This window comes from Heteronotia binoei, chromosome 15 (assembly GCF_032191835.1).
Source record: "Heteronotia binoei isolate CCM8104 ecotype False Entrance Well chromosome 15, APGP_CSIRO_Hbin_v1, whole genome shotgun sequence".
Lineage (NCBI taxonomy): Eukaryota > Metazoa > Chordata > Lepidosauria > Squamata > Gekkonidae > Heteronotia > Heteronotia binoei.
In genome coordinates, this window is record NC_083237.1 from 8,999,713 (window position 1) to 9,143,891 (window position 144,179).

At 44.7% G+C, this 144,179-nt stretch overlaps 5 protein-coding genes across 5 annotated transcripts in view; 4 read left to right on the forward strand and 1 right to left on the reverse strand.

The window, feature by feature from the left end:
* The first annotated feature begins 7,967 nt into the window (after positions 1–7,967).
* LOC132584660 (vomeronasal type-2 receptor 26-like) lies at positions 7,968–18,239 on the forward strand. The gene is made up of 4 exons (XM_060256560.1): positions 7,968–8,122; positions 8,416–8,707; positions 15,367–15,469; positions 17,335–18,239. Exons 1-4 carry the CDS (start codon positions 7,968–7,970, stop codon positions 18,237–18,239), a joined length of 1,455 nt encoding a protein of 484 aa, XP_060112543.1.
* Positions 18,240–26,085: 7,846 nt separating this feature from the next.
* On the forward strand, positions 26,086–49,464 carry LOC132584661 (vomeronasal type-2 receptor 26-like). The gene is made up of 6 exons (XM_060256561.1): positions 26,086–26,135; positions 30,448–30,582; positions 39,248–39,358; positions 39,941–40,232; positions 45,723–45,825; positions 48,560–49,464. The coding sequence occupies exons 1-6, from the start codon at positions 26,086–26,088 to the stop codon at positions 49,462–49,464; spliced, it is 1,596 nt and encodes a 531-aa protein (XP_060112544.1).
* Positions 49,465–58,056: 8,592 nt separating this feature from the next.
* On the forward strand, positions 58,057–67,444 carry LOC132584662 (vomeronasal type-2 receptor 26-like). Its single transcript, XM_060256562.1, has 4 exons — positions 58,057–58,268; positions 59,600–59,891; positions 64,839–64,941; positions 66,540–67,444. Exons 1-4 carry the CDS (start codon positions 58,057–58,059, stop codon positions 67,442–67,444), a joined length of 1,512 nt encoding a protein of 503 aa, XP_060112545.1.
* A 7,503-nt stretch (positions 67,445–74,947) lies between these two features.
* On the forward strand, positions 74,948–84,806 carry LOC132584663 (vomeronasal type-2 receptor 26-like). The gene is made up of 5 exons (XM_060256563.1): positions 74,948–75,159; positions 76,472–76,763; positions 79,431–79,574; positions 82,316–82,442; positions 83,905–84,806. Exons 1-5 carry the CDS (start codon positions 74,948–74,950, stop codon positions 84,804–84,806), a joined length of 1,677 nt encoding a protein of 558 aa, XP_060112546.1.
* Positions 84,807–143,820: 59,014 nt separating this feature from the next.
* LOC132584664 (vomeronasal type-2 receptor 26-like) overlaps positions 143,821–144,179 on the reverse strand; it is a 10,024-nt gene continuing 9,665 nt past the window's right edge. The window contains exon 4 of the mRNA XM_060256564.1: positions 143,821–144,179. This exon is cut by the window's right edge and continues 543 nt beyond it. Coding sequence (XP_060112547.1) covers positions 143,821–144,179 — 359 coding nt within the window.

Genomic DNA, 144,179 nt, shown 5'->3' on the forward strand with positions numbered 1-144,179 from the left:
TGTCCCCTCCAACTCCCCCAAGTCCCCAAAAGATTGGGCCAGGGGATCCCATTCCAGGGTCACCCAAAGAGGGTGCCCCTATTCCATCATTATACCCTATGGGCCATTGAAATCAATGGCAACATAGGGCATAATTAGAGGCTACTGGGGGGCAGGGGGTTTGAGGGAGAGCCCCCAAAACTGCAGGACAGCTTCAGGGGACTCCCCAGCATGCAACCCCCCTGGCCCCAAAAGACGGCACCCATCTGTGGGCACCCCAAAAGGAACACTGCTCCCGATGGTGAGAAAAAACCAATTAGAGCCACTTCCTCACTGTAATTGTCGTGGGAAAAGTGGCTCTGGGGAGCAGGAGGTTTTGAGGAGAGCCCCCCAAGCTGCTGTGCAGCTTCAGGGCACTGTCCCACACAAAACCCATAAGGCCAAAAAAAAAAAAATTGGACCAGGGGGTCCAATTCCTGGGGCACCCAAAGCCAAACCTAACTTCACACCAGAGAATCTCTATAGGACCCAAATGCACTACATCCCTCTATCTACTCTATGAACCCCGCAGGCCTGGAACCAATGTAAACCCAGTTGCCAGCGTCACTGCCACACAAAACACAATCTGCTCAAGGTCTGCTCTGCAGACCTGGCTGCAGCAAACCCAGATACCAGCTCTCCAGCCCTGCCCCAAACAACACGGGGAGAGCTGGCCAACCACAACAAGCATGCTGGCTCTGGGTCTCTCACCCAGGTGCCAGCTTCCCTGCCACAGAACACACAATCTACAGATGCCAGCTCTCCAGCCCTGCACCAAACAACACGGGAAGAGCTGGCCAACCACAACAAGCATGCTGGCTCTGGGTCTCTCACCCAGGTGCCAGCTTCCCTGCCACAGAACACACAATCTACAGATGCCAGCTCTCCAGCCCTGCCCCAAACAACACAGGGAGAGCTGGCCAACCACAACAAGCATGCTGGTTCTGGGTCTCTCACCCAGGTGCCAGCTTCCCTGCCCCAAACAACACAACTCTAGTCTCAAACAAGAGAAGTGGTGGACCACCACACCTAGCTCCACATCATTCTGTAACACAAAGCAAGAAGCATTTTGACTTACCTTGAGTGATGGATGGTTGGCTGGTCCTGGCTCTTTCGCATTACCCAGGGTGCACCACGAGGAGGCGAGCCAGAATTACACCCCAAATGAGGAAGATCACTGGGAGGGCCTCAGATTATATGAGAGGAAGGCAACCATTCCTTCTCTCTCAGCTCAGCAGTAACACACCAGCATCACTGTCCCATTAGAGGGACCTCAGCATTGGTATGGCTGCTGGCTGCCTGTCATCATCACTGGCACCTCCCTCTTTCTTCCTCCTGCCCCTGAAAAAAAACTGGGTGGGTTATCCTGGGTGGGCCTGTGGGTGCTGTCGGTTACAGTTGGGGGCTGCAATGGCCCTTTCAGTATTATTAGGCATGTGTGGATGGAGGGCTGGAGAAATTTGGATCGCTTTGCAGTTTTTAAACCAGCATTCACTTTTGGTTTGGGGAGGGATGGGGGGGGATGCACTGCCAATCAATTTGTGAGTGAGTTTTTGGGCTGTCTTGGGACTCTAGTCAATTTTTATTGGAGGAGCGTTTTACAACCTTCTTCCAAGCGTGGGCCAAGAGAGGATGCAGGCACAAGTAGGTGCTCACTTCATTCAATCTCAAAGTCCATGTTCGGGGAGCTGAACATTGGCAAGTTGACCTTCAGGAAGACCAACTGCTGAACTGTCCAGGGTTGCAGGCAATTGTGATGTGGGCAGACAATGTCGCCCATATGTGAAAAGACGCACTCGCTCTGCATGCTCATCGGTGGGCAGGAGAGGAACGCCTTGGCCACGGAGGAGAGGGCCGGCCAGACCCCCTCCTTCATGACCCAGTAGTCCAAAGGAGACGCTTCCTGTGGCTCGAGGGGCTCAAAAATAGTCCCTCACCATCGCAGCACCCGTCTCCGCTCTCGGTGCCCTACCGCTCCTAGAGGGGCCAACGACCCGCCCGATGAATGTCACCTCAGCACTCCTCGTGGCGTGAGTCTGGTGGGAAACAATGCCTAGCTGGGGAGGCTGGGGATGAACAACAGCAGCGGAAGTCGCAGATGAGCTGCTTCCACACCCATCCTCCTCAACTATCGGCACTGGGCCCCCCCTGACTCTGGAATGCTCGACCTTCTGGGAGAGCTCGTCTCGCCAGCGATCGAGCTCTTTGGCCCGCTCGGTGACTGTGCCCTTAAGGCGCGGGTCTAACATGGTTGCCATCATGTAGACCTTATCCTGGGTGAAAGTCTGAAAGCGGGCCTCTAGCCCTACCTGCAGCCTAACAACCAGGGCGCGCACCACTGGAAGAACGTCTGCACGGCCTTGAGCTGGCACTAGAAATGAGGCCAGGTCCTCACGGGCCATCTGGACCATGGGGACGACCAGTGCGATGCTCGCCGTGTCAGATGAGAGCATTTCTGTGTAGGTCTTGAAGGGCCCAATAACCTCCACAGTCTGAGAAATGACCACCCAATCTTCTTGGGTGAGACGGTTCTCATCCCGAAAGACCCTCATCTCAGAGACAAAGGCATCCAGGGCTGCTCTCTGCTCCACCATGCGCTCCAGCATGGCGCAGGTGGAGTTCCAGCGTGTGCTGACGTCACCGAGCAGGCGGTGCCATGGTACGCCTGTCAGTGTCTGTTTCTCACGCAGCCGATACGAGTCCGTATTGCTGCATGAGAAGTGACCCGTGATGTACCGACACTTCTGGAGCAGAAGTCGGTACTCATGGGTCCCGGCTAGATACAGACGATCCTGGCTTTTCGTCTGTCCCAATGCGTCCTTAACCACGAGGTGGAGAAGTTGGGCCATGCAAGGAAGGCGTTTTAGGCGCAGACGTTGGACAGCCGCCTCGATGTTTGAGCCACCATCAGTCACCATGAAGCCCGTGGCGATGTCCCCGCTGCCTATCCAGCCCTCTAACTGCCGTGAGAGGAAGGCTCTGAGAGTGTCCGCCGTGTGCGGCGCGTCGACTGCTTCGGCGTGCAGCAAGGCGCAGTGATAGCAGGCCCGGCGGCCCTGACCCTGCCTGTCGCTACTGCCACCCCCAACCACCTCTCTGGGTTGCCACCAATGCAGTCAGGGAGAGATACCCCTCGAATGCATGTTTGGAGGTCCAGATATCTGAGGTGAAATGAACAGTCCCCCCGGCAGCCCGGGACAAATGCTCCTTCACCACAGATCTGGTCGCCCTGAAAAGAGCTGGCACAATGGTCCTGCTAAGGGTGGTTCTGGCAGGAATTTTGTACCAGGGTGCCAGGTACTCCAGCAACCCCCGCACCCCAGGATTCTCGACCACTGAAAATGGAAGCCCATGGGCGACCGACCTGGCAAGGTGCCAGGCGATCACCCTCCTGCCGTGCCTGATTCCCCCTCTTGGCACAGAGGTGCCCCTACCAAACATCTCAGGCAGAGATGCCTGGCATCCCTGTTCTCCCACGGAACGCTCCTGGAGAGCGGAGGTAGTCGCGATGGGACGGACCTCCTGGCTGGGTGGTGGTGTTGTCTGCTTGGACAACACAGCACCAGCCTGCTTCTCCCCCTTAAGAAGCACCCCCGGGTGGTGCTTCCGCAGGTGATTCCGCATCCCCCCCAGAGTCAGGTGGGCAGGGTCCCGCCCACGACTGATCCGGGCCCTGTACAGCTTGCACTGCGCATAATGTGGATCCTCCATAAGTTGGAAATGCTTCCATACTTCAGAGGTGAACGGATGCCCAAACTGACTGGCAGGTTGGGTGTCCGGAGCCACCTCTTTTGAGGTGCTCGGGGGAGACATATCGTGTCTCAGGGTGGCAGGAGGGGCTGGCCACCGGGGGGAAGTGGGCGGAGATGGAGGCACCTCGTGTGTCTCCATCTCTTCCCCCTCCACCCCATGCGGCCTCCCTTCCTGGCCATCCCCTGAAGGACTGCTGGTGCCTGAAGGAACCGAAGAAGGGGGCTGGTCCTCCTCAACCAGCTTCTCCTCCAGCTCCTGCACGACACCCTGCACCCTCCTTGGGGTGATCGTTTTGGATAGAAAACTGTCCCAAAGCTCATCTCCAAGGAGGGCTGCTCTTGCTGCCCCTCCTCCGGCTGCTGAGGCCAAGCGACATCAGCCCAAGCAGCAGACCCCTGCGCAGTGCCAGCACCTAATGACACCTTTGCTGGGGGCGCCCCAGCAGCAGCCTTGATGAAGGGCCCAAGGCGGGCCTTCTTCTTCATCACACTCCGGCCAGAGGTCGGAGTGCTGGAAAGCGGCTGTGGAGTGGCCCCATGCACAGGTGGGGGGGAGACCTGGGTCCTCCCCCTCCCCTCCACTCCTCTAGTCTTCTCCTTGGCCTTGCCCCCAGGGCCCCTCTTCTGCTGCCTGTCACTCATGTCACCCTTGGCCAGTCTCACAGAACCTGAACTGAGAGTGGGGTTTTTTACAAACCTAACTCACTACACTGTACCCTGAACCAACAGGTGCCCTGACTTCTTTTTAAAAACCCTCCCACCAAAGCTTGTTTATTTGTTTTTTTGGTCCCTAACCTGTCCTTCTTTGGGTTAGGGTAGTATTCTGGTAAAGTTTAGGAGACTAGGTGATTCTGCCTCTACTTGGCTGCAGTTTTTAAAAGGCTACCTTGAGATGAAGGCAATCCTTGTTATATCCTCCTAGTTAAACTTCTCCTAACTAGATCCTGGGACAAACCTGATTTCCTTGCAAACTAGAAATCAGGTGTCCTCTATAACGTGAGAGAAGCTGTGGTTTACCCTGTGGAAATCTAAGGATGCACCGGCTTTCAGTGGCTGAAAGCCAGATGCACCGCTGCTGCAACCCTAGTCTCTTTAAAAGGGAGCCTGATGTGGCCTAGTAGTCACGCTGCCTTTTATGAGAAACCTAAAAACTTTTTAAAGCACCCCTATCTGGCCTACTTGAATTGTGAAAGGAGATAAAGCCCTAAACTGGATTAATTTTGTTTTAAATTTCAAAAAAACACAATCCCTAAAAACACCCTTATTAGTGGGCAGCCTATTTAGTGGCCCTAGCCAAACCGAGAGCACACTCAGATTCCAAAAATCACTCTATAACAACAAGAAAGTGACCCAGCCCACACACACCCTCGCCAACCCCCACACCAACCAGAGGTAATTTAAAAAAAAAAAAAACAAAACCAGCAGAATCACAAAAGGCCAAGCAAAGCAACTCAAGTGTTTAAAAAGTGGCCTTTCACCAATAAGAAAACTTAGGCCAAATCAGTCAACAACACCCCCCCCCCACCCCCAATCCAAGAAAAGTGACAACAGGAAAAAAAGGCCAACCAAAGCAACTCAAGTGTTTAAAAAGTGGCCTTTCACCAATAAGAAAATTTAGGCCAAATCAGTCAACAACACCCCCCCCCCCCCAAAACCAGGAAAAGTGACAACAGGAAAAAAGGCCAAGCAAGTTTTTAAAAAGTGGCCTTTCACCAATAAGAAAACTCAGGCCAAATCAGTCAACAACAACACCCCCACCCCTAAAACCAGAACCAGGAAAAGGGGGACAAAAGTGGCCTTTTAAACAATAAAAATTAGGCCAAACAGCACCCCCCCCCAATAACCTGAAGAGAAAAGTAACACAGCAGCAACACAACACAGCAGCAACAAATCAAACACTGAAACAGTAAAAAACTCAACTTTTAACAATACAGGAACTTTCCCCACTCCCCCCCCACCCCAAAAAACCCTTCACCCTAACCCCAAGAAATCCAAGCCACTCAAATCAGGAGAAGTAAAAGGACACTGCACTTTTAAAAGTCCTCTCACTAAATTAAGATATGGGCAAATTAGCAACCCCCCACCCCAGGCCCCCACCCCCAGCAGAACCTAATCCCAACCCCAATAGGCTACCCACCCAGTACTCACCCACCCAAATCTGGACAAGTAAAGGGACTCTAGTTCTTTTACCAACAAAAACTAAAAAAAGAACCCCAAAACTGTCTTACCTTGTCTTCTCTACTCCAGGGAAGTCTGGTAAGGCTGAGTGAGAGAGCAGCAGGCAGCAGCTGAAGCCAAGGGCCAGCCAGCAGCAGCACAATCTCTCTCACACAAACCCACATACACCAACACAGCAATGGAGGAGTCCAGCCAGGAAGACTCCTTAAAAAGGTTCTCTGGCCCTACAGAGAGCAATTTCAAAAAATAGCACTGCTCTCTGATTGGCCAGACAACAGTGCTTACTTGGATACCCAAGTAAGCAAAAGATCAAAATAACAACAATGTAGCTGATGGCTGGGCCATCAGCTACACAACAGCCCTGCAAAGCATGCATTTGCAATGCATTTTTCAAATGCATGCTTTGGATTGGCTGCTGGGGCTCCTCTTCCCCCTCCCCCCCCCCGATCCCAGGGAGGCTATGGGAGAGGCGGGAAGAGGCCACTAAAGGCGGGAAAGTAGGCAAGCAGCTCCACTGAGGCTGCAGAAGCTACTTTCCCGCCTTTTCCATTGACAGCCGTATACTTTCGAATAGCTATTCGGAAGTATACGGCGAGCTTATTCGGCTGCCGCATAATAGGCGGCAATGGGAATCGGCTACGGCCAATTCCGTATACAGCTGAATCAGTGTTGATTCGGCTGTATATACGGTTCGGCCGAACCGAATGCACACCCCTACCACAGTATAGGATTTATATCAGGTTCTTTCATGAAGACATATAGTTTTTGTTTTTAAAGGATTTGACTTCTGAGATGTATTTAACAGACCAATCACGTGTCTGCAATAATAATAACAAAAAAAATGATGGTGAGTATTGTTTCTGCATGACCAGTTTGGTGTAGGAAGAGCCAGTTTGGTGTAGTGGTTAAGTGTGTGGACTCTTATCTGGGAGAACCGGGTTTCATTCCCCACTCCTCCACTTGCAGCTGCTGGAATGGCCTTGGGTCAGCCATAGCTCTGGCAGAGGTTGTCCTTGAAAGGGCAGCTGCTGGGAGAGCCCTCTCCAGCCCCACCCACCTCACAGGGTGTTTGTTGTGGGGGAGGAAGGGAAAGGAGATTGTGAGCCGCTCTGAGACTCTTCGGAGTGGAGGGCGGGATATAAATCCAATATCTTCTACTGGTGGTGGGTCCAAAAGCTTGGAGATGGGAGGTTATTTAACACTAGTCACGCAACAAAGTTACACTCCCAGCTGCCAAGTGGTTAATCAAATTTTACTATCAATTTTAAATAGATAGAGGATGGATGGATGGATGGATGGATGGATGGATAGATAGATAGATGATAGATGATAGATAGATAGATAGATAGATAGATAGATAGATAGATAGATAGATAGATAGATAGATAGATAGATAGATAGATGATAAGGTAGAAAGGTGACTATAACATATTTGTCTTTTTAAAACATTATCTTTATTGCTGAACAGCTGTGATAATGTGGAATGTTGATGAACACCTCCTACTTACTATTGTGCCAAGGACCAGACGAGACTATAGTTTGAAAGGGAAAGAAAATCTTGCTACCAAAGATGTCTCTCACAACATGAACTCTCCTCACATTATTATCTCCCCCCCCCCCATAATTTTCCAAATTACTGTAATTTGGATCAGGTATAGTGTCTTCCACAAAGTACAAAAACATCAATAAAAGTGGTTATAAAACTGCAGCTGTGGCATTGCAAGTTGGATGTAGGGTCAAAATATAGGCAGGGCCCCATCTCTTTGGTCTTTGTCAAGTTGAGACAATAAGCCAGACTGTAGGTCAAAGTTACCAGAAAACTCAGCTAGCATTCAAGGCACATGTCTGCCACTGTGTTGATGTTAGGTAAAAGGCCAATGCATTTCCCTTTAAGAAATACAACAGTGCATGGAACTAGCACCCAAGGTAATTTGTGTTGTAGATAGGCACAGGAGAGTCAGAATAGTGAGGCTGGTGTTGGTACTGCTGCTTCTGTTGCCTCCCATGGCATGCCAGAGAATGCAGTGTCCTGAATCTGACCCCATTTTGATACCACATGACAGGTACCAGGGAGGGGACCTTGTGATTGGTGGGATTACTTCACAGATCATTTACAGCCTTCATGAAACTTTCTTCAAGAAACATCCGTCGCACTATCTGGCTGAGGTGCCAATGTAAGATATTTTCCAGCTTCTGCATTGTATGAGCTTTGTCAGATTACAGACCCTAATTCATGTTTACAGATGTGTCAGACTCATCCAGAGAGTATGTGCTGGTTTTGTTCAGCCCAGCATTTCTTTACAATATCCTACTGAATCTTCTGCTCTGCTTGCAGTGTATCTGAATGGTCAACTTCCATACAAAGAACTGTTGTTATTATTATTATTATTATTTCTGAAAGTTGAGGGATTAGTATTGTGGTAAAGCACAACAAGAAATATCTCAAAATATTTCACTGTGTTGACAGGATTGTGACCAAGTTCTACCAACACCTCCTGGCTTTGGTGTTTGCCATCAAAGAGATCAATGAGAATCCAAAAATCTTGCCCAACGTCACCCTCGGTTTTCACATTTATGACAGCTACAATGAGTTTAAGATGACCTATCGCACCACTCTGGACCTGCTCTTTCATTTTCACAGATTTTTTCCCAACTATAAATGTGACATCCAGAAAAATACAATAGCCGTCATCGGTGGACTCGGCGCAGACGTCTCCTTTCGCATATCAGATATCTTAGGTCTTTACAGGATTCCACAGGTAGGATTGCACTCATCTCTAAACAGTTGTAGTTTACTTAAAACTGAGAATGACCAAAAAATAAAAAACAAACAAACCCTGAACTGCCTCTTCCAGCAACTGAATGAAAGTATATTCTGATGCACAGAAGACCAAAAGTGGAATTAGGATTAACTCAAGGGTAGAAAAATATGAAGCATGGGTAATATGTTATATTATAGTTATTTATTTTAAAGTTGATTTTAAACCACTCTGCCCTATAAAATAGGGCTTAGGGCAGTACGCATGGAAAATCTATTTACAAAATTCAGAGTTATTAAAAATCAAATATGGATTAAAAATTTAAGATATTAACCTCTGACAGATGAATGGCAATAAAACTGCCAGGAATGTGCCTTTCCCTTTTTGAGGAGGCACAGAGAGAGAAAATTATACTCCATTTTCTCAGTGAGACTCACGTTGGATTGCATAGTGCAAGTCAAACACAATCAGCAGGTGTGCTCTGTGGTTTGGACTACAGAAATTGGATAACAAGCAAAGATCTAAAACAGAGCTGAAACAAAGCATAAGCATTCAGACATGACAATTTATGGACTAAGTCAGAGCATACTCACAGTGAAAGGCATTAGTATAAGGCGGTAGTCCCTATGCAACTTTCTAAACCATTACATTGCTTGTTGTTGTTGTTCAGTCGCACAGTCGAGTCCAACTCTTTGCCACCCCTTTTCATTATAGTACAGTCCTATTACCTGTTTTGACAAGTGCGACCAATTTAATCAGCACTCCACCAATGCTCCCTCTAAGCTGAGTTACTATGAGGTAGCTCACAATTTTTTTCCCTCCGGCTCATGCGTTTGTGTCTTAACTCAGGAAGGATGGCTGCAGAGGAAACTAATTTATGCAGTAGCCAAGTTGCTCACTCACAACTCTAATGACAGTAGCTCACAAGGCAGAATTTTGGCTCACAAGACTCCACAGCTTAGAGGGAGTATTACACTACCCTAAAATCAATCATCCTGTCATAGCTTCTGTTGTCAAAATTTACCTTTCAGAAAATGGCACAGCAGGCATAGGGAAGGATTTAAACAAATGTTGGTTTATTTAAACAAACTGGCAGGGAAGGGAACTGATATATACTTAGGTTTTGACAGGGATTTTTTTGTAGATATATACATAGGTTTGGGGGATTTAGAATATGTAGGCAGACAGTTAAAATTGAACACAGAACTAATTCTGAGGTAACTATATTGTATGATACAGTGTTTCCCTTAAATGGGTTTAGCTTTTCCTGAAGGTATCATTGACATTGAAGGTTTATCTGTTGATAAACATTCTATATTTCTGGTTAACTTTTCCACAGTAAAATCACACAATCTTAAGTGTACCCTGCTTTGTCCCATTGGTTTTAAGACTAAGGTCACTCCACTAGAACTCTTTCTCTGGCCAGATCATTACTATCTTCCCTTTAAGATAAATAACCTGAGCTTTGGCACCTTTTGAGGGCCTTCCACTGCCACCTAAAACCCTTGGCCAAAGCCAGATCTTCCAGACTTCTAGTCTTTCCCCTCTTTCGATAGTAAGCTTAATATGGGAAACTATTTTCCTTCTCAAGATGTGATTCTTTGACAAATACAGAGAGACAGTTCTTCACTTCTGGGAACAACATCTCACCAGAATCTCCAGTATTCAAAACCACCCCATACAGGCTCTGAATCAGACTCTGCTTTGTGTCTCTTGACACACAATAGAGAGCATTTCCAAGACCACAACTCTCTTTTCCAATCAATCTTTAACACCTTCAGTTCTGTAACTGTTTTCTCCAACTGTCTAACTGCCACTCTCTTTTTACAGTTAGAAGCAGTTACCCAATCAGAGTAAGTTTTCATTAGCTGCTGCAGTTCCATTAGCTGTCACTCACATTCATTGTCTCTCTGCATGCATATGCCTGTTGTCTATCACACCTGTGCAAAAAAAAAATGCATTGTATGTTTTTGGTTGATTATTTTCCTGTTATTTTTTTGCAAAAATTGCATTATTTTTGCACAACTTGAAATTCAGTCATCAAAAAACTTTTTCTCGCTGTAAATATAACTTCCATTTACTAGTATTCACCTCATAAAAAGGCATATCTATAGAGGCACTCTTATAAATAGTTTCCAAAATAATTTTATGCATATCCTTCTAGCTCACATACGGCTCATTCAGCTCAAAGCTGGGAAGTACAACGGAAATATCTTCTTTTTATCACATATTCCCAAATGAAGACCAGCAGCATACAGGAATACTCCAGTTGCTTCTCCATTTTCGATGGACATGGGTTGGGCTCTTTGCTGTAGATGACAACAATGGAGATCATTTTCTACAGAAGCTGGAACCACTGCTTCTCCTTAAAGGAATATGTTTGGCCTTCACAGAAAGAATCCCAAGCTACGGCCACTTTGACTCATTGGATGACACTAATGAGTTCACTGCAAAGATACGTCTTCCTTTCTCAGACAGCAATGCCAGTGCATTTATTCTCTATGGAGAATCTATGACTTTTATAGCATTGCACTTCTTGATTCTCCTCGGAGATGCTGCATATAAAACTAACAAATCACTGAGGAAGGTGTGGATTATGACTGCCCAAGTTGATTTTGCATTAGTAGGTGGTCAAAGGGGCTGGGATTTCCAATTTTTCCATGGTGCTCTTTTCTTCACAATGCAGTCAAACAAACTCCCAGGATTCCAGAAATTTCTTCATAATACAAAACCTGACTTGAAACAGGGAGATGGTTTTCTCAAGGTCTTCTGGGAGCAAGCATTTGACTGTACCTTTCCGGTTTCCAAGGATCCATTGGAAGACAATGATGTGTGTGGAGGGGAGCAGAGCCTAGATAATCTTCCTGGGACTGTTTTTGAAATACACATGACTGGTCATAGCTATAGCATTTATAACGCTGTGTATGCTGTGGCACATGCTTTGAATAATATGTATACATTTAAGTCTTTTAACAGAACATTAAAGGGTAGCAAAGAATTTCAAGTTCAGGATCTTCAACCTTGGCAGGTAATATTTCTACAACAAATGACTTTCTTTCTTTCTTTCTTTCTTTCTTTCTTTCTTTCTTTCTTTCTTTCTTTCTTTCTTTCTTTCTATACATGCATCTTTTCAACTTCAATATGTAGTGTTCCCCACATAATTCACTGACATAGACTTTTTGTGTAATGTTTCCTTTTGTTTGCAGATCAGAAACAAGTTAGCAAAAAGATACAGGGATGGGAGTTCGTGCAGCATATAGTTCTCACTAACATACAGATATGAGAAGCAGAACTTTATCCCATGAGACTAAAACAACACACACACTTTTTTTTTTGGGGGGGGGAGACTATTTCCCTGAACTATACACCATAAATATACTACAGTTTGGATTTACTATGTGTGTGTGACTGTCTGTCTGTCTATCTATCTATCTTGAATCCACAACCATGGAGAAAGCATTAGTTACATTCTTCCACCCTTATAAAGTAGTTTTATTTTCCTCTGGGTTTAGATTAACTCAAGCAAAAGTTCACATCTCCCCTCCCCCTTCATCTCTGCTTGAAGAATCCAATATTTTAAATTATTGGCATAATGTTCAGAAGTACATTCCATGATTTATATCAGTTCCAAGATCCTAGAATCTGGATAAGTTTCAGTCCAGGTTTTAGTGGTGTGTCTTGATCAGCTGACTAAAGGAATGCCTAAGAAAGGCTCTGTGTTCCATCCTTCATTTCTCATGTTTATTAAGGAGACCATCAGGATCTACTTAAATGATTACAGCTCCTTAAAGTTACTATCCCATTTTTTCTTTTCTCTTTCAACTAGCTTCACCCATTTCTTCAGCAGGTTTCTTTTAACAACTCAGCTGGAGAAAGAGTGTGTTTTAATGTTAGGGAAATGGAAGTTGGATTTGATATAATGAACCTGGTCACATTTCCAAACAAGTCCTTTGCCAGAGTGAAAGTCGGAAGGGTGAACACCAATGCTCCCGAGGGACAACAATTTATCATTCATGAGGACAGTATTGTGTGGCAGCCCAATTTTAACCAGGTGTGGTTTCCAGCTTACAATTATGGACTGCAATCTCCATATGGGTGGTTTGGGGTTAGTAGTTTCCTTTGCAGCATCTACTTATTGCCATGGGTGATGTGGTTTGATTAAAAAACCCCCCCAAAACCGTGTCATGTTTCATTTAGGACTTTCTATGTAGCAGGAACTCCACACACCCCTGATGTGGTCAATCCTCTAAGAACTTACAGGGAGTACAGGGTCTACTTTAAGCTCCAGGAGGATTGGGGTGTGTGACCTAATATGCAAAAGAGTTCCTGTTACAAAAGAAGCCCTGCACATAGAAGTAAATAGTTATGTAACAGTAGAATATCCAAAATCTCTAATCTTTCTAGGTCCCAATAATATTCAAAAGGTAGGCATGGTATTCTATTGTAGCAAAATCAAGCAGACAACAAGCGATACTTTTAAGAATAACCAATGAATCTCATTCCAAAATAAGATTTCACGTGTTACAGCTCACTTCAGCAAATGCATATGGATGAGCAAATCTTTTTTAGAGATGCTTATAACCAACTTATCATAAGGGTGAGGTAACAACCGAAGGAGTGTCTAATTTACCTTTCTTAGGTAGATTTACCGTTCTTAGGTACCGGTGTCTAATTTACCATTCTTAGGTAAAATTATTGAGAGGGCAGTGGCATTGCAGCTGCAGAGGTTTCTGGATGACGCTTCCGTCCTAGACCCGTGCCAGTCTGGTTTCCGGCCAGGCCATGGGACAGAGACAGTGCTGGTCGCCTTGGTAGATGACCTCCAGCGGCAACTGGATCGAGGCGGCGTCGCGGTGCTGATGCTGTTAGACCTGTCGGTGGCATTTGATACAGTGGACCATCAGCTACTGACCCACCGCCTCGCCGACATAGGGGTTAGGGGGTTGGCCTTACAATGGCTTTCCTTCTTCCTCAAGGGTCGGGGACAAAGGGTGGCAATTGGGAGCGAACGGTCCCAGAGGCACACACTAGATTGTGGGGTGCCCCAGGGAGCAGTTCTCTCCCCAATGTTATTTAACATCTATATGCGCCCCCTTACCCAGATTGCCCGGAGGTTTGGGCTAGATTGCCATCAATATGCAGATGACACCAGCTCTATCTGCTAATGGACAGCCGACCTGACTCCACCCCAGGGAACCTGGATCAGGCATTGCAGGCTGTTGCAACGTGGCTTAGACTGAGTGGGCTGAAGTTGAACCCAATGAAGACAGAGGTCCTTTGCATGGGCCGCGGCGCTCTGGGGAAGGAAATACCTCTCCCGGTCTTCGACGGTGCGCCATTGAAAGCAGCGCACCAGGGTTTTACTGGAGCTTGGGTGTTTTACTGGAGCCTTCATTATCAATGGAGGCCCAGATAGCAGCCACTGCCAAGTCAGTGTTCTTCCATCTGAGGCGGGCAAGGCAGTTGGACCCTTTCCTAGAGCGTCGGGACCTAGCAACAGTGATTCATGCGACGGTCACCTCAAGATTGGACTACTGTAATGCCCTCTACATGGGACTGCCTTTGTGTCGAATCCGGAGGCTGCAGCTAGTGCAGAACGCGGCGGCTAGGCTGTTGCTAGGACTCCCGAAGTGGGAGCATATACAGCCGGGGCTACGCGGACTGCACTGGCTGCCGGTTATGTACCGGGTTCGCTACAAAGTGCTGGTCATTACCTTTAAAGCCCTATATGGCCGAGGACCGGCCTACCTGAGGGACCGTCTTTCCCCATATGAGCCCCAGAGAGCACTGAGGTCATCAGGGAAAAACAAACTGACCATCCCTGGGCCAAAAGAGGCTAAAATCCAGAACACTCGTGCGCGGGCCTTTTCCATCGCGGCCCCATGCCTATGGAATCAGCTCCCAGAGGAGGTGCGGGCCCTGCGGAACCTTGACCAGTTCTGCAGGGCCTGCAAGACCACCCTTTTTAAGTTGTGATGAAAGCAAGGGAGAACTTATAGAGAGTAATAGATCTGCTGTACCGTATTAGATTTTTTAAAGAAAAGGGGAATATCTTGCACATTGAGAGACTCAACCCTACTCAGAGCACCTTCCACATAATTGGGGTTGAGTTTCTTCCAGAAGCTCAACATCTGCAAGACAGCCAGTGTGGGGAAATGGTCAAAATGTCAGACTAGGATCAGGATAGCTCAGATTCAAATCCCCACTCTGCCTTGGAAACTCAGTGGGTGACTTTGAGTAGGTCACATGCTCAAAGCCTAACCTAGCTCACAGAGTTCTTGTGAGGATAACATGAAAATGAGAAGAGTGATGTAAGCCACTTTGGGGAGAAAACTGGGAAAGCAATGAAGTGAATTAACAAATCTAATTTGTTCTTGCTTTACATTTACAGCTTCCTCTCTTGAGCCAAAGGTTATCTCCATCCAGTCCAAATAGGTTCTTGCCCCAAGTGATTTACCAGCAATTAAGGTTGATTGAGGATGTATTTACCATCAGTGCAAAGCATAACCATTCATTCTGTTATGGGCTGTGGTTTCCTCCATTTTAGGCAAGACTGCAGAGAAAACTTAGACAGAACCAAGTTATTTTGTTGCTGATGACTAAGAAAACTAGGTATCTTAACTGCTTCTATTGTGATCTTCTTTCATGCTTTTGCATAGGTTGTGCCTGTTTCTATGTGCAATGACTACTGCCAACCTGGTTATCAGAAGAAAAAGAAGGAAGGGAAGAAGTTTTGCTGCTACGATTGTGTTCCTTGTCCAGAAGGGAAGATTACAGAAGGGATAGGTAGGTGAGGCCTAGTGAAAACTCTACACAGGTTTATTCAGTGGGGCTTAAACCCAACAGTGAGTGTTCAGATTTGCACTGGTACTACATTCTATTCCCAGTAATTCTGAAGATGGTTTATCAACAACTAATTTATCACAGTATGCACATAAACCAGAAGCCTCTATCATCCTCCCTGAAAGTCAGAGGGATTTCAGTGCAGAATCCAAAATAAGGGGAAGGAAATTTCTTGAAGTACATTGCTTTTTGGTGTTGTTTGTGCAGGCATTCAACTGTAGCTATTTTTGTGGAAGAGATTCATTGCATTACCCCTGCATGCTTGTAGTGATAGACAGCCCCCAAATTTGGAAGTAGGCAGGGTGACTCAAGCTATTGAGTCTCCTGAGACATCAGAATATAATGCTATTTTTCTGAGCCCTGTTCTGAATGATGGAAAATCAAGGGGAGCTGCAATGATCAGGTTTGGCCTCCATGGCCATTGGGACCTCAGTTGGAAGTTGTGACTCCTTCCTACTTCTGTTATCATCTGTTCATAGCAGATGCACTTCAGAGTGAGTACTGATGTGGCAGTAGAGGATAGGTGTAGAGGGATGGTTTAGCTGAGGAGTGTGTGCCCCTTGCAAGGATTTTGAACTACCAATGTCATTGTCAGACGGTGGAACTTCAAAGTAAGCAGACTTCCATTGGGTACAATGTTAAGGCTTTATTTGATAATCCAAAGGTTCTGAACAAAGAAGCATTGGAACTGATGCTCTTGGAATGGAGCATAGATGTTTTAACTAAAAGTACATCAAAGGTTTTCTAAACAAATCTACATTCCCACACTAGAGTGATACATTTAACACCATCGCTTTCTCTTATCTCCCTGTGGTTCCCATTCTCACAGAATAACCCTGCTGGCTTCCTTGAGGCCTATTATCTTCAAAGGGTTGTTGCCTTTGTTAACATCAAGGACAGGAATTTACAGTAGGGTTAGTAACATCTTCATTTCTACTTTGAAATGCAAGGTCTCTGTTTAAGGTTAGTAGGAAATGTTAAAAGATGGAGTTGGTTAGGTCAAGCTCTACATTTCAATTTAAATGCAGCATCATATCATAACAGTAAAGCTTTCCAGTGTCTGACACAAAGGTGAGACTCCTGGAATACAAGCTTGCTAGCATCATGGTAAATTTGAAAACTACTTAAAAGGCCCAACTTGGAATGGTTTGAATAAATTAATATGTGCAGAATTTTTGACATTTTTGACAAGTTTGAAGTTAACGGTGACCCCACAGAGTTTTCAAGGGAAGGGTCATTTAGAGATAGTTTGCCATTCCTTGGTCTCCGTAGAAACAATGTACAGCATTTCCTTGGTTGCCTTTCAACTGGGTATTAGCCTGTCCCGACCTTGTTTAGTCTCTGATAGCCAACAAGACTGGGCTAGCCGAGGGCATATGGGGTTTTAATTTACAGAATGAAAATATCGCTGGTGCTTTTCCTGCATTGGCTTGTGATTACAAATAAATGAACATCCAGGCAAATGTGTATTTATTATTAATGGGATTTATACACACCCCATCGCACCAAGGCAGGTTAAGGGGTTATGATTTGATGTAAATAATCATGAACCAAGTATTTAAAAATGCTTTGAGTACAGTAAATTATTGCCATGAATTGAGTATGATGATAATATGCTATAACAGTCAGCAATGAGGAGATCACAAGTGCCATTATTCCTGTGTCCAAATTAAGCATTAAGAAAGAGCTAACAGATTTTTACAGCATCTTATATTATAATAACAATTAAGTTTTAGTGACCAAGTGACTGGTACTAATAAACTTTCTGACTCTCTTTCTCTCCCCAGATATGGTTGACTGTATCAGATGTTCAGAAGAACAATACCCAAGCAAGGACCAAGATGGGTGCATTCCTAAAGTTTTAACCTTCTTGTCCTTTGATGAACCTTTAGGGATCAGTTTAGCTTCAGTTGCAATTTCATTTTCCCTGGTAACGGCCATGATTCTAGGTACATTTATGAAGCACAAAAATACCCCAATAGTGAAAGCCAATAATCGGGATATCACATACACTCTCCTGGTTTCCCTGCTGATTTGCTTCCTCAGTCCTTTGTTATTTCTTGGATTCCCTAAGAAGGTGACCTGCTTCTTCCGACAATCTGCTTTTGGCATTATCTTCTCTGTGGCTGTTTCTTGTGTGTTGGCCAAAACGATCACTGTGATTGTAGCTTTCATGGTAACCAAACCAGGATTCAGAATGAGGAAGTGGGTGGGGAGAAGACTGTCCATCTCCATTATTCTTACTTGTTCCCTCATGCAATCAGGCATTTGTGTTGTGTGGTTGGGAACCTCTCCCCCTTTCCCACATTTTGACACACAGTCACTGACTACTGAGATAGTGGCAGAATGCAATGAAGGGTCAGTCTTCATGTTTTATATTGTCCTTGGGTACATGGGGCTTCTGTCGCTCATCAGTTTGACTGTGGCTTTCCTAGCCAGAAAGCTGCCAGACACTTTTAATGAAGCCAAATTTATTACCTTCAGCATGTTGGTCTTTTGCAGTGTTTGGTTGTCTTTTGTTCCAACCTACCTGAGCACCAAAGGGAAACCCATGGTAGCCGTGGAGATCTTCTCTATACTGTCCTCCAGTGCAGGGTTACTGGCCTGTATTTTTTTTCCCAAGTGCTATATTATTGTGTTGAAGCCTGAGCTGAACAAGAGAGAACAGCTAAAAAGGCAAAAGTGTTAAAAGACTATAGATATCTTATTCCGTGCATTTTTTCTGACGGATTCATAGGCCTATTGTGAGTCTGAGTCATACTGGATTTCAGTTAGTTATTACCGATATATACATCCCATTTGTTCTGAATTCCAGGATAATGTAGTTCATGAAGCATTTCTGAATTTAATAGTATATTTTGTGTTAGCCTTGTTCTGACTAGACCAACATATGACTTGTAGAGTCTATGGTGGCCCTTATATTGATCCCCACCAAGTGTGGGGAAAGCAAAATACAAGGAAATTCTTATCCTCTCCATCTATGTTAGTTTTAAGGGCTATCAAATTTGAATGTTCAGGCATTCCATATTTGTTGCCCTCCTCTGGATATTTTCCAGCTTGTCTATATCCCTTTTCATTGTGGTGTCCCAAACTGAACACATTACTCTAGGTGAGGTCTACCCAGAGCAGACTAAAGTGATGGCATCACTTCACATGATCTGGACTTCTGTTGATACAGCCCAAAATTTGCGTTTGGCTTTTTTGCTACCATATCATACTGCTTACTCATGATCTCTGTATGGTCCACTAAGACCCTGGGATCCTTTTCACACAGACTCCTCCAGTTTGCATGATTTATTGCCTCTATGAGCCTCTAGTTTACACTTGAGATGGGGGAGGAGAGAACCGAAGCAGACCACCAAGGTTTATCCATGGGCCACAAAAGTGCTGAATAATAAATGAAGAAACATGAATTACAAAGTCATTGCATCTTAAGCAATTCTGTTTGCTCTGCATGTTGGAATTGACTTGGTTTAAACAACAGATTATGAGGAAATGTCTTAAGGAATATAATGCCTGAAGGGGCATATCTGTTTTGAAGAAAACAACAGAAACCAACACAAAAGTCTTTCTCTGTCTCTTTCTCTCTCTCACTCTTAACTGAGGTCTGGAGGCAGTGTGTGAGAGAGACAGCATGTCCCAGAAAATTGGAGCTGAGACCGCCAGTAGAATACTGTTTAAATTTCTCCTTATTGCTTCATTGGTTATTTACCAGTGTATTAAATATAGGAATTACTGAATAGCCTGGTTGCTGGTTTTAGCTCAGATTTTTTTTTTTTTTGCAAGTCTTATATTCTGGGTATTTCGTTGCAATTTTTGTGGGTATCACTATACCCTTCCTGTAGGTTTAAGCCAGAATGTAGCCTGCCTTCCTAGGTCAAGTGTGCAAAGTTACCCTACCCTTCTCTTCATCCAGGAGTATCAGCCTTCCTGCCTGCCATGCCCCCAAAACTGACTGAATGACCTCAGCCTTCTCTCATCCTTCAGTGAGCTGCCCCTTCTCAAGGAGGCATTTACCTGAGAGGAGCCTTGTTCCCCTGTTTCTAATCCCAAGCAAAACTAACTTTCTTTCTTTCTTTCTTTCTTTCTTTCTTTCTTTCTTTCTTTCTTTCTTTCTTTCTTTCTTTCTTTCTTTCTTTCTTTCTTTCTTTCTTTCTTTCTTTCTTTCTTTCTTTCTTTCTTTCTTTCTTTCTTTCTTTCTTTCTTTCTTTCTTTCTTTCTTTCTTTCTTTCTTTCTCTCTCTCTCTCTTTCTCTCTTTCTCTCTTTCTCTCTTTCTCTTTCTCTCAAGAAATCCTATAATCCAAAGAGTCAATGCTGATGGGCCTTCCTTCTGACTCCTCTTCCCCTGCTGTGCCTGCCCCACTTGGTTTTCTTCTCAGCTCTGCCACTCTCCCAGAAGTAGGAAGCATGGAGCTGTGTCCTGTATGCAAAGTAAATAGAATACAAGAGATACAGCAGAAGTGTATGTATATCCACTGCTCTTAATCTGAACGGCACACATTCCTCCTATCAGTGATTGTCACCATGAATAGGAGAACAACATAATAAGAAGTAGACATACAAGCTTCTGCCACCGTGGTGGAGAAGGAACATTCCAGGAAATAGACAAATGTAAGTGAAGCATCCAGTTGGAGTTTACAACAGCAGGATTAAAGTAAGATCTCAGAAACCTAGGTATGAATCCCTGCTCTGCTATAGAAACATGCTGGGTGATCTTCAGATAGTCATTCACTCTCAGGCTAAACTAGCTGTCGGGGTCATTGAGAGGACAAAACAGAATTATATAAGCCACTTTGGGGAGAAAGGCTGGATACAAATGAATGAAATAATGCTTTACAAGTTTATAAGATATGTAATTTCCATCCTAGGGAGCTTTGTAGTGCAGAGTGGTAAACTGCAGTACTGCAGTTCAAGTCTGCTCATGACCTTGAGGTCAATCTTGCCAAAAGTAGGGTTCAGGAAGCCAGCTCAAGGTTGACTCAGCCTTCCATCCTTCCGAGGTTAGTGAAATGAGTACCCAGCTTGCTGGGGTAAAGTGTAGATGACTGGGGAAGGCAATGGCCATCCACTCTATAAAAAGTCTGCCAGGAAAACATTGTGATGTGATATCACCCCATGGGTCGGTAATAACTTGGTGCTTTTACAAGGGACTACCTTTACCTTTTAAAAAAAAATCATCCAAGACCTGATTAAGATCAGATGAATCAGACATCCAATTAACATCAGACCAGATATCAGATACGAGTGGTATCAGCTTGCTGAACTCTCTAACCCTCATAAATCATCAAAAGCAAGCAGATTATAAAGCTATGAAAGAGGCTTTAAGAAGGTCAAATGAATGGCAGTGGATTAAAACAACGGTTGCTGTAGCACTAAAGCACTAAAGTACTTGATGCACAATACAAGTGGTGAGGAATCCATTGTTACATATAAGTGAAATGATTTGCCCCCCCCCAGTCGAAATAAGAGACAGACACAAAGTATTGGGTTTAAACCGGGCCGCTTTATTAAATTCAATTAACCTGTGAACTCGGCAGGGATGAAACCTAACCAGACAAGCCGCTGGGGTCATCCACGGACCCCGCCTTGTCCAAAGGGCGAGCAACCCTGCCCCCAGCACAAACCCGCCGTATTCGGGTTGTAACTGAGCGGCCAGGCCTCAGCCTTTCTCCACCTGGGTTAGCATCGATCCCCCAAGGAAAGATCCGCCCCTGGGCTAGCATCGATCCCCCAAGGAAAGATCCGCCCCAGGTGAGGCTCACCGTGATCTGCATTCCCCGCACTGAGCCGTGTAGCCCATCTGCGGTTCATACAGACCATACGCACCACAGGTGCTAGGCCATAGGTGCTCCCCTGAAAACACTGTGGCCAACACATCCCCAGCCACCGCCAATGCCAAGCCTCTGCTTAGGCATTAGCGCCCCAACGGGTGGCCCAGAGCCGACCGCAAACCCTGCCGAATCTCATCCAAAAAGGCCTGGTTGCCCAACTCTGACAGATGAACCCCATCCAACCGATACAGGTCAGCATCATCGACCCCTATGGCCGGATGGGGGAGGAAAATTCCCAAGCCATCTTCCATGGCTTTTTGTAGTGCCCTATTAGCCTTGCGCCTAGCGCGCTCGATCCCACCAGGAGAAAGGGCATACCTCCACACCCTTCGTGGCAGAATTGCTGACCACACCAGGATCACCCCAGGCCACCTCCATTTTATTTCACGGAGATCAGCCAGCGCCTGCTGCGAGAGAGCCTTCCCTCGCAGCATCCCCAGGTCGTTCCCACCTAAGTGAACAACCAATATGTGTGGAGGCGGAGCAGCCCTTTCCCTGAACAGTAAGGGCATAATACCAGGCCACCGCAGGCCTCGCCGACCAAGCCATTCCACGACCGCCCATGCACTGAGGCCCAGCTGGGTGCCAACTGACGACCGCCGAGCCTGATGGGCGGCCCAGAACACCATGCTGTGCCCGCAGATGAGAATACGCCGCCTCTCACCACGAGCCACAGCACCTGTAAGACAAAAAAGGGGTCAGGCCGGTGAACTTAAACAACAATACCAACCGTGCTTGGCCCTCCACCCTTTATGAACGTACGTCTTAAAGGCCGCCGACCGCCAGTGCCCAATGCGCTATATAGAAGCTGGCATGTAACCCATTGAAGCAGCCATGGAGGCAGCTCCAATGCGGAATGAATGGGTTCCGAATTTGACACCCGTCAAGCCTATCGCGGCCAGGGCCCGACTCATCACCGCCCAGAACTGGTATTTGGTGAGGGGTGAGGCATCCTCATGCCGGAAGAAGGGGCCATCCCCCGAGCCCCTAAACTGAATATACTGCCTAACAGCCAACACCGGGTACAGCTCGTGGACCACACACTGTCCAAGAGTGATGACGGACCCCCTCCTACATTGATCGGTCTTGGACCGCCTTATTGTCAAAACTACCTGCCCCTGACCAATTTTGACGTCTCCCGCCTGGAGCGCCCGCATGGAAACGTCCGTCTTGGACTGCATCACCAGTTCACTGATCCTTAGGGCACCGAAAAAAGCCACCAACGAAGCCGCGTGAAACAAAGCGGCCTCGAAGGGGGAAGAACAAATGGCCAGCCAGCTGCCAAACAGCCCCTTAAAAACAGAAGGGGAGATGGGTTGCCGGTCATCTACGCGCGGGCCACGCTCCCTGGCCCAACCCTCCAGCATTTTCCTGATCCTAAAGTCAGCCGTACTATCCGCAAACCCATGGGCTTTACTAATAAAGGCCAACACCGCCAGCTGGCCTCTAATAGTCTTCAACCCAAACCCCTCTGCTTCTGATATACGCTGAATTGCATAATGTGAGCCGTGGGAATCGGCCAGCAATCCTTCAGCGCAGCAGCCTTCCTAAATTCCTGAAATTGGGAAGCCGCCCTAGCGTAAGCCCTTCTTGTACTGGACGCTAAAGCCAACTGAATGGCCCTACCGGCTTCAGCTTCCCAAGCCTCCACAGCTCCAAAGGCATCCGCTCCGGCCGCAGGTCCGCTTCTGGAGCGAGCTGCCGAAAATGCTCCATCTGTTGGCGAGATAGAGCGTCCGCCACCCCATTGCAGACCCCGGGTACATGCCTAGCCGTGAACAAAATGTTCAACCGGAGGCAACGAAGCGTAAAAGATCTAACCAGATTCATGACCAGCAGAGACTTTGAAGTCAAGGAGTTGATAACATGTACTACTGCTATGTTATCGCACCAAAAGAGCACAGAATGGTTGGCGAGTTGCTCACCCCAGAGCCAAACGGCGACCAGGATAGGGAAACATTCCAAAAAGGTCAGGTCCCTGCTAAGCCCACTGTCCAACCATTCTGTAGGCCATTGCTCTGCACACCAACGCCCCCTAAAGTACACACCAAACTCAGTAGATCCGGAGGCATCTGAGGAGATCTGAAGCTCAGCTTCGATCTTTAACTCCTCCCTCCAAAAGGAAACGCCATTGAACGCTTCCAAAAACAACTCCCAAACTTCAAGGTCCGCCCGCATTCCTGCGGTCACACGGACACGATAGGGGGAACGCAACTTACACATAGCGTCACAAAGACGCCGCAAGAAAGCCCTACCTGGTGCCACCACTTTGCACGCAAAGTTAAGGTGACCCACCAACTGTTGCAACTCCAGCAACGAAACCTTGCGCTGACCCTTCAATGTAGCCAACCGAGCTCTAAGGTCCATGACTTTCGCCTCTGGCAACCGAGAAGACTGTTTGTGGGTGTCCAGCTCAATCCCCAGAAAAGTAAGTACCGCACTGGGTCCCTCAGTCTTCTCCTGTGCCAAAGGAACCCCCAGCTCGCTGGCCAACTCTTGAAAGGCCCCCAACAACCTGGTGCACTGCCCAGTGCCCGGAGGACCAACCAGAAGGTAGTCATCCAGGTAATGCGCTGTGTCGTTGCATCCCGTCCTGTCCCGCAGTACCCACTCGATGAAGGAACTAAAGCGCTCAAATGCGGCACAGGATACTGAGCAACCCATAGGGAGGGCGCGGTCCATATAGAATTTGCCCTCGAAGCAAAAACCCAGGAGCTCGAAATCCTCGGGGTGCACTGGCAAGAGACGAAATGCTGTCTTACTGTCACATTTCGCCATCTCGGCCCCAATGCCACAAGCCCGCACTACTTTGACCGCTTGGTCAAATGAAGTGTACCGCACCGAACACAGTTCCTCAGCTATGGCGTCATTGACCGACGCCCCTTTGGGGTAGGACAGGTGATGGATGAGGCGATACTCTCCAGGTGCCTTCTTAGGCACCACCCCCAGGGGAGATACCCGCAACGTTGCGACCGGAGGCGCCTCAAAGGGTCCAAGGACCCTACCCTCCTTATACTCCTTGTCGATCTTTGCTCGAACTATATGTTCAAGACCCACCACTGACTTAAGGTTAGGAGCCAAAAAAGGGCCCCTGGGCCCCTGGTAAGGGATCCTGAACCCGAATGAAAACCCCTCCAACAAATATTGCCCATCGGCCTTGCGCGGGTACTTCCTCAATAACTTATTGAGGACCCTCAGCCGAATGGGGCTGGGCCCCTTTTCCAGGGGGCTGCTGACTGTTACCGCCGCCCCCAGGGCGTTTGACCCAAACTTTTGGCTTGAACCTGCTTCAGGCGGACTGGGCATGAGGCCCGCTACACAGCGGGCACTCGTGCTTGAACTTGCAGAGCTTCCGGGTGCACACTCCCTTAGAAGTGAACTCCCAGCATAGCAGCCGGGGTTGAACCGGCTGGCCCGCCGACGGGTGGGCCCCTGCAGCAAGCTGCTGATGTTGCTTTTGGACTAAATGTCCGCTGTCAGACCTGTCACCAGCATTAGGCCTCGCCGGGGACATCAGCTGCAGCCACAGCTGCTGGTTGACTTGGTCCCAAGGCAACCCAGGGTTGACAACAGCCCTCATACGGAAGGCTTCGTCGTATTGCAGCCATGCTGCACCGACGAAGTCCGTATATGCCCTATAAATAATATCAATATATTGAAAAAGGGCAGCTGCCCGTGCCGGCTGCGCCCTGGCAATAACACCCGCATAAATTAAGAAGCCAGGCAGCCAGTTTGCCCAAGTCCTATCCAATTTACGGCGTTTTAACTTTTCTTTATCCTTCTCGTCAAGCTCATCTTTGCTTTTCTTCTCGAGCTCCCTATAGAGAAGGCCGAAGACATCCATATACTCTCCACGCAGGATCTTTTCACGGGTAGCCCCCGTTAAATGATCCTCCAGAGGCAAAGAGGTGTCTCCAAAAGGGAATGCGTGTACTGGTATACTAGCATAAGGGTTCGGCGGGTAAAACCACCCGCCTCCAAACCCAGAAGGGGACATTCCCTGCACCTGGGCATATTGCTGCCCACCCCAAGGCAGAACCCCCTGGGGAGGCGGCCCTGTGGGAGCTGCAGGTGTCGTCGCGCCTGCCTGCAGACCCGCTGTCTGCAGGCCAGCACTGCCTAACCCTGGCCCCTGTATAACAGAACTCTGTAGGCCCCAAGGCCAGGGCAGCGCGGCCCCCCACTGGGCAGCGGATGTGCCGGGCTGCCCCACACTCCAAGCCCCTCCGCCCAACCCAGGGGAGAGGGCGGGCATCTGGACAGGTCCCCAGGGCCACCCAGGACTCTGGTGTGGTGACGACTTACCCCCAGCACCAGCAGGAGTTCCACCACCAACCGGCTTCTGCGGCACACCACCTCCATGGTCACCGCCGTTCCGCTGTTCACCTGATGGTCCTTCTCCCGGGTCATCTACGTCGTCCGGCTCCAGCTGCAAATCAGGAACCGGCGCTCCGCCCTGCAAAGCAGACAGTCGAGCCAGCATCTCTGCCTCAAATGTAAGGCGCGCCGACCGCCCTGAGGCGCGCCGACGCCCCTGCCATATTGGACCCCCCACAGCGAGCCGTTGCTGCTCTAAAGCTTCTACTTGGTTGATAATGGCCAAAAGGACCTGCTCCCCTTGACCCTGCTCCACAGGTGGGCACACCCGTGGGGCACGCGCAGGCTATTTACCCTTGGCCTTACCTTGGCCCTTCTTCGGTGCCATGGCGTCAACCTTGATTATTTTACCAAAAACCACCCAACCACCTCTATGGTGAGGAAGGTAGATGCAGAAGGCTAATCCCCCAGCAACCTTTGCAGGACCACAGGCAGCTACACCCCTTTAAAAACCTATTGTAACCGGCAGCCGGCTATACCCGGGGGTCACCAAGGCGCCACAACCCGTTAAGGCAATGCTCCTGTCACAGGGCCATGGCTCAAAATACTACCCCAGACTTATGAGGCCCAGAATGGCCACCGCAGGCGCCAATGGGTGTACTTGATAATGCGGCTCGCCGCGCTAAGTAAAATGGCCACCCTAACTGTCCTCTAAAATGGCCACCGCGTGCGCAGTGCACAGATAGCGCTGTGCCTTCCTTGCCGCCCAAAACCGTCTTCGAATAAGATGGCCACCGCCTGCGCCCTGAAGAAGCACAGGGCTTCCCCTTGCCGCCAGAGGACGACCACGTTTTAAAATGGCCGCCGCACGCGCCTTTCGACGAGCACAGGGCTCTCCCGACACCAGGGGACCGACAGGGAGTGATCGCTCCGAAAAGGACCGCCGCACGCGCCTTCTGAGGCGCCCGAGGCTTCCCTCTCGCCCTAGACCTCTGCGCGGGCACCCCTTGCCCCCCTCCAAAAGAAGGAGACTCCCCCAACGCAGCCGCCGCTCGCGCTACAGGCTCCCGCCGTGCGAGCCGCAGACCGATTCCGGCCGCTGCTGGCCACTCACCAGCACTCCGAGCCCAGAAATGCCTCCCCCAGCACAGCAGCCGCTTGCGCAAAGAGCCCCTTGCACCACAACAAACCACACGCCGATCGATCACCGGCCGCTCGCGCTACCACCAACGCTAATGCTGCTCCGCTAATGGTCCAGCACCCAGCCGACAGCCCCGATCCTCGACGCGCTGAAGCCTGAACGATGCCGTTTCAGCACGAGGCTCTCCCTCAGAGAGCCAAGAAGACAGCCGCACTTACTCAGGGCGGGGCCAGGGCTTATATAGCCCTGACGCCACGCCCCCCACTAGCCCCGGATTGACTTGGGCTGTCAATCACTGCCCTCATTCTTCCGCGGGGGCAAAGGCGGCCCCCAGCCTGAACGCCGGCTACGCCGGCTTGGCTGGAAAGGGCCGAGTCTTACACGTGTGTGTTTGATGTCTACTTCAGTGACACGCATTGTGACATTGCTTCTTCCTTGAAGATCCTTAGCAATTGGCCTGTCTTTTGACTACAACCGGTCATTCTAAAAACTTGTCTGCCATAGCAGCACCACGTCCAGTCATCAAAATAGAAGTCCTTGTGTTCCTTCTCAGATTTCATCTATAGGGTCTAGTTTTCCTGATAGTGTTTACTCAGGAAGAAGTCTGTAGCCTACGACTGCTCTACTGAGCAGCAGAGTAGACACAGATGCAGATCTGGAAGGGGGAAAAAAAAACAGATTCAGGGCTGAAGATGCCACTTAATTGCCTCTGCTAATTTTGCTCTCTCTTCTGTGTAATTATCAAAATCACTGAAATTTATTTCCCTTGGCCAAGTTATAGAGAGAGAGTGAGCTAGAAAACAGTGTCTATGTAAGTCTTCTGGTGGTTATAAAAAAAAAAAACCCATTTTGTCCCTGAAAACTGGGAAGAAGGTGTGTCAGGTAATCTCTGTCACATTTTCCTTCCCATTTGAGAAAGCAGAGTTCAGGCCACTGCATGGGGAATCTCTGCTGTTCATCTGAGGCATGCTTTTTAGCCTGCTTGATTCTACATATCAGGCTGACCATTTCCTTTTCTAAAAGGGTAGCAGCAATCAGATGTCCTATGGATTCTGGGCTATCTGTATCTAGTCAGAAGTTTTGCAGCCAGGATGTTGGTGCTGCTGCTGTTGCAGCTTCTCTTTATTCCCGTGGTGTGCAAAGATATCCTTCACTGCCCTGATACTGATCCTCTCTATGTCCCACACAAATGGTATCAACCTGGGGATTTCCTAATTAGTGGGATGATGTCTCAGATGATTTATGCTCCTTTCAAACATTCTTTTGAGAAACATCCTTGGAAGGACCCATTTTATGCTTCTCTGTAAGGAAACCTTTGTGAGCATCTTTGGGAATCTCTCACCAACACTTCTTTAGAATTTATGGTGAATTAACAGAGCCATTAGGAAGCTATCTCTGGACAAGTAGGGTTGACTAGGGGAGCGTCAGCAAATCATGTAGCAATGGGGAACCTGATATGAGCCCTTGAGGGAGTGCACCCGCTCCTGGACTATTGCAGGTTGTGGAAGAAAGCAACAAAGACAGTGAATGAATGCATCAAAAAGGGCAATAATCAGGATAAATGCAAATCATATAATTATGACAGAAAATATGTTATCGCTCAAATTTTGACTAGCAATTTAACAAATTGAACTCTGTTTTCTCTGTGTCATGGTATAAAGAGACCATTCACAATGGCATGGTTCTAGAAGAATAGATGAATATGAAGGAGCGTACAATGAAGTTCTAAAAATGATTTGCTTTGGAATAATGTCCATTTGCTGTATTTCAAATGATTAAAAAAATAGAGCTGTTTAGGATGACACTGGGTATTGATTCCACCCACCTCCACAACAACAAGGTTGACTCAGCCTTCCATCCTTCCGAGGTCGGTGAAATGAGTACCCAGCTTGCTGGGAGTAAAGTGTAGATGACTGGGGAAAGTAATGGCAAACCACCCTGTAAAAAGTCTGCCAAGAAATCATTGTGATGTTTTTGGTTTTGGTCTACCCTTGTTAGAATCCATGGATGTATTTTTTCATACCGCAAATTAGTTTTGACTTGAATTTGCTGCTTATGGTCTGTAAACTGACCTGGGCTGAACTGGAAAGGTAGAATATAAATATTTCAGATCCTTTATATAGCCTTGACTTCATGGGATTGAAACCATTTTCCTCCTTCCCTGTGGAATTTTTAGGTTTCCTAAATCTTTACATCTAGGGACTGAAGGGTTTCATATAGATTTGATTTTTCTTGTTTATGAAATCATGGGCTGTGAATATCCTGAAAAATTTAGCTGAAATTAAAAATATTGCACCAGCTGTTATACACACACCACATCCACTTGTACACTGGGTCATAGGTGAGGATGCTCAGGGAGCAATAACACGGAGGGTGGATGATAAAGTCGAGGAAAGAATAATGATCTCTTGAATTCTACTGTACTGCAAGCTGAGTTTCTGATATTGTGACAAATATCTAGCAATATATAGAGAGAATGGTCATCATTTACTTTGTCACAAAAGTTAGTAGTTTGGGGAAAATAAATGAAGAACATGAAAAAGGTGTTCAGGAAGATCTTTTTCCATTTTTTTAGCTACCTACTCAGCCTAGGTGTTTTGATACATTATCAATATTATCTGCGCTAAAGTGTGAACTGGATATCTAAGAAACATGAAAGGGGGCCTTGGTTCAGTGGCAGACCCTCTGCATGGCATGCAGAAGGTCCCAGGTTCAATCCCCGGCATCTCCAGTTAAAAGGACCAGGCAGTAGGTAATGCGAAAGATCTGCACCTGAGACCCTGAAGAGCTGCTTCCAGTCTGAGTAGACAATACTGATCTTGATAGACCAATGGTTTGTCTTAGTATAAGGAAGCTTCATGTATCTCATAGTCTTAATAACCATATATCATAGTCTTACTAACAGGCAAATGAAATAACAAGAACCCCAAAAGATCAGAACTGGGATAAAATAACTTAATACTATGTCCAGTGGCGTAGGGAGGGGGGGCGGGGGGGGCGGGTCGCCCCAGGTCTGGGGGGTCCCTGCATTGGCAGGGGGGCCCCCAAACAATGGCCGTGTTGCTGCGCTGCAAGGGGGGAGAAAAAGAATGGACAGCGAGGGGGACAGCGAGGGGGAGCGCTCGCGCACGGCAGAGGAAGGGGGTGTGGTGGGGAGGGGCATGCGCGCGCACGTCGGGGCTCCTCGTTCCCTTCCCTTCCCCCCTCCCCCCTTTTATTTCCTCTCTCTCACGCAATCGGGCTGAAAGCGCGGGAAAGGCGCACCGCTTTTTCTCCTCCCTCGCTCCCTCGCCTCAGAAGGCGCGTGTGCGCACCAGCCTCCTTCTTGGGCATCTCCTGCGGCGGGGGGAGGGGAGTGGACGGCAACCGCCAACCGCCGGCCTGACTGGCTGACTGACTGACTGACTGGGGTCGGGCGGCCGCGGGACGCGCCTCCTCAGCGCCCGCGTGTGCCCCCGGGGCCCGAGGCGCCGTTGCTGCCCCACACGCGCGACCCCGAGATAGGGGGCCCACATAAATCTTGGGCCGCCCCAGGCCCCCAAACCCTAGCTACGCCACTGACTATGTCAAATGTGTTTATAAAAGCATATGAAACTCTTATTTGCAGTATGCTTACAAAGTTCTACCAGCACAGTCTTGCCTTGGTGTTTGCCATAAATGAGATCAATTCCAATGCCAAGATCTTGCCCAATGTCACCCTTGGATTCCTCATCTATGACAGCTACTATTATGAGAAGATGACGTATCGTACCATTCTGGACATGCTCTTCAAATCACGCAGATTAGTTCCTAATACATATGTTTCACCTCAAAAAAACCAATTGCTGTGATTGGAGGACTTGGCTGTGATACCTCTATCTTTCTTTCTGACATCTTAAGTCTTTATAAGATTCCACAGGTAGGAACTATGCTTAGGTGGCTGCCTTTTCACAATTAGAACCCATTATTCTTTCTTCACTCCCTTTCTAATGCCAGCTTTCTGTTTCAGAAGCAGAATGGTTTCTACTCATATTCTACAGATTGTCTACAAATAAGGGCAACAAGAAAGGAAATGTAGACACTTTGTCATGACTGTTTCCCGGGGCTGGATCGGGATCCACATCAGGCAAGGGCAAGCGGCTCAGGGCATCAGCATGGCCCATTGCCTTGCCCGGGCGATGCACTAGGGTGTAAGTGTAGCCGGCAAGAAAAATGGACCAACAGAGGACCCGTGGGGCAACACCTGAGGGGTCTGCCGGTCTGATGCAAAGAGGCCCAAGAGGGGTTTGTGGTCCGTATAGAGGGTAAAGGGCCAGCTGTAGATGTAATCATGAAATTTTTTGACGCCGGCCACAACTGCCAACCCTTCTTTGTCGATTTGGGCGTAGTTCCGCTCCACCGACGAGAGGGTCCGCGAGTAGTACGCGATAGGGACTTCGGTCCCATCAGGGAGTCGGTGGCCCAGAACTGCCCCCACGCCATAAGGGGATGCGTCGCATGCAAGGACCAAGGGCAGGGTCTCGTCGAAATGGGCAAGGACGGAGTTGGACATCAGGAGGCCCTTGATATCCTGGAAGGCTTTAGCGTGCTGGCGGCCCCACGCCCAGGGTCGGTTCTTGTCTAGAAGCCGGTGCAGGGGTTCGGCCACCGCTGCCTTGTGGGGGAGAAAAGCATGATAAATGTTTAGGAGGCCGAGGAAGGCCTGGAGTTCTTGCTTGTTGGTGGGCGCTGGAGCATCTCTGATGGCACGCAGCTTGGCGTCGGAGGGGTGGACCCCCTGGGCATCGATGGAGAACCCCAGGAATTCCACCCGATCCACGCCCAGGAGGCACTTCTCCCGTTTGACCTTGAGGCCAGCTGTTTCAAAACGTTGTAGGACTCCTCTAAGGCGGGCGGCGACATGGTCGACCATCGGCTGCTGACCCGCCGCCTCGCCGACGCAGGAATCCGGGGGCTAGCCTTACAGTGGCTCTCCTCCTTCCTTGAAAATCAGGGACAAAGGGTGGCAATTTGGGGGGAAGCTGTCTCAGAGACACCCTCTTCACTGTGGGGTGCCTCAGGGAGCAGTTCTCTCCCCGATATTGTTTAATATCTTTATGCGCCCCCTTGCCCAGTTTGCATGGAGGTATGGGCTTGGTTGTCATCAGTACACTGTTGATACCCAGCTCTATCTATTGATGGAAGGCTGGACTGGCGATGTCCCTACATATATGGACCGGGCGTTACAAGCTGTGGCTGGCTGGCTCAGGCTGAGCGGGCTGAAGTTGAATCCAACGAAGACTGAGGTCCTTTGCGTGGGTCGGGGCGGACCGGGAGGGGAGATCATTCTGCCGGCTTTTGACAGTGCGCCACTGATACCAGTGCGCAGGGTCAAGAGCCTGGGGGTGCTACTGGAATCCTCGCTATCAATGGAGGCCCAGATAGCTGCCACTGCAAGATCTGCCTTCTTCTACCTTAAGAGGGCGAGGCAGTTGGCTCCCTTCTTGGAACGCGACGACCTAGCAACTGTGATCCACGCAACGGTCACCTCAAGATTAGACTACTGCAATGCCCTCTACATGGGGCTGCCCTTGTGTCGAACGCGGAGACTTCAGGTAGTGCAGAATGCAGCGGCCAGGCTGTTGGTGGGACTACCTAGATGGGAACACGTGCGGCCTGTGCTGCGGGATCTGCATTGGCTACCGGTCGTCTACCGTGTTCGCTATAAGGTGCTGGTTATCACCTTTAAAGCCCTATATGGTCGAGGACCTGCCTACCTTAGGGACCGCCTCTCCCCATATATCCCCAGGAGAGCGTTGAGATCGAGCTCCCAAAACCTCCTACAAATCCCTGGGCCAAGAGAGGCCAGACTGAAGATAACACGGGAGCAAGCCTTTTCATTAATGGCCCCTCATTGGTGGAACCAACTTCCAGAGGGGGTGCGAGCCCTGTGGGACCTGAACCAGTTCCGCAGGGCTTGCAAAACCTCTCTTTTTCAGCTCGCATTTGAATTAGGACCAGACCGAACTGATTAAATTATTATTAGTGGTTAGGCTCATCGTCCTTTTCCCCCACTGCTGCATATCCCTTTCTATCTTCTCCCAGATTTTATTATAATTTCACTCCACTATCCTGTTAATATTTTTATAAATTTCTATCCCTAGATATTTAAATTTCTTAACTCCCATCCCCATATTAGTTATCCTATTAATCTCTTTCCTTTCTTCCAAACCAACATTAAAGTACATTATTTCAGACTTTCCCATATTTATTCTTAAACCTGACACGGCTTCAAAATCCTCTAAAATAATTTTCGTTTCCCTAATGGCCTCTTTCAGGTTAGATATTGTCATGATTATATCATCTGCAAATAAATTGATTTTTATTTCCTCCTGTCCCATTCTACAGCCTTCTATTCTCCCTGAATTCCTGATCCTTTCTGCTAGTTGCTCTATTGCCATTATAAACAGGGATAGGGAAAGTGGACACCCCTGCTTCACACCTCTCTCAATTGGGATCTGATCCGTATGTTTGTTATTTACTCTTACCACTGCTGACCCCTCCCTATAGACCTCTTGAATGGCTTTTAAGAATAGTGGCCCAATCCCACACTTCTTCATTATGGACCATAAGAATTCATGGGACAGCATATCAAATGCCTTGTATACACCTAATTTAAGTAAAGCAAGTTGCCTAGAATGTCTATGGTACAATACATTAAATATATTCCTTATAGGATGTGCAATACTCCTATTCTTCACAAAACCATATTGATCTTCTTTTATTATATAAGGTAATATGTTCCTTAACCTATTTGCTAAAACTTTAGCGAATATTTTGTAGTCCTGGTTAAGTAGACTTATTGATCTATATGAACCCACTTCCCGAGGATCTTTCTGGGGTTTTAATATTACGGTTATTTCAGCCATTCTCCAAGAGTCGGGGGCTTTCCCTCCCTTCAATATAGCATTAAACACTTGTTGTAATTCGGGGATCAGTAACTCCTTCATCTCCTTATAAAAATCCGCAGTAAAGCCGTCTGGCCCTGGGGATTTACCCACTTTTAAATTGTTCACAACTTCCTCTATTTCTTGAACTGTTATTTCCTTCTCCAAACTCTCTTTATCTATGTCTTCCAACACTTCTCCACTTTCTTCAATATGTTCTGTTATATCCCTCCTAGCGTATAACTCTTTGTAGAATTCTTGAAACACTTGCCTAATTTCTCTCGGGTTCTGCATGACCTTTCCTTGTCTCTTTATACTTTCCACCATTTGCTTTTCTTTCCTAGTCTTGAGATAATTAGCCAGTCTCCTAACTGAGTTTATTGAATCTCTTTGAAACTCATTTCTTACCATGGTTTCTTTTTTCCATAATGCCCTCGAATCCATAAAGTCCAATTGTTTCCTAATCTCTTGGATCTTTTTTTTCCTATCAGGGCAGAATCTAATACCTTGACTGCTCTGCAGTGCACCTAATTCCTGGAGTTTCTGTGTCTTGTTAGCATACCATTCTTTTTTTATTTCTTTCTCCTTCATCATACAATGACCTCTTAACACTGCCTTTGCTGTTTCCCATTCTTGGAGGCCTAGCAAGAAGTGGAGACTCTGCTCGGGATGGCAGAGGCAGGATCAGTGATTCAAGTGGAACCGCCATGCTATCCCCTTCTTGTTTTTACAATGGGCCATCTTCCAGGAGCCTCAGCCGATTGCTTTCAAAGAATGGATTCGACAGCTTAACTGTTGGTCAACTAAAAGAGGTTGGGGTTGTTGGATTTTGGTGGGAGAAATGTTAGAAGGTCTGCTGGTTAGGCAGGGACTTGGAGTCTATTAGCCACTTCAGGTATTTTTAATATGGGTAAAGTTTGGGAGCTGTTCCTGTCAAAGCCAGTTAAAGATCATTCTGTTCCATGTGATAAGTCTGAATCAGTCAAACAAGAAACCTACTTTGTAACCATCATGCTTTCATAAGCCCCAGTGAATATATAATATAATGCAGGGGGTCAAACTCATTTCTTATGAGGGCCAGATCTGACATAAATTACATCCTGTAAGGCTGGGCTGGGCTGGGCTGTGTTGGGCCATGTATGTATCTATTTAAGATTAGGTAGCAGAGATATAAACTATTTAAAAGACATAGACATACTCGATTAAAGATTTTTTTCTTTACTTTAAAATAAAACATGCTTAAAACATTAGCACTTGTTGGTCTTAACGGTGCTTTCTTTGTATTTCTCCCATGGGGTCCAGGGAACTGGGCAAAGGATGTTCTGGCCAGCTCTTTCCCTCCTTCTCCAGAGGACCAGAAGAGGGAGGAACCTCAACCAATGGAGAATATTGAGGTTTTACTCTTTAGCTCCTGTGTGATTCACCAAGCCTTGCAAAGCAAGATGAGATGCAGAAGTCCTTTTCTCCCTTTCTCACAATACAAGAACTCGTAGGCATTCAATGAAATTGCTGAGCATTCAGGTTAAAACTGATAGAAGGAAGTAATTTTTCACCCAAAGAGTGATTAATATGTGGAATTTACTTCCACAGGAGATGGTGGCAACCGGACTCGGCTTGGCAGAGTAGCACACGCTGAAAGCAAGGCCGCCTCCCGGCCTGCCTAACTGGCCACGCAGCTCCAAGAGGGGACAAGCAGCACACGCTGTTGCTCCTCCAACGACTCCACGGAACTGTGTGGAGGAATCTGGGGCCGAGGCTACTTAAAGCCTCTGCCCCCGCCCCTTGCAAAAACTCCCCGGATGCCCGGGAAAGCTGCTCCTAATCCTGCTGGGGCTGCAAAGGATGGCCCCACGGCGAGCAGCCGCTTTGCGGCATGGCCGGGCGGGGCCGAATTCTCACAATACAAGAACTCGTAGGCATTCAATGAAATTGCTGAGCATTCAGGTTAAAACGGATAAAAGGAAGTAATTTTTCACCCAAAGAGTGATTAATATGTGGAATTTACTTCCACAGGAGATGGTGGCAGCTACAAGCATAGCCAGCTTCAAGAGGAGATTGAATAAAAATATGGAGCAGAGTTCCATCAGTGGCTATTAGCCACAGTGTGTGTGCATTTTGGCCACTGTGAGATACAGAGTGTTGGACTAGGTGGGTCACTGGCCTGATCAAACATGGCTTCTCTTATGTTCTTACAAGGAAGCAAGAGATAGGGAGAAGGAAGCAGACAAGGGCCAGTTGCTTGGAGGCCTGATAGGAGCCATTCGAGGGCCTGATTTGGCCCCCAGGCTGCATGTTTGACACCCCTGAATATGTATATTCCTTCAAACTGGGAAGTGGGTGTCCCAAATGGTGTCTGCCATATTTTCTTTCCCAAGAAGATAAGCATCAAGTTGATCTATTCGTAGTTGTGATGGATAGTTAAATGCAGATCCATATATCCATCTGAAAACAATGACTGACAAGAGGTTCACCCCCCAGAAAATTATGCTGTTCACCTGAGAGAGATCAGTTAGGAGCAGTGTTCCTTCTGAGTTAGTATGAGCTAGCTCCACTTTTTAGCTTCCAGCTCACACATTTTTGTCTTAGCTCAGGAAAAATGGCCCCAGAGCAAACCAATTTATGCAGTAGCTCACAACTTGAATGCCAGTAGCTCACAATCACAAAGTAGAATATTTGCTCTCAGGACTCCACAGCTCTAAGGGAAAATTGGTTAGGAGTGTCAGTTAGAAAGGAGGGTAGGGAGACTGAAAAGTAGAACAAAGGCTCTGGGAGGATACTGAAATACAGAAGTGGAACTGGTAGTCCTGACTTTCCTAGGTATGATCCTCATCAGCGGTTGAAGATGGAACACTAGAACCTATGTGTTTGTATTTGTCTCCATAGACTCTAGCAATTTTGTGTTAAATAAGCTTTTGGGGGCTTTTTATTTAAAAAGTGACAGCAAAGTGATCTTTCTCAACATTTAGAAACACCTGGTGCAAGGTGTGACTTGAAACCTCACCCATTTCCCCGAATTTGGACACAGTCTCTTTGAAAGAAGAGGTCATTCTAGAATGTAATAAAGGGTCTGTTGCTATGTTTTATATTGTCTTGGGCTACTTGGGTCTTCTGTCCCTCATCAGCTTGATTGTGCCTTGCTATGCTAGAAAGTTGCCATACAGTTTTAACGAAACCGAATTCATCACCTTTCAGCATACTGATCTTTTGTAGTGTTTGGTTGTTCCAACCTACCTGAGTACCAAAGGTAAGTGTGAAAGTCTTCTCTATCTTGGTTTCCAATATTGGGGTGCTGCTTGTATCTTTCCCCCTAAATGCTACATTATTGTGATGAGGCCTGAGTTGAAGAAGAACAAATTAAAGTATTTAAGATTCCTCTTCAGAGACATTTTTTTTTTTTACTTTAGAACAGAGATAATGGGCCTAGTGTAAGGATATTGCACAGAGACGATGGTTATCTCAAGGTTGGAATGTCTAAAAATCCCTGAAATCTCAAACCATGTATGTCAGGTCATTCCAGCATTCAATTCATTTGCTTCAAGTATGCCCAACTAGGAAAAATGGTAGAAATGACAATCAATGAAGAGGGTAGAATAAAAACTTAAGAGAGGCCATGTTGGATCTGGCCGATGGCCCATCCCATCCAACACTCTGAGTCACATAGCGGCCAAAAAAGAAAAACAAACAAACAAACAAACCCAAGTGCCATCAGGAGGTCCACAATTGGGGCATCTGAAAATTTAGAATCATAGAATCTTAGAGTTGGAAGGGACCTCCAGGGTTATCTAGTCCAACCCCCTGCACAATGCAGGAAAATCACAAATTCCTCCCCCTAAATTCACAGGATCTTCATTGCTGTCAGATGGCCATATAATCTTGGTTTAAAAACCTCCAAGGAAGGAGAGCCCACCACTTCCGAGGAAGCCTGTTCCACCGAGGAACCGCTGTAACAGTCAGGAAGTTCTTCCTATTGTTCAGCTGGAACTTCTTTTGATTTAATTTCAACCCATTGGTTCTGTTCCTGCCTTCTGGGACCACAGAAAACAATTCCACACTATCCTCTATATGACAGCCCTTCAAGTACCTGAAGATGGTGATCATATCACCTCTCAGCTGCCTCCTCTCAAGGCTAAATATGTTCAGCTCCTTCAACCTTTCTTCATAGGATTTGGTCTCCAGACCCCACACCATCTTCATCACCCTTCTCTGTACCCATTCCAGCTTGTCTATAACCTTCTTAAAATGCAGTGCCCAAAACTGAACACAATACTCCAGGTGAGGAATTATCAGAGTAGAGTAAAGCGATGCCATCACTTCATGTGATCTGGACTTCTGTTGATAAAGCCCAAAATTGCATTTGCCTTTTGAACCACCACATCACACTGTTGATTCATGTTCAGCGTATGGTCCACTAATTTGATTAGTTGTCAGTAACACACTGCCTTATTTCTCTGGTGAATTTATTGTACCTACTTAAGGCCACAGTATAGGATTTATATCAGGCTCTTTCATGATGACGTATAGTTTTTGTTTTTAAAGGATTTGACTTCTGAGATGTATTTAACAGACCAATCACGTGTCTGCAATAGTAATAACAAAAAATGATGGTGAGTATTGTTTCTGCATGACTATTTAATAATACTGGTGGTGGATCCAAAAGCTTGGAGATGGGAGGTTATTTAACACTACTCACACAACAAAGTTACACACCCAGCTGCCAAGTGGTTAATCAAATTTTACTATCAATTTTAAATAGATAGAGGATGGATGGATGGATGGATGGATGGATAGATAGATAGATAGATAGATAGATAGATAGATAGATAGATAGATAGATAGATAGATAGATAGATAAGGTAGAAAGGTGACTATAACATATTTGTCTTTTAAAAACATTATCTTTATTGCTGAACAGCTGTGATAATGTGGAATGTTGATGAAACCTCCTACTTACTATTGTGCCAAGGACCAGACGAGACTATAGTTTGAAAGGGAAAGAAAATCTTGCTTCCAAAGATGTCTCTCACAACATGAACTCTCCTCACATTATTATCTCCCCCCCATAATTTTCCAAATTACTGTAATTTGGGTCAGGTATAGTGTCTTCCACAAAGTACAAAAACATCGATAAAAGTGGTTATAAAACTGCTGCTGTGGCATTGCAAGTTGGATGTAGGGTCAAAATATAGGCAGGGCCCCATCTCTCTGGTCTTTGTCAAGTTGAGACAATAAGCCAGACTGTAGGTCAAAGTTACCAGAAGACTCAGCTAGCATTCAAGGCATATGTTTGCCACTGTGTTGATGTTAGGTAAAAGGCCAATGCATTTCCCTTTAAGAAATACAACAGTGCATGGAACTAGCACCCAAGGTAACTTGTGTTGTAGATAGGCACAGGAGAGTCAGAATGGTGAGGCTGGTGTTGGTACTGCTGCTTCTGTTGTTTCCCATGGCATGCCAGAGACTGCAGTGTCCTGAATCTGACCCCATTTTGATACCACATGACAGGTACCAGGGAGGGGACCTTGTGATTGGTGGGATTACTTCACAGATCATTTACAGCCTTTATGAAACTTTCTTCAAGAAACATCCGTCGCACTACCTGGCTGAGGTGCCAATGTAAGATATTTTCCAGCTGCTGCATTGTATGAGCTTTGTCAGATTACAGACCCTAATTCATGTTTACAGATGTGTCAGACTCATCCAGAAAGTATGTGCTGGCTTGGTTCAGCCCAGCATTTCTTTACAATATCCTACTGAATCTTCTGCTCTGCTTGCAGTGTATCTGTATGGTCAACTTCCATACAAAGAACTGTTTTTTTTATTATTATTATTTCTGAAAGTTGAGGGATTTACAACCAAAAATAAACTTTTTTAATCGCATGAACTCTGTCCAAATCTCAGGAATGCAAATTAAGAAAAGTCTTCCAAAATGTGTGGAAATGAGCAAAAAGTTATCAAAGCTGAAATAAGATCTGCAGAAATCATGAATGGTCAATAAGTTAATAAATAAATAAATTGACAGTGGTAAAAGGACATATTTTAAATCAATTTTTTTTAAGAAAGCTTTTTTAATATAAAGTATCAATAACAAATACAATTATATCTTTACACAAAGACAATGAAACCAGAGCCTGAATAGTTTAGTATTGAGATAAAGCTCAACAAGAAATATCTCAGAATATTTCACTGTGTTGACAGGATTGTGACCAAGTTCTACCAACACCTCCTGGCTTTGGTGTTTGCCATCAAAGAGATCAATGAGAATCCAAAAATCTTGCCCAACGTCACCCTTGGTTTTCACATTTATGACAGCTACAATGACTTTAAGATGACCTATCGCACCACTCTGGACCTGCTCTTTCATTTTCACAGATTTCTTCCCAACTATAAATGTGACATTCAGAAAAATACAATAGCTGTCATCGGTGGACTCGGCGCAGACGTCTCCTTTCGCATATCAGATATCTTAGGTCTTTACAGGATTCCACAGGTAGGATTGCACTCATCTCTAAACAGTTGTAGTTTAGTTAAAACTGAGAATGACTAAAAAAAGTTGGATTGCATAGTGCAAGTCAAACACAATCAGCAGGCGTGCTCTGTGGTTTGGACTACAGAAACTGAATAACAAGCAAAGATCTAAAACAGAGCTGAAACAAAGCATAAGCATTCAGACATGACAATTTATGGACAAAGTCAGAGCATACTCACAGTGAAAGGCATTAGAATAAGGAGGTGGTCACTATGCAACTTTCTAAATCATTACATTGCTTGTTGTTGTTGTTCAGTTGCACAGTCGAGTCCAACTCTTTGCCACCCCTTTAAATTATAGTACAGACCTATTACCAGTTTTGACAAGTGTGACCAATTTAATCAGCACTCCACCAATGCTCCCTCTAAGCGGAGTTGCTATGAGGTAGCTCACAATTTTTTTGCCTCTGGCTCATGCGTTTGTGTCTTAACTCAGGAAGGATGGCTGCAGAGGAATTTAATTTATGCAGTAGCCAAGTTGCTCACTCACAACTTTTATGACAGTAGCTGAGAAGGCAGAATTTTGGCTCACAAGACTCCACAGCTTAGAGGGAGTATTACACTACCCTAAAATCAATCATCCTGTCATAGCTTCTGTTGTCAAAATTTACCTTTCAGAAAATGGCACAGCAGGCATAGGGAAGGATTTAAACAAATATTGGTTTATTTAAACAAACTGGCAGGGAAGGGAATTGATATATACATAGGTTTTGACAGGGCTTTTTTTGTAGATATATACATAGGTTTGGGGGATTTAGAAGATGTAGGCAGACAGTTAAAATTGAACACAGAACTAATTCTGAGGTAACTATATTGTATGATACAGTGTTTCCTTTAAATGGGTTTAGCTTTTCCTGAAGGTATCATTGGCATTGAAGGTTTATCTGTTGATGAACATTCTATATTTCTGGTTAACTTCTCCACTGTAAAATCACACAATCTTAAGTGTACCCTGCTTTGTCCCATTGGTTATAAGACTAAGGTCTCTCCACTAGAACTCTTTCTCTGGCCAGATCATTACTATCTTCCCTTTAAGATAAATAACCTGAGCTTTGGCACCTTTTGAGGGCCTTCCACCGCCACCTAAAACCCTTTGCCAAAGCCAGATCTTTCAGACTTCTAGTCTTTCCCCTCTTTCGATAGTAAGCTTAATATGGGAAACGATTTTCCTTCTCAAGATGTGATTCTTTGTTTGACAAATACAGAGAGACTGTTCTTCACTCCTGGGAACAACATCTCACCAGAGTCTCCAGTATTCAAAACCACCCCATACGGGCTCTGAATCAGACTCTGCTTTGGGTCTCTTGACACAAAATAGAGAGCATTTCCAAGACCACAACTCTCTTTTCTGATCACTCTTTAACACCTTCAGTTCTGTAACTGTTTTCCCCAACTGTCTAACTGCCACTCTCTTTTGACAGTTAGAAGCAGTTACCCAATCAGAGTAAGTTTTTATTAGCTGCTGCAGTTCCATTAGCTGTCACTCATATTCATTGCCTCTCTGCATGCATATGCCTTTTGTCTATCACACCTGTGCAAAAAAAATGCATTGTATGTTTTTGGTTGATTATTTCCCTGTTATTATTTTGCAAAAATTGCATTATTTTTGCACAACTTGAAATTCAGTCATCAAAATACTTTTTCTCTCTGTAAATATAACTTCCATCTACCAGTATTCACTGCATAAAAAGGCATATCTATAGAGGCACTCTTATAAATTGTTTCCAAAATAATTTTATGCATATCCTTCTAGCTCACATATGGCTCATTCAATTCAAAGGAGGGAAGTACAATGGAAAGATCTTCTCTTTATCACATAGTCCCAAATGAAGACCAGCAGCATACAGGAATACTCCAGTTGCTTCTCCATTTTCGATGGACATGGGTTGGGCTCTTTGCTGTAGATGACAACAGTGGAGATCATTTTCTACAGAAGCTGGAACCACTACTTCTCCTTAAAGGAATATGTTTGGCCTTCACAGAAAGAATCCCAAGCTACGACCACTTTGTCTCATTGGATCACACTAATGAGTTCGCTGCAAAGATACATCTTCTTTTCTCAGACAGCAATGCCAGTGCATTTATTCTCTATGGAGAATCTATGACTTTTATAGCATTGCAAATCTTGATTCTCCTCGGAGATGCTGCAGATAAAACTAACAAATCACTGAGGAAGGTGTGGATTATGACTGCCCAAGTTGATTTTGCTTTAGTAGGTGGTCAAAGGGGCTGGGATTTCCAATTTTTCCATGGTGCTCTTTTCTTCACAATGCCATCAAACAAACTCCCAGGATTCCAGAAATTTCTTCATAATACAAAACCTGACTTGAAACAGGGAGATGGTTTTCTCAAGGACTTCTGGGAGCAAGCATTTGACTGTTCCTTTCCGGTTTCCGAGGATCCATTGGAAGACAATGATGTATGTGGAGGGGAGCAGAGCCTACATAATCTTCCTGGGCCTGTTTTTGAAATACACATGACTGGTCATAGCTATAGCATTTATAACGCTGTGTATGCTGTGGCACATGCTTTGAATAATATGTATACATTTAAGTCTGATAACAGAACATTAACGGGTGGCAAAGAATTTCAAGTTCAGGATCTGCAACCTTGGCAGGTAATATTTCTACAACAAATTACTTTCTTTCTTTCTTTCTTTCTTTCTTTCTTTCTTTCTTTCTTTCTTTCTTTCTTTCTTTCTTTCTTTCTTTCTTTCTTTCTTTCTTTCTTTCTTTCTTTCTTTCTTTCTTTCTTTCTTTCTTTCTTTCTTTCTTTCTTTCTTTCTTTCTTTCTGGGAATACATGCATCTTTTCAACTCCAATATGTAGTGTCCCCCACTTAATTCACTGACACAGACTTTTTGTGTAATGTTTCCTTTTGTTTGCAGATCAGAAACAAGTTAGCAAAAAGATACAGGGATGGGAGTTCGTGCAGCCTATAATTCTAACTAACACACAGATATGAGAAGCAGAACTCTATCCCATGCGACTAAAACAACACACACACTTTTTTTTTTGCGGGGGGAGACTATTTCCCTGAACTATACACCATAAATACACTACATTTTGGATGTACTATCTATCTATCTGTCTGTCTGTCTGTCTGTCTATCATCTATCTATCTATCTATCTATCTATCTATCTATCTATCTATCTATCTATCTATCTATCTATCTATCTATCTATCTATCTATCTATCTATCTATCTATGTATCTATCTATGTCTGTCTTGAAACCACAACCATGGAGAAAGCATTACAGTTACATTCTTCCACCCTGATAAAGTAGTTTTATTTTCAGTTGGGTTTAGATTAACTCAAGCAAAAGTTCACATCTCCCCTCCCCCCTTCATCTCTGCTTTAAGAACCCAATATTTTAATTTATTGGCATAATGTTCAGAAGTACATTCCATGATTTATATCAGTTCCAAGATCCTAGAATCTGGAGAAGTTTCAGTCCAGGTTTTAGTGGTGTGTCTTGATCAGCTGACTAGAGGAATGCCTAAGAAAGACTCTGTGTTCCATCCTTCATTTCTCATGTTTATTAAGAAGACCATCAGCATCTACTTAAATGATTACAGCTCCTTACAGTTACTATCCCATTTTTTCTTTTCTCTTTCAACTAGCTTCACCCATTTCTTCAGCAGGTTTCTTTTAACAACTCAGCTGGAGAAAGAGTGTGTTTTAATGTTAGGGAAATGGAAGTTGGATTTGATATAATGAACCTGGTCACATTTCCAAACAAGTCCTTTGCCAGAGTGAAAGTTGGAAGGGTGAACGCCAATGCTCCTGAGGGACAACAATTTATCATTCATGAGGACAGTATTGTGTGGCAGCCCAATTTTAACCAGGTGTGGTTTCCAGTTTACAATTCTGGACTGCTGTCTCCATATGTGTGGTTTGGGGTCAGTAGTTTCCTTTGCAGCATCTACTTACTGCCATGGGTGAAGTGGTTTGATTTAAAAAAAAAAAAAAACCAAACCATGTCATGTTTCACTTAGGGCTTTTTTGTAGCAGTAACTCCTTTGCATATTGGGCCACACACCCCTGATGTGGTCAATCCTTTAAGAACTTACAGGGAGTACAGGGTCTACTGTAAGCTCAGGAGGATTGGCTGCATGGGGTGTGTGACCTATTATGCAAAAGAGTTCCTGTTACAAAAGAAGCCCTGCACATAGAAATAAATTGTTATGTAACAGTAGAATATCCAAAATCTCTAATTTTTCTAGGTCCCAATAATATTCAAAAGGTAGGCATGGTATTCTATTGTAGCAAAATCAAGCAGACAACAAGCGATACTTTTAAGAATAACCAATGAACCTCATTCCAAAATAAGATTTCACGTGTTACAGCTCACTTCAGCAAATGCATATGGATGAGCAAATCTTTTTTAGAGAGGCTTACAACCAACTTATCATAAGGGTGAGGGAAACAACCTAAGGAGTTGTAGCAGAGAAACATTTGTTGTCAGATTTCTGACAGCAATGCTGATTCTGTGAACTTATGCAGGTCATTAGAGGAGGACAGGAAGGGTTGCATCAGTGCTTGGTTCTTGTGGGCCGTTCTAAAACACCCAGGAAAATGTAAGTCAGGCAGCAATTTTGCTCCAGGCCAGTTTAGCCAGCGATCCAGGAGGGGTTTTGCCATCTTCTGAGTATGAAGCATGGGTCATGGGTGTGTGTTGAGGGGAGGTGTTTCTGATTTTCGCGCAATGTGCAGGGAGTTGGACTAGACAACCCTGGAGATCTAGCTCTATCATTCTAAGTTGTGATGAAAGCAAGGGAGAACTTATAGAGAGTAGTAGATCTGCTATACCGTATTAGATTTTTTAAAGTAAAGGGGAATATCTTGCACATTGAAAGACTCAACCCTACTCAGAGCACCTTCCACATACTTGGGGTTGAGTTTCTTCTAGAAGCTCAACATCTGCATGTCAGCCAGTGTGGGGAAATGGTCACAATGTCAGAATAGGATCAGGACAGCTCAGATTCAAATCCCCACTCTGCCTTGGAAACTCAGTGGATGACTTTGAGTAGGTCACATGCTCTCAACCTAACCTAGTTCACAGAGTTGTTGTGAGGATAACATGAAAATGAGGAGAATGATGTAAGCCACTTTGGGGAGCAAACTGGGAAAGCAATGAAGTGAATTAACAAATCTAATTTGTTCTTGCTTTACATTTACAGCTTCCTCTCTTGAGCCAAAGGTTATCTCCGTCCAGTCCAAATAGGTTCTTGCCCCAAGTGATTTACCAGCAATTAAGGTTGATTGAGGATGTATTTACATTCAGTGCATAGCATAACCATTCATTCTGTTATGGGCTATGGTTTCCTCCATTTTAGGCAAGACTGCAGAGTAAACTTAGACAGAACCAAGTTATTTTGTTACTGATGACTAAGAAAACTAGATGTCTTAACTGCTTCTATTGTGATCTTCTTTCATGCTTTTGCATAGGTTGTGCCTGTTTCTGTGTGCAATGACTACTGCCAACCTGGTTATCAGAAGAAAAAGAAGGAAGGGGAGAAGTTTTGCTGCTATGATTGTGTTCCTTGTCCAGAAGGGAAGATTACAGAAGGGATAGGTAGGTGAGGCCTAGTGAAAACTCTACACAGGTTTATTCAGTGGGGCTTAAACCCAACAGTGAGTGTTCAGATTTGCACTGGTACTACATTCTATTCCCAGTAATTCTGAAGATGGTTTATCAACAACTAATTTATCACAGTATGCACATAAACCAGAAGCCTCTATCATCCTCCCTGAAAGTCAGAGGGATTTCAGTGCAGAATCCAAAATAAGGGGAAGGAAATTTCTTGAAGTACATTGCTTTTTGGTGTTGTTTGTGCAGGCATTCAACTGTAGCTATTTTTGTGGAAGAGATTCATTGCATTACCCCTGCATGCTTGTAGTGATAGACAGCCCCCAAATTTGGAAGTAGGTAGGGTGACTCAAGCTATTGAGTCTCCTGAGACATCAGAATATAATGCTATTTTTCTGGGACCTGTTCTGAATGATGGAAAATCAAGGGGAGCTGCAATGATCAGGGTTGGCCTCCATGGCCATTGGAACCTCAGTGGGAAGTTGTGACTCCTTCCGACTTCTGCTATCATCTGTTCCTAGCAAATGCACTTCAGAGTGAGTACTGATGTGGCAGTAGAGGATAGGTGTAGAGGGATGGTTTAGCTAAGGAGTGTGTGCCCCTTGCAAGGATTATGAATTACCAATGTCATTTTCATACAGTGGAACTTCAAAGTAAGCAGACTTCCATTGGGTACAATGTTAAGGCTTTATTTGATAATCCAAAGGTTCTGAACAAAGAAGCTTTGGAACTGATGCTCTTGGAATGGAGCATAGATGTTTTAACTAAAAGTACATCAAAGGATTTCTAAACAAATCTACATTCACACAAGAGTGATACATTTAACACCATCGCTTTCTCTTATCTCCCTGTGGTTCCCATTCTCACGGAACAACCCTGCTGGCTTCCCTGAGGCCTCTTATCTTCAAAGGGTTGTTGCCTTTGTTAACATCAAGGACAGGAATTTACAGTAGGGTTAGTAACATCTTCATTTCTACTTTGAAATGCAAGGTCTCTCTTTAAGATTAGTAGGAAATGTTAAAAGATGGAGTCAGTTAGGTCAAGCTATACGTTGCAATTTAAATGCAGCATCATATCATAACAGTAAAGCTTTCCAGTGTCTGACACAAAGGTGAGACTCCTGGAATACAAGTTTGGTAGCATCATGGTAAATTTGACATACTACCTATACTCCAAAGTGGATATCTCCGATAGAAGCTTTGACTCATCCTAATTTGTATAATTGGGACAATCCACAAGATTACGCATACCTGTTAAATGATAAGAATGAACTGATTGAAGAAGAGCTTTCTAAGTTAAGTTGGTGGCTTCAATGTCAATTGAGATCAAGATTTCGAATAGACAAAGAAAAAGGCTTTGTGAACACACAACTTGAATTAGACCTTATCTTAGAATCTAAACAGAAGATACAAATTAACATACAAATTAACATTTGGATACAAATTAACATTTGGATTCAAAAAATCCTGAAAATACAAATCAAGCATGTGCCGGAACTATACCTTCTAAATATTTGTAGGCAAAACTTGCCCATGACAAAGTTGAAACTGTTAGTGTATATAGTTACAATTGCCAGAACACTATACGCTAAATATTGGAAGCACGACAGAATCCCTAACAGAGATGAATTTATTAATAAGCTGTTGGAAACCGCTGAGGCTGACTTAATGTCCACAAGATTAAGAAATGGTAGTGTGCAAAAATGTCAAGAGGAATGGGACCCCATCTACAAATGGGTCAAAAGTAAAGGTTTTGATATGGAGTAAATATACCAAAATAGGAAGCAATTATTGAGTAATTATAACTTTGTTTGTCTTTCTTGCTAAATCCTCTCCGCCTCCCAGTGTGTATGACTGGGTATTTGTGGTAGATGTTTGATTATGAATGTATGCTGTATGTATTTTGTTCGTGGTTTAGTTATATGTTTTGTATGTATTGTATGTTGGTTTTATGTTTACTTTTTATTGTTGGTGTAGTCATTTCTTAAATAAAAACTTTTTCTCTAAAAAAAAAAAAAAATTGACAACTACTTGAAAGGCCCAACTTGGAATGGTTTGAATAAATTAATATGTGCAGAATTTTTTACATTTTTGACAAGTTGCAAGTTAACGGTGACCCCACAGAGTTTTCAAGGAAAGGGTCATTCAGAGATAGTTTGCCATTCCTTGGTCTCCGTAGAAACAATGTACAGCATTTCCTTTGTTGCCTTTCAACTGGGTACTAGCCTGTCCCGACCTTGTTTAGTCTCTGATAACCAACAAGACTGGGCTAGCCTAGGGCATATGGGGTTTTAATTTACAGAATGAAAATATCGCTGGTGCTTTTCCTGCATTGGCTTGTGATTACAAATAAATGAACATCCAGGCAAATGTGTATTTATTATTAATGGGATTTATACACCCCCCCCCCCATCGCACCAAGACAGGTTAAGGGGTTATGATTTGATGCAAATAATCATGAACCAAGTATTTAAAAATGCTTTGAGTACAGTAAATTTTTGACATGAATTGAGTATGATGATAATATGCTATAACAGCCAACAATGAGTAGATCACAAGTGCCATTATTCCTGTGTCCACATTCAGCATTAAGAAAGACCTAACAGATTTTTGCAGCATCTTATATTATAATAACAATTAAGTTTTAGTGACCAAGTGACTGGTACTAATAAACTTTCTGACTCTCTTTCTCTCCCCAGATATGGTTGACTGTATCAGATGCTCAGAAGAACAATACCCAAGCAAGGACCAAGATGGGTGCATTCCTAAAGTTTTAACCTTCTTGTCCTTTGATGAACCTTTAGGGATCAGTTTAGCTTCAGTTGCAATTTCATTTTCCATGGTAACGGCCTTGATTCTAGGTACATTTATAAAGCACAAAAATACCCCAATAGTCAAAGCCAATAACTGGGATATCACATACACTCTCCTGGTTTCCCTGCTGATTTGCTTCCTCAGTCCTTTGTTATTTCTTGGATTCCCTAAGAAGGTGACCTGCTTCTTCCGACAATCTGCTTTTGGCATTATCTTCTCTGTGGCTGTTTCTTGTGTGTTGGCCAAAACGATCACTGTGATTGTAGCTTTCATGGTAACCAAACCAGGATTCAGCATGAGGAAGTGGGTGGGGAAAAGACTGTCCGTCTCCATTATCCTTACTTGTTCCCTCATGCAATCAGGCATTTGTGTCGTGTGGTTGGGAACCTCTCCCCCTTTCCCACATTTTGACACACAGTCACTGACTACTGAGATAGTGGCAGAATGCAATGAAGGGTCAGTTTTCATGTTTTATATTGTCCTTGGGTACATGGGGCTTCTGTCGCTCATCAGTTTGACTGTGGCTTTCCTAGCCAAAAAGCTGCCAGACACTTTTAATGAAGCCAAATTTATTACCTTCAGCATGTTGGTCTTTTGCAGTGTTTGGTTGTCTTTTGTTCCAACTTACCTGAGCACCAAAGGGAAATCCATGGTAGCTGTGGAGATCTTCTCTATACTGTCCTCCAGTGCAGGGTTACTGGCCTGTATTTTTTTCCCCAAGTGCTATATTATTGTGTTGAAGCCTGAGCTGAACAAGAGAGAACAGCTAAAAAGGCAAAAGTGTTAAAAGACTATAGCTATCTGATTCCGTGCATTTCTTCTGAGGGATTCATAGGCCTATTGTGAGTCTGACTCATACTGGATTTCAATTAGTTATTACCGATATGTACATCCCATTTGTTCTGAATTCCAGGATTATGTAGTTCATAAAGCATTTCTGAATTTTAATAGCATATTTTGTGTTAGCCTTGTTCTGACTAGACCAACATATGACTTGTAGAGTCTATGGTGGCCCTTATATTGATCCCCACCAAGTGTGGGGAAAGCAAAATACAAGAAAATTCTTATCCTCTCCATCTATGTTAGTTCTAAGGGTGATCAAATTTGAATGTTCAGGCATTCCATATTTGTTGCGCTCCTCTGGATATATTCCAGCTTGTCTATATCCTTTTTCATTGTCGTGCCCCAAACTGAACACATTACTCTAGGTGAGGTCTACCCGGAGTAGACTAAAGTGATGCCATCACTTCACATGATCTGGACTTCTGTTGATACAGCCCCAAATTGCATTTGCCTTTTTTGCTACCATATCTTACTGCTTACTCATGTTCACTTTATGGTCCACTAAGACCTTGGGATCCTTTTCACACAGACTCCTCCAGTTTGCATGACTTTAAGTTTAGTTCATTGCCTCTATAGAGCCTCTAGATTTCACTTGTGATGGGGGAGGAGAGAACTGAAGCAGACCACCAAGGTTTATCCATGGGCCACAAAAGTGCTGAATAATAAATGAAGAAACATGAATTACAAAGTCATTGCATCTTAAGAACATAAGAACATAAGAGAAGCCATGTTAGATCAGGCCAATGGCCCATCCAGTCCAACATTCTGTGTCACACAGCGGCCAAATATATATATATATATATATATATACACACACACACACACACACACACACTGTGGCTAATAGCCACTGATGGACCTCTGCTCCATATTTTTATCTAACCCCTTCTTGAAGGTGGCTATGCTTGTGGACGCCACCACCCCCTGTGGCAGTGAATTCCACATGTTAATCACCCTTTGGGTGAAGAAGTACTTCCTTTTATCCGTTTTAACCTGTCTGCTCAGCAATTTCATCGAATGCCCACGAGTTCTTGTATTGTGAGAAAGGGAGAAAAGTACTTCTTTCTCTACTTTCTCCATCCCATGCATTATCTTGTAAACTTCTATCATGTCACCCCTCAGTCGACGTTTCTCCAAGCTAAAGAGCCCTAAGCGTTTCAACCTTTCTTCATAGGGAAGGTGTTCCAGCCCTTTAATCATTTTAGTTGCCCTTTTCTGAACTTTCTCCAATGCTATAATATCCTTTTTGAGGTGCGGCGACCAGAACTGCACACAGTACTCCAAATGAGACCGCACCATCGATTTATATAGAGGCATTATGATACTGGCTGATTTGTTTTCAATTCCCTTCCTAATAATTCCCAGCATGGCGTTGGCGTTTTTTATTGCAAACGCACACTGTCTTGACATTTTCAGTGAATTATCTACCATGACCCCAAGATCTCTCTCTTGGTCTGTCTCTGCCAGTTCACACCCCATCAACTTGTATTTGTAGCTGGGATTCTTGGCCCCAATGTGCATTACTTTGCACTTGGCCACATTGAACCGCATCTGCCACGTTGACGCCCACTCACCCAGCCTCAACAGATCCCTTTGGAGTTCCTCACAATCCTCTCTGGTTCTCACCACCCTGAACAATTTAGTGTCATCCGCAAATTTGGCCACTTCACTGCTCACGCCCAACTCTAAATCATTTATGAACAAGTTAAAGAGGATGGGACCCAGTACCGAGCCCTGCAGCACCCCACTGCTTACCGTCCTCCACTGCGAAGACTGCCCATTTATACTCACTCTCTGCTTCCTATTACTCAGCCAGTTTTTGATCCACAAGAGGACCTGTCCTTTTACTCCATGACTCTCAAGCTTTCTAAGGAGCCTTTGATGAGGAACTTTATCAAAAGCTTTCTGGAAGTCAATCTTATGCAATTCTGTTTGCTCTACATGTTGGAATTGACTTGGTTTAAAGAACAGATTATGAGGAAATCTCTTACGGAATATAATGCTTGAAGGGGCATATCTGTTTTGAAGCAAACAACAGAAACCAACACAAAAGTCTTTCTCTGCCTCTGTCTCTCTCACACTCTTATCTGAAGTCTGGAGGCAGTGTGTGAGAGAGACAGCATGTCCCAGTAATTGGAGCTGAGACCGCCAGTAAAATACTGTTTAAATTTCTCCGTATTGCTTACCTGGTTATTTACCAGTGTATTAAATATAGGAATTACTGAAAAGTCTGGTTGCTGATTTTAGCTCAGATTTTTTTGTTTTGCAAGTCTTATATTCTGGGTATTTCCTTGCAATTTGTGTGGGTATCACTATTCCCTTCCTGTAGGTTTAAGCCAGAATGTAGCCTGCCTTCCTTGGTCAAGTGTGCAAGGTTACCCTAACCTTCTCTTAATCTAGAAGTATCAGCCTTCCTGCCTGCCATGCCCTCAAAACTGACTGAATGACCTCAGCCTTCTCTCAGCCTTCAGTCAGCTGCCCCTTTTCTATCTTCAAATGGGACCTTTTATCACTTTCTAGCTGGCCATCCCTGTGCCCTTTTGCCTTGTTCCTACCCTCAAGTAAACCCTTTTTCTCAAGGAGGCATTTACCTGAGAGGAGCCTTGTTCCCCTGTTCCTAATCCCAGGCAAACCTTTCTCTCTCTCTCTCTTTCAAGAAATCCTATAATCCAAAGAGTCAATACTGATGGGCCTTCCTTCTGACTCCTCCTCCCCTGCTGTGCCTGCCCCACTTGGTTTTCTTCTCAGCTCTGCCACTCTCCCAGAAGTAGGAAGCCTGGAGCTGTGTCCTGTATGCAAAGTAAATAGAGTACAAGAGATACAGCGGAAGTGTATGTATATCCACTGCTCTTAATCTGAACGGCACACATTCCTCCTATCAGTGATTGTCACCATGAATAGGAGAACTACCTAATAAGAAGTAGACATACAAGCTTCTGCCACTGTGGTGGAGAAGGAACATTCCAGGAAATAGACAAATGTAAGTGAAGCGTCCAGTTGGAGTTTACAACAGCAGGATTAAACTAAGATCTCAGAAACCTAGGTATGAATCCCTGCTCTGCTATAGAAACATGCTGGGTGATCTTCAGATAGTCATTCACTCTCAGGCTAAACTAGCTCACGGGGTCATTGTGAGGACAAAACAGAGAAGAATGATGTAAGCCACTTTGGGGAGAAAGGCTGGATACAAATGAATGAATTAATGCTTTACAAGTTTATAAAATGTGTAATTTCCATCCTAGGGAGCCTTGTAGTGCAGATTGGTAAACTGCAGTACTGCAGTTCAAGCTCTGCTCATGACCTTGAGTTCAATCTTGGCAAAAGTAGGGTTCAGGAAGCCAGCTCAGGGTTGACTCATCCTTCCATCCTTCCGAGGTTAGTGAAATGAGTACCCAGCTTGCTGAGGTAAAGTGTAGATGACTGGGGAAGGCAATGGCCATCCACTCCATAAAAAGTCTGCCAAGAAAACATTGTGATGTGATATCACCCCATGGGTCGGTAATAACTTGGTGCTTGTACAAGGGACTACCTTTACCTTTAAAAAAAAAATCATCCAAGATCTGATTAAGATCAGATGAATCAGACATCCAATTAACATCAGATCAGATATCAGATACAAATGGTATCACCTTGCTGAACTCCCTAACCCTCATAAATCATCAAAAGCAAGCAAAAGTAATCAAAAGTCTCCTCTGGTCTTCCATTTTTGGGTTAGTTTCATTTACTTTTACCAAACGCCCTCCACCTTCACTTCTGTGTCCGGTAGCGGAGACTCTCTCACCTAATGGCATGCAATGCGGTTGGGGGAAAGGGAGGGTAGAAAAGCTAGGGACCTTAAGTTCCCCCAAACCTCTCCCCAAGACCCCTTCTGCTAGCAATGCTCCTCCAAACGGGAGCTTTGCTGGGTCCTAGGACCCCCCATCCCACACGGTTCGATCCGTTCCTGCCCTGATGGCTTGAAATGCGACCGCCTCATCTCGCTGTAACCAGAAGTGCCGAGGTTTTACTCTTTAGCACCTGTGAGATTCACCAAGCCTTGCAAAGCAAGTTGAGATGCAGAATTCCTTGTCTCCCTTTCTCACAATACAAGTACTCGTAGGCATTCAATGAAATTGCTGAGCATTCAGGTTAAAATGGATAAAAGGAAGTAATTTTTCACCCAAAGAGTGATTAATATGTGGAATTCACTGCCACAGGTGGTGGCAGCTGCAAGCATAGCCTGCTTCAAGAGGAGATTGAATAAAAATATGGAGCAGAGTTCCATCAGTGGCTATTAGCCACAGTGTGTGTGTATTTTGGCCACTGTGAGATACAGAGTGTTGGACTAGGTGGGTCATTGGCCTGATCCAACATGGCTTCTCTTATGTTCTTACAAGGAAGCAAGAGAGAGGGAGAAGGAAGCAGACAAGGGCCAGTTGCTTGGAGGCCTGATAGGAGCCATTCGAGGGCCTGATTTGGCCCCCAGGCTGCATGTTGGACACCCCTGAATATATATATTCCTTCAAACTGGGAAGTGGGTGTCTCAAATGGTGTCTGTCATATTTTCTTCCACAAGAAGATAAACATCAAGTTGCTCTATTCGTAGTTGTGATGGATGGTTAAATGCAGATCCATATATACATCTGAAAACAATGACTGACAAGAGGTTCTCCCCCCCAAAAATTATGCTGTTCACTTGAGAGAGATCAGTTAGGAGCAGTGTTCCTTCTAAGGTGAGTTAGTGTGAGCTAGCTCCACTTTTTAGATTCCAGTTCACACATTTTTGCCTTAGCTCAGGAAAAATGGCCCCAGAGCAAACCAATTTATGCAGTAGCTCACAACTTGAATGCCAGTAGCCCACAATCACAAAGTAGAATATTTGCTCACAAGACTCCACAGCTCTGAGGGAATATTGGTTAGGAGTGTCAGTTAGAAAGGAGGGTAGGGAGAGTGGAAAGGAGAACGAAGGCTCTGGGAGGATACTGAAATACAGAAGTGGAACTGGCAGTCCTGACTTTCCTAGGTATGATCCTCATCAGCGGTTGAAGATGGAACACTAGAACCTATGTGTTTGTATTTGTCTCCATAGGCTCTAGCAATTTTGTGTTAAATAAGCTTTTGGGGGCTTTTTATTTAAAAAGTGACAGCAAAGTGATCTTTCTCAACATTTTGAAACACCTGGTGCATGGTGTGGCTTGAAACCTCACCCATTTCCCCGAATTTGGACACAGTCTCTTTGAAAGAAGAGATCATTCTAGAATGTAATAAAGGGTCTGTTGCTATGATTTATATTGTCTTGGGCTACTTGGGTCTTCTGTCCCTCATCAGCTTGATTGTGGCTTGCTATGCTAGAAAGTTCCCATACAGTTTTAACGAAGCTGAGTTCATCACCTTCAGCATACTGATCTTTTGTAGTGTTTGGTTGTTGCAACCTACCTGAGTACCAAAGGTAAGTGTGAAAGTCTTCTCTATCTTGGTTTCCAATATTGGGGTGCTGCTTGTATCTTTTCCCCTAAATGCTGCATTATTGTGATGAGGCCTGAGTTGAAGAATAGGGTAACGGTAAGAAGAAGAACAAATTAAAGTATTTAAGATTCCTTTTCAGAGACATTTTTTTTATTTAGAACAGAGATAATGGGCCTAGTGTAAGGATATTGCACAGAGATGATGGTTATCTCATGGTTGGAATGTCTAAAAATCCCTGAAATCTCAAACCATGTATGTCAGGTCATTCAAGCATTCCAGCATTCAATTCATTCAATTCATTTGCTTCAAGTATGCCCAACTAGGAAACATGTCAGAAATGACAATCAATGAAGAGGGTAGAATAAGAACATAAGAGAGGCCATGTTGGTGAGGCGGGAGTATCTAGATGTATGGAAAAGAAATGTATTAGGATGCAAGGATCAATGAAGATAGGCGTATCAAGACATGTCTGGATTTGCCTAGTTATTGGCTTATAATTGCTGAGCTAAGGAAAGTAAGTGAAAAAAACTGTGAAGCAAGAAGGGAGAAAGAGGAACTGAAAAGTTACCACAAGCAAGATCAGCAGCAGCTTGTGGTTAAGCACAGATGTTGTGGTAAGGGCTTCACACTAAAGGGAGCTAGTGGACGGTGATGCGAATCAAAACCCCTTGGTGTGACATGTATTAATTCTTTGTTTCAGCGTCTTTCTGCTCTACGCCAATGCAAATGTGTAATGCTATATAAAGTCTGCATGCCCTTATGCTCTTTGCTCAGACGTCCATCTCTGCTCTGAGTCCACACGTGTGTATCAAATAAAGTTTGGCTGTTTTCCTGATTCCGCCTCAAGCCTCCTTTGTTACGGTCACCCGCCTTAATTACTAGAGCGGGCTCTTCCTGCTACATTGGATCAGGCCGATGGCCCATCCCGTCCAACACTTTGTGTCACATAGTGGCCAAAAAAGAAAAACAAGCAAACAAGCAAACCCAAGTGCCATCAGGAGGTTCACAATTGGGGCATCTGAAAATTTAGAATCATAGAATCATAGAGTTGGAAGGGACCTCCAGGGTCATCTAGTCCAACCCCCTGCACAATGTAGGAAACTCACAAATACCTCCTCCTAAATTCACAGGCTCTTCATTGCTGTCAGATGGCCATATAACCTTTGTTTAAAAACCTCCAAGAAAGAAGAGCCTACCACTCCCGAGGAAGCCTGTTCCACCGAGGAACCTCTCTAACGGTCAGGAAGTTCTTCCTACTGTTCAGCCGGAACCTCTTTTGATTTAATTTCAACCCATTGGTTCTGGTCCTGCCTTCTGGGACCACAGAAAACAATTCCACACTATCCTCTATATGACAGACCTTCAAGCACCTAAAGATGGTGATCATATCACCTCTCAGCTGCCTCCTTTCCAGGCTAAATATGTTCAGCTCCTTCAACCTTTCTTCATAGGACATGGTCTCCAGACCCCACACCATCTTCATCACCCTTCTGTGGACCCAATCCAGCTTGTCTATAACCTTCTTAAAATGCGGTGCCCAAAACTGAACACAATACTCCAGGTGAGGGGTTATCAGAGTAGAGTAAAGCGATGCCATCATTTCACGTGATCTGGACTTCTGTTGATAAAGCCCAAAATTGCATTTGCCTTTTGAACCACCACATCACACTGTTGATTCATGTTCAGCGTATGGTTCACTAATTTGATTAGTCGTCAGTAACACACTGCCTTATTTCTCTGGTGAATTTATTGTATCTAATTAAGGCCACAGTATAGGATTTATATCAGGCTCTTTCATGATGACATATAGTTTTTGTTTTTAAAGGATTTGGCTTCTGAGATGTATTTAACAGACCAATCACCTGTCTGCAATAATAATAACAAAAAATGATGGTGAGTATTGTTTCTGCATGGCTATTTAATAATACTGGTGGTGGGTCCAAAAGCTTGGAGATGGGAGGTTATTTAACACTACTCACACAACAAAGTTACACACCCAGCTGCCAAGTGGTTAATCAAATTTTACTATCAATTTTAAATAGATAGAGGATGGATGGATAGATAGATAGATAGATAGATAGATAGATAGATAGATAGATAGATAGATAGATATGTAGGTAGGTAGATCGATGATAGACAGAGAGACAGACAGACAGAGAGACAGACAGAGAGACAGACAGATAGATAGATAGATAGATAGATAGATAGATAGATAGATAGATAGATGATAGATAGATAGATAGATAGATAGATAGATAGATAGATAGATAGATAGATAGATAGATAGATAGATATGTAGGTAGGTAGATCGATGATAGACAGACAGACAGACAGACAGATAGATAGATAGATAGATAGATAGATAGATAGATAGATAGATAGATAGATAGATAGACAGACAGATATGTAGGTAGGTAGATCGATGACAGACAGACAGACAGACAGACAGACAGATAGATAGATAGATAGATAGATAGATAGATAGATAGATAGATAGATAGATAGATAGATAGATAGATAGATAGATAGATAGATAGATAGATAGATAGATAAGGTAGAAAAGTGACTATAACATTTTTTTAAACGTTATCTTTATTGCTGAACAGCTGTGATAATGTGGAATGTTGATGAACACCTCCTACTTACTATTGTGCCAAGGACCACACGAGACTATAGTTTGAAAGGGAAAGAAAATCTTGCTTCCAAAGATGTCTCTCACAACATGAACTCTCCTCACATTATTATCTCCCCCTCATAATTATCTAAATTACTGTAATTTGGATCAGGTATAGTGTCTTCCACAATGTACAAAAACATCAATAAAAGTGGTTATAAAACTGCAGCTGTGGCATTGCAAGTTGGACGTAGGGTCAAAATATAGGCAGGGCCCCATCTCTTTGGTCTTTGTCAAGTTGAGACAATAAGCCATAGGTCAAAGTTACCAGAAAACTCAGCTAGCATTCAAGGCACATGTCTGCCACTGTGTTGATGCTAGGTAAAAGGCCAATGCATTTCCCTTTAAGAAATACAACAGTGCATGGAACTAGCACCCAAGGTAACTTGTGTTGTAGATAGGCACAGGAGAGTCAGAATGGTGAGGCTGGTGTTGGTATTGCTGCTTCTGTTGCCTCCCATGGCATGCCAGAGAATGCAGTGTCCTGAATCCGATCCCATTTTGATTCCACATGACAGGTACCAGGGAGGGGATCTTGTGATTGGTGGAATTACTTCACAGATCATTTACAGCCTTCACGAACCTTTCTTCAAGAAACATCCGTCGCACTATCTGGCTGAGCTGCCAATGTAAGATATTTTCCAGCTTCTGCATTGTATGAGCTTTGTCAGATTACAGACCCTAATTTATGTTTACAGATGTGCCAGACTCATCCAGAAAGTATGTGCTGGTTTTGTTCAGCCCAGCATTTCTTTACAATATCCTACTGACTCTTCTGCTCCACTTGCAGTGTATCTGAATGGTCAACTTCCATACAAGGAACTGTTTTTATTATTATTATTATTATTTCTGAAAGCTGAGGGATTTACAACCAAAAATAAACTTTTTTAATTGCATGAACTCTGTCCAAATCTCAGGAATGTAAATTAAGAAAGGTCTTCCAAAATGTGTGGAAATGAGCAAAAAGTTATCAAAGCTGAAATAAGATCTGCAGAAATCATGAATGGTCAATAAGTTAATAAATAAGTAAAACACTGATAAAGGTGACTGTTGATATGGACCAATCAATGGAGAATGGAGAGGACTGTGAAAATGCTATGGGACAGGTGGCATCTGATCTGAAGAACACTGATACTTGCATGTCAATAATTTGGAAACGAGAATGAAATATTTATTGTAGGTTATGTGGGCTGCTTGTAATGTCTATTGCAAATCTTGATCCACACTGTGGGTTTCTACATACTTTCCTAGATTCTAAAATGGTGAGTGACAAATGAATTTGTTTCTCACCACTTTAATTCTTTCTTCTCTCAAAATGCCATTCATTTCCCCCTTACCTTCTTTTCAGTGTTACCTTTTCAGCTGCCTCCAAATTATCATCATGTATTCCCCGGCATTTTGTTCCCCCTGTTTCCCCATAACATGGGTTCTCTTGACAATGATTCTTCATTCTGTTAAACATATATAATCCGGTATGATACTTTCAAAGCGATGACTATGACTTTTTTTGCACTGTGCTCCTATTTTTTTTTTTTTTTACATTTGTATATAAGTAGCATCAAGTTAAAAGTTATTCATAGCACCCCCAATAAGGAGTTTTCAAGGCAAGTGTGTAGTAGAAGTCGTTCAATATTGCCTTCCTTTGCAGAATCTTCTTCCTATCCAAGTACTGGCCCTGCTTAGCTTCAGAGATCTGATGAGCTTCGGCTATACCATGCTACCTTCCCTCCCATTCTTTCTTCTTACCCAGTGCTAAATCTTGTTTCTTCATGTATTTTTTTGACAGTGGTAAAAGGACATATTTTAAATCAATTTTTTTTAAGAAAGCATTTTAATATAAAGTATCAATAACAAATCCAAGTATATCTTTACACAAAGACAATGAAACCAGAGCCTGAATAGATAAGTGTAGTGGTAAAGCACAACACAAATATCTCAGAATATTTCACTGTGTTGACAGGATTGTGACCAAGTTCTACCAACACCTCCTGGCTTTGGTGTTTGCCATCAAAGAGATCAATGAGAATCCCAAAATCTTGCCCAACGTCACCCTTGGTTTTCACATTTATGACAGCTACAATGACTTTAAGATGACCTATCGCACCACTCTAGACCTGCTCTTTCATTTTCACAGATTTTTCCCCAACTATAAATGTGACATCCAGAAAAATACAATAGCTGTAATCGGTGGACTGGGCGCAGACGTCTCCTTTCGCATATCAGATATCTTAGGTCTTTACAGGATTCCACAGGTAGGATCGCACTCATCTCTAAACAATTGTAGTTTAGTTAAAACTAAGAATGACAAAAAAAACCCAAACAAACCCTGAACTTCCTCTTCCAGCAACTGAATGAAAGTATATTCTGATGCACAGCAGACCAAAAATAGAATTAGGATTAACTCAAGGGTAGAGAAATATGAAGCATGCGTAATATGTTATATTCTAGTTATTTATTTTAAAGTTGATTTTAAATCACTCTCCCCTATAAAATAGGGCTTAGGGCAGTACACATGGAATATCAATTTACAAAATTCAGAGTTATTAAAAATCAAATATGGATTTAAAATTTAAGATACTAACCTCTGACAGATGAATGGCAATAAAACTGCCAGGAATGTGCCTTTCCCTTTTTGGGGAGGCACACAGAGAGAAAATTATACTCCATTTTCTCAGTGAGACTCAAGTTGGATTGCATAGTGCAAGTCAAACACAATCAGCAGGTGTGCTCTGTGGTTTGGACTACAGAAATTGGATAACAAGCAAAGATCTAAAACAGAGCTGAAACAAAGCATAAGCATTCAGACATGACAATTTATGGACTAAGTCAGAGCATACTCACAGTGAAAGGCATTAGTATAAGGCCGTAGTCCCTATGCAACTTTCTAAAACATTACATTGCTTGTTGTTGTTGTTCAGTCGCACAGTCGAGTCTGACTCTTTGCGACCCCTTTACATTATAGTACAGTCCTATTACCTGTTTTGACAAGTGCGACCAATTTAATCAGCACTCCACCAATGCTCCCTGTAAGCAGAGTTACTATGAGCTAGCTCACAATTTTTTTTGCCTCCGGCTCATGCGTTTGTGTCTTAACTCAGGAAGGATGGCTGCAGAGGAAACTAATTTATGCAGTAGCCAAGTTGCTCACTCACAACTTTAATGACAGTAGCTGACAAGGCAGAATTTTGGCTCACAAGACTCCACAGCTTAGAGGGAGTATTACACTACCGTAAAATCAATCATCCTGTCATAACTTCTGTTGTCAAAATTTACCTTTCAGAAAATGGCACAGCTGGCATAGGGAAGTTACATCTACCAGTATTCACTGAATAAAAAGGCATATCTATAGAGGCACTCTTATAAATATTTTCCAAAATAATTTTATGCATATCCTTCTAGCTCACATACGGCTCATTCAGTTCAAAGGAAGGAAGTACAATGGAAATATCTTCTTTTTATCACATAGTCCCAAATGAAGACCAGCAGCATACAGGAATACTCCAGTTGCTTCTCCATTTTCGATGGACATGGGTTGGGCTCTTTGCTGTAGATGACAACAGTGGAGATCATTTTCTACAGAAGCTGGAACCACTGCTTCTCCTTAAAGGAATATGTTTGGCCTTCACAGAAAGAATCCCAAGCTACGGCCACTTTGACTCATTGGATAACACTAATGAGTTCACTGCAAAGATACATCTTTCTTTCTCAGACAGCAATGCCAGTGCATTTATTCTCTATGGAGAATCTATGACTTTTATAGGATTGCACTTCTTGATTCTCCTCGGAGATGCTGCATATAAAACTAACAAATCACTGAGGAAGGTGTGGATTATGACTGCCCAAGTTGATTTTGCATTAGTAGGTGGTCAAAGGGGCTGGGATTTCCAATTTTTCCATGGTGCTCTTTTCTTCACAATGCAGTCAAACAACCTCCCAGGATTCCAGAAATTTCTTCATAATACAAAACCTGACTTGAAACAGGGAGATGGTTTTCTCAAGGACTTCTGGGAGCAAGCATTTGACTGTTCCTTTCCGGTTTCCGAGGATCCATTGGAAGACAATGATGTGTGTGGAGGGGAGCAGAGCCTAGATAATCTTCCTGGGCCTGTTTTTGAAATACACATGACTGGTCATAGCTATAGCATTTATAACGCTGTCTATGCTGTGGCACATGCTTTGAATAATATGTATACATTTAAGTCTGATAACAGAACATTAATGGGTAGCAAAGAATTTCAAGTTCAGGATCTGCAACCTTGGCAGGTAATATTTCTACAACAGATGACTTTCTTTCTTTTTTTCTTTCTGGGAATACATGCATCTTTTCAACTCCAATATGTAGTGTTCCCCACATAATTCACTGACACAGACTTTTTGTTTGCAGATCAGAAACAAGTTAGCAAAAAGATACAGGGATGGGAGTTTGTGCAACCTATAGTTCTAACTAACATACAGATCTGAGAAGCAGAACTCTATCCCATGAGACTAAAACAACACACACACTTTTTTTTTGGGGGGGGGAGACTATTTTCCTGAACTATACACCATAAATACACTACATTTTGGATGTGCTATGTATGTGTGTGTCTATCTATCTATCTATCTATCTATCTATCTATCTATCTATCTATCTATCTATCTATCTATCTATCTATCTATCTATCTGTCTGTCTGTCTGTCTGTCTGTCTGTCTGTCTGTCTGTCTGTCTGTCTGTCTGTCTGTCTGTCTGTCTGTCTGTCTGTCTGTCTGTCTGTCTGACTGTCTAATCTATCTAATCTATCTAGTACATTTTGGATGTACTATTTGTGTGTGTATCTATCTATCTATCTATCTATCTATCTGTCTGTCTGTCTGTCTGTCTGTCTGTCTGTCTGTCTGTCTGTCTATCTGTCTGTCTGTCTGTCTGTCTGTCTGTCGGTTGGTCGGTCTGTCTGTCGGTCCGTCTGTCTATCCGTCCGTCTGTCTGTCTGTCTTGAAACCACAACCATGGAGAAAGCATTACAGTTACATTCTTCCACACTGATAAAGTAGTTTTATTTTCCTCTGGGTTTAGATTAACTCAAGCAAAAGTTCACATCTCCCCCCCCCCCACCCTTCATCTCTGCTTGAAGAACCCAATATTTTAAATTATTGGCATAATGTTCAGAAGTACATTCCATGATTTATATCAGTTCCAAGATCCTAGAATCTGGAGAAGTTTCAGTCCAGGTTTTAGTGGTGTGTCTTGATCAGCTGACTAGAGGAATGCCTATGAAAGACTCTGTGTTCCATCCTTCATTTCTCATGTTTATTAAGACCATCAGGATCTACTTAAATTATTACAGCTCCTTACAGTTACTATCCCATTTTTTCTTTTCTCTTTCAACTAGCTTCACCCATTTCTTCAGCAGGTTTCTTTTAACAACTCAGCTAGAGAAAGAGTGTGTTTTAATGTTAGGGAAATGAAAGTTGGATTTGATATTATGAACCTGGTCACATTTCCAAACAAGTCCTTTGCCAGAGTGAAAGTCGGAAGGCTGAACGCCAATGCTCCTGAGGGACAACAATTTATCATTCATGAGGACAGTATTGTGTGGCAGCCCAATTTTAACCAGGTGTGGTTTCCAGTTTACAATTCTGGACTGCAATCTCCATATGTGTAGTTTGGGGTCAGTAGTTTCCTTTGCAGCATCTACTTACTGCCATGGGTGATGTGGTTTGATTTTTAAAAAAACCCAAAACCGTGTCATGTTTCACTTAGGGCTTTCTTTGTAGCAGGAACTCCTTTGCATATTAGGCCACACACCCCTGATGTGGTCAATCCTTTGAGAACTTACAGGGAGTACAGGGTCTACTGTAAGCTCCAGAAGGATTGGCTGCATGGGGTGTGTGACCTAATATGCAAAAGAGTTCCTGTTACAAAAGAAGCCCTGAGCATAGAAATAAATAGTTATGTAACAGTAGAATATCCAAAATCTCTAATCTTTCTAGGTCCCAATAATATTCAAAAGGTAGGCATGATATTCTATTGTAGCAAAATCAAGCAGACAACAAGCGATACTTTTAAGAATAACCAATGAACCTCATTCCAAAATAAGATTTCACGTGTTACAGCTCACTTCAGCAAATGCATATGGATGAGCAAATCTTTTTTAGAGATGCTTATAACCAACTTATCATAAGGATGAGGGTAACAACCGAAGGAGTTGTAGCAGAGAAACATTTGTTGTCAGACTTCTGACAGCAATGCTGATTCTGTGAACTTATGCAGGTCATTAGAGGAATACAGGAAGGGTTACATCAGTGCTTGGTTCTTGTGGGCCATTCTTAAATGCCCAGGAAAATGTAAGTCAGGCAGCAATTTTTGCTCCAGGCCAGTTTAGCCAGCGATCCAGGAGGGTATTTGCCATCTTCTGAGTATGAAGCATGGGTCATGGGTGTTTGTTGAGGGGAGGTATTTCTGATTTTCATGCAATGTGCAGGGAGTTGGACTAGACAACCCTGGAGGTCTAGCTCTATCATTCTAAGTTGTGATGAAAGCAAGGGAGAACTTATAGAGAGTAGTAGATCTGCTGTACCGTATTAGATTTTTTTAAAGAAAAAGGGGAATATCTTGCACATTGAGAGACTCAACCCTACTCAGAGAACCTTCCACATACTTGGGGTTGAGTTTCTTCCAGAAGTTCAACATCTGCAAGACAGCCAGTGTGGGGAAATGGTCACAATGTCAGACTAGGATCAGGACAGCTCAGATTCAAATCCCCACTCTGCCTTGGAAACTCAGTGGGTGACTTTGAGTAGGTCACATGCTCTCAGCCTAACCTAGCTCACAGAGTTGTTGTGAGGATAACATGAAACTGAGAAGAGTGATGTAAGCCACTTTGGGGAGAAAACTGTGAAAGCAATGAAGTGAATTAAAAAATCTGATTTGTTCTTGCTTTACATTTACAGCTTCCTCTCTTGAACCAAAGGTTATCTCCATCGAGTCCAAATAGCTTCTTGCCCCAAGTGATTTACCAGCAATTTAGGTTGATTGAGGATGTATTTACAATCAGTGCAAAGCATAACCATTCATTCTGTTATGGGCTGTGGTTTCCTCCATTTTAGGCAAGACTGCAGAGTAAACTTAGACAGAACCAAGTTATTTTGTTACTGATGACTAAGAAAACTAGGTATCTTAACTGCTTCTATTGTGATCTTCTTTCATGCTTTTGCATAGGTTGTGCCTGTTTCTATGTGCAATGACTACTGCCAACCTGGTTATCAGAAGAAAAAGAAGGAAGGGGAGAAGTTTTGCTGCTACGATTGTGTTCCTTGTCCAGAAGGGAAGATTACAGAAGGGATAGGTAGGTGAGGCCTAGTGAAAACTCTACACAGGTTTACTCAGTGGGGCTTAAACCCAGCAGTGAGTGTTTAGATTTGCACTGGCACTACATTCTATTCCCAGTAATTCTGAAGATGGTTTATCAACAACTAATTTATCACAGCATGCACATAAACCAGAAGCCTCAATCATCCTCCCTAAAAGTCAGAGGGATTTCAGTGCAGAATCCAAAATAAAGGGAAGGAAATTACTTGAAGTACATTTCTTTTTGGTGTTGTTTGTGCAGGCATTCAACTGCAGCTATTTTTGTGGAAGAGATTCATTGCATTACCCCTGCATGCTTGTAGTGATAGACAGCCCCCAAATTTGGAAGTAGGCAGGGTGACTCAAGCTATTGAGTCTCCTGAGACATCAGAATATAATGCTATTTTTCTGAGCCCTGTTCTGAATGATGGAAAATCAAGGGGCAGTAGAGGATAGGTGTAGCGGGATGGTTTCGCTGAGGAATGTGTGGCCCTTGCAAGGATTATGAACTACCAATGTCATTGTCAGACGGTGGAACTTCAAAGTAAGCAGATTTCCATTGGGTACAATGTTAAGGCTTTATTTGATAATCCAAAGGTTCTGAACAAAGAAGCATTGGAACTGATGCTCTTGGAATGGAGCATAGATGTTTTAACTAAAAGTACATCAAAGGTTTTCTAAACAATTCTACATTTCCACACTAGAGTGATACATTTATCACCATCGCTTTCTCTTATCTCCCTGTGGTTCCCATTCTCACGGAACAGCCCTGCTGGCTTCCCTGAGGCCTCTTATCTTCAAAGGGTTGTTGCCTTTGTTAACATCAAGGACAGGAATTTACAGTAGGGTTAGTAACATCTTCATTTCTACTTTGAAATGCAAGGTCTCTGTTTTAAGGTTAGTAGGAAATGTTAAAAGATGGAGTCGGTTAGGTCAAGCTATATGTGCAGAATTTTTGACGCTTTTGACAAGTTGCAATTTAACAGTGAACAGAGTTTTCAAGGGAAGGGTCATTCAGAGGTAGTTTGACATTCCTTGGTCTCCGTAGAAACAATGTACAGTGTTTCCTTGGTTGCCTGTCAACTGGGTACTAGCCTTTCAACTGGATACTAGCCTGTCCCCACCTTGTTTAGTCTCTGATAGCCAACAAGACTGGGCTAGCCTAGGCCATATGGGGTTTTAATTTACAGAATGAAAATATCGCTGGAGCTTTTTCTGCATTGGCTTGTGATTACAAATAAATGAACATCCAGGCAAATGTGTATTTATTATTAATGGGATTCATACACTCCCCATCGCACCAAGGCAGCTTAAGGGGTTGATGAAAATAATCATGAAACAAGTATATAGAAATGCTTTGAGTACAGTAAATTATTGACATGAATTGAGTATGATGGTAATATGCTATAAAAGCCAGCAATGAGGAGATCACAAGTGCCATTATTCCTGTGTCCAAATTCAGCATTAAGAAAGACCTAACAGATTTTTGCAGCATCTTATATTATAATAACAATTAAGTTTTAGTGACCAAGTGGCTGATACTAATAAACTCTCCAACTCTCTTTCTCTCCCCAGATATGGTTGACTGTATCAGATGTTCAGAAGAACAATACCCAAGCAAGGACCAAGATGGGTGCATTCCTAAAGTTATAAGCTTCTTGTCCTTTGATGAACCTTTAGGGATCAGTTTAGCATCAGTTGCAATTTCATTTTCCCTGGTAACGGCCTTGATTCTAGGTACATTTATGAAGCACAAAAATACCCCAATAGTCAAAGCCAATAACCGGGATATCACATACACTCTCCTGATTTCCCTGCTGATCTGCTTCCTCAGTCCTTTGTTATTTCTTGGATTCCCTAAGAAGGTGACCTGCTTCTTCCGACAATCTGCTTTTGGCATTATCTTCTCCGTGGCTGTTTCTTGTGTGTTGGCCAAAACGATCACTGTGATTGTAGCTTTCATGGTAACCAAACCAGGATTCAGCATGAGGAAGTGGGTGGGGAAAAGACTGTCCGTCTCCATTATTCTTACTTGTTCCCTCATGCAATCAGGCATTTGTGTCGTGTGGCTGGGAACCTCTCCCCCTTTCCCACATTTTGACACACAGTCACTGACTACTGAGATAGTGGCAGAATGCAATGAAGGGTCAGTCTTCATGTTTTATATTGTCCTTGGGTACATGGGGCTTCTGTCGCTCATCAGTTTGACTGTGGCTTTCCTAGCCAGGAAGCTGCCAGACACTTTTAATGAAGCCAAATTTATTACCTTCAGCATGTTGGTCTTTTGCAGTGTTTGGTTGTCTTTTGTTCCAACTTACCTGAGCACCAAAGGGAAACCCATGGTAGTCGTGGAGATCTTCTCTATACTGTTCTCCAGTGCAGGGTTACTGGCCTGTATTTTTTTCCCCAAGTGCTATATTATTGTGTTGAAGCCTGAGCTGAACAAGAGAGAACAGCTAAAAAGGCAAAAGTGGTAAAAGACTATAGCTATCTGATTCCGTGCATTTCTTCTGAGGGATTCATAGACCTATTTTGAGTCTGACTCATACTGGATTTCAATTAGTTATTACTGATATATACATCCCATTTGTTCTGAATTCCAGGATTATGTAGTTCATGAAGCATTTCTGAATTTTAATAGCATATTTTGTGTTAGCCTTGTTCTGACTAGACGAACATATGACTTGTAGAGTCCATGGTGGCCCTTATATTGATCCCCAGCAAGTGTGGGAAAAGCAAAATACAAGAAAATTCTTATCCTCTCCATCTATGTTAGTTCTAAGGGCTATCAAATTTGAATGTTCAGGCATTCCATATTTGTTGCCCTCCTCTGGATATATTCCAGCTTGTCTATATCCTTTTTCATTGTGGTGCTCCAAACTGAACACATTACTCTTGGTGAGGTCTACTTGGAGCAGACTAAAGTGATGCCATCACTTCACATGATCTGGACTTCTGTTGATACAGCCCCAAATTGCATTTGCCTTTTTTGCTACCATATCATACTGCTTACTCATGTTCACTGTATGGTCCACTAAGACCCTGGGATCTTTTTCACACACACTCCTCAAGTTTGCATGACTTTAAGTTTAGTTCATTGCCTCTATAGAGCCTCTAGTTTTCACTTGAGATGGGGGAGGAGAGAACTGAAGCAGACCACCAAGGTTTATCCATGGGCCATGAAAGTGCTGAATAATAAATGAAGAAACATGAATTACAAAGTCATTGCATCTTAAGCAATTCTGTTTGCTCTACATGTTGGAATTGACTTGGTTTAAAGAACAGATTATGAGGAAATGTCTTAAGGAATATAATGCCTGAAGGGGCATATCTGTTATGAAGTAAACAACAGAAACCAACAAAAAAGTATTTCTCTGTCTGTGTCTCTCTCTCATCCTTAACTGAGGTCTGGAGGCAGTGTGTGAGAGAAAAAGCATGTCCTAGAAAATTGGAGCTGAGACCGCCAGTAAAATACTGTTTAAATTTCTCCTTATTGCTTTACTGGTTATTTTCCAGTGTATAAAATATTAGGAACACTGTGCATTACTAAAAAGTATGGTTGCTGCTTTCAGCTCAGATTTTTTTTTTTTTTGCAAATCTTATATTCTGGGTATTTCCTTGCAATTTGTGTGGGTATCACTATTCCCTTCCTGTAGGTTTAAGCCAGAATGTAGCCTGCCTTCCTGGGTCAAGTGTACAAGGTTACCCTACCCTTCTCTTCATCTAGGAGTATCAGCCTTTTTGCCTGCCATGCCCCCAAAACTGACCGAATGACCTCAGCCTTCTCTCAGCCTTCAGTCAGCTGCCCCTTTTCTATCTTCAAATGGGGCCTTTTATCACTTTCTAGCTGGCCACCCCTGTGCCCTATTGCCTTGTTCCTACCCTCATGTAAACCCTTCTTCTCAAGGAGGCATTTACCTGAGAGGAGCCTTGTTCCCTGTTCCTAATCCCAAGCAAACCTTTCTCTCTCACACACAAGAAATCCTATAATCAAAAGAGTCAATACTGATGGGCCTTACTTTTGACTCCTCCTCCCCTGCTGTGCCTGCCCCACTTGGTTTTCTTCTCAGCTCTGCCACTCTCCCAGAAGTAGGAAGCCTGGAGCTGTGTCCTGTATGCAAAGTAAATAGAGTACAGGAGATACAGCAGAAGTGTATGTATATCCACTGCTCTTAATCTGAATGGCACACATTCCTCCTATCAGTGATTGTCACCATGAATAGGAGAACTACCTAATAAGAAGTAGACATACAAGCTTCTGCTACCATGGTGGAGAAGGAACATTCCAGGAAATAGACAAATGTAAGTGAAGCATCTAGTTGGAGTTTACAACAGCAGGATTAAACTAAGGTCTCAGAAACCTAGGTATGAATCCCTGCTCTGCTATAGAAACATGCTGGGTGATCTTCAGATAGTCATTCACTCTCGGGCTAAACTAGCTCACGGGGTCATTGTGAGGACAAAACAGAGAAGAATGATATAAGCCACTTTGGGGAGAAAGGCTGGATACAAATGAATGAAATAATGCTTTACAAGTTTATAAAATGTGTAATTTCCATCCTAGGGAGCCTTGTAGTGCAGATTGGTAAACTGCAGTACTGCAGTTCAAGCTCTGCTCATGACCTTGAGTTCAATCTTGGCAAAAGTAGGGTTCAGGAAGCCAGCTCAGGGTTGACTCATCCTTCCATCCTTCTGAGGTTAGTGAAATGAGTACCCAGCTTGCTGAGGTAAAGTGTAGATGACTGGGGAAGGCAATGGCCATCCACTCCATAAAAAGTCTGCCAAGAAAACATTGTGATGTGATATCACCCCATGGGTCGGTAATAACTTGGTGCTTGTACAAGGGACTACCTTTACCTTTAAAAAAAAATCATCCAAGACCTGATTAAGATCAGATGAATCAGACATCCAATTAATATCAGATCAGATATCAGATACAAATGGTATCACCTTGCTGAACTCCCTAACCCTCATAAATCATCAAAAGCAAGCAAAAGTAATCAAAAGTCTCCTCTGGTCTTCCATTTTTGGGTTAGTTTCATTTACTTTTACCAAACGCCCTCCACCTTCACCTCTGTGTCCGGTAGCGGAGACTCTCTCACCTAATGGCATGCAATGCGGTTGGGGGAAAGGGAGGGTAGAAAAGCTAGGGACCTTAAGTTCCCCCAAACCTCTCCCCAAGACCCCTTCTGCTAGCAATGCTCCTTCAAACGGGAGCTTTGCTGGGTCCTAGGACCCCCCATCCCACACGGTTCGATCCGTTCCTGCCCTGATGGCTTGAAATGCGACCGCCTCATCTCGCTGTAACCAGAAGTGCCGAGGTTTTACTCTTTAGCACCTGTGAGATTCACCAAGCCTTGCAAAGCAAGTTGAGATGCAGAATTCCTTGTCTCCCTTTCTCACAATACAAGTACTCGTAGGCATTCAATGAAATTGCTGAGCATTCAGGTTAAAATGGATAAAAGGAAGTAATTTTTCACCCAAAGAGTGATTAATATGTGGAATTCACTGCCACAGGTGGTGGCAGCTGCAAGCATAGCCTGCTTCAAGAGGGGATTGAATAAAAATATGGAGCAGAGTTCCATCAGTGGCTATTAGTCACAGTGTGTGTGTATTTTGGCCACTGTGAGATACAGAGTGTTGGACTAGGTGGGTCATTGGCCTGATCCAACATGGCTTCTCTTATGTTCTTACAAGGAAGCAAGAGAGAGGGAGAAGGAAGCAGACAAGGGCCAGTTGCTTGGAGGCCTGATAGGAGCCATCCGAGGGCCTGATTTGGCCCCCAAGCTGCATGTTGGACACCCCTGAATATATATATTCCTTCAAACTGGGAAGTGGGTGTCTCAAATGGTGTCTGTCATATTTTCTTCCCCAAGAAGATAAACATCAAGTTGCTCTATTCGTAGTTGTGATGGATGGTTAAATGCAGATCCATATATCCATCTGAAAACAATGACTGACAAGAGGTTCTCCCCCCCCCAAAATTATGCTGTTCACTTGAGAGAGATCAGTTAGGAGCAGTGTTCCTTCTAAGGTGAGTTAGTGTGAGCTAGCTCCACTTTTTAGATTCCAGTTCACACATTTTTGCCTTAGCTCAGGAAAAATGGCCCCAGAGGAAACCAATTTATGCAGTAGCTCACAACTTGAATGCCAGTAGCCCACAATCACAAAGTAGAATATTTGCTCACAGGACTCCACAGCTCTGAGGGAATATTGCTTAGGAGTGTCAGTTAGAAAGGAGGGTAGGGAGAGTGGAAAGGAGAACGAATGCTCTGGGAGGATACTGAAATACAGAAGTGGAACTGGCAGTCCTGACTTTCCTAGGTATGATCCTCATCAGCGGTTGAAGATGGAACACTAGAACCTATGTGTTTGTATTTGTCTCCATAGACTCTAGCAATTTTGTGTTAAATAAGCTTTTGGGGGCTTTTTATTTAAAAAGTGACAGCAAAGTGATCTTTCTCAACATTTAGAAACACCTGGTGCATGGTGTGGCTTGAAACCTCACCCATTTCCCCGAATTTGGACACAGTCTCTTTGAAAGAAGAGATCATTCTAGAATGTAATAAAGGGTCTGTTGCTATGTTTTATATTGTCTTGGGCTACTATGGTCTTCTGTCCCTCATCAGCTTGATTGTGGCTTGCTATGCTAGAAAGTTGCCATACAGTTTTAATGAAGCTGAGTTCATCACCTTCAGCATACTGATCTTTTGTAGTGTTTGGTTGTTGCAACCTACCTGAGTACCAAAGGTAAGTGTGAAAGTCTTCACTATCTTGGTTTCCAATATTGGGGTACTGCTTGTATCTTTTCCCCTAAATGCTGCATTATTGTGATGAGGCCTAAGTTGAAGAATAGGGTAACGGTAAGAAGAAGAACAAATTAAAGTATTTAAGATTCCTCTTCAGAGACATTTTTTTTATTTAGAACAGAGATAATGGGCCTAGTGTAAGGATATTGCACAGAGATGATGGTTATCTCATGGTTGGAATGTCTAAAAATCCCTGAAATCTCAAACCATGTATGTCAGGTCATTCAAGCATTCCAGCATTCAATTCATTCAATTCATTTGCTTCAAGTATGCCCAACTAGGAAACATGTCAGAAATGACAATCAATGAAGAGGGTAGAATAAGAACATAAGAGAGGCCATGTTGGTGAGGCGGGAGTATCTAGATGTATGGAAAAGAAATGTATTAGGATGCAAGGATCAATGAAGATAGGCGTATCAAGACATGTCTGGATTTGCCTAGTTATTGGCCTATAATTGCTGAGCTAAGGAAAGTAAGTGAAAAAAACTGTGAAGCAAGCAGGGAGAAAGAGGAACTGAAAAGTTACCACAAGCAAGATCAGCAGCAGCTTGTGGTTAAGCACAGATGTTGTGGTAAGGGCTTCACACTAAAGGGAGCTAGTGGACGGTGATGCGAATCAAAACCCCTTGGTGTGACATGTATTAATTCTTTGTTTCAGCGTCTTTCTGCTCTACGCCAATGCAAATGTGCAATGCTATATAAAGTCTGCATGCCCTTATGCTCTTTGCTCAGACGTCCATCTCTGCTCTGAGTCCACACGTGTGTATCAAATAAAGTTTGGCTGTTTTCCTGATTCCGCCTCAAGCCTCCTTTGTTACGGTCACCCGCCTTAATTACTAGAGCGGGCTCTTCCTGCTTCATTGGATCAGGCCGATGGCCCATCCCGTCCAACACTTTGTGTCACATAGTGGCCAAAAAAGAAAAACAAACAAGCAAGCAAACCCAAGTGCCATCAGGAGGTTCACAATTGGGGCATCTGAAAATTTAGAATCATAGAGTTGGAAGGGACCTCCAGGGTCATCTAGTCCAACCCCCTGCACAATGTAGGAAACTCACAAATACCTCCTCCTAAATTCACAGGCTCTTCATTGCTGTCAGATGGCCATATAACCTTTGTTTAAAAACCTCCAAGAAAGAAGAGCCTACCACTCCCGAGGAAGCCTGTTCCACCGAGGAACCTCTCTAACGGTCAGGAAGTTCTTCCTACTGTTCAGCCGGAACCTCTTTTGATTTAATTTCAACCCATTGGTTCTGGTCCTGCCTTCTGGGACCACAGAAAACAATTCCACACTATCCTCTATATGACAGACCTTCAAGCACCTAAAGATGGTGATCATATCACCTCTCAGCTGCCTCCTTTCCAGGCTAAATATGTTCAGCTCCTTCAACCTTTCTTCATAGGACATGGTCTCCAGACCCCACACCATCTTCATCACCCTTCTGTGGACCCAATCCAGCTTGTCTATAACCTTCTTAAAATGCGGTGCCCAAAACTGAACACAATACTCCAGGTGAGGGGTTATCAGAGTAGAGTAAAGCGATGCCATCATTTCACGTGATCTGGACTTCTGTTGATAAAGCCCAAAATTGCATTTGCCTTTTGAACCACCACATCACACTGTTGATTCATGTTCAGCGTATGGTCCACTAATTTGATTAGTCGTCAGTAACACACTGCCTTATTTCTCTGGTGAATTTATTGTATCTAATTAAGGCCACAGTATAGGATTTATATCAGGCTCTTTCATGATGACATATAGTTTTTGTTTTTAAAGGATTTGGCTTCTGAGATGTATTTAACAGACCAATCACCTGTCTGCAATAATAATAACAAAAAAATGATGGTGAGTATTGTTTCTGCATGGCTATTTAATAATACTGGTGGTGGGTCCAAAAGCTTGGAGATGCGAGGTTATTTAGCACTACTCACACAACAAAGTTACACACCCAGCTGCCAAGTGGTTAATCAAATTTTACTATCAATTTTAAATAGATAGAGGATGGATGGATGGATAGATAGATAGATAGATAGATAGATAGATAGATAGATAGATAGATATGTAGGTAGATAGATCGATGATAGACAGACAGAAAGATAGATAGATAGATAGATAGATAGATAGATAGATAGATAGATAGATAGATAGATAGATAGATAGATAGATATGTAGGTAGGTAGATCGATGATAGACAGACAGACAGATAGATAGATAGATAGATAGATAGATAGATAGATAGATAGATAGATAGATAGATAGATAGATAGATAGATAGATAGATAGATATGTAGGTAGGTAGGTAGATCGATGATAGACAGACAGACAGACAGACAGAGAGAGAGACAGACAGACAGACAGACAGACAGACAGATAGATAGATAGATAGATAGATAGATAGATAGATAGATAGATAGATAGATAGATAGATATGTAGGTAGGTAGATCGATGACAGACAGACAGACAGATAGATATGTAGGTAGGTAGATCGATGATAGACAGAGAGACAGACAGACAGACAGACAGACAGATAGATAGAAAGATAGATAGATAGATAGATAGATAGATAGATAGATAGATAGATAGATAGATAGATAGATAGATAGATAGATAGATAGATAGATAGATAAGGTAGAAAGGTGACTATAACATTTTTTTTAAACGTTATCTTTATTGCTGAACAGCTGTGATAATGTGGAATGTTGATGAACACCTCCTACTTACTATTGTGCCAAGGACCAGACGAGACTATAGTTTGAAAGGGAAAGAAAATCTTGCTTCCAAAGATGTCTCTCACAACATGAACTCTCCTCACATTATTATCTCCCCCTCATAATTATCTAAATTACTGTAATTTGGATCAGGTATAGTGTCTTCCACAACGTACAAAAACATCAATAAAAGTGGTTATAAAACTGCAGCTGTGGCATTGCAAGTTGGACGTAGGGTCAAAATATAGGCAGGGCCCCATCTCTTTGGTCTTTGTCAAGTTGAGACAATAAGCCAGACTGTAGGTCAAAGTTACCAGAAAACTCAGCTAGCATTCAAGGCACATGTCTGCCACTGTGTTGATGCTAGGTAAAAGGCCAATGCATTTCCCTTTAAGAAATACAACAGTGCATGGAACTAGCACCCAAGGTAACTTGTGTTGTAGATAGGCACAGGAGAGTCAGAATGGTGAGGCTGGTGTTGGTATTGCTGCTTCTGTTGCCTCCCATGGCATGCCAGAGAATGCAGTGTCCTGAATCCGATCCCATTTTGATTCCACATGACAGGTACCAGGGAGGGGATCTTGTGATTGGTGGAATTACTTCACAGATCATTTACAGCCTTCACGAACCTTTCTTCAAGAAACATCCGTCGCACTATCTGGCTGAGCTGCCAATGTAAGATATTTTCCAGCTTCTGCATTGTATGAGCTTTGTCAGATTACAGACCCTAATTTATGTTTTCAGATGTGCCAGACTCATCCAGAAAGTATGTGCTGGTTTTGTTCAGCCCAGCATTTCTTTACAATATCCTACTGACTCTTCTGTTCCGCTTGCAGTGTATCTGAATGGTCAACTTCCATACAAGGAACTGTTTTTATTATTATTATTATTTCTGAAAGCTGAGGGATTTACAACCAAAAATAAACTTTTTTAATTGCATGAACTCTGTCCAAATTTCAGGATTGTAAATTAAGAAAAGTCTTCCAAAATGTGTGGAAATGAGCAAAACGTTATCAAAGCTGAAATAAGTTCTGCAGAAATCATGAATGGCCAACAAGTTAATAAATAAATAAAATACTGATAAAGGTGACTGTTGATATGGACCAATCAATGAAGAATGGAGAGGACTGTGAAAATGCTATGGGACAGGTGGCATCTGATCTGAAGAGCACTGATACTTGCATGTCAATAATTTGGAAACATGAATGAAATATTTATTGTAGGTTATGTGGGCTGCTTGTAATGTCTATTGCAAATCTTGATCCACACTGTGGGTTCCTACATACTTTCCTAGATTCTAAAATGGTGAGTGACAAATGAATTTGTTTCTCACCATTTTAATTCTTTCTTCTCTCAAAATGTCATTCATTTCCCTCTTACCTTCTTTTCAGTGTTATATTTTCAGTTGCCTCCAAATTATCATCGTGTATTCCCCTGCATTTTGTTCCTCCTGTTTCCCCATAACATGGGTTCTCTTGGCGATGATTCTTCATTCTCTTAAATATATATAACCCGGTAGGAAACTTTCAAACTGACGACTATGACTTTTTTTGCACTGTGCTCCTAATATTTTTTTTTACCTTAGTATTTACCTTAGTTATTCATAGCAACCCCCAGTAAGGAGTTTTCAAGGCAAGTGTGTAGCAGAAGTTGCACAATATTGCCTTCCTTTGCAGAATCTTCTTCCGATCCAAGTACTGGCCCTGCTTAGCTTCAGAGATCTGATGAGATACGGCTATACCACACTACCTTCCCTCCCTTTCTTTCTTCTTACCCAGTGCTAAATCTTGTTTCTTCATGTATTTTTTGACAGTGGTAAAAGGACATATTTTAAATCAATTTTTTTAAGAAAGCATTTTTAATATCAAGTATCAATAACAAATCCAATTATATCTTTACACAAAGACAATGAAACCAGAGCCCGAATAGATTAGTGTTGTGGTAAAGCACAACAGAAATATCTCAGAATATTTCACTGTGTTGACAGGATTGTGACCAAGTTCTACCAACACCTCCTGGCCTTGGTGTTTGCCATCAAAGAGATCAATGAGAATCCAAAAATCTTGCCCAACGTCACCCTTGGTTTTCACATTTATGACAGCTACAATGAGTTTAAGATGACCTATCGCACCACTCTGGACCTGCTCTTTCATTTTCACAGATTTCTTCCCAACTATAAATGTGACATCCAGAAAAATACAATAGCTGTCATCGGTGGACTCGGCGCAGATGTCTCCGTTCGCATATCAGATATCTTAGGTCTTTACAGGATTCCACAGGTAGGATTGAACTCATTGCTAAACAGTTGTAGTTTAGTTAAAACTGAGAATGACCAAAAAATATAAAAAAACTAACCCTGAACTGCCTCTTCCAGCAACTGAATGAAAGTATATTCTGATGCACAGAAGACCAAAAGTGGAATTAGGATTAACTCAAGGATAGGGAAATATGTAGCATGGGTAATATGTTATATTATAGTTATTTATTTTAAAGTTAATTTTAAACCACTCTCCCCTATAAAATAGGGATTAGGGAAGTACACATGGAAAATCAATTTACAAAATTTAGAGTTATTAAAAATCAAATATGGATTTAAAATTTAAGATATTAACCTCTGACAGATGAATGGCAAAAAAACTGCCAGGAATGTGCCTTTCCCTTTTTGGAAAGGCACAGAGAGAGAAAATTATACTCCATTTTCTCAGTGAGACTCAAGTTGGATTGCATAGTGCAAGTCAAACACAATCAGCAGGTTTGTTCTGTGGTTTGGACTACAGAAATTGAATAACAAGCAAAGATCTAAAACAGAGCTGAAACAAAGCATAAGCATTCAGACATGACAATTTATGGACTAAGTCAGAGAATACTCACAGTGAAAGGCAGTAGAATAATGAGGTGGTCACTATGCAACTTTCTAAATCATTACATTGCTTGTTGTTGTTCAGTTGCACAGTTGAGTCCAACTCTTTGCCACCCCTTTAAATTATAGTACAGACCTATTACCAGTTTTGACAAGTGTGACCAATTTAATCAGCACTCCACCAATGCTCCCTCTAAGCGGAGTTGCTATGAGCTAGCTCACAATTTTTTTGCCTCCGGCTCATGCGTTTGTGTCTTAACTCAGGAAGGATGGCTGCAGAGGAAACTAATTTATGCAGTAGCCAAGTTGCTCACTCACGACAGTAGCTGACAAGGCAGAATTTTGGCTCACAAGACTTCACAGCTTAGAGGGAGTATTACACTACCCTAAAATCAATCATCCTGTCATAGCTTCTGTTGTCAAAATTTACCTTTCAGAAAATGGCACAGCAGGCATAGGGAAGGATTTAAACAAATATTGGTTTATTTAAACAAACTGGCAAGGAAGGGAATTGATATATACATAGGTTTTGACAGGGCTTTTTTTGTAGATATATACATAGGTTTGGGGGATTTAGAAGATGTAGGCAGACAGTTAAAATTGAACACAGAACTAATTCTGAGGTAACTATATTGTATGATACAGTGTTTCCCTTAAATGGGTTTAGCTTTTCCTGAAGGTATCATTGACATTGAAGGTTTATCTGTTGATAAACATTCTATATTTCTGGTTAACTTCTCCACTGTAAAATCACACAATCTTAAGTGTACCCTGCTTTGTCCCATTGGTTATAAGACTAAGGTCTCTCCACTAAAACTCTTTCTCTGGCCAGATCATTACTATCTTCCCTTTAAGATAAATAACCTGAGCTTTGGCACCTTTTGAGGGCCTTCCATTGCCACCTAAAATCCTTTGCCAGATCTTCCAGACTTCTAGTCTTTCCCCTCTTTCGATAGTAAGCTTTATATGCAAAATTATTTTCCTTCTCAAGATGTGATTCTTTGTTTCACAAATACAGAGAGACGGTTCTTCACTCCTGGGAACAACATCTCACCAGAGTCTCCAGTATTCAAAACCACCCCATACAGGCTCTGAATCAGACTGTGTTTTGGGTCTCTTGACACACAATAGAGAGCATTTCCAAGACCACAACTCTCTTTTCTGATAACTCTTTAACACCTTCAGTTCTGTAACTGTTTTCTCCAACTGTCTAACTGCCACTCTTTTGACAGTTAGAAGCAGTTACCCAATCAGAGTAAGTTTTCATTAGCTGCTGCAGTTCCATTAGCCGTCACTCACATTCATTGCCTCTCTGCATGCATATGCCTGTTGTCTATCACACCTGTGCAAAAAAAAAATGCATTGTATGTTTTTGGTTGATCATTTTCCTGTTATTTTTTTACAAAAATTGCATTATTTTTGCACAACTTGAAATACAGTCATCAAAATACTTTTTCTCTCTGTAAATATAACTTCCATCTACGTGTATTCACTGCATAAAAAGGCATATCTATAGAGGCACTCATATATTGTTTCCAAAATAATTTTATGCATATCCTTCTAGCTCACATACGGCTCATTCAGCTCAAAGGAGGGAAGTACAATGGAAAGATCTTCTTTTTATCACATAGTCCCAAATGAAGACCAGCAGCACACAGGAATACTCCAGTTGCTTCTCCATTTTCGATGGACTTGGGTTGGGCTCTTTGTTGTTGATGACAACAGTGGAGATCATTTTCTACAGAAGCTGGAACCACTGCTTCTCCTTAACGGAATATGTTTGGCCTTCACAGAAAGAATCCTAAGCTACGGCCAGTTTGACTCATTGGATAACGCTAATGATTTCACTGCAAAGATTCTTCTTCCTTTCTCAGACAGCAATGCCATTGCATTTATTCTCTATGGAGAATCTATGACTTTTATAGCATTGCACATCTTGATTCTCCTCGGAGATGCTGCATATAAAACTAACAAATCACTGAGGAAGGTGTGGATTATGACTGCCCAGGTTGATTTTGCATTAGTTGGTGGTCAAAGGGGCTGGGATTTCCAATTCTTCCATGGTGCTCTTTTCTTCACAATGCAGTCAAACAACCTCCCAGGATTCCAGAAATTTCTTCATAATACAAAACCTGACTTGAAACATGGAGATGGTTTTCTCAAGGACTTCTGGGAGCAAGCATTTGACTGTTCCTTTCTGGTTTCCGAGGATCAATTGGAAGACAATGATGTATGTGGAGGGGAGCAGAGCCTAGATAATCTTCCTGGGCCTGTTTTTGAAATACACATGACTGGTCATAGCTATAGCATTTATAACGCTGTCTTTGCTGTGGCATATGCTTTGAATAATATGTATAAATTTAAGTCTGATAACAGAATATTAATGGGTAGCAAAGAATTTCAAGTTCAGGATCTGCAACCTTGGCAGGTAATATTTCTACAACAAATGACTTTCTTTCAGGAAATATATGCATCTTTTCAACTCCAATATGTAGTGTTCCCCACATAATTCACTGACACAGACTTTTTGTGTAATGTTTCCTTTTGTTTGCAGATCAGAAACAAGTAGTTAGCAAAAAGTTCACATCCCCCCCCCCCCCCCCATTCATCTCTGCTTGAAGAACCCAATATTTTAAATTATTGGCATAATGTTCAGAAGTACATTCCATGATTTATATCAGTTACAAGATCCTAGAATCTGGAGAAGTTTCAGTACCGGTTTTAGTGGTGTATCTTGATCAGCTGACTAGAGGAATGCCTATGAAAGACTCTGTGTTCCATCCTTCATTTCTCATGTTTATTAAGAAGACCATCAGGATCTACTTAAATGATTACTCCTCTTTACAGTTACTATCCCATTTTTTCTTTTCTCTTTCAACTAGTTTCACCCATTTTTCAGCAGGTTTCTTTTAACAACTCAGCTGGAGAAAGAGTGTGTTTTAATGTTAGGGAAATGGAGAAGAATCTGGAGAAATTTCAGTCCAGGCTTTAGTGGTGTGTCTTGATCAGCTGACTAGAGGAACGCCTATGAAAGACTCTGTGTTCCATCCTTCATTTCTTATGTTTATTAAGAAGACCATCAGGATCTACTTAAATTATTACAGCTCCTTACAGTTACTATCCCATTTTTCTTTTCTCTTTCAACTAGCTTCACCCATTTCTTCAGCAGGTTTCTTTTAACAACTCAGCTGGAGAAAGAGTGTGTTTTAATGTTAGGGAAATGGAAGTTGGATTTGACATAATGAACCTGATCACATTTCCAAACAAGTCCTTTGCCAGAGTGAAAGTTGGAAGGGTGAACGCCAATGCTCCTGAGGGACAACAATTTATCATTCATGAGGACACTATTGTGTGGCAGCCCAATTTTAACCAGGTGTGATTTCCAGCTTACAATTGTGGACTGCAATCTCCATATGAGTGGTTTGGGGTCAGTAGTTTCCTTTGCAGCATCTACTTATTGCCAAGGGTGATGTGGTTTAATTAAAAAAAAACCCCAGACCGTGTCATGTTTCACTTAGGGCTTTTTTGTAGCAGGAACTCCTTTGAATATTAGGCCACTCTCCCCTGATGTAGTCAATCCTCTAAGAACTTACAGGGAGTACAGGGTCTACTGTAAGCTCCAGGAGGATTGGCTGCATGGTGTGTGTGACCCAATATGCAAAAGAGTTCCTGTTACAAAGAAGCCCTGCGCCTAGAAATAAATAGTTATGTAACAGTAGAATATCCAAAATCTCTAATCTTTCTAGGTCCCAATAATATTCAAAAGGTAGGCATGGTATTCTATTGTAGCAAAATCAAGCAGACAACAAGCGATACTTTTAAGAATAACCAATGATCCTCATTCCAAAATAAGATTTCAAGTGTTACAGCTCACTTCTGCAAATGCATATGGATGAGCAAATCTTTTTTAGAGATGCTTATAACCAACTTATAATAAGGGTGAGGGTAACAACCGAAGGAATTGTAGCAGAGAAACATTTGTTGTCAATCATTCAGATTTCTGACAGCAATGCTGATTCTGTGAACTTATGCAGGTCATTAGAGGAGGATAGGAAGGGTTGCATCAGTGCTTGGTTCTTGTGGGCCATTCTAAAACGCCCAGGAAAATGTAAGTCAGGCAGCAATTTTGCTCCAGGCCAGTTTAGCCAGTGATCCAGGAGGGTTTTTTGCCATCTTCTGAGTATGAAGCATGGGTCATGGGTGTGTGTTGAGGGGAGGTATTTCTGATTTTCATGCAATGTGCAGGGAGTTGGACTAGACAACCCTGGAGGTCTAGCTATATCATTCTAAGTTGTGATGAAAGCAAGGGAGAAGTTATAGAGTGTAGTAGATCTGCTGTACCATATTGGATTTTTTAAAGAAAAGGGGAATATCTTTCACATTGAAAGACTCAACCCTACTCAGAGCACCTTCCACATACTTGGGGTTGAGTTTCTTCCAGAAGCTCAACATCTGCAAGATAGCCAGTGTGGGGAAATGGTCACAATGTCAGACTAGGATCAGGAGAGCTCAGATTCAAATCCCCACTCTGCCTTGGAAACTCAGTGGGTGACTTTGAGTAGGTCACATGCTCTCAGCCTAACCCAGCTCACAGAGTTGTTGTGAGGATAACATGAAAATGAGAAGAGTGATGTAAGCCACTTTGGGGAGAAAACTGGGAAAGCAATGAAGTGAATTAACAAATCTAATTTGTTCTTGCTTTACATTTACAGCTTCCTCTCTTGAGCCAAAGGTTATCTCCATCCAGTCCAAATAGGTTCTTGCCCCAAGTGATTTACCAGCAATTAAGGTTGATTGAGGATGTATTTACCATCAGTGCAAAGCATAACCATTCATTCTGTTATGGGCTGTGGTTTCCTCCATTTTAGGCAAGACTGCAGAGACAGAACCAAGTTATTTTGTTACTGATGACTAAGAAAACTAGATGTCTTAACTGCTTCTATTGTGATCTTCTTTCATGCTTTTGCATAGGTTGTGCCTGTTTCTGTGTGCAATGACTACTGCCAACCTGGTTATCAGAAGAAAAAGAAGGAAGGGGAGAAGTTTTGCTGCTATGATTGTGTTCCTTGTCCAGAAGGGAAGATTACAGAAGGGATAGGTAGGTGAAGCCTAGTGAAAAGTCTACACAGGTTTACTCAGTGGGGCTTTAACCCAACAGCGAGTGTTTAGATTTGCACTGGCACGACATTCTATTTCCCAGTAATTCTGAAGATGTTTTATCAACAACTAATTTATTACAGTGTGCACATAAACCAGAAGCCTCTATTATCCTCCCTAAAAGTCAGTGGGATTTCAGTGCAGAATCCAAAATAAAGGGAAGGAAATTACTTGAAGTACGTTGCTTTTTGGTGTTGTTTGTGCAGGCATTCAACTATAGCTCCCAAATTTGGAAGTAGGTAGGGTGACTCAAGCTATTGAGTCTCCTGAGACATCAGAATATAATGCCATTTTTCTGAGCCCTGTTCTGAGTGATGGAAAATCAAGGGGAGCTGCAATGATCAGGGTTGGCCTCCATGGCCATTGGGACCTCAGTGGGATGTTGTGACTCCTTCCTACTTCTACTATCATCTGTTCATAGCAAATGCACTTCAGAGTGAGTACTGATGTGGGAGTAGAGGATAGGTGTAGAGGGATGGTTTAGCTGAGGAGTGTGTGCCCCTTGCAAGGATTACAAGTCTGTCATGGTGAGACTTCTGGAATACAAGCTTGGTAGCATCACAGTAAATTTGACAGCTACTTGAAAGGCCCAACTTGGAATGGTTTGAATAAATTAATATGTGCAGAATTGTTGACATTTTTGAAAAATTGCAATTTAACGGTGACCTCACAGAGTTTTCAAGGGAAAGGTCATTCAGAGGTAGTTTGCCATTCCTTGGTCTCCGTAGAAACAATGTACAGTATTTCCTTGGTTGTCTTTCAACTGGGTACTAGCCTGTCCCGACCTTGTTTAGTCTCTGATATCCAACAAGACTGGGCTAGCCTAAGGCATATAGGGTTTTAATTTACAGAATGAAAATATCGCTGGTGCTTTTCCTGCATTGGCTTGTGATTACAAATAAATGAACATAAATGAACAGGGTTTAGATAAAAATATGGAGCACAGGTCCATCAGTGGCTATTAGCCACAATGTATGTGTGTATATAAAATTTTTTGCCACTGTGTGACACAGAGTGTTGGACTTGATAGGCCGTTGGCCTGATCCAACATGGCTTCTCTTATGTTCTTAACATCCAGGCAAATGTGTATTTATTATTAATGGGATTTGTACACCCCCCATTGCACAAAGGCAGGTTAAGGGGTTATGATTTGATGAAAATAATCATGAACCAAGTACGTACAATGCTTTGAGTACAGTAAATGACTGACATGAATTGAGTATGATGATAATATGCTATAACAGCCAGCAATGAGGAAATCACGTGCCATTATTCCTGGGTCCAAATTCAGCATTAAGAAAGACCTAATAGATTTCTGCAGCATCTTATATTGTAATAACAATTAAGTTTTAGTACCAAGTGACCGGTACTAAGAAACCTTCCTTCTCTCTTTCTCTCCCCAGATATGGTTGACTGTATCAGATGCTCAGAAGAACAATACCCAAGCAAGGACCAAGATGGGTGCATTCCTAAAGTTATAAACTTCTTGTCCTTTGATGAACCTTTAGGGATCAGTTTAGCTTCAGTTGCAATTTCATTTTCCCTGGTAACGGCCTTGATTCTAGGTACATTTATGAAGCACAAAAATACCCCAATAGTCAAAGCCAATAACCAGGATATCACGTACACTCTCCTGGTTTCCCTGCTGATTTGCTTCCTCAGTCCTTTGTTATTTCTTGGATACCCGAAGAAGGTGACCTGCTTCTTCCGACAATCTGCTTTTGGCATTATATTCTCAGTGGCTGTTTCTTGTGTGTTTGCCAAAACGATCACTGTGATTGTAGCTTTCATGGTAACCAAACCAGGATTCAGCATGAGGAAGTGGGTGGGGAAAAGACTGCCCATCTCCATTATCTTTACTTGTTCCCTCATGCAATCAGGCATTTGTGTCGTGTGGCTGGGAACCTCTCCCCCTTTCCCACATTTTGACACACAGTCACTGACAACTGAGATAGTGGCAGAATGTAATGAAGGATCAGTCTTCATGTTTTATATTGTCCTTGGGTACATAGGGCTTCTGTCACTCATCAGTTTGTCTGTGGCTTTCATAGCCAGGAAGCTGCCAGATGCTTTTAATGAATCCAAATTTATTACCTTCAGCATGTTGGTCTTTTGCAGTGTTTGGTTGTCTTTTGTTCCAACCTACCTGAGCACCAAAGGGAAACACATGGTAGCCGTGGAGATCTTCTCTATACTGTCCTCCAGTGCAGGGTTACTGGCCTGTATCTTTTTCCCCAAGTGCTATATTATTGTGTTGAAGCCTGAGCTGAACAAGAGAGAACAACTAAAAAGGCAAAAGTGTTAAGAGACTATAGCTGTTTTATCTTGTGCATTTCTTCTGAGGGGTCTATAGGATGTGTAGGTCTATTCTAATCAATTTTAGGAACTTTTATGAGAAAATCAAGAACTGTTTCTCTGTTTTCCCCCTCACTGTGTATCTGTTCTGCATACACAGATGTGTCCTTGTGTATTAAGCATTCATTTGCAAATATAACTTCATTTGAATGGTGTCGTGCCTCTGGCGCCCCCCGAGGTTCCCCGAAGTGGCCATAGCCCCTCTGACTGTGACCATCCCCTATGGTCCCTTCCCTGTTGTCCCCTGAGGTCTCAGAAATAGGGGGGGGGAGAGAGATGGGTTGCCGCACCTCAGGCTCCCTGTCCCCTCCAGCTGTACTTGGGCTCCTTTCTCTCTTTGTTGGCAGCCCCTTTGGCGTAGCATCAGCCAGCTTCCTCTCTGACCTCTTGACCATTGGGCCTTTTATCCCTCCTGGAGTTCCCTCCCCACTCCCCCAGCCCCACCCCCGGCTGGCTCCACCCTCATTGATAAGACCGGATGCCAAGGAGAGGCGTTCTGGGGCTTGGCCTCTCTGAGGCTGCTGGGACATCCTCGGCCATGGAGTAGCACCGGCTTGGTCTGCAGCCCTCTACTTCTGCTGAGCTCCATCCCCACCTCTCTTTCCCTGCTGCTGCTGGTGCTGCAGAGCAACCAATATCTACATGCTTGGGGATGGGTGCGCTGACTGTGTGGGCTGGCGTGCATTGTCGGTGGCGTTGCTCCGCTCGCAGCCCTAGAGGTATGTTGGGGCTTGGGTGTAGGGATTGCCAGTGTCACCCTATGAAGCCCCCAGTTGCCTATGGGTGGGGAGGGGGACTAGCGAGTGTGGAGGGGGGGGGTTCTTGCGGAGTCCCAGCCCGGCCTGGGTGGGACAAATGGCTGTTTCTGGAAACAATGAAACCCATTTCCACAGGCCAACATTGAACTGATGGTCCCCCTTTTAAGCATCCATACAATCCATTCCATATTCATTTTCTAGGCGCCTGTCTCACCTACATAGCATTGTAGTCACTAAAAGTGAACTAGGAAGCTTTACCTGAGAGGAAGAGAGACTATGCAAGGATTTTTGTCTCCTGTCCAGATTCCCCTGCAGTACTGCAGTCCAAGCTCTGCCCACAACATAAGTTCTATCCTGGCAGAAGCTGGGTTCAGGTAGCCAGCTCAAGGTTGACTCAGTCTTCCACCCTTCTGAGGCCAGTAAAATGAACATAAGAACATAAGAGAAGCCATGTTGGATCAGGCCAACGGCCCATCAAGTCCAACACTCTGTGTCACACAGTGGCAAAAATGTTATATACACACATACACTGTGGCTAATAGCCACTGATGGACCTGTGCTCCATATTTTTATCTAAACCCCTCTTGAAGGTGGCTATACTTGTGGCCGCCACAACCTCCTGTGGCAGTGAATTCCACATGTTAATCACCCTTTGGGTGAAGAAGTACTTTCTTTTATCCGTTTTAACCTGTCTGCTCAGCAATTTCATCGAATGCCCACGAGTTCTTGTATTGTGAGAAAGGAAGAAAAGTACTTCTTTCTCTACTTTCTCCATCCCATGCATTATCTTGTAAACCTCTATCATGTCACCCCGCAGTCGACGTTTCTCCAAGCTAAAGAGTCCCAAGCGTTTCAACCTTTCTTCATAGGGAAAGTGCTCCAGCCCTTTAATCATTCTAGTTGCCCTTCTCTGCACCTTCTCTAATGCTATAATATCCTTTTTGAGGTGCGGCAACCAGAACTGCACACAGTACTCCAAATGAGACCGCACCATCGATTTATACAGAGGCATTATGATACTGGCTTATTTGTTTTCAATTCCCTTCCTAATAATTCCCAGCATGGCGTTGGCCTTTTTTATTGCACCATCCATTTATGATACTGGCTGATTTGTTTTCAATTCCCTTCAATTCCCTTCCTAATAATTCCCAGCATGGCGTTGGCCTTTTTTATTGCAAACGCACACTGTCTTGACACTTTCAGTGAGTTATCTATCATGACCCCAAGATCTCTCTCTTGGTCAGTCTCTGCCAGTTCACACCCCATCAACTTGTATTTGTAGCTGGGATTCTTAGCCCCAATGTGCATTACTTTGCACTTGGCCACATTGAACCGCATCTGCCACGTTGACGCCCACTCACCCAGCCTCAACAGATCCCTTTGGAGTTCCTCACAATCCTCTCTGGTTCTCACCACCCTGAACAATTTTGTGTCATCCGCAAACTTGGCCACTTCACTGCTCACTCCCAACTCTAAATCATTTATGAACAAGTTAAAGAGCATGGGACCCAGTACCGAGCCCTGCGGCACCCCACTGCTTACCGTCCTCCACTGCGAAGACTGCCCATTTATACTCACTCTCTGCTTCCTATTACTCAGCCAGTTTTTGATCCACAAGAGGACCTGTCCTTTTACTCCATGACTCTCAAGCTTTCTAAGGAGCCTTTGATGAGGAACTTTATCAAAAGCTTTCTGGAAGTCAAGGTAAACAACATCTATCGGGTCTCCTTTGTCCACATGTTTGTTCACCCCCTCAAAGAAATGCAACAGGTTAGTGAGGCAAGATCTTCCCTTGCAGAACCCATGCTGAGTCTTCCTCAATAACCTGTGTTCATCAATGTGCCTACTCATTCTGTCCTTGATAATGGTTTCTACCAACTTTCCCGGTATTGAAGTCAGACTGACTGGCCTGTAATTTCCCGGATCTCCTCTGGAACCTTTTTTAAAGATGGGGGTGACATTTGCTACCTTCCAGTCCTCAGAGTTGGAAATGACTGGTGCTTGCGCGGGGGACTACCTTTACCTTTTGTTATTAGATATATTTTTGGCTCAGATAGATCCAAATGCATAACCGTAGTCAAGCTGTCCCATGATTTTCTTCTGGGCACTGGAGTTTCTAGTCCTGGACTTTGCTTCATCTACCATTTCTAGCAATCCATTTTTCTTCTCAGATATTCCAGGATATAACCACTTCCTTGATTTTGGGTAGTTTTATAATGTTGTTAAACATCTAGGGTACATTTTCATGTACAGACTGTATATTCATATTTTAAATAATATAGAAATAATAAATAATTTCCATCAAACACAAAATGGAAAACAGAATCCATTCTTAATACAATTTCTTGTTTTTCTTATTCCTTTCAATCCATGCATCACATGTGGTCCCATCAACCCCAGCCATTGGCCATGCTGGCTGGGACTGATGGGAATTGTGGGCAAAAAACATCTGGATAGCTACCCTGGGCCACCCCTGCTATAGAATGTACATAATTGAATGTACATAATGTATGCTATAGAATGTACATAATTGCTCTGTTAGGATGTAGGGAGAAGTAATAGAGGGCAGAATCAGATACTTCCCTATACATTTTTTTTTTCAAAAATGTCATGCTATTTCAAAATTTCAATTTATCAAATACCCGCCAAACCGGATCTTCAGACTGTGATCTGGATTTGTAACTGACAAGTAATTTTTTAAATGTGAAAGCAGCCCCCCCCCCCCAAGTCAGAATAAAGAGGCAAACGCAGTGTTATGGGTAATAAACAGGGCCACTTTATTGAACATTTTAAACTGGCATGGGGCCTGAACTAAACCCGGACAAGCCCAGGAAAAAATTACCCTGACTTGTCCGGCTTGGGCGAGCCACCCCACCCCAGGCGTGAGCCATCCGTGATGGCTACTGCCTGGCCAGCTGGGTCATATATGCCCTCTCCCGTCCAGGTTTCCCTACCCAGGTTTCCCTACCCAGAAGGAGCCTTTCCAGGGGAGGGCATCCTGTGGTCAGTGCCCCTGGCACAGAACTGTGAAGCCCAGCTGCCAGGAAAGCATGCCACCACATCCCCACAAACAGGGGGTGGACCCAGAGTGGACACCGATGTTGCCACCACCAGTGCCAAGCGTCCGCATAGGCACTCATGCCCACCGGGTGGCCTAGAGCCACCAGAAGCCCCAGTCGAAGTTCCTCCAAAAAGGCCTTGTTACCCACCATGGACAGGTGGGCTGCGGCAAATAGACCCTCTCAATCCCTGCTGGGTCCCAAGCATTCTACCAAACCCGCCGAGATAAGATGGCTGACCAGATAATCCGCACTCCAGGCCATCTGTTGCGGACAACCTTTGGGTCGTGGACCGCCTGCAGCAAAAGGGCCCTCCCTTTCATAAGGCCTAGGTCATTCCTGCCCAAGTGGATCACCACTACATGATGCAGAGGGCCGACCCACCCCTGAAACAGGAGTGGCAGTAACCCAGCCCAGCGCATACCATGCCGCCCCTGCCACTCCACCAATGCCCACTCGCTGAGTCCAAGCTGTGACCTGATCGGCGTCCGCCTGGCCTGGTGGGCAGCCCAAAATATCATGCTGTGCCTGGTGATGAGGATTCTCCTCATTCCTCCCCCCACCTTTGAACAACCCTTTGAAGCTTCCCTATCTCCTTCTCAGGCAACCATCCTGGGGTGAGACTGAGGGGCAAGAGGGAAAGACAAGAAAAAGGTAGGAAAGACAGTAAAGTTGGGACAGCCGTGCCCTCTGAAGAAATGCTCCCAGTGGTGCCAGGCTCCCTGACTATTTCAGTGGCCTTTGGAGGCTGTATGTGCTGGGAAACTGTGTGGGCAGAGGTCTGTTGCTGGTGGCAGCTGTGATGCCTTTCATGAGGCTGCAGTAGAGCAGCAGGCCTTTCTGATGCCAGTTGACAGAGAAGACAGAGAGAAGCACTGGAGATGTTTTTCTCTCTCAGGTAAGACTGTTTGGGTGGTTTGTTCAACATTCCTGGGTCTGCAATAGGCAGGGGAAGGGTAGTCAGCCAATGGGAGGCCGGAGATGGTGACAGATGGTTCATTAGTCAATGGTTGATATCCTACATCCAACAATTGAGGGAGCTGGGATTTGCCACCACACCTTGGGTTTTATTAATAAACATGATTTATTTAGAGTATTATTATGCTGCAGCTTAAAAGTCCTACTTAAAGTGGTTTATGATTTAACAACAATCGCTGTGATAGCACAATAAATATAGCTAGTTGTTCTTTCTCGCAAATGAAACAATTTTATTATAAATTTTATTATAAAAACATAAGAACATAAGAGAAGCCATGTTAGATCAGGCCAATGGCCCATCCAGTCCAACACTTTGTGTCACACAGTGGCAAAAAAAAAAATTATACACACACACACACACACACACTGTGGCTAATAGCCACTGATGGACCTCTGCTCCATATTTTTATCTAAAGGTAACCAATATTTGTCGGCTGCAATCAGAGTCTTTAATGCGAAAACACTATTGCAAGTTTTGTATGGTATCCCCTTGTGGTTTAATGCTCTAAATCAGAGAACAAAAAATGTCCAGGCTGCATTTCTGCAACAACTTTTAGAAATCTCCAGTTGTGTTTCTTATTTTGTAATCTGCTCAGAAACAGGTCAATCTCTGATTGAAACAAAAGTTTTGACTCTAACTTTAAAATATTGGTTATGAATATATTATAGGGCTGAACCAACTAGCCTGCTCAGCTACTTAAAAAAAAGGCCCTCATAATGCTGCTTGGCTAGATAGAATCATGTTGAAGCTCAAACACATGGGAATGGCAACTGATGATCAATTTTCATCTGACGAATCTTATAATTTTAGTCTTATTACACAGAGACTCTTAGACTTAGAATCTCATACATTGTGTCCTGCCCAACTTGCACTTTCTCCTTTGCTTAACGTGGACTTGATTAATCTGCCAGAAAAATGGCCAAATATTTTTTCTGAACTTCATAACCCGCAACATTGGAGAGCTTTTATGCTGACTAGGATGAACATCTTTACCTCCAATGTTCTCTATGGGAGATTTCTTCAAGTCCCTCATATTAAGCTCGCCTCATTCCATCCTGCATATTTTATTGAATTGTCAGCTGTATACAAATCTCCAGAAGGATGTTAGATAGTCTTTCCTTACCATCTTATAATTGAGAAAAGAGGATCGATTGTCATTTCCTAATAAATGACAACATAACTGATATCACAAGAGCTGTTGCCAAATTTTTGGCTGAAATTGTCAAAAAAATATTTTAAGCCGATTTCATTGCGATTCTTAATCTTATTTTAGCCTTTTATGTTTTCAACAGATATATTGAATTGCTTGCCATCTGGCTGACAAGTTTCTGTATGTTTCTTTTGGTTATGCCAATAAAGACGTGATATTGATGTTGAATAACAACAAACAAACAAAATACATAAATGAATTCTATGATATTGGTTCGCAAGATTCATCTTTGGGCCTAGGTTTTCTGTGGTGTCTTGCTTGGAAAGAAACTTGGAGCCCACTTTCCTTTGTTCAACACAGAGGCATGAGAAGGGAAGACTTTGAGGCAGATCCAAAACATAAGTCTTTTACAATTTGGTGCCAATTAATTCCCCCACTGAAGTTTGCTCTTCCCTGTAATTATCAAGATTTGTTTTTCATCGAGAAGCTACAGTGACTATATATGAGGTACAGAGCAGTCTCTGGCAAGTCTTTTGGTGGTTATAAAAAGAAAAAAAAAACGTTTTCCCCTTCAAAGTTGGTGGTAGGTGTGAGGGGATGAGTGATCCCTGTTACATTGATCCCCATTCTATTTGTCTATCTTCAAATCACATATGGGTAGGCTGAGGTCTCCTTAAGGGATGCATTTCAAGCCACTTGATTGTTAATTTTTGGTGAACATTTTCCCTTCTGTTAACGGTCTTGTCAGTCGCCCTACACGGCAGCTTGTTGACAGGCTCAGGACAGTCTGCACCTAGACAGAAGATTTGCAGCTGGGATGTTGGTGCTACTGATGTTGTTGCCGCTTCTCTTTATACCCACGGTGTGCAAAGATTTAATTCACTGCCCAGACAGGGATCCTTCCCAAGTTCCACATGAGTGGTATAGGTCAGGGAATCTCCTAATTGGTGGGGTTATGTCTCAGATGATTTTTTATACTTCCAAGTATTCTTTCAAGAGAAACCCACTGAGAGACTTTCATGGTTCAAGGTAAAGGAGGCTTTTGCGATCAACAGTGGAAATCACACACCAAGACTTCTTTAAAATCCGGAGACATGGTAGGGAGCAGTGTCAGAACAATGTTTGCAAAATGAGGGATTATCAAAAAAAAAATTATGAAGAAGTTCTGTGATAGATCACAGTCAAACACTTGACAGCAATACTTGAAGGGTGCCCATGCAGGACTAGAGTTCTCAAGGCACAAAAGAAACAAAGACAGTGGACAAATGTATTAAAGGACAACAACAAAAAGAGGAAAGTAGGGATAACGGAAAGCATCTGGTTAAGGATGTTGGTGTGTTGATGACTCACACAGATTAATTCTGTTTAAGTGGGGGTTGCATTACTTCTGAAATATAAGGAACAAATCAATGGTTAATCTTACGGGCAGGGAAATAAAACACATGAGCCAGATTGCCTTATGACATGTCAAATGCGTTTCTGAAACCATATGAAATTCTACTTGCAGCATGGTGACAAAGTTCTACCAGCACAGTCTTGCCATGGCATTTGCTGTAAAGGAGATTAATGAGAATCCTAACATTTTGCCAAACATCACCCTTGGATTCCACATCTATGACAGCTACGGACATGAAAGGCTGACCTATCGTACCACTCTGGACCTGCTCTTCAGATCACACAGATTAGTTCCTAACTACAAATGTTCCGCCACAAGGAAACTCATGGCTGTGATTGGAGGACTGGGCTCTGATATCTCCAAATCTATTTCAGACATCTCAAGTCTCTACAAGATTCCACAAGTAGGACCTGGTTTGCCTGGAGTTTCAATTGCTACATGCATCATTCTCTTTTTAGTGCTTTCTTTTATTAGTATTATTATTAGGTTCAGAAACATGACGATATCTGATTACATATCTTACCTGTATGTGCAATATAGAATGTACATAACTGTTCCTTTAGAAAGTAGGGAGAAGAAACAGAGGGCAGAATCAGATACTTCCCTATACGTGTTTCTCAGAAACGTCATGGTATTTCAAAATTGCAATTTATAAAATACCCACCAAACCAGTTCCACAGGTTACAATCTGGATTTGTGACTGATAAATGGATACAGACTCTCCTTCTAATCCAGTTCTAAAATATTCTGTGCATTTCTTTCAGTTCCCGTATGGATCATTAGGTCAAGAGCAGCGGAAATCAGTGCAGTTTCCCTTTTCTTACTACATGGCCACTAAAGAAACCCATCAGTACGTGGGGATTATCTGGTTACTCAAGCATTTTGGATGGACATGGATTGGACTCTTTGTGGTGGATGATGACAGTGGAGAGCATTTCTCAAAGGCCCTTTTGCAGCATGGAATCTGTCTGGCCTTCACACAGCAAATGCCACAAAAAAAGCATCTGAGTTACGTGACTGAATTTAACAACATGTTCTCAAAGATCTATGTATTTTTGAAATTGAGCAGTGCCAGTATAAATGTTATCTATGGAGATTCTCAGACCATGAGATCCCTGATCTCTGTAATATGTTTATTAAATGCTCAATACGAGGAACTCACATCCGTTGGAAAGGTGTGGATTACAACAAGCCAGGTCGATTTTGCTGTATCAGTAGCTGAAAGAGGTTTAGATCTGACCATTTTCCATGGCACCATTTTCTTGGCAATTCATTCACAGGAACATTTAGAGTTTGTGAAATTTCTTCAGATGATAAAACCTTTCAGGACCTTAGGAGATGGGTTTTCCAAACTCTTTTGGAAGCAAGCATTTGAATGTACATTTTCAAGTTCTGACGTGAAGAACACTAAATGTACGGGAAAGGAGAAACTCAGCAGTCTTCCTGTTCCTGTTTTTGAAATGCACATGACTGGTCACAGCTATGGCATCTACAATGCAGTCTATGCTGTTGCACACGCTTTGCACATCATGTATTCCTTCCAATCCAATGACCAGTCAGTTCTGAGAGGCCGAAATACTGAATTCCATAATGTCTGGCCTTGGCAGGTAACATGTTCACACTGTGTGTATGTACAAAACGAGGATTATCTTTTTAGCAGGCTATGTAATTTGACTAGTGTGTTGTGAATGGTGCATTGATGTATTTTATCTTTATCGTTTTAATGCCTTTTATCCTTACTGCTTCAATTTTTCTAGTATTTTATATCTGTGCTTCGAAATAGTTTTTTTGCATTTTATATTATTTTTTACTCATCTGGAAACCTGTTTTCTTCAAACAAAAGACAGGCAGATAGGCGGGGGGGGGGAGAGATGAATATGTAGATGATAGACAAATGATAGGTAATATTTTTAGTCATTACAATACTTCTATAATGTTGAAGTATCCCTTCCACAGATACTGGGTTCTTCACAGTATCTTCACAAGGTATCTCCTGTCAGTTCATATTCAGGGTAGGTCTAGCCAGAGCTGCATGGAAAGTGTTGAAATTCTCAGTATGAAGAATCAAAGTTGTGAATGCTTTGACATTTCTTGTGTTTCTTTCAATTAGCTCCACCAGTTTCTTCAAGGAATGTCATTTAACAACTCAGCTGGAGAAACCGTGTCTTTTGATGAGAACAGGGAAATGGGAACTGGCTTTGACATCCTCAACATGGTCACCTTTCCAAACAAATCCATCCTTAAGATGAAAGTTGGAAGGGTGGATCCCAAAGCTCCAAAAAGTAAAGAGGTCACTCTTCAAGAGGAGTTACTAGTGTGGCACAGGGGGTTTAACCAGGTGCGTATTTTGGAGGGCAGCTTAATTCTACAGGCTGGTTATCAAGGCGGAAATGTTGGTAACATCCTTTGCCCTGTAACTGGTATCTGTTATGGTTGATCAATCCATGTAATAAACTCAGTTCCATCAGTTACTAAAACCAGGGCCCAACCAGGTGATTGGCTAGGGTGCAGGCCTTCAGGGGGCACCGAATTGGGCACCCCAATTGTGACTCGGTGATATTACAAGTGTGTGTGCCCCCACAGAAGTTAGCCTTGCCTAGGGTGGATGGATTTGCCATGGCCCCAATTTAATTCACATGAAACATGAAGTTCCATGGGCTGCAAAGAATATAGAGTGGGCGGTCAGCCCCTCTACCCTACTCCATAGTGTAACCCAACCTCAACGTCCTAATGGCAGTTCGGTTTCTTTGGGCCACTGTGTGACAGAACGTTGAACTGGATGGGCCATTGGCCTAATCCAACATGGCTTCTCTTATGTTCTTAGGTTATAGAAATAAACAGTGATGTAGACCAGTCATTTACTTAAGTTGAATACTGTTAAATAAATTAACTACTTGGTATCTTATGTCTACAACTGGGGCATCCTGGGGGAAAAACCAAGTTACAAGGATTGATTCTAATGACGTGATCCTAAGTAGAACTACTACTTCTTAAGTCCATTGTCCTAAATGGATCTAGAAGGTTTGTCATAAGTTGAGTGTGACTTGACGACAAATAAAAGTTATTTTAATAAATATTCAAATTCAAAGCAAGACTTTTCCTTGTCTCATTGATAGATTGTTTTTATTTTTAATGTCTGTTAGTAGCTATTAAGATTTATGACATTCTAAGCTGCTGTAAGATTCCACCTTCTTCTTGGTTAGAAGCTGCCTATTTCGAGATGTAGTGCTGCCTGTCAACCCGGTTATCAAAAAAGAAAGAAGGAGGGAGAGCAGTTTTGCTGCTATGAATGTGCTCCTTGCCCGGAAGGGAAGGTTTCATTCCAGGAGGGTAGGTGACTGTGATTCCCCAAGAGTTCTGATAGCACACATAAATACACACATGCCCTGGAATAAGAAACAGAAGAGGTAGCACTGAATACTATGTAACCATTTGGGGGAGATTCACTGAATGCAAGCACTTGCTATGCTTGAAGAACACCTCAGTTTAGTCATTGACACCCCCAGGTTAAATGGTCTCAATCAGCATGTCATGGGAAACTAACTTGGCTTTCAGAAACAATTAGGTAACAGTAACATGCCTTTTAAGAGACACTCTCTAGGCTAGGGATCTCCAAGTTTTTGAGCCTGCAGGTACTATTGGAATTCTGACACAGGGTGGTGAAAATGACTGAGAAATGGCTACCATATAAGGCAGGGCCAAGCATGAAAAATGGCCACCGCGGGGTTTGAGTCCCCACTTCTCCACATACACCTGCTGATGTGACCTTGGGTCAGCCACAAGTTCTCTCAAGGTTGTTCTGCTCAAGAGCAGTTCTGAGAGAGCTCTCTCAGCCCCACCTACCTCACAGGGTGTCTGTGGTGGGGAGGTGAAGGGAAAGGAGATTTGTAAGCTGCTCTGAGACTCCTTTGGGTAGGGAAGGGTGAGGTATAAATCCAAGCTCCTCCTCCTCCTCTTCTTAAAAAAAAAATGCTGGGCCACTCAGATCTCTAATAGTCAATAAGAAGTCTAGCTGGGCAAATACCCTGCCAGGCCATACTAGGTACCATGATGGGGATCCCTGCCCTAGCATATAACCATTTTCTGGAATTCAGTATAAAGGATATCTCACATGTTGAAATAAGTCAAATGAAATAGCCATTAGCTTCATATGAAGTGATACTGAGATGGTCACTCGTCCTTTTTTTCAGACATGGATGTCTGTTCTAAATGTCCAGAAGATCAATATCCAAGCATACGCCGAGATCGATGTATACCCAAGAAGTTAAATTTTCTCTCCTATGAAGAACCAATGGGGATTTGTTTCGCTTTAGCAGCTTTTTCTTTCTCTATGATCACAGTCCTGATCCTAATAACTTTTATAAAGCACAGAGATACTCCCATCGTCAAAGCCAACAACAAAGATGTCACCTATGCTCTCCTTATTTCTCTCCTGCTTTGTTTTCTCTGTTCTTTCCTCTTCCTAGGTAGGCCAAACACATTGACTTGTTTCCTCCGACAATCAGCTTTTGGCATCATCTTCACAGTAGCTGTTTCTTGTGTGTTGGCCAAAACCATCAATGTGGTGGTAGCTTTCATGGCCACTAAACCAGAGTCCATCATGAAGAAGTGGATAGGGAAAAGACTTACAAACTCCATTGTCCTTTCCTGCTCCATGATACAAATGTGTATCTGTACAGTGTGGTTAGGAATCACTCCTCCATTCCCAGATTTGAACACAAATTCAGTGAAGGAAGAGATCATAGCAGAATGCCATGAAGGGACTGTGGCTATGTTTTATTTAGCCCTGAGCTATACGGGTCTTCTGTCTCTTATAAGCTTGACTGTGGCTTTCTTTGCCCGGAAGTTGCCAGACAGTTTTAATGAAGCCAAATTCATCACCTTCAGTATGATGATGTTTTGCAGTGTTTGGTTGTGTTTTGTCCCAACCTACCTGAGCACCAAAGGGAAATACATGGTAGCCGTTGAGATTTTCTCTATCTTGACCTCCAGTGCTGGGTTACTGGGTTGTATATTTTCCCCCAAATGTTATGTGCTTGTTCTGAGGCCTGAGCTGAACAAAAGAGAACAAGTAATAACAAGAAAACATTAAATAATCAAGTTATCCCAAGACTTCTTTCTATGAAACAAAGTTAATCCAATATCTTCTTCTTCGTAATGTGCCAAACTAGGGAACATATTTGGGAAACGCAAGGCCCTTTGACAGGCATTCACAGTAGTTTAGCGTGACCCAAACAGACTGATTGATCAGCTTGTATCTCATCTCCTCCTTCAAACATAGTCAGTTCAACTGTTGCAAATGTCTTCTGCAAAACTTGCAACATTTGACATTGAACTGTTCTGTGGATCTCATTGGGTTGCAGAGCACATGAAAGTTCAGAGGCATGATGTGTACTTCAGTCTCCCACATAGGGACAAATTAAAACACATTGAGGTCCTCAGTTATGTCAAGTTTAAGAAGCCACATCATTAACAAAAATATGTCATGTGGTGTTCATAAAGGAAGTATATCGATATTTTGAGAATCCGGCCCCTTTCCCGCCCGCGCCGCCATTAGGCGGCTTAGGGCGGGGGCCAAGTTTTGCCTCCCCGGATGGAGCGAGGCAAACGGTCCCCGCCCATCCGGGCATTTGGCAGGCATGGTCTGGGGCTTTATAAGCCCAGCCACGCCGGAGAGCACGCACTTCGTTGCGTTTTTTGGCCCTCCCTCCCACCCTCTAATAGTACAGGTTTTTTCCGGTCGCCGGTTGGCGGGGCTAGGTGGGAATTTTTTCATCCCAGCTGATTGGCCATTGCTGGGATGTTTTTCACCTACCTTGTACTATTTTCCATTCTCCTTCTTAGGTGGGTCATGTCTGGTAACTTTATTGGCGGGTGTTTAGTTGATTATAGGTTTCGGTGAGCACCCACAGTTTTCCCTGTTTTAGGGAAGTAGCGGGATGGGACGGTAGCTGGGTTCAATGGCCCTCTACTGTCTTGCCTGCTATCGGGTCACCTCTTCTGGCAGGCCGTCCCTGGGTGGGCGGCCGCGCCTTGGGGGTGTACCTGGCCTTCTCCGGCCTGGCTGCAGCCGGCTCTAGCTGACTGCTGCTGGGGGCAGGGTGGCTCGCCCATCCGGACAGGGTAGGGTCCGGGGTGTTTCGCTTGGCCTGTCCGGGTTCAGTTTAGTTTTGCCCCAGGCTGCACAGCTCAATAAAGTTGTCCTGTTTTCACCCAATTACCATGTTGTCTCGTTCTTCCGACTGGGGGGGCAAATGTATTTGAGTTGAGATAATATTCTACTCTTGATCTATTTATCTATTATGTACATTATCAGAATTGCGTCCTCAAGTAAATGGAAAATGTAAAAGCTTCTGATGAACATATATATGAACATATGAAGCTGCCTTATACTGAATCAGACCCTCAGTCCATCAAAGTCAGTATTGTCTACTCAGACTGGCAGCGGCTCTCCAGGGTCTCAAACTGAGGTTTTTCACACCTATTTGCCTGGACCCTTTTTTGGAGATGCCAGGGATTGAACCTGATGAATAATGCTTAATGACTATTTGTTATTCCCTTCCCCCTTTTGTTTCTGTACCCCTTTATTATATGATAAATAAAAAAAATATCAAACAAGGGTACCAGCAAAGCCGGCAGTCAATCATGTCCCTTTTAAAAACCTTCTAGTCACTTTGACACCTCTTGTTATTATTTGAAGCATGAACCAGAGTGCAGTTCAGATGAGGGAAAGATATTGTCCTCTAATTTCAAGGAATGCATCTGTAGCTTTTTTGGTAGCATATATTGCTAAGGACCAACTGGCCTATGCTACACTTTAGCTTTTGAGTAAGCCAGTAGCAGATGCCCAGAAATTTATTGGAACGCACTCGACTAAAAGAAGAAGAGATTGGATTTATACCCAAGCTCCTTTCCCTTTCTCTCCCCACAACAGACACCTCGGGACCATAGCCAGGATTTTAAAAATTGAAGAGCATGTAAAAGTCAGGGAGCACTTAATGGCTCCCCTTCCTTGGCCGCCATGACTCAGGGTGCCTGACCTTCCCTCCTGCCCCTGTGAACTGGCACCTGGGTTCATATGAGTCCTCTCCATCAGCCATTAAATGAGATTATGACAACTTTTGATTTGATTTATTGGGTTTATATCCCACCTTTCCTGCTGAAGCAGGCTTCCTGGAGGTTGTACACACTGTTGCTGAATTATTGCCTTGTCAGAGTGCACATTTAGACAAATTACCTTTGCAAACATAGCTGCTTGGTGGAAAATGTGCTAGAAATGTGATCAAAGATGCATACAAAGAGACGAAGATGGGGATGGAATTCTCTCATGGATTAAGACAATGTTATGGCGAGAGCCACAAAGACTGACTTCAGGAGGGCTGTGTATGAGAGAGTCCAGTTGATGCATGACCGAATCCAGTCCAGACAGCATTCTGTGTGGCCATCATAGACAAAATTAGTTACTAATATGTGTATGCTATGAGAAATTTTGTTGTGTACCCAATAGGAAAGCCTATCGCTCATTTTTAAAATGCCTTAACAGTCTAAATTATTTTGTTACGACCGAGGCTTTTTTGTAGAAAAAGGCCAGCAGGAACTCGTTTGCATATTAAGCCACACACCCTGGCATCACCATTGTTTCACACAGGGCTTTTTTTGGTAGAAAAAGCTCAGCAGGAACTCATTTTGCATATCAGACCACATCCCCCTGCCGTCAAGTCAGCTGGAACTGCGTTTCTGTGCATTCCTGCTTAAAAAATGCCCTGGTTACTGGGACACATACATCACAGTTACGGTCTTAACAGTTTTGAACACTATTCGTAAGAAATGTTGCCCTCTAAATCAGAGAAATCACCTGTCTTAAACCTCTGGCATAAAAAAAAGATTATGGAGTACTTACATAATGGCTAAGATCTCTGATAACATCATTCAGCTCAGACATTCTCTCTTCTACTTTATCTGCTGTCTGGCTTCCTATTTTAGAGTATCTCACGTCATGAGAGTCTATTCCGAATGTAATTCATGATATTTCCTTATGATAGAGTTTTATCTCATCCCTGCTGTTAGCACTTACAATGTGACTTACTTTAGCTCGTATTTAATAAGTTCAAATATATGATATACATACTTTTCCCATATGAAGGTTAGAACTTTACAATTAATTATAATGAGTAAACGACATAGTTTTATTATGTTCTATATTTGGTGCATGATCATACTATGACTTTTGTATCTGACGATTTAAATGCCAGGAGAATTTGTGACAATTTTGTAAAAGAGGAACTTTGAAGTTGACCGTTTTTAACCTTTTTTTTTGTATATTTTAAAATTTTGCAAAGCTCTCTTTTTCGAATATTTTTATTCTACTGCAACAACCATGCCTAAACGTTTGAATACTTTGTACATCGGAGCTGAACGGATGGGTTTCTTAAATTGTTTTTTATTGTTTATGTGCCATAATAATAAATAATCCGGAATGCAATGAAATATGTTTGAAAGAAAGAAATGTTGTCCTCTCTCTGTACAGGCGACTGCAGCAAAGGATGGTAAGAAACAATAGCAAGGCTGCATTCAGTGGATTCAGCTGATACACGTGCCCACGACACTCTGCTTCCAGACTTGCTGTGTCACTCTGCAGCTGGTATTTGTCTGGGTCTCCCGTTACTCTGATCTGTTGTGCTTTTCTGCCGCAGTAATAAAGGCCAGCGTCTTCTGCCTGCATGTTTCTCATCTCAAAATGAGCCTCACTTTTGGATGCATCTCTGGAGCCAGTGAGCCGACTTTTCAGGGAGCTTGGATAGCGGATGTCGTTATCCCAATAGGCAAGGCATAGCCACTCCAGGCCTTTCCCTGGGGGCTGGCGAACCCAGCTCACTGCTGTGTGAGACTGGTCAAAGGAGTATCCGGAAACAGAGCAAGTGATCCGGAGGGTCTCCGATGGCCTCAACTGCACTGACCCAGGCTGGTTCACGGTCACCGCAGACTGGACACCTAGAATGGAGGAATGAAAAAGACCTGGATCTCAACAGCAGCCGAAGAAACCTAGAATGAATGAAATTATCTTCTTGAAGAGGCACTTACAGGGTAGGAAGGCAAAGAGCACAAAAGCCAGGAGCACAAAGTACATGGCGTCTTCTGGAGGGAAGAGAGAAGGGGAGGAAAGATGAGATGCATTAGATTTCTGAGTCACACTTGGATCGAAGAAAGGATTTTTAAGATCCCTTGGGTAAGAGGAGGCCAGGTGAGAACAATTTGCATACCCTACCTGTATGGAAATTGGTATTCAGGTGCTTCGTCTATGTAAGGTAAGGTTCTCATGAAACACTTCTGAGCAAAAGACCAATCACTGGATGAGGAATTTGTAGAGAAATGAAAAATGCCTAAGACCATCCAGTTCATTCATTGAGTTCAGAATACACTTTTTTTTGTGTGTGACACACTTCTACCCTCTAGTGGAAAGCTTAGGAATTCTTTTCAATAGGCAGAGTTCCTTGTCACCTTTAACAAGTAACTTTTGGTGCACATTAATGCAGGGGAAAAGGGGGAAAGAGAAAGAATGCAGAAAGGACCAAAACAAATGTAATTACACATAAAATTTTTTAAAAAATGAAATGAAACTTTTTTTTTGGTCCTTGTGTATCTAAATCAATCTTGAGCCAAAAGAAAAGGGAGTGATTTTAATAAATTTTAAAAAAATGAATTCTATAAAATTGTCTCAAACAAATTGCAGGTGTCTGAATCCAATCAATCTTTATTGCATTGACAACAAAATGACATAGCAGCTAGTAAATAGACCTGACAGTAGAAAAGAAGTCTGAATTGTTAAGATTATCCTTGAGAAGAAGCCTTTACTTTGGCAAGGGAAATGGCGGTGGGGCGGGAGAGAATCTTCTCTCCATATTGCACTTTGAAGAGTTATTTGATGACCTCCTATCTGATACTTGGCTACTGTCCACCTATGAAGGCACTGTGTTTGGGAATTCATGTATCTGAGAAGATCTAATTCTGTGCCAAACAAGGAGAGAAATTGGGGTGGCAGGCAAAGAGAGATAATGAATGATTGGGCACCTCCTCTTGGGACTCGTAGAATTGGACCCCCGGTCCAATCTTTTTGAAACTGGGGAGGTGTTTTGAGGAGAGGCACCAGATGCTATCCTGCATTTCTAGCCTGCCTGATCCTAAAGAGAGGTCTGATAATTTCCCCTTCGGCAAGGGCACTGGCCCTCAGCAGCCAGACACAGAAGGTTATTGATGGGCTCTGGAGAGTTTGCATGTCGACAGAAGAATGTTGGTGCTACTAGCAATGCAGCTTCTTATCACCCCACTGGTGTGCCAAGATTTCATCCACCGTCCAGAGAGCGATGCTCTTTTTGTCCCACATGAGTGGTATCAGTCAGGGGATCTCCTCGTTGGTGGGATGATGTCTCAGCTGCTTTACATTCCTTTCCAGTACTCTTTCAAGATCTATCCTTCCAGAGAATTCTCTCTACTTACACTGTAAGGAAACTTCTGCAGTAAGGCAAGGACTCAAAATTTCTCACCAAAGCTTTTTCGTCACTGACAGAGAATTAATAAACTACTTAGGGGGCTTTCTCTGAACAAATTGTGCCGCCTGAGGGGGCATCAGCAAATTACAACTAGATATTTGATATGCATTCTTGAGGGAGCCCTTTCCCCCTACAAGCAATGTACTGCTGTAACTCAGGAAAGAAAGAAAGAAAGAAAGAAAGAAAGAAAGAAAGAAAGAAAGAAAGAAAGAAAGAAAGAAAGAAAGAAAGAAGCTAACCACTTGGAATGTGGTTTATCTGCACTGCTGTAACCAATAAAAATAAAATCCTTCCACAGCTTCAAGGGTTTGTGTGTATGCATTTGTTGAATTTATGACAACAATTGTAAGACGGAATTTTCCTCTCATCTTACATAACCCTCCCTGTGATACCTTCAATGTCTAAATATTCAAAAAGTTTGCAGTACTCTCCACGGTGAAGAATTGGAGTTGAATTGAACAGGTATCCTGGCCAATTTTCCCTCCTCCAGAATATGACAAAACATTCTCAAATGCGGGTTGTAGTTTTCTCTCTAGTAGGCTGGGAGGAAGGAGGTAGAATGAGGTGAACTGGAAAAGAGATTGAGATTGGGGGCGGGGGAGAGCTTACTGCAAACTTGTTTCTTTTTGCTTACCAAAATCCAGTAAACGTCTTGTTTACTTAACTTTTATTGTACATATGAGCATATGAAGCTGCCTTATATTGAATCAGACCTTTGGTCCATCGAAGTCAGTATTGTCTACTCAGACTGGCAGTGGCTCTCCAGGGTCTCAAGCGGAGGTTTTTCACACCTATTTGCCTGGACCCTTTTTTGGAGATGCCAGGGATTGAACCTGGGACCTTCTGCTTCCCAAGCAGATGCTCTACCACTGAGCCACTGTCCCTCCCCGAAAGGAAGAAAGCATGAGGAGCAGAACTCCACAGTGCACTTTCTTTTTTGTCCTTGTAGATCAGGCTGGCCACACTTTGTTGGTTCAATCTGAATGTATAGAAATGTCTTTGTCCATGGGGTCACAGAATCGGACTTGACTGTGCGAATGAACAACAAAAATAGAAATGTATCCATTCCTAATATATGTCTGTATCGTTCAGCATTATACACCTGAGGCAGGTCCCTCCCTTACTTCGCCATTGTTACAGCTCTTATAATGAACAATGTGTCTGTGATCTAATATTTTCTTAATGGACTTCTCTTTAAGGGAGAAAGTTATAAGAATAGCAAATCAATTATATCTGCCACCAAAGTGTCTTTAGAAAACTTACAACACTGTGAAGCATTGATGGTATTGAGGAAACGACAATACCACCTTTTTACTTCCATGTGTGGTAGGAACACTCACATGCTAAAACGCAGGGCTGTTTTTTCTGGAGGAACACAGTGGAATAGAGTTCTGGAACCTCTTTGTGGAAACGAAATTCTCAAAAATTGTTTACAAGTTAATGAGGGGCACCCATGTTTTTCTTCGTCATTCCTCTCATGAGAGTTCTGGTACCTCTTTTTCCAGAAAAAAAAATAACTGGAAAATGATCTTGCAAAGCATTTCAGCTCAGGGGGATTTGAGGGGGATTTACTTGTGTGGCACAGGAGGTTTAAACAGATGAGTATTCTAAAGTATTTTGGAGGGTAGTTTCATTCTGTAGGTTAGTTACCAGGGTGGGAACTAGGGTTGCCAATCCCCAGGTGGGGGCAGGGGATCCCCCAGTTTGGAAGCCCTCCCCCCACTTTGGGATCACCAGAAAGTGTGTGTGTGGGGGGAATGGAAATGTCTGTGGAAACTCTATTGTTCCCTATGGAGACTTATTTCCATAGGAAATAATGAAGAATTGATCTGTAGGTATCTGGGGCTTGTGGGGGCCTGTTGTTTTGAGGTAAAGGTACCACATTTTCTGTATAGCATCCAATGCCTCTCCCCAAAATACCCCCCAAGTTTCAAAAAGATTGGACCAGGGGGTCCAATTCTGTGAGCCCCCAAAGAAGGTGCCCCTATCCTTTATTATTACCTATGGAAGGAAGGCATTTTAAAAGGTGTGTGGTCCCTTTAAATGTGATGGCCAGAACTCCCTTTGGAGTTCAGTTATGCTTGTCACAACCTTGCTCCTGGCTCCACCCCCAATATCTACTGGCTCTGCTCCCAAAGTCTCCAGGCTACACCCCCAAAGATCCCAGATATTTCTTGAATTGGACCTGGCAACCCTAGTGGGAACAATAGTAGCATCCTTTGCTTTATAACTGGGATCTGTTATGGTTGATCAACACAAGTCATGATCTCAGTGCCGTTGATCACTGAGCAGTTGCATAAAACTAAGGGGCCAACTCCTGTCAACACTATTCGGCCCTTCCCAGCCGGGCGAGCAAACGCCCGCCTTAGGCTGGGGGCCGTTCATTGCCTCCCCTGCAGGAGGGAGACAATGGTTCAGCCCGCAACGGCCTGGGGGCGGGCCGCCTTTTAAGGCTGGCCCGGCCCCTCGTGGCGCAGTTGCTCCAGGGTTTCGTCGGCTGGAGCTGTACTCGGCCGGGTGCGGTCTTAGGCCAGGCCGAGTGAAGCGGCGTGGAAGCGACCGGCGTGGGACGCTTCGACTTCGGGCTGTCTGCTCGCTGTCTGGTCGGGCACGGAAGGAGCATCGCGCGCGGCGCCGTTTTTCGGCGCTTTGGCGGTCTGTTGCTGGCCTTTGGCCTTTTTTCACTGGGGCTGTGGGCTTGTGTTCGGCTTTAAAGCGGCTGGTGAGGAGCCGGACGTTTCGGGGGGATGTAGGGCGCTCAGCACCCCCCCCTTTTTTCCCTTCGCCGGTAGTTTACATAGCGGCCCTCCACCCCCCACCCCCCCCCCTCGCCCGGCTACAGCTGATCGGCGGGGTTGACGGCAGGGGGCGGAGAGCGGGCCGGCGCGTCTTTAATTAGTTTCGGGCGGTTTTTTCCGTTGCGCTGCGTGTGCGGCTTGTCTTTCAGCCGCGCGGCGGCGGAGCTTCCAGGAGCAGGCGGAGGTCCCCTTTTTCCTGTGGCCTCCACTGCCCTGGCCTTGTGGTAATCGTCGAGCCTGCCATCTGTTGGCTTGGTGCTTTGTAGCTGGGGCTATTGGGCCTTAACCGGGCGCTTCTTTTCCCCTTCGCCCCCCCCCCCCACATTAGGTTTTCTTTGGGGGAGTGGATTGGATTGCTACCTAGGGATTGCTGGTGGCTGCTGCTGTGCTGCCTAGGGCGCTGCCGCCACTCATTCCAATTAGGTTTTGCATCGCTTTCTTAGGGTATGGGGCCTAAAAAGGGGCAGGGCCCTTCGAAGGGCAAGCAGCCCGCCAAGAGGCCGGCCAAGCGACCCGCCCCGGTTGAGCCACCTGCTGAAGAGGCTGATGATGCCGTCACGCGCCAGGCCATTTTGGACCAGCTTACGGCCTTGGAGGGGGAAATGGGGGTGGCGGGTCCCTCGAGGAGAGTTGCCGGGCTCATTGGCTCGGGTAGGGCGGCTACCATTGCCTTCCAGAAAGAGGTACTCGCACGTCTCTCTGCCTTACAGGGCCGAGAGGAGAGTAAGGATCCGGACCCGGAGGCCCCTCAGGACGCGCCTGGGCAGCCGTCGGATGATGTCTTAGTGGTTCCTTCGGAGCAAGAAGGTAGGTTGGCGGGCCAGTCACGAGGGTCTGGTTGGCCTTGGGGCCCGTGGGGTCCAGTCATGGGACCTGGCATGGGCGGTACCGAGCAACACTATTTGGCCGGTCCACAGGGAACAGGTTCCTTCCCCCCTCAGGGCCAGCATTCGTTTTTTGGGTGGCCATTTTCAGCTTATTTTCCCCAGGGGCCGGCCGGATCGGCTTCAGCTGGGCAAGCTTCTCCATTCCGGGCAATGTCGCCGGGGTCCTGTTGTGGCCCATCCAATCCCCCGGCAGGTGGAGCTTCACCTTGGGGGATGCAATCAGGGCACCTGCAGCCATCAGGTTCCCCTCAGCAGTGGGGCGGCTGGGGGTTTCCAGCCCCTCCGGGTATCCCATATAGTTCTGTGGCGTTTCACGCCATTCCCTTTGGGGATTCGGCCTTGCCGCTTGGCGATCATCTGACTTCAGCTACGAAGGAAAAGATACTGAAGGGCGAATACGTGGACGTATTCAGCCTATTGTTTAGGGAGCTGGAAAAGAAACCCAAAGAGGAAATGGACGAAAAGGATAAAGAGAAGCTGAGGAAGAGGAAAGTCGACAGAACCTGGTCCAATTGGTTACCGGGATTCTTAATTTATGCGGGTGTAATCGCCAGAGCTCAACCGTGGCGGGCGGCCCACCTCTTCCAATATTGCGATATTATTTATCGCGCATACAGCGATTTTGTTGGAGGAGCTTGGCTTCAGTATGACGAAGCGTTTAGGATGCGGGCCGCCGTGACCCCTGGTCTCCCTTGGGACCAGATTAATCAACAGCTTTGGCTGCAGCTCATGGCGCCGGCCAAACCCAATCTAGGCGACCGTTCCGATAGCGGTCACATTGTTCAGAAATCTTCTCACCCTCCTACCGCCCGCGCCTCTGCGGGGCAGCCGGTTCAACCTCGGCTGCTTTGCTGGGAGTTTACCTCCCAAGGGTCGTGCGCTAGGAGGGCGTGTCGCTATAAACACGAATGTCCGCTGTGTGGGGGCCCCCACGCCTTTACTGCATGTAACCGGTCCAAGCCAAAAAGTGGCTTCAAGCGGTCGGGAGGCCCCAATCAGCAGTCTGGAAAAGGGTCCCAGCCCCATCAAGGTAACGGTTCTTAGGCGGTTGCTGCACGGCTATCCGCGTTCTGAGGACCAAAAATTTTTGTTAGAGGGGTTTACTTTTGGGTTTAGGATCCCTTACCAGGGTCCGCGGGCTCCTTTCCTGTGTTCCAATTTGAAGTCTGTAAAAGGGAAGGAGCATATTGTTAGGGACAAGATTAAAAAAGAGTGTGCGGAGGGGCGTGTTTTGGGCCCTTTTCTGGAACCCCCGGTTCCCAATTTACGAGTTTCGCCTTTGGGGGTGGTGCCCAAGAAGGCGGAGGGGGAGTACCGCTTAATACATCACCTGTCATATCCTCGGGGACAGTCGGTTAATGATGCCATCCCCGTCGAGATGTGCTCCGTGAGATACACATCTTTTGATAAGGCTGTGGGTATTGTGCGGAGCTGCGGTCCAGGTGCCGAGCTGGCAAAGGCCGACATCAAGTCAGCTTTTCGGCTGTTGCCGGTGCACCCAGCTGATTTTGAATTATTGGGTTTTTCCTTCGAAGGAGCCTTTTACATGGACCGGGCCCTCCCCATGGGATGTTCTGTTTCTTGCGCCGCGTTTGAGCGTTTTAGTACGTTTTTGGAGTGGGCCTTACAGCATCGGACGGGGACGCGCGACACGGCGCATTACCTTGACGACTTCCTTTTCGTGGGCCCGGCGGGCTCTGGGCAATGCGCCCACCTGCTTAGGGCTTTTGAGAGCCTGGCTGAGGAATTGGGGGTCCCGCTGGCTGCCGAAAAGACTGAGGGCCCCTCTACGGTTTTGACGTTTTTAGGGATAGAACTTGACACTGTGCAGCAACTCTCACGGCTGCCTTTGGATAAGTTACAGGCTTTACGGCGGAGGATCGCCGAGGTTAAGTGTAAGCGCAAGGCCACGCTCGTCGAGCTTCAGCAGTTAGTTGGCCACTTGAACTTTGCCTGCAAGGTGGTGGCTCCGGGCAGGGCCTTTTTACGGCAATTTTGCGAAGGCATGACTGCCTTACACCTGCCTCATCATGTCACTCGCGTTACCAAGGGTATGCGCGAGGACTTGGGGGTCTGGGAGGCCTTTTTGGACGGCTTCAACGGTGCGTCTTTTTGGCGCGAGGTCATGTTACTGGAGGCAGAGCTGCAGATCGTTTCGGACGCCTCCGGCGCCATTGGTTTTGGGGTGTATTTCCGGGGCCAATGGTGCGCTGAACCTTGGCCGGCAGAGTGGAGGAACTCCGATTTAATCCGTAACTTGGCGTTTTTGGAGTTCTTCCCCATTCTGGTTGCTGTTTTCATCTGGGGGCACGCCCTTTCAAACCACACGGTTCAGTTCTGGTGTGACAACCTGGCGGTTGTCCAAGTGGTTAACAGTTTAACGTCCAAGTCACCCCCGGTTATGCGTTTGGTCAGGGCGTTTACATTACGTTGTTTGCAGTTGAATGTTTTGTTCGTAGCCCGGCATGTTCCTGGTGTCAGTAATGGAGTGGCAGACGCTTTGTCTCGCCAACAGATGGCGCGCTTCCGGCAGCTGGCACCAGAAGCCGACCTTTGTCCAGTGCGCATGCCGGCGGAGCTTTGGAGAGTTGGAGAAGCGAAGTAAGCCGGGCCTTTCAGCTGGCAATCGCACCCAGCACGAGGCGGACGTATCTCCGGGCTGCCAGCCAGTTCTCCAGCTTCCGCGTGGGCGCGGGGTTGGAGGAGTCTTGGCCTCTCCCGGTGGAGCACCTACTGCAATTCTGCGTGCGGCAGCGGGAGCGCGGCCTTTCTGTTAAATCCATAAAAGGGCAGCTGGCAGGGTTGGCGTTCATCAGTAAGGCCCGGGGGTTTAAGGATTTTGTGAAGGATTTTAGGATTACTAAGGTGTTAGAGGGTTGGTCCCGGGAAGGGGGTAAGCAGGCGGACGCTAGGCGCCCCATTTCCCCGGTCATCCTCCGGGGTCTTCACGCTACTTGGTCCTCGGTCTGTGCCTCAGACTCCGAGCAGAAGTTGTTTCATGCTGCCGCCCTTACGGCATTTTTTGGTGCGCTACGCGTATCCGAGTTAGTGGCAACCTCACGTGGCGACGTTTCGGGCAGGGCCCTCCAAGTTGGGGATGTTAAGTTTGTGGAGGGCCAAGCAGTTATACATGTTCGTCGGTCAAAGACAGACCAACGACAGCGGGGGTGTTCCATAACCTTGGGCCCCTGTACGGAACCCGAGCTTTGCCCGGTGCTGGCGCTCACTCGTTACGTTGCTGCCCGCGGTACGGCTCAGGGCCATTTTTTCTGCCATGAGGACTCCTCTCCTCTGACCAAGTACCAGTTTTGGGCCATCACCTGTAGGGCCTTGGAAAAACTGGGTTTGGGTGGTGCTAGGTTTGGCACCCACTCTTTCCGCATAGGTGCGGCTTCCACTGCCGCCGCAATGGGGTATGGGAGTGATGCCATTCGGCGGGTGGGCCGTTGGAGGTCCGGGGCTTTTCGGACATACATTCGGCCCCTGGCGGAGTAATGGACCACCGCTGCCTGGTGGGTTTCTTCCTGTTTATGTGTTCTAAGTTCTTTGTTTTCTTTCTTAGGTGCTGTGGCTGGCCGGAGAAGGATGCGGATCCTCATTTGCGGCCACAGTATTATCTTTTGGGCCGCCCACCATGCCCGTCGGATGTCAGTCGGATCCCAGTTGGGCCTTAGTGAACGGGCCGTAATTGAGTGGCAGGGTCGGCGGGGCATGCGGTGGGCGGGGCTCCTTTCCTTACTGTTCAGGGAACGGAGGGGCCCGGCGCCAGACATTGTGGTGATTCACCTGGGGGAGAACGATTTGGGCCTTATGAAGGGGAAGGCCCTATCGATTCAGGCCCGGGTTGATATCATCAAGATCAAGCGGAGGTGGCCGGGCGTCCTTGTCCTCTGGTCGGCCATGTTGCCGCGCCGCGTTTGGCGGGCGGCCTGGGAGCCGTCAGGCTTGGAGCGGGCCAGGAGAAAAGCCAATAGGGCATTGTGCTTAGCCTTAGAGGCTGGTTTGGGAGTTTACGTGCCTCATCCGGCCATCAAAGCTAGTTCTGAGGAGTTGTACAGGCCGGATGGGGTGCACCTTTCAGTTAAGGGCAACGAAGCATTTTTGGCCGACTTGCGGCAAGGATTGGAACATGTTCTTGTTCAATGGGGGACAGATGCCTAAGCTGAGGCTTGGCTCTGTCTTTGGCGGTTGGTTATGGTGGGAACATGTTCTTCTGGGGTTTCGGTGAGCTCCCTTGGCAACACACCGTTTGGGTGTACGGTCTCCCTGGGGTGACCTTGGCTGCACGGTTCGAGGTTGACTTCAGGGAGCCTCGCGATCCCGCCGCTTGGAGTCCTCCACATCCCAGGCTGCACGGCTGGGACGGGGTGGAGCTCAGCGATACGGGATCTCGTGCCTGGCTGGCCGGGCCTGAGCCGTGTGGTTGGCTCAGGCTTGGGGCCTTGGGGCTCGCCCAGTTCTCAGGTGAGGAGGTGGTCAGCGGTATGACCCCTGGCTCAACCTGACCCCAATGTTTTTTCCCTTTGCCGCAAGTTCAATAAAGTGGCCCTTTTCATCCAACATGGTTGTATGTCTCATTATTCCGAATGGGGGGGCAATGACTAATGAGACATCAAGTCCAGTTTTAATCCTAGAGCTTAAAGCCACACTTATTGATCATTCTGAAGATTCATGACCGAGGAAAAAACAGTTTCCTTCCATGCGATATCAGCCACTATTATGTTGATAGTCAAACTCCTGAAATCTAAAGAAATGAGATTGAGACCAATTCCCCCCTAGGCTTGTTCCGGCATTGGAGCTTTCCCCCCTGCCCCCGATGCTTCTGATTTCGCACAAGCTGCCCTGGGGCCTGCAACTTGCCTTGCCTCTTTCCTGTGGCAAGCAGAAATTGGTTTTCAGAGAATCTTACTTGCTGTGGGAAAGAGGTGGAGTGAGTCGCAGCCCTGGGGTAGCTTGTGAAAAATCAGATGGAATCATGGCGGGGGGGGGGGAGTGCTCTGATGCCAGAACAAGCCTAATGGGGGATCAGTCTGACTGTAAATTATGTGAAAAAATGTTGGCCCTGGTTAGTATTAGGATGGGAGACAACCCACAAACACCAGGGTCACTACCGAGAGGCAGACATTGGCCAACCACCTATAAAAATCTCTTCCCTAAAAAATCCTCACTCTAACCCTAAATCACCAATAGTTGACTGTGACTTTATGGCAAAAAAAAAAAAAAAGAGTCATCATCATCATCACCATCATGGTTTATTACAGTCTCACGACCAGAATACAGTATAAACATAATATGAAAAAATTGAAACAGACATAGTATGCTAAAATAGAGATTAAAATTTAAGAACTTTTAAAATGCAATTCCCGCAGTCTAAGAATTAATACACAAAACTTAGCAACTGAATGCGTAATCTCTGAATTCTTATCGGATAGGAACCAATTAAGTCTTGCTTTGTTTGTATTAATATAACCATGTGTCCTATCGACGAATGGAGTAATAATTCTGAAACGATCCTCCCTATAATATGGGCAACTGAAAAACATATGCTCTACAGATTCAACCTCACTTAGAGGGCATGAGTACAGCCTTTCAGAATAGGGGATTTTATTGTACCTGCCTTGCATAACTGCAGATGGAAGGGCAGAACATCTAGCTAGAGCAAATGCTCTTCTAAAATTTCTTCCTTCCAGTGAAATCAGATATGATGCCAGCTCAATAGTGCTTTTGATATTTAACAACACCCCAAGTTTGGATGCATTAGAGATATCAGACTGTCGCTCTATGTCCTCAATTCTATGTTTAATTAGCCCTTTAGCTTGTTCAAGTCTGTAAGATAAGAGTGACTGAGGTGAAAAGCCAATTCTATGAATATGGCTGTAGACTGCCTTGAGTGAATGTAACGATTATTGGGATTCAAAGCATGCAAATATTAACCAAAGTTCTTTTGTCTCATTGACAATCATCTTTCCCCCCCATCTAACATTGCTTTTGTCTATAATGTTTGTTTGTTGCTATTAACATTCATTGGACTTAAAGTGCCATTAGATCCTGTCTTCTTCTTGGATAGACCCTGCCTGTCTTAAGATGCAGTGATGCCTGTAACCCCTTTTATTCGAAAAGAAAGAAAGAAGGGGAGCATTTCTGCAGCTGTGAATGCGCTCCTTGTCCAAAAGGGAAGGTTTCTATCCAGACAGGTAGGTGATTCTAACTTCCCCATGAACTCTGCAATTACAAATGTATGCATGCATAGAGATGAGAAACAGAATACATAGTAGTGAGAAAAATGTTACAGTTTTGGGAAGGTTCGTAGAACACACATGCACACACACACACACACACATGTTTTACATGAAGAACACCTCAGTTCACAGAGCTGCCCCCCTGAATCTACCTCCAGTTCAGTCACTGACATCTCCAATTAAAAGGATCTCAAGCAACACGGCTGGGAAAGAATTCCTTGGCTTTCACAAAGGATTAAATAACTGTAAAATGTCTTCTAGATGATACGCCATAGCATACAGATCCCCAGGTTTTTTTGATCCTGCAGGCAACTTTCAAATTGACAGCCTTTTTTCAGGGTTACTTGGGTGTCTGAGCTAGTGGCGCTCTCCCGCACTGACTCGGTGGCCTGAACATTCAGGGGGATGTTAAGCTCTCAGAGGGCCAGTTTTCTTTGCTGGTTCATCGACTCAAGTCTGATCAGAGGCAAAAAAGGATTTGCATGGCCACATTAGGACCTTGATCAAAAGGAATTGTGTCCGGTGACGGCCCTCGAACATTAGGTTCAGTTGAAAGGGCCGCTGCAGGGTCCATTATTTTGTCATAACAACCCCACCCACTTGGCTAAATTTCAGTTTGGTCCATCATGTGTTGGGCTTTTGAAAAGTCGGGCCTGGGTGGCGTGAAATTCGGTATTCATTCACTAGGATCGGGGTAGCATCAGCAGCTACTGCCATGGTTATGAGGGTGATGCCATTCGTATGGTGGGACGGTGGAGATCTGGTGATTATCGGACCTACATATGGCATTCATGCTCGTTGGGTGATTACCCGTTTTCACCTGTATACTGCTTAAATTTGTACTTTTAAGATGTGTCCTAATGGTTTTTCTTTTCTAGGCGCTGTGGCTGGTGTGGAAAAGAGGAGGATCCTCATTGGTGGCCACAGTATCATCTTCTGGGCAGCACATCATGCTCGTTGGGCATCGGTCGGTTCTCAGTGATGCCGGAGTGAGCGGGCTGTCATTGAGTTTTGGGGCCGATGGGGCATGAGGTGGTCGGGGCCCATTCCACTTTGGGGAGAGTTGGCCCCCCCCCGCCACATCAGTGGTGATTCATCTGGGGGAGTATGATTTGGGCTTACTCAAGGGTAAGGCCCCTTTCATTTCAGGCCCAAGATGGTTTCACCGCGATGGGTATGGTGCCTGGGCCTCCTCATCCTGTGGTCGGACATGCCGCTGCGCCGGCTATGGTGGGCGACTTGGGGACCCAGCAGGTTTGGAGCAGGCCCGGAAGATGGCCAGCGGGCCTTGCGGTAGCCCTGTAGGAGGGTTAGGTTTTGTATGTGTTGCACCCATTCATAAAGGCATATTGCGTCGATTTGCACAGGCAGGATGGGGTTTAATTTTATTAAAAGGCACAAGGCCTTTTGGCTGATGAAGGCAGGGGCTAGAACATGTTTCTGGTAAGGTGGGGGACAGTCGCCTAAGCTGAGGCTTGGCTCTGTCTGTGGCTGTTTATTTTTGGGAACATGTTGTGTGGGGTTTTGGTGAGCTCCCGCAGCATTGCACCATTTGGGTGAATGGCGTCCCTGTATGGCCCAAGGTTGGCTCCAGGGAGCCTTGGGATCCCGTCACTTGGAATTGTCCACATCCATTGCTGCATGGCTTGGGGGATGGTAGAGCACAGGTGAATGGGATCTTCTGCGTGGCTGGCCGGGTTTGAGCCGTTGGGTTGGCTCCCACCTGGGGCCTGGGGCTCACCCAGTTCCAGGTTAAGGAGGTGGTCTGGTTGACCCCTGGCTTAACCTGTCCCCATTGTTTTTTCCCTTGCCATTTCAAGGTAATAAAGTTGCCCTTTAATCCATATTTTGTTGTCTGTCGCGTTATTCCGACTGGGGTGGCAATTCGGCCCTACCCAGCCGAGCAGCCGATCGGCTGCCTTAGGCTGGGGGCCACTCATTGCCTCCCCGGAAGGAGGAGACAGTGGACTTTTCCTTTGGAGGCGGAGGCGCGGGCGGCCTTTTAAGGCCGGCCCCACCTCTTGTGGCGCAGTTCATACTCGCACTCTCGGCCCGCCCGTCATGCATTAGGCTGGTCGCCTGATTAGGGGCCAGGTAGGAATTTTTCACCTTCAAACATATTGCCTTGTTTGGGGCATGTTTTTGCCTACTTTGTACTGTTGTCGGGCGCTGGCAATTGGTTTGGGCGGTGCTGTTAAATTGGTTGGTCACTGGCTGTTTATTTTGGGGAACATGTTGTGTGGGGTTATGGTGAGCTCCAGCGGCATTGCACCATTTGGGTGAATGGCGTCCCTGGGGTGACTGTTAAGCTGTACGGCCCAAGGTTGGCTCCAGGGAGCCTTGGGATCCCATCACTTGGAATTGTCCACATCCATGGCTGCACGGCTTGGGGGATGGTGGAGCACAGGTGAAAGGGATCTTCCACGTGGCCGGCCGGGTTTGAGCCGTTGGGTTGGCTCCCACCTGGGGCCTGGGGCTCGCCCAGTTCCAGGTTAAGAAGGTGGTCTGGTTGACCCCTGGCTTAACCTGTCCCCACTGTTTTTTCCCTTGCCATTTCAAGGTAATAAAGTTGCCCTTTAATCCATATTTTGTTGTCTGTCGCATTATTCTGACTGGGGTGGCAAAGAAGCAGACATGTATTTGGAGACATAGTTTTTCTAGTGCCAATAGGAAATCACACCCCATTATTTCCCATGTAGATTAGGAAGTTCTGCCCTCAGCATCAGCTGTTAGGTGAGGCTTCTAGTGGATTTAACCTTGAAAATGACAGAGGCACCAACTTTTGGTTGGGTGAGATTATTCTTTTCCATCCCCACTCCTACACCTCTTTGAAAATTAAATACTTCTGAAATTCAGGAAGATAATGTTTTGTTATTCCCAGAATGCCTAGGAAGAGTTTTGCATCATTAGATATCCCTGAACTGACCTAAAAAGCAGCTTTGAGATTTAATTTTGGCTCAGGTACACTCACATCCACATCCCTACTGGAGATATAGCAATTCCAGGCAAAGGAATTGTCTAACTCAACCAGTGATTCAGCCCATTAAAAGAGGTCTTGTCTGGTTCTCTAACATTTTAAGGAATACAATTTTTTCACTGTGTTCACAAATGTTTTTCCCCACCAGTATTTAGAGAGTACAGAAATATCTGACATTACTCTTACGTTCTTTAATGCCAAAAGTGGATGGTACCAATATAGAGCCTACATATAGTATAGATACTGCATTCATGGATCACCATTTGCATCTTTGGAAAATTCCAATCACAAATTATTCTACTAAAGAATTAAGCTGCCCATAAAGAATATCTTGAAATCCCACCTGGTTAAAAGTTCTGGGCCACACAGTTTTATCTTCATGAATGATGACTTCTTGTTCTTTAAGAGCTCTGGGATCCACCCTTCCAACTTTCAACCTATGGTTTCACTCCCTTGGCGGTGGCAAGGGGAAGAGAGAAGGAGGGAAATTCAGGGGCGTCTGAGTTGATGCACTCAACAGGAAGCCAGGGGCAACACCCCAACAGCCCCCCCTGCAGCTACAGGCCTGATTGGATTGTTTGTTTGCACAGCATGGACCGCCTCAGAACTTTCTTCCATCTAGAGAGGGCAGTGTTATATGTTTGTGGCTGCCAAGCAAATAATGTGCAACTAGCACCACTGGGAGAGCACCTAGGATGAGCATGCAAGAGAAGGAGATAATGTCTAACTGAAGAACCATAGCAAGTATCTTTTCTCGATTAGAGCACCAAGTTTGCTTCCTCTCTGGGGCGCTTGCTTCCTCCCCCACTCCCCTCTTCCCACTCATCTGCCCCTATAAAGAAGAGGCTCAACTGTATTAGGAAGCTGTATCGTGAATGGTTCCTCATCCTCTTGGAGAGGAGTGACAAGTGGAGTACCTCAAGGATCTGTCCTGGGACCTGTTTTGTTCAACATCTTTATAAATGATTTGGATGAAGGAATAGAGGGAATTCTTATTAAATTTGCCGATGATACTAAATTGGGGTAGGTTGCAAATACAGTAGAAGACAGAAACAGGATACAGGATGACCTTGACAGGCTGGGAAAATAGGCTAAAACCAATAACATGAATTTTAACAGGGATAAATGTAAAGTTCTGCATTTCGGTAAGAAAAATCCAATGCATAGTTATAGGATAGGGGAGACGTGTCTTGGCAGTAGTATGTGCGAAAAGGATCTCGGGGTCTTAGTGGATCATACGCTGAACATGAGTCAACAATGTGATGCAGTGGCTAAAAAGGCATATGCAATGTTGGGCTGTTTCAACAGAACTATAGTGTCCAGATCACGTGATGTAATGGAATCACTTTACTCTGCTCTGGTAAGACCTCACCTGGAGTACTGTGTTCAGTTTTGGGCACCACATTTTAAGAAGGATATAGAGAAGCTGGAAAGGATCCAGAGGAGGGTGACAAAGATGGTGAGGGGTCTGGAGACCAAGTACTATGAGGAAAGGTTGAAGCAGCTTAGCCTGGAGAGGTGGAGGCTGAGAGGTGATATGATCACCATCTTCACATACTTGAAGACCTGTCATATAGAGGACGGTGTGGAATTGTTTTCTGTGGCGCCAGAAGGTAGGACCAGAACCAATGGGTTGAAATTAAATCAAAACAGTTTCTGGCTCAACATTAGGAAGAACTTCCTGACCGTTAGAGCGGTTCCTCAGTGGAACAGGATTCCTCAGGAGGTGGTGGGCTCTCCTTCCTTGGAGGTTTTCAAACAGAGGCTAGATGGCCATCTGACAGCGATGAAGATCCTGTGAAGTTGGGGTAGGTATTTGTGGGTTTCTTGTATTGTGCAGGGGGTTGGACTAGATAACCCTGGAGGTGCCTTCCAACTCTGATTCTATGATTCTAAGATGGAACCACAAGGGGAGCCACCAAGTGGGTAGTCACTCCTTGGCACTTGGCATTCCCTAGTCCCTCCTTCCCTCTGCTAGGAGGGTGAGGAGCTCTGGAACTCCCTGCTGGCTACTGCATGTGTAAGTGGAGGGAGGACATCATCATCATCATTTCCTCCTCCTCCTCACTTTCAATGCTGCTTCGTCTACAGAGCCTTAAAGGTCTTATACACAGATCAAATGTGCACGCATGAGCAAGGTATATGCTCTTACCCCTTAATTTACCATTGTAATAAACAGTGTGTATTTGGTCTGGATTCTGATGAATTTCTTTCGGAATGAACATGACTCAGCTCAGCTGTGGTCATCTTGTCAGCATGCAGAATGGCATCACTGACTGGGGAGGAGCTCAGTAGTAGCATATAGAGGGCCCTATGTCCTGATTCACAGAATCCTCAGTTAAAGGACCAAGTAGCAGGTCCTGTGAAAGACTTCTGCCTGGAACCCTATAGAGCCACTGTCTGTTAGAATCCGATTCAGTATAAGACAGCTTCATTGGTTGGGTGCCTCCTGCCCCTGCCAGTCCATATCTAAAGAAGAAGAAGGCATTGGATTTATATCCCGCCCTCCACTCCAAAGAATCTCAGAGCAGCTAACAATCTCCTTTCCCTTCTTCCCCCACAACAGACACCCTGTGAGATAGATGAAGATATTGGATTTATATCCCGCCCTCCACTCCAAAGAGTCTCAGAGCGGCTCACAATCTCCTTTCCCTTGCTCCCCCACAACAGACACCCTGTGAGGTAGATGAAGATATTGGATTCATATCCCGCCCTCCACTCTGAAGAGTATCAGAGTGGCTCACAATCTCCTTTCCCTTCCTCCCCCACAACAGATACCCTGTGAGGTAGATGAAGATATTGGATTTATATCCCACCCTCCACTCCTAAGAGTCTCAGAGGGACTCTCAATCTCCTTTCCCTTCCTCCCCCTCCCCACAACAGACACCCTGTGAGGTAGATGAAGATATTGGATTTATATCCCGTCCTCCACTCCGAAGAGTCTCAGAGCGGCTCACAATCTCCTTTCCCTTGCTCCCCCACAACAGACACCCTGTGAGGTAGATGAAGGTATTGGATTTATATCCCTCCCTCCACTCCAAAGAGTCTCAGAGCGGCTCACAATCTCCTTTCCCTTGCTCCCCCACAACAGACACCCTGTGAGGTAGATGAAGGTATTGGATTTATATCCCGCCCTCCACTCCGAAGAGTCCCAGAGTGGCTCACAATCTCCTTTATCTTCCTCCCCCACAACAGACACCCTGTGCGGTGGGTGGGGCTGAGAGGACTCTCACAGCAGCTGCCCTTTCAAGGACAACCTCTGCCAGAGCTACGGCTGACCCAAGGCCTTTCCAGCAGCTGCAAGTGGAGGAGTGGGGGATCAAACCCGGTTCTCCCAGATAAGAGTCCACGCCCTTAACCACTACACCAAAATGTTTCGAAGTCTAAATTTTCAGTTGTTGTTTCTTCACCATGGATACTTGGAACCCACTGTTGGCTATTTCTTGATTCAAAGATCAGGGAGAAATAGTTAGATTTAGAAAAACAAAACAACCCCCCCCCCCAAAAAAAAAAAATTTCTCATTTTCAATGGTGTCGTTCGTCTCCTCCTGGAATGGTCCAAATCACTGTAATTTGTCAATTTGCTTCAGGCCCCAGCAGGTTTTCAGAAGGCAACAGAAAATATATGACAAACCTGAAAATAATTATAAACCTCACCTCTCTTGCATCCTTGGAAGCTGGGAGAAAGGAGGAGGCATAGGCCAGGCTCTGTCACTTGGTTCTCCCACATCTTACTTGGAGATGTGTACTCTCTTCTAACACACAAGTCATGCATTTGCAGCTGTGTTAAGGATAGAAATAGGACTTGTGGATTTCTCTTTAAGAAGTTTACTGGCATCAGCAGCTGTCATCCAAGATAACCTGTTATGAGTTCAGCAGGACAAAGGAGGGGTTTGTGCTAGCAAGGAACATTGGTGCCAGGATGCTGATGTTATTGGCCTTGCTGCTCCAGTTTCTTCACATGGTGTGGAGCACAGGCACTCTGAGGTGCCCCCAGAATGACCCTATCCCTGTCCCACATGAGTGGTACCAGCCAGGAGAGTTCATTGTTGGAGGCATGTCCTCTCAGATAATCCACATTCTTCCTGACTTTGATTTCATGACACATCCTTTGAAGGACTTGTTTGCCTTTTCAGAGTAAGGGTTTTTCTCTTCTCCATTCACAGATCACGTGAGCTCAGCAGGTTCACAAATCCAACCGAGGTGTTGCCTTTGGGGAAAGTGGATGAGCGGGGAAGAGTGATTCAATGTGAGGGAGGTAAAAGTGGGGCAAACCTGAATGCAGAGAGACGTGCCGTTTCTTTTTTAAAAGGGCATATTAATAAGAGTGAATACCCAGGAAATAAACAAACCAACAATAGTCATAAATCAGATGCAAGAGAATTTTATTTTAAAGGTGCCTGAGTGAAATCTGCAAAAGGCAATGTTGATAAGAAGACATGTTTATAGAGTAACGAGTAGGCTGAATGGGCCTTCACAGTTAAATCTAAACAGATTGCTTGATGACCAGAAGAGCAAATGCATGGGAAATGAATACTTTGGAAACAGAGATAATACCAAGATTCTGGCACATCATATGGAGTACTGCCACATCCTCCAGATTGCTGTTCAGAAGAGCTACCTAGACTTTGATGGCCAAAGCTAGACTGACATCATTAGATCTCATTGGAAGCTAAAGCAAGGTTGGGGCTGGTTAGTACTTGGTTGGGAGACCACTACAGAAGTCCAGGATTGTTGAGAAGAGGTAGGCAATGGCTAATCACCTTGAAAATCAAGGGGTTATTGTAAGTCAGCCATGTGCCTTGTTAGCATTTTCCACCACTATCACCTCCACTGCTTGAGAAACAAGTGACGACCACAAAACGTGTACTTCCCACTCAGAAATGGGCAAGAGGATCTACTGAAGTAAAGCTGTATCCTCCTAAATTCATCAAAGACAATGGCCTAACAAGGGTATACATTTGCTGAGGAAGGCAATGTTTAGGTTCTGAAGAGCATGGGAAAAGAAACTTAACCTTAATGGCATTTCAGACAATTAACATTTTTTTAAAACATCCTTTAAAAAAAGAGAATAAAAAGGAACAGAGATTTAGAGGAATGTATAATAAAACATGGTCTTCTGTATTACATTGGTACAGCTGCAGTTGTATAGTTAGTACGTCCGAGGGATAAGCAGAATAGAAATGTTGCTCCTCCTAGGTGCATCAGAGGTATTATTTGGGCTAATTTAATGCATCTTCGCTTAGAAATGGGGAGATATCATTACATGAAAACAAGGTAACCAGAATAGTCCAATAAGATCAGGTACATCATAGAGTTCTCCTGTAAAATAACTAACTCTATTTGTAGTAGGGTACCAAAATTCTACCAGCATGTCCTGGCTTTGGCATTTTCTGTAAGTGAGATCAACAAGAATCCCAAGATTCTACCCAATGTCACCACTGGGTTCCACATCTATGACAGCTACTATGATGTGAAGATGACCTATCGTACTACTCTGGACCTGCTATTCAAATTACATCGATTTATCCCTAACTATAAGTGTGATATCCAGGAAAACCTAATCGCCATTGTTGGGGGACTTGGCTATGATATCTCCTACCATATGGCAGACATCTTAAATCTCTACAAAATCCCACAGGTAGGAAGAATACAAATCTTATGAAGTGCAGCCTTCATTATCTAAGGCATCACTTTGTACTCGAAATGGAGAGATGGGTATGGTGGGCACCGAGGTTAATCCCTGAAATTATGCTGTGCTCTCAAAACTTGGATTGAAAAAAGTTTCTGAGTTGCCAAAGTTGTAAATTACATTAAGAGGTATTTGTTGCACAAGCAGGTACACTGTTATGATATTACTCCCATTCTGCAGACATTCCATTTGCTACCAGGCTAAATTTAAGATATTGCCTATCATATACTAAGATTGTCATAGCCTCTCACCCCCATTCTCCACCTCAGCAGCTTCACTCATGTCTGCAGAACTTTCTATAGGTTCCAACCTGCAAAAAGCAAAATCAACGATTGCCCATTGTAGTTCCCACTTTATCAAATGGACTGCTTCCCATTCTCCTGGCCTTCTGCAAACTATCCAAAATTGAATAATTCAAGAGGGCTTTTCTTCACAGTCAATAGGGTTGCACTGTAGAAAATGGTGCACATGCTTACTGTCAGTACTACTTTGTTATTCACATCGTGGTTAGTTCCAGAGTTTTTACAATCCTGATGCACTGTTTATTGAATGTTCCATATTGTTCATTGTATTGACTCATCCTGTGTAATTCATCTTGAGTCCTTGTAGGAAATGTCGACTATAAATCATGCAAACAAACAATTAATAAATATTGATTTTCAGCTTACCTATGGCTCATATACACCAGAGAGTAGTGATACAATGCAACTCCATTCTTTTTACCGTATGGCACCAAATGAAGTTTATCAATCCATGGGGATTATCCGGTTACTTCAGCATTTCAGATGGACATGGGTCGGTCTTTTTGCTGTCAATAATGATAGTGGAGAACATTTCATGCAGGTCCTACAAGAGTTGTTATTCAAGAATAAAATGTGTCTGGCCTTCACTCAAAGAATCCCAAATCGTGGCAATTGGAATATCTTTGGTGACATTATGGATTTTGCCTCAAAGATTTATCTGCCTTTCATAAAGAGCAAAGCTAATGCGTTTATCCTGTATGGAGAAACGAAGACCATTTCGAGGCTGATTGCTCTGATGTTTATGGGGGACATCAACTATAAGGAAAATATATCATATAGAAAAGTGTGGATTATCACTGGCCAGGTTGATTTTGCGTTAACAGGCATCCAAAGGGCTTGGGATTTTGACTTCTTCCATGGAGCTATTTGCTTCACAATCCACTCAAATAAACTTCTAGCATTTCAGAAATTTCTTCATACCGTAAAACCATCTTGGACAAAAGGAGATGGTTTTCTCAAGGACTTTTGGGAGCAAGCCTTTGACTGTACATTTCCTAATCAGCAAGAGCTGATGAAAGCTGATGGCACATGTACTGGGGAAGAGAAGCTGGAAGATCTCCCTGGGTCTCTTTTTGAAATGTACATGACTGGCCACAGTTACAGTATCTATAATGCTGTCTATGCCATAGCACATGCTTTGCATATTGCATCGTCATCTAGAATGAGTCAAAGAACAATAGTGGGTGGCCAGAGGGTTCAGCTTCAGCATCTCCATCCTTGGCAGGTAATGTCTTGTCAGAAAATGCTTGCTAGTAAGCCTTCAGGCTGGAGTCTATTGCAAGTGATCTATGACAGTTCATAATCTTTGGCCGCTCCTGACAGCTTCCCTTAGCAGGTTCATACCGGTTCTGTGCAGAGTAATTGCGCCTACGCAGGATGACTTAGCACTGTGTGGTGATCGGTGCTTCTGTATAGCTGTACGTATATAGCTGTGAATAGCCCGTACAGTTTATCTCTGCTCTCAAACGTGTTGTCTGGCGAAGCACTTTGTCAAGTGTATATCAGAATAACTATAATACTTGTAAATTTGTAAATAAATGTACATAGTTAGCACAAGTCAGTGTGCTGTCTATTATTAATCCTCACAAATTCAGAGCATACCAGCATGTCTTTATTGGAATTACCATATGATGAATAAAATGTGAGATCCTACTCCAGGTCAAAGTATTGAAATAGGCAAGATGAGCAGCCATATTACTCTGACTGTAGAAAAGAGGAAGGAACCATAGCCCCTGAAAGACTTATGGAATTTGTGACAGCGCATCTGAAATATCTGAAAAAATAGATCACTGACTTATAAAAGCTCATACCCAGCTACAAATTTTGTTAGTTTTTAAGGTGCTACTGGACTCCTGTTCTTTTATACTGGTGAAATAATGTTATACACACCATTTATGGTTCAAAATGTTGTTGTAATGTATTCCCTTTTCTGTCAACTAGCTCCATCCATTTCTTCAAGGCATTGCATTTAATGACTCACTTGGAGATAGTGTTTCCTTTAATAGCAAGAGGGAAACTGGAGCTGGACTTGATATTACAAACCTGGTCACATTCCCAAACAAGTCCTTCCATAGGGTGAAAGTTGGAAGGGTGGATCCCAAAACTCTTGAAGAACAAGAATTCATCATTCATGAAGACAAAATTGTGTGGCCCAGAACTTTTAACCAGGTGGGATTTCAAAGTTTTCTTTATGGGTGACAATTGTGTGATTGGAACTTTCCTTAGATGAAAATGGTGACCCATGAATGCAAGGGTGTATACTGGTAGCATCCACTTTTGGCATTAAAGAATGTAACAGAAATGTTAGATATTTCTGTACTCTCTATATACTGAAAAAAAGAAAGCATTTGTGAACATAGTGAAACAATTGCCTTCCTTAACATGTCAGAGAATTAAACAAGGCATCTTTTAATGGGCTGAATCACGGGTTGAATTAGCCTCACCTAACAGTTGGGGAGGGACTGTGGCTCAATGGTAGAGCATCTGCTTGGGAAGCAGAAGGTCCCAGGTTCAATCCCTGGCATCTCCAAAAAAAGGGTCCAGGCAAATAGGTGTGAAAAACCTCAGCTTGAGACCCTGGAGAGCCGCTTTCAGTCTGAGAAGACAATACTGACTTTGATGGACCAAAGGTCTGATTCAGTATAAGGCAGCTTCATATGATCATATGTTGATGCTGAGGGCAGAAATTCCTGATCTACATGGAAAATAGCGGGGTGGAATTTCCTATTGGCACTAGAAAAACTAGGTCTACAAATACATGTCTGATTCATGATCAGGAAAGCAGTAGTCAATCATTGGTGATGGGAAAAGCTAACTGTGCAACCTGTAGCATTTTCAAGGCAAGAGATGCACAGGGGTGGTTTGCCATTACCTGCCTCTGCATAGCAACCCTGGACTTTCTTGAGAGTCTCCTCTCCGCTCCAAGTACTAACCAGAGCTGACCCTGTTTTCGGTTCCACTGAGAAAGGGACATCCTGGACCATCCTGATGAGGGATGCTAGTAATTATATGCATGATATTCTTTGCTCCCCCTTCTACATCTTTCTTTCCCTTCTAATATCACTTTATATAATGTAATTCATGTTTAATTCCTCCAATATTAAACTCCTTTCATGTTTTGGGTAGGTTTTGCCCGTTTCACTGTGTTATGACTACTGCCCCCCTGGTTCTCACAAGAAAAAGAAGGAAGGGGAGACTTTTTGTTGCTACAGTTGTGTTCCATGTCCTGCAGGAATGGTTTCAAATCAGAGAGGTCAGTATGCTGCCCTTGGTTAATTAATTCAGAAGCAAAATCTTCATGCGGTGAACTGGTCATCGTTCAGGGCAAATTGAGAGCACAATTTTTTTTCAGTAGCATTATCCCACCATACTGTGCATTGGAAAAAGTGCAGAAAAGGGCAACTAGAATGATTAAAGGTTTTCCCTATGAAGAAAGGTTAAAACGCTTGGAGCTCTTTAACTTGGAGAAACATTGACTGCAGGGTGACATGATAGAGGTTTACAAGATTATGCATGGGATGGAGAAGGTAGAGAAAGAAGTACTTTTCTCCCTTTCTCACAATACAAGAACTCATGGGCATTCGATGATATTGCTGAGCAGTCAGGTTAGAACGGATAAAAGGAAGTACTTCTTCACCCAAAGGGTGATTAACATGTGGAATTCATTGCCACAGGAGGTGGTGGAGGCTACAAGCGTAGACAGCTTCAAGAGGGGATTGGATAAAAATATGGAGCAGAGGTCCATCAGTGGCTATTAGCCACAGTGTGTGTGTGTATATATATATAATTTTTTTATATAAATTTATATAAACATTTATATAAATTTTTGGCCACTGTGTGATACAGAGTGTTGGACTGGATGGGCCATTGGCCTGATCCAACATGGCTTCTCTTATGTTCTTATGTAACCAACCATTTCAAAAAACCCAACAGTATTCTGCCTCACTGTGGAAAAAAAATGCAAAGATAATTGTTCCAAAATAAGAACAAGAAACTATTTAGCCCAACCCCAGAGTGTTCTAATTCTCTTCTATCATCCATTCAGGAGTAGTATATCAAATGATGACAAATCAAGGCAGCCGTGGATGTATGCATCAGTCTATAATTAATGGTCAAAGTGAGAAAAATAGCCTTAGTTCTGTAAGCCAATAATTGCATTCATATATTTAATTTGATTATTATCTGCCTTTCCTGTTGAGACCCAAGGAGAGTGGTGGCCAAACTTGCTTAATATAAGAGTCACATGGGAAAAAAAGTCACATGTCTGAGAGTCACAAGATATGAATGTCAAATGTTTGCGAGCAGGAAGGAAGGGAGGGTGGGAGGAAGGAAGGAAAAAAGGAAAAAAAGGAAGGAAGGAAGGAAGATGGGGATGGAAACATGGAAATACAGAAACTTTAAATTGAAATGCATTCTGCAAGCTACCAGCTGCCTTGGCTTTGCTTTGCTTTGGGGTAGGTATTTGTGGGTTTCCTGCATTGTGCAAGGGATTGGACTAGATGACCCTGGAGGTCCCTTCCAACTCTATGATTCTATGATTCTAAGTGATTTAAAGAGACAAATGCCTTCTCCAAGTTGGGTAAGGGTGGTGGGGGCTTTGTGAGCCACACAAAATGTGTGAAATATCTATATCACAGTTTGGCCATCCCTGCTGAAGGATGACGGGTCACATATTGAACAGGTAGATACATTAACATCACTCAATCAGAGCCATTTGTCATTGGTTTCTGGATTTTCAATCATTCAGCTTGCTAAATGCAAAAAAAAAAAAGAATAACAGATGGCAGTAAATTAATATATGCAGTATTCCCTGTGTACCAAAGACTTCCATGTTGATAGACTGATGTAAAGGCTAGCAATCTCCAGAATGTTTTTTGAAATTTCTTACCAAAGCGACATGGAACAAAATTACAACGCAAATTATGCTTCATCAGTTCTCTTTGATCTTTGGATTCCATATGGTACAAGCACACTGCTAATAATCATGTAAGTACAGCAAACCTCTCCGGTAGGGCTGAGTACCAATGATTATAAGAATAAGCAGTAGGGAGATAATAATAAGTCATCTTTTCAAATCATTCCAACAGCAGTTCAAATCAAACACGAAGAATGTGCCCCGCATTATTCCTCATCAAAGGGTAAGCAAGAACAGGGGAAAAAAATATAAATTACTAAATGCTAGAGGACAAAATGTAAGTGATATATTAATAAGAATGTAGTTTAGAACATCAAGTAGAAAACATGTCCTGAAAGATGTGCATTAAGTCACACTCTAGGTAGGTAGGTAAGTAATATATTTGCCTCCTCACCTGAGAACAATTCAAGGTGGCTAAAAAGTAAAACCAACAAACACAATGAATTGACTCCTGCTCTCTTTTGCATTCCATTCCACTCAGCTCTCTTCCTTATTACAGTCAGTATCCCACACATCTTTTGTATATATACGTCCTATGACTCTCTCTTTCTCTCCCCCCACCCCCCAATCCGGCCCTTCCCAGCCCACGCCGCCGCAGGAGGCTGTGGGCGGGGGCCGAGTTTTGCCTCCCCGGATGGAGCGAGGCAGCGCTTCCCGCCCATCCGGGGATTTGGAGGGGCGTGGGCTGGGGCTTTATAAGCCCAGCCGCGCCCTTAACGGGCACTTCGCCGCGTTTTTTGGCCCTCCCTCCCTCCCTCCCTTTTAATAGTACAGGTTTTTCCGGTCGCCGGTTTACGGGGCCAGGTAGGAATTTTTTCATCCCACCTGATTGGCCTTTGCTGGGATGTTTTTCGCCTACCTTGTACTATTTTTCTTAGGTTGGGTCTAAATCGGTAACTTTATTGGCGGGTGTTTAAGTTGGTTTGTTAACTCCGGTGAGCACCCACGGTTTTCCCTGATTTAGGGAAGTAGCGGGATGGGACAGTAGCGGGGTTCTACGGCCCTCTGCTGTCTTGCCCGCTATCGGGTCACCTCTTCCGGCGGGCCGTTCCTGGGTGGGCGACTGCGCTGTGGGGTGTAAACCCGGCCGGTGCCGGCCTGGCAGCAGCCGGTTCTAGCTGGCTGCGGCTAGGGGCAGGGTCGCTCACCCTTCCGGACAGGGAAGGGTCCTGGGGTGTCTCTCTTGGCCTGTCCGGCTGCTGTTAGTTTTGCCCCATGCTGTTCAGCTCAATAAAGTTGCCCTGTTTTTTCCATCCAATTATGGCGTTGTCTCGTTCTTCCGACTGGGGGGGCAAGCATAACCTTCTGGTCTTAATTTAACTGTTTTAATTCTAGTTTCTGTTGTGTTGTTATCTGCCATGAGCCCTGTGAACACAGGGAAGGGCAGTATATAAACTGAAATAATCAGGGCTTTTTTTGTTGCAAGAACTCCTTTGCATATTAAGTCACACACCCCTGATGTAGCCAATTCTCCAAGAGCTTACTGGGCTTTTGGTACTGCAAGCTCTGGGAGGATTAGCTACATCAGGGGTGTGTGGCCTAATATGCAAAGGAGTTCCTGCTACAACCCCTCCCCCCAGGGAAAATAAATAAATGAATGAATGAATGAATGAATGAATGGAAGACTGTTTTTTCTCCAACAGAAAAACTGATTGTATCAAATTCTATACCGTGAGACAAATATACCATTTCTATGCTTTAGCCTCTTGGATTTGAGTTTTTAATTTTTCTTCTTCCTGCATAGTGAAATTTTGTTCTCTTTCCTATCTCCTTCCTCATCTTCCAATTCTAAGAGAACCAGCCTCCTTTCACATGTGAAATGTGCACTGAGAATATCCCCTTTTCCTTTTTTGCCCCCAGACATGGATGCCTGCTTTAAATGTCCAAAACATCAATATCCAAGTAACGGCCATCAATGTGTTCCTAAAGTTGTAAATTTTCTGTCATACGGAGAACCTTTAGGGATTGCTTTTGTTTCACTCTCTGTTTCATGTTTGCTGCTCACAGTCTTGGTGCTAAGGATTTTTATTAAATACAGAGGTACTCCCATCGTCAAAGCCAACAACCAGGATGTTACCTATGCTCTCCTCATCTCTATCCTTCTTTGCTTCCTCTGTTGTTTCCTCTTCATTGGAAAACCAACAGAGTTGTCTTGCTTCCTCCAGCAGTCTGCTTTTGGCATTGCCTTCTCCGTGGCTGTTTCTTGTGTCTTGGCCAAAACCATCACAGTGGTTTTAGCATTCATGGCCACTAAACCAGGGTCCAGCATGAAGAAATGGATATGGAAGCATATGACTAACTTCACTGTCCTTTCCTGCTCCATGATTCAAATGTGTATTTGTACAGTGTGGCTAGGAACCATTCCTCCATTCCTAGATTTCGACACATGGTCAATGGATGAAGAGATTATAGCAGAATGTAATGTAGGTTCTGCCCTCATGTTTTATATTGTCCTGGGCTACATGGGACTTTTGTCCCTTATCAGTTTGACAGTGGCTTTCCTTGCCAGGAAGCTACCAGACCATTTTAATGAAGCCAAGTTTATCACCTTCAGCATGTTGATCTTTTGTAGTGTTTGGTTGACATTTCTTCCAACTTACCTGAGTACCAAAGGGAAATACACGGTAGCTGTGGAGATCTTCTCCATCTTAGCCTCCACGGCTAGTTTACTGGGATGTATATTTACTCCCAAATGCTACATTATTCTAGTGAGACCTGAATTAAACAACAGGGAACAGCTGATGGGGAAAAATAAGCATATTATATAGTTTTCCCTTTATATGTATTCCTTTTGGTTTGTCTATAGAATTCAAACAGAGGACTTAATATAGGGGTCAACGTGTTTCTTAATTCCACACATTAAACTTACAAATCTGAAGTGGAATTATTAGATCTTCGAAGCTAAGCAGGGTCAACTCTGGCAAGAAGAAGAAGACAGCTGAACACAGCTACCCACCTGAACCCATGCTAATATCAAATAGACACTCCTACTCATATATTGATGTTATTTTGACCACAGGTACCCAAAATATGGCATCACTTGAAGACTGATTATGTAAAAGGAGTATGTAATTGCACCCCCATATGGAATAAAGAGGCAGACAAGAAATTTGGGAAAACGGGCCGCTTTATTAACTATAACACAACATGGCAAGGTAAACTGTAATAGGACGAGCCCTGAGGTCTTCTCCTGACCCCGCCAAGTCCTACAAAAGGGCGAGCCACCCTACCCCAAGCCCCAGCCATACTAATGTGGCTAGAACCGGGCCGGCAGACCACACATGCCCTCCCCAGACCACACATGCCCTCCCCCGCCCTGATCATCAGAAGGGGGAGACCAAGGGGAGGCATGAAACCCGATCCGTATTCCATGACATTGAGCCGTGAAGCCCATCTGCCTTTCCTACGGATCGCCTGCACAACACAGGTGTCTAGGCCTAGGTGCTCACCGGCAAGGTCTAAACCCCTTGCTCATTCCGCCAAGTGACCAATTACCTACCTACCTAACAGCCACACCACTGCTTGAAGTACAAGGTAGGCAAAAAACACACCACCAATGGCCAATCAGGTGATAGTGAAAAAATTCCTACCTGGCCCCTAATAAGGCAACTGGTGGAGACCTGTACTACTGCAGGGTGGGTGGGCGGGCCAAAACCTCCCCGAAACTGCGTGGGGAGAGGCGGGGCCGAGGCTTCTTATAGCCTCAGCCCCCACCCCGCACTAAACTCCCGGATGCCTGGGAAAGCAGCCTTTGATCCTGCCGGGGCTGCAAAAGACGGCCCCACAGCGTGCATACGCTTTGCGGCGCGGCCAGGGCGGGGCCGAATTCACTCCAAGAAATAAATTTGGTTGTCTTGCTGTGCCTTATGATTTGTTATATCTTCTTTGATATGATGATTGTGCTCATTGTGGCTACAAGCTAATGATGAAGGCTTTCTGCCAATGAACATTTGACATTCTCAGGGGTGGAATTCTAGCAAGAGTTCCTTTACACATCCCTGATGTAGCTAATCCTGATAATGAAGCAGACATGTATTTGGAGACATAGTTTTTCTAGTGCCAATAGGAAATCACACCCCATTATTTCCCATGTAGATTAGGAAGTTCTGCCCTCAGCATCAGCTGTTAGGTGAGGCTTCTAGTGGATTTAACCTTGAAAATGACAGAGGCACCAACTTTTGGTTGGGTGAGATTATTCTTTTCCATCCCCACTCCTACACCTCTTTGAAACTTAAATACTTCTGAAATTCAGGAAGATAATGTTTTGTTATCCCCAGAATGCCTAGGAAGAGCTTTGCATCATTAGATATCCCTGAACTGACCTAAAAAGCAGCTTTGAGATTTAATTTTGGCTCAGGTACACTCACATCCACATCCCTACTGGAGATATAGCAATTCCAGGCAAAGGAATTGTCTAACTCAACCAGTGATTCAGCCCATTAAAAGAGGTCTCGTCTGGTTCTCTGACATTTTAAGGAATGCAATTTTTTCACTGTGTCCACAAATGTTTTTCCCCGCTAGTATTTAGAGAGTACAGAAATATCTGACATTACTCTTACGTTCTTTAATGCCAGAAGTGGATGGTACCAATATAGAGCCTACATATAGTATAGATACTGCATTCATGGATCACCATTTGCATCTTTGGAAAATTCCAATCACAAATTATCCTTCTAAAGAATTAAGTTGCCCATAAAGAATACCTTGAAATCCCACCTGGTTAAAAGTTCTGGGCCACACGATTTTGTCTTCATGAATTACGAATTTTTGTTCTTGTTTGGGAATGTGACCAGGTTTGCGACATCAAGTCCAGCACCAGTTTCCCTCTTGCTATTAAAAGTGAGTTGTTAAATGTCATGCCTTGAAGAAACGGGTGGAGCTAGTTGGCATAAAAGGAAGAAGATTATAACAACATTTTGGAGCATGGATTGTGAACCATACATGGTGCTTAAAACATTATTTCGCCAGTAGAAAAGAACGAGAGTCCAGTAACACCAACAAAATTTGTAACTGGGTTTGAACTACCATAAATCATTGAACTATTCTTCAGATACTTCAGATACCTGTGACAAATTTTGCTAAGTCTCTTGCCCTATTCTTCTGCTGACAGACAAACATGGCTGCTCATATTGATTATTTCATCAATAAGTCCTGAACTGGATGTCACATCCCCCCGCCCCCCCCCCAAAAAATACGGTAATTCCAATAAAAACGTTACCTGCAAAGGCTGGAGAAGCTGAAACTGAACCCTTTGGTCACACACCATTGTTCTTGGATTCACTCTAGATGATGATGCAATATGCAAAGCAAGTACTATAGCATAGACAGCATTATAGATACTGTAACTCTGGCCAGTCAAGTACATTTCAAAAAGAGACCCAGGGAGATCTTCCAGCTTCTCTTCCCCAGTACATGTGCCATTAGCTTTCATCAGCACTTGCTGAGTAAGAAATGTACGGTCAAAGGCTTGTTCTCAGAAGTCCTTGAGGAAATCATCTCCTTTTATTCAAAATGGTATTACTGTATGAAGAAATTTCTGGAATACTAGAAGTTTGAGTGGACTGTGAAGCGAAGGTCTCCATGGAAGAATTCAGAATCCCAAGCTCTTTGGATGCCTGTTAATGCAAAATCGACCTGGGTTGTCATAATCCACACTTTTCTATAAGATATATTTTCCTTATAGTTAAAGTCTCCCATAAACAAAAAAGCAATCAGTCTCAACATGGTCTTAGTTTCTCCATACAGAATAAATGTATTAGTTTTGCTATGTATGAAAAGCAGATAAATCTTTGAGGCTAAATCCATAATGTCACCTAAAATATCCCCATCGCTTTGGTTTGGGATTCTTTCTGTGAAGGCAAGGCACAACACTTGTAGGGCTTGCATGAAGTGTTCTCCACTCTCATCATCCTCAACGAAAAGACTGACCCATGTCCATCTAAAATACTGAAGTAACCAAATAATCCCCATGGAATGATGAACTTCATTTGGTGCCAAATGGTAAAAAGAAGGGACTTGCATTGTGTCACTACTCTCTGGTGCATATGAGCCGCAGGAAAACTGGTAGTTAATATTTATTAATTGTTTGTTTACATGATTTATAGTCCACCTTTCTTATAGGCACTCAAGGCAAATTACACAGAATGAGTCAATACAAACAACAAAATGGGACGTTCAATAAACAGTGCATCAGGATTGTAAAAAAACTGGAATCAACTACAATGTGAACGTTCAGCAACTATTACATGATAGAATCCTACTGACAGTAAGAGATACAGAGTAGTATAGAGCGCAACCCCTAAGTATGTGAACCATTCTCTTTAATGCAACCCTGCTCAATGTGAAGAAAAGCCCCCTTGAATTATTCAGTTTTGCATAGTTTGCAGAAAGCTAGTAGAGTGAGAGGCAGTTCATTTGATAAGGTGGGAGCTACAATGAGCTGTTGTTGATTTTGCCTTTTTGGATCCTTGGAAAGTTCTGCAGGTAGGAGTGAAACGGCTGAGGTGGAGAACAGGGGAGAGAGGCAATGACAATTTTGTACATGATAGTCAATATTGTAAATGTAGCTTGGTAAAAAATGGAGTGCCTGCAGGATGGGAGTCATATTACAAAAGTGTACTTGTTCGTTCAACAAATACCATCTAACGTAATTTACAACTTCGGCAACTCAGAAATTATTTCGATAAAAGTTTTGAGAGCACGGCATAATTTCAGGGATTAACTTTGGTGACAACCATACCCATTTCTCCATTTCAACTATCAAGTGATGCCTAGATGACGAAGGCTGCACTTCGTAATATTTGTATTCTTCCTACCTATGGGGTTTTGTAGAGAATTAAGATGTATGCCATATAGTAGGAAATATCATAGCCAAGTCCCGCAACAATGGTGCTTAGGTTTTTCTGGATATCACACTTGTAGTTAGGGATAAATCGATGTAATTTGAATAGCAGGTCCAGAGTAGAACGATAGGTCATCTTCACATCATAGTAACTGTCATAGATGTGGAACCCAAGAGTGACGTCGGGTAAAATCTTGGGATTCTTGTTGATCTCACTTACAGCAAATGCCAAAGCCAGGACATGCTGGTAGAATTTTATCAGCCTACTACAAATAGAGTTACTTATTTTACAGGAGAATTCTATGATGTACCTGATCATATTGGACTATTTTGGTTACCTTGTTTTCATGTAATGATATCCCCCCCATTTCTAAGATACATTAAATTAGCCTAAATAATGCCTCTGATGCACTTAGGAGAAGAAGCATTTCTAGTCTACTCATCCCTTGGACACACTAGTTGTATATAGTGTAGCTGTCCCAATGTAACGTGGAAGAACCAGGTTTTATTATATGTTCCTCTAAATCGCTGTTCCTTTTTATTCTCTTTTTTAAAGGATGTTTTAAAAAATGTTGATCATCTGAAATGCTAGAACTGGCATTCTTAAAGGTTCAGTTTCCTTCCCACACTCTTCAGAACCTAAACAGTGCCTTCCTCAGCCAATGTATACCCTTGTTAGACCACTGACTTTGATGAATTTAGAAGGATGCAGCTCTACTTCAGTAGACCTTCAGAGAGCCTGTAGTGGTTAAGTGCGCAGACTCTTATCAGGGAGAACGGAGTTTAATTCCCCACTTCTCCACTTGCAGCTGCTGGTATGGCCTTGGGTTAGCCATAGCTCTCATAGGAGTTGTCCTTGAAGGGACAGCTGTTGTAAGAGCTCTCCCAGCCCCACCCCCCTCACCGGGTGTCTGTTGTGGAGGAAAGAGATAAAGGAGATTGTAAACCGCTCTGAGACTCTGATTCAGAGAGAAGGGCGGGGTATAAATCTGTGCTCTTCTTCTTCTTGAATTGTCCTGAGTGGGAAGTACACTTTTTTTGGTTGCCACTTGTTTCTCAAGTGGTGGAGGTGATGGTGGTGGAAAATGGCATCAAGTCAAAGCTGACTTACAGTAACCCCTTAAGATTTTCAAGGTGATTGGTGATTACCTGCTTCTGCTCAACAATCCTGGATTCCCATGGTGATCTCCCATCCAAGTACTAACCAGCCCCAACCTTCTTAGTTTCCAATGAGATCTAATGATGACAGGCTAACCTGGGCCATCCAAAACTAGGCAGCTCTCCTGAAAAGTGATCTGGAGGATGTGGCAGTACTCCATATGTTGAGCAAGAATATTCTTATTATCTCTGCTTCCAAAGTATTCATTACTCCCCACATTCTCCATGCATTTGCTCTTGCCCCCACAGTCGAAATAAGAGACAGACACAAAGTATTGGGTTTAAACCGGGCCGCTTTATTAAATTCAATTAATCTGTGAACTCGGCAGGGATGAATCCTAACCAGACAAGCCCCTGGGGTCACCCACGGACCCCGCCTTGTCAAAGGGCGAGCAACCCTGCCCCCAGCACAAACCCGCCGTATTCGGGTTGTAACTGAGCGGCCAGGCCTCAGCCTTTCTCCACCTGGGCTAGCATCGATCCCCCATGGAAAGATCCGCCCGAGGTGAGGCTCCCCGTGGTCTGCATTCCCCGCACTGAGCCGTCTAGCCCATCTGCGGTTCATACAGACCACCCGCACCACAGGTGCTAGGCCATAGGTGCTCCCCTGAAAACACTGTGGCCAACACATCCCCGGCTAGCGACCAACCTATAACCTACCTATAACCTAGCACTAAAAGGCAGTACAAGGTAGGCGAAAAACAACTCCACATGGGCCAATTATGTGAAGCTGAAAAAATTCCTACCTGGCCCCCAACAGGGCGACCGGTTGAAACCTGTACTGCCAAGGGAGGGTGGGTGGGCAGAGAGCCAAAAGACTGCCACACTCCGTCGGGGGCGGTGCCAAGGTTTATATACCCCTGACACCACGCCCCTCACTAGCCCCGGATTGACATCTGCTGTCAATCACTGCCCTCATTCTTCCGCGGGGGCAAAAGCGGCCCCCAGCCCGAACGCCTGCTGCGCCGGCTTGGCTGGGAGGGCCGAGCCTTGCCCCCACAGTCGAAATAAGAGACAGACACAAAGTATTGGGTTTAAACCGGGCCGCTTTATTAAATTCAATTAATCTGTGAACTCGGCAGGGATGAATCCTAACCAGACAAGCCCCTGGGGTCACCCACGGACCCCGCCTTGTCAAAGGGCGAGCAACCCTGCCCCCAGCACAAACCCGCCGTATTCGGGTTGTAACTGAGCGGCCAGGCCTCAGCCTTTCTCCACCTGGGCTAGCATCGATCCCCCATGGAAAGATCCGCCCGAGGTGAGGCTCCCCGTGGTCTGCATTCCCCGCACTGAGCCGTCTAGCCCATCTGCGGTTCATACAGACCACCCGCACCACAGGTGCTAGGCCATAGGTGCTCCCCTGAAAACACTGTGGCCAACACATCCCCGGCCACCGCCAATGCCAAGCCTCTGCTTAGGCATTAGCGCCCCAACGGGCGGCCCAGAGCCGACCGCAAACCCTGCCGAATTTCCTCCAAGAAGGCCCGGTTACCCAACTCTGACAGATGAACCCCATCCGACCGATACAGGTCAGCATCATCGACCTCTATGGCCGGATGAGGGAGGAAAATGCCCAAGCCATCTTCCATGGCGTTTTGAAGTGCCCTATTAGCCTTGCGCCTAGCGCGCTCAATCCCCCCAGGAGAAAGGGCATACCTCCACACCCTGCGTGGCAGAATTGCTGACCACACCAGGATCACACCAGGCCATCTTCGTTTTATTTCACGTAGATCGGCCAATGCCTGCTGCGAGAGAGCCTTCCCTCGCAGCAACCCAAGGTCGTTACCCCCAAGGTGAACAACCAATATGTGTGGAGGCGGAGCAGCCCTTTCCCTGAACAATAAGGGCATAATACCGGACCACCGCAGGCCCCGTCGACCAAGCCATTCCACGACCGCCCATGCACTGAGGCCCAGCTGAGTGCCAAATGACGACCGCCGAGCCTGATGGGCAGCCCAAAACACCATGCTGTGCCCGCAGATGAGAATACGCCGTCTCTCACCCCGAGCCACAGCACCTGTAAGACAAAAAAGGGTCAGTCCGGTGCACTTAACAACAATACTAACCGCGCACTGACCCACCGCCCTCTATGGCCCTAACGGGCGAACATACGCCTTGAAGGCCGCCGACCGCCAGCGCCCAATGCGCTGTATGGACGCTGGCGTGTAACCCATTGAAGCGGCCGTGGAGGCAGCTCCAATGCGGAAGGAATGGGTTCCAAATTTAACACCCTTCAAACCTATTGCAGCCAGGGCCCGACTAGTCACCGCCCAGAACTGGTATTTGGTGAGGGGTGAGGCATCCTCGTGCCGAAAGAAGGGGCCCTCCCCCGCACCCCTAAACCGAATATACTCACTAACGGCCAAAACCGGGCACAGCTCATGGACTGCGCATTGCCCCAGGGTGATAACGGACCCCTTCCTCCATTGGTCAGTCTTGGAACGCCTTATCGTCAAGACTACCTGGCCCTGACCAATTTTGACGTCTCCTGCCTGGAGCGCCCGCATGGAAACATCCATCTTGGATTGCATCACAAGCTCACTGATCCTCAGGGCACCGAAAAAAGCCACCAACGAAGCCGCATGAAACAAAGCGGCCTCGAAGGGGGAAGAACAAATGGCCGGCCAGCTGCCAAACAGCCCCTTCAACATAGAAGGGGAGATGGGCTGCCGATCATCCACGCGTGGGCCACGCTCCCTGGCCCAGCCTTCTAGCATTTTTCTGATTCTAAAATCAGACGTAGTATCCACAAACCCCCGGGCTTTGCTAATAAAAGCCAACGCTGCTAGCTGGCCCCTAATAGTCTTTAGCCCCAAGCCCTTCTGCTTTTGATGTACACTGAATTGCATAAGGTGGGCCGTGGGAATCGGCCAGCAATCCTTCAGTGCAGCAGCCCTCCTAAATTCCCAAAATTGAGAGGCCGCCCTATCATAAGCCCTTCTAGTGCTGGGGGCTAAAGCCAACTGAATGGCCCTACCGGCTTCAGCTTCCCAAGCCGCCATAGGTCCAAGGGGATCCTCTCCGGCCGCAAGTCCGCTTCTGGGGCGAGCTGCCGAAAACGCTCCATCTGAAATCGAGATAGAGCGTCCGCCACCCCATTGCAGACCCCGGGTACATGCCTAGCCGTGAACAAAATGTTCAGCTGGAGGCATCGCAGCGTAAAAGATCTCACCAGGTTCATGAAAAGCAGAGACTTTGACGTTAAGGAGTTGATAACATGTACTACTGCCATGTTATCACACCAAAAGAGCACGGAATGGTTGGCAAGTTGCTCACCCCAGAGCCAAACGGCGACTAGGATAGGGAAAAACTCCAAAAATGTCAAGTCCCTGCTGAGCCCACTTTCCAACCATTCCGGAGGCCATTGCTCTGCACACCAATGTCCCCTAAAATACACGCCAAACCCAGTAGATCCGGAGGCATCAGAGGAGATCTGAAGCTCTGCTTCAATCTTCAGCTCCTCCCTCCAAAAAGAAACGCCATTGAACGCTTCCAAAAATAACTCCCAAACTTCAAGGTCCGCCCGCATTCCTGCAGACACGCGGACCCGATGGTAAGGGGAACGCAGCTGCCGCATAGCGTCACAAAGACGCCGCAAAAAGGCTCTCCCTGGTGCCACCACTTTGCATGCAAAGTTAAGGTGACCCACCAACTGCTGCAGCTCCAGCAACGAAACCTTGCGCCGGCCCTTCAAGGTGGCCAACCGGGCTCTCAGGTCCATTATCTTTTCCTCTGGCAGCCGGGAAGACTGTTTGTGGGTGTCCAGCTCGATCCCCAAAAAGGTAAGTACCGTACTGGGTCCTTCAGTCTTCTCCTGCGCCAGAGGAACCCCAAGCTCGCTGGCCAACTCCTGGAAAGCCCCCAACAACATGGCGCACTGCCCAGTGCCCGGAGGACCAACCAGAAGGTAGTCATCCAGGTAATGCGCCGTGGCCTTGCACCCTGTCCTGTCCCGCAGCACCCACTCAATGAAGGAACTGAATCGTTCAAATGCAGCACAGGATACCGAGCAACCCATAGGGAGGGCACGATCCATGTAAAACTTGCCCTCGAAGCAAAACCCCAGGAGCTCAAAATCCTCGGGGTGAACTGGCAAGAGACGAAATGCTGACTTAATGTCGCATTTCGCCATCTCGGCCCCGATTCCGCACCCCCGCACTACTTTGACCGCTTGGTCAAAGGAAGTGTACCACACCGAACACAGTTCCTCCGGGATGGCGTCGTTGACCGACGCCCCTTTGGGATAGGACAGGTGATGAATGAGGCGATACTCCCCCGGTGCCTTCTTGGGCACCACCCCCAGGGGAGAAACCCTCAACGTTGCTACTGGAGGCGCATTAAAGGGTCCCAGGACCCTACCCTCCTTACCCTCCTTAGCAATCTTTGCTCGAACTATGTGTTCGAGCCCCACAACTGACTTAAGGTTAGGAGCCATAAAAGGGGCCCTGGGCCCCTGATAAGGAATTCTGAACCCAAACGAAAACCCCTCCAACAAGTATTGCCCATCGGCTTTAAGCGGGTACCTCATCAGCCACTTATTGAGGACCCTCAGCCGAATGGGACTGGGCCCCTTTTCCAGGGGGCTGTTGATTGTTACCACTGCCCCCGGGGCGTTTTCCCCATGGTTTTGGCTTGGACCTACTACAGGCGGACTGGGCATGAGGCCCGCTACACAGCGGGCACTCGTGTTTGAACTTGCAGAGCTTCCGGGTGCACACTCCCTTGGAAGTGAACTCCCAACATAGCAGCCGGGGTTGAACCGGCTGGCCCGCCGACGGGCGGGCCCCTGCTGCAAGCTGCTGCTGATGCTTTTGGACTAAATGTCCACTGTCCGACCTGTCCCCAGGATTAGGCCTCGCCGGGGACATCAACTGCAGCCACAGCTGCTGGTTGACTTGGTCCCAAGGCAACCCAGGGTTCACTGCAGCCCTCATCCTAAAGGCTTCGTCGTACTGCAGCCATGCTGCCCCGACGAAGTCTGTATATGCCCTGTATATTATATCCAGATATTGAAACAGGGCAGCTGCCCGGGCGGGCTGCGCCCTGGCGATCACTCCCGCAAAAATCAGGAAGCCTGGCAGCCAGTTTGCCCAAGTCCTATCCACTTTGCGGCGTTTTAACTTTTCTTTGTCCTTCTCGTCAAGCTCGTCTTTACTCTTTTTCTCGAGCTCTCTATAGAGAAGGGCAAAGACATCAACATACTCTCCGCGCAGGATACGTTCCCGGGTAGCCGCCGTTAAATGATCCCCCAGCGGCAGCGAAGTGTCCCCAAAGGGGAAAGCGTGTACTGGTATGCTGGAATAAGGGGTCGGCGGGTAGAACCATCCGCCTCCAAACCCGGCAGGAGGCAATCCCTGCGCCTGGGCATATTGCTGTCCACCCCAAGGCAGAACGCCGTGGGGATGCATCCCTGAGGGAACTGCTGGTGTCATTGCGGCTGCCTGTGAGCACATCATCTGCTGCAGGCCCGCTCCGCCTAACCCCGGCCCCTGCATGCCCGGACTCTGTGAACCCCAAGGCCAGGGCAGGGTGACCCCCCACTGGCCAGCGGGTGTGCCGGGCTGCCCAGCACTCCAAGCCCCTCCACCCAACCCGGTGGGGGGGGCAGGCGCCTGTAGAGGTGTCCAAGGCCAGCCGGGAGTTAGGTGTGGTAACAACTTACCCCCCGCGCCCGCAGGAGTTCCTCCACCTACAGGGGTTTGCGGCCCAAAGCCACTGCCAGCTCCAACACCCGGCTGCTCACCAGATGGTCCCTCGCCGGGATCCTCCTCATCTTCCGGCTGCGGCTGCGGCTCAGGCATCGCCACTCCGCCCTGTAATGCAGACAATCTCGCAAGCATCTCAGTTTCAAAAGCAAGGCGCGTCGAACGCCCTGAGGCACAACGACGCCCCTGCCAAATGGGGGCCCCCACTGCAAGCTGCTGCTGTTCCAAAGCCTCCACCTGATTAATGATGGCCAATCGTACTTGCTCACTCTGGGCTCGCTCATCAGTAGGGCGCACGCGAGGAGGACGTGCGGGCTGCTTGCCCTTGCCCTTCCCCTGCCCCTTTTTTGGAGCCATGTTAACCACCCTGTTCTTATTAATGCCAGACAGTGACTACTACCACGCAGCAGCCCTTCCCTGCAAAGTAGCAACTAGAGATGTGGTGCTCTAAAGGGCTGGCTGCGCCCTGGGGTTATCCAAGGCCCTTCCGCCCCAATATAATGCACCGCAAAATGGCCGCCCCGCACTAACTGTCCCCACACGAGTATTAACTGGATTGAGAACTGTCGCTACTGGCATACAAAATGGCCGCCGCACGCGCCGAGCTCGCCCGCGCTGCGCTCCCTGCTGCTCAACGGCCCTCAAAATGGCCGCCGCGCCTACCCTTGCCGCCCAAACGGCTTCGAAATGGCTGCCCCTCGCTTTTTCAAAAGTGCACAGGGTCTGGACTGGCCACCTCGCGCAGCAGAGTAACCCGCGGGGCTTCCCTTAGCCACCCAAGGATTTCCAACCCCCAGCAGTGGACACCCTGCGCGTTTTAAACCCGAAGCTGCACCTCCGAAACTGACAAGGGCCTCCCTTCACCCCCAAAATGGCCGTCGCAAGCGCCTTGCGCCTAGCACGCGGTTTGGAGAGACCCCGCCTTGGCCAACGGCCGCGGCGCCGGGCCCGACCGCTACCACCCTCCAACCAGGACTCCCAAGCGCCTCCCTGCCGACAGCCGCCGCTCGCGCTACCGCTTCCCCGAAGCCAAACCACAATCCACAAAGCACGGACACCGGCCGCTTGCGCTGCCCACGCCTGCGCCTGACCACCGATGCCCCGCCTCGCTCCAACGACGATCCGCGACGCTCCCCAGGCTCTTGAAGGCCCAGCAACGCCGCACCGCACAAGAGGCTCTCCGTCAGAGAGCCAAAAGACTGCCACACTCCGTCGGGGGCGGTGCCAAGGTTTATATACCCCTGACACCACGCCCCTCACTAGCCCCGGATTGACATCTGCTGTCAATCACTGCCCTCATTCTTCCGCGGGGGCAAAAGCGGCCCCCAGCCCGAACGCCTGCTGCGCCGGCTTGGCTGGGAGGGCCGAGCCTTCTCATTATTAAACAATCTGTTTAGATTTAACTATGATGGTCATTCAGCTCATTACTCTAGAAAGGAGGAATCAGGGAATGCCAAGTTCCAAAAAGTGACCACCCACATTGTGGCTCCCTTTGTGGCTCCATCTTCCTAATGCAGCTGAGTCTAGCCTTTTTAGGGCCAGCTAAGTGGGAGGAGGGGAGTGGGGAAGGAACCATCTTCTAGATAGGAGTGGGGGGTAGAACCATCTTCTAGATAGGAACCACCTTCTTCCAAACTTGGTGCTCCAGTCTGCAGAGAAAAGGTACCTGCTATGGTTCTTCAGTTAGACATATTGCCTCCCCCTTTTGCATGCTCATCCTAGGTGCTTTCCCAGTGGTGCTAGGTGCCCATTCTTTGCTTTGTAGTCACAAGCATATTTCACTGCCCTCTCTAAGTCCACCTGGAAGAGAGTTCTATCTCATGCTGTGCAAACAGCACAATGATTTATGGGTATCTTGGTAGAAGTTTAAGAGAGTGAGGGAGGTTGATCCTCTTCCTATGCCCTGGTCCTGAACTGACTTTTTGCTGCATCAGATTCCTTACTTAAGGATTCAAATCGAGAAGAGGTGTTCTACTTTTTCATTGTCTCCAATATTGTCTAATAGGCACTCTGCCTTAATCAGAGCCTCCACAGCGGGTCAGTGCACAACTGTCAAATGGCAAATAAGCAGGTCTTGAAGTGGTAGAAAGAAAATGAGAAAAACATTTTTTTTCCAAGTTCTAGCACAGGGTGGTTGGATTACTATGAGCGTTTTCGCACTAGCGTTTACTCCGGCGTAGCACACCATTTACTTCCGGATCTTTTCCTGGTTTTCGCACCTGTTGCTCCGGCGCTGCGGTTTGCTCCAGCGCTTCAGGGGTTTCACGCCGGAGTATGTTTTTCAACATGCTTCTGGAGTTTTTGAAAACCTCCGGATCCACACCGGATCCACTCCTCGGAGTTTGCTGTGGGAAATCCATCCACGCCACCCTCTCCCTTTCCGTCCTCCCACCCCATCCACCCCCTTGGCCATTCATCAGCCGTTCGCGGCGCTTCCCAAAAGTGCCCGCACGGCCATTTTTTTTAAAAACTTCATATTTCTTGTTTAATAGCGATATTTCGAAATTAACAAATAGAAAAAAAAAAACCCTCCAGGAATAGCCTCAATTGCCACTTCAATTGGTTTCGTTAGAATTTTTTTATTATTATTATTGACTTTAGTTGCATTATTTCGCTGTTGCGTTATCTCGCAACTACATTATACATTGTTGGGAGGGGGAAATCTAGTGCCGGCGCAGGCCAAAGCATTCATGTGTGTGTGTTTTAAAAAGGCAATGCCTCCCTCAGCTGTGCCACCAGGATTTCTGGACCTGCACAAAATCGCCATGTATAAAATGGGAAGTTGGAGTCCTGCATTCTTCTCCCTGGCTACATTCCGCTCGGTTAGAAAATAGACGCGAGCTCGCTCTTCACACGCGCCACAGAAGGGGAAGGAGAGAATGGGGCGGAGGGGGGAGCTCTGGCGGCAGGAATCAGTCAGGTCCCCGTTGCAAGCGCCAGCCGGGGAGGGGGAAGAGCGCGGAGGAAATCCCAGCTTCGCCACCCGGGAGGGAGCGAGGCTGAGAAAGGAAGAAGCTGCCACACACACACACACACACACAAACCCCTCGATTTCTCTCTCTTCGTTATTGCGATATTTCGCAACTTCAGAATTTGGGGGGGGGGGAATCTTGTGCTAGGATTCTCCACTGTGAATGCTTCTGTTAATACATAAAGGGCTGTGGAGGATACTACAGCTGCAGCCAATCCATAAGCAGAAGCAGCACACGTGATGCGGTTTGTCCACGAAAAGAAGGGGAATGAACAGCTGTGACTGCTCGATGTTACGTTATTACGTCCTTACGCAACCAGACTTGCGCTTAAAAAAAAAAGATTGACAGGGCATCGAACTCAAGTCGATGCCAGTGGGAAAACGATTTGAGCCGGGGCTTCATGGAAAGCGACTCCGCAAATGAGTCCATGTGCGAAAACGAGGAAAATGAGCTGGACATAATTGCGCCGTGGAATAAGGGGAGCAAACGCTAAGTGCGAAAACGACCTATATAAGATAGACCAAGCAAAATTGAAGACTAAGCACACACACTTTGGTCCACAGGAGAGAGGCTGGGTTAACATGATAGTTTAATGCTTTCTTGCTATTACGTGTTGTCTCCTGTTCAAATCGGGTCTTAGAACAATAATATAGCATTTGGGGAAAAATAAACAGAACAGTAGCCCAGCACCAGAGACTAAAATAGAAAAAATCTCCACAGCTACCATGTATTTCCCTTTGGTGCTCATGTAGGTTGGAATAAAACACAGCCAAACACTGCAAAACATCATCATGCTGAAAGTGATAAACTTGGCTTCATTAAAAGTGTCCGGCAATTTCCGGGCAAAGAAAGCCACAGTGAAGCTTATGGAGGATAGAAGTCCCATGTAGCCCAGAACAATATAAAACATAAGTATAGACCCTTCATTACATTCTGCTATGATCTCTG

Bases quoted from the DNA above. Each gene is read 5' to 3' on its own strand.
- LOC132584660 (XM_060256560.1), top strand. From the start codon at position 7,968: ATGCAGTGTCCTGAATCTGACCCCATTTTGATACCACATGACAGGTAC. The intron at 8,123-8,415 runs GTAAGATATTTT...CTGTGTTGACAG, and splicing joins TATCTGGCTGAGGTGCCAAT to GATTGTGACCAAGTTCTACC. The intron at 8,708-15,366 runs GTAGGATTGCAC...GCTTTTGCATAG, and splicing joins GTCTTTACAGGATTCCACAG to GTTGTGCCTGTTTCTATGTG.
- LOC132584661 (XM_060256561.1), top strand. From the start codon at position 26,086: ATGGCGTCAACCTTGATTATTTTACCAAAAACCACCCAACCACCTCTA. The intron at 30,583-39,247 runs GTATCGTACCAT...ACCACATGACAG, and splicing joins TACTATTATGAGAAGATGAC to GTACCAGGGAGGGGACCTTG. The intron at 45,826-48,559 runs AAGGGAAGATTA...TCTTTCTCTCCC, and splicing joins TGATTGTGTTCCTTGTCCAG to CAGATATGGTTGACTGTATC.
- LOC132584662 (XM_060256562.1), top strand. From the start codon at position 58,057: ATGGTGAGGCTGGTGTTGGTATTGCTGCTTCTGTTGCCTCCCATGGCA. The intron at 58,269-59,599 runs GTAAGATATTTT...CTGTGTTGACAG, and splicing joins TATCTGGCTGAGCTGCCAAT to GATTGTGACCAAGTTCTACC. The intron at 59,892-64,838 runs GTAGGATCGCAC...GCTTTTGCATAG, and splicing joins GTCTTTACAGGATTCCACAG to GTTGTGCCTGTTTCTATGTG.
- LOC132584663 (XM_060256563.1), top strand. From the start codon at position 74,948: ATGGTGAGGCTGGTGTTGGTATTGCTGCTTCTGTTGCCTCCCATGGCA. The intron at 75,160-76,471 runs GTAAGATATTTT...CTGTGTTGACAG, and splicing joins TATCTGGCTGAGCTGCCAAT to GATTGTGACCAAGTTCTACC. The intron at 79,575-82,315 runs GTATGTGGAGGG...GCTTTTGCATAG, and splicing joins ATCAATTGGAAGACAATGAT to GTTGTGCCTGTTTCTGTGTG.